The sequence below is a fragment of the Diorhabda sublineata genome, chromosome 5, assembly GCF_026230105.1.
Source record: "Diorhabda sublineata isolate icDioSubl1.1 chromosome 5, icDioSubl1.1, whole genome shotgun sequence".
Lineage (NCBI taxonomy): Eukaryota > Metazoa > Arthropoda > Insecta > Coleoptera > Chrysomelidae > Diorhabda > Diorhabda sublineata.
The window spans coordinates 5428273-5572451 of record NC_079478.1 but is presented as its reverse complement, the minus strand read 5'-3'; the positions used below and the strand labels follow the sequence as shown (position 1 = coordinate 5572451).

At 31.4% G+C, this 144179-nt stretch overlaps 1 protein-coding gene across 1 annotated transcript; it reads left to right on the top strand.

Moving 5' to 3' along the window:
- The first annotated feature begins 22951 nt into the window (after window positions 1-22951).
- Window positions 22952-143594, top strand: LOC130443684 (BMP-binding endothelial regulator protein-like). Its single transcript, XM_056778423.1, has 9 exons — window positions 22952-23183; window positions 55849-55936; window positions 100748-100836; window positions 123309-123396; window positions 125989-126165; window positions 134193-134430; window positions 134814-135021; window positions 137136-137295; window positions 138231-143594. The coding sequence occupies exons 2-9, from the start codon at window positions 55858-55860 to the stop codon at window positions 139157-139159; spliced, it is 1968 nt and encodes a 655-aa protein (XP_056634401.1). The 5' UTR covers window positions 22952-23183; window positions 55849-55857; the 3' UTR covers window positions 139160-143594.
- Window positions 143595-144179: the final 585 nt, after the last annotated feature.

Genomic DNA, 144179 nt, shown 5'->3' with positions numbered 1-144179 from the left:
TGGACCTTATAACTTTTGCTCACCAATTCAATTTATACACTCCAACAAAAACCTGTAGTTTCTATGGCAACATTCTTTCGGCTTGGAGAATGGTATTTAGTTCACCAAGCAAAGAAAATTTGCTTAATTTCGGGGTCCTCCACAGACGCCTATTCTGGCTATCCATATGTGTACCAGATGGCACCATCATTTAGTATTGCTAGCTTGAAGTCTACTATTCTCTGTCAGTAATTTGTAATACCTTCTTATCAGTTCTTATCTTTAACGATCACGGGTGGTTATTAAACACTATTCATCGAATTGTATTGCAGTTTCCGAAGATCGAAGTACCACGATAGAACCTGCCATGAATATTTCGAGGGAATTTCTGCTTGTCATAAATTTTCGTCGTGTGCAGGTACTTAATATATAGAAAACAGAATTATAAATAAAATTGAATAAAGTTACTAACCCCTTGTAGTAAAAACAATGGAAAAAGTAAGAAAAACTGATAGAATGAATATAAAGAAATTTCTTTTCGAGTGGTCTGTGTAGCATTAATACACCAGACAACTGATTCCCACAATGGGGTAACATTTTTAGTTACCTCCATTAGAAGTAAATATATGCTTGAAGTAGTTCCATGGGATGGGAACGATTCAGACAAGTATATTCAAACGAAACTGGCGTTGATATCAGAATAAAACTTTTTCTCAAAGTAGGTAGGTACCTTTCTAGTACTTATAGGTCTAGTATACAGGGCCGTATTTAATGAAACATTGACGATAGTTGGTAGCCGGGAAAATTATCCTTGGTCAAAAAATACATTAACCATAAGATAATTATAATAAAGAATCTAAGTAGAAATATCCTTATCTAGGACGTGAATTATCTCGAACAAAATCAAAAAATCTCAATTTTTCGTCATTTATAATGAACTCACATGACTATTGAGAATAAAATACTCTATAATATTTTTGATATATTCAGAAACGTTTCCAAATCGACAAGTATCGAGTCATTTAACGTTTACTGTCTTTCAAATATCAGTCGCTGCAACAGGTCATTATGAAAAGCAGCTTATCCTAAGAGTTTTTGATTTTCTAGAAGAAATTTCAAAAAGTCTTGAAAAACATTCAGCAATAAGCTAGAGAAAAATAGATAAAGAACTAGGATTATATAAAGAGATCGTTCAGTCAGTACTTAGAAAGCTATATCCATAAAATAGTTACAATCTCTTGAAATATTATATTGAAAAGTTAAGAGAAGTAGAACTAAACAACTTCGAAAGGATTTTTGATTTATAATGATGAAAATTTAACTAATTTCCAAATATGCATTTCAAAACTCTCATGTCTTGTTGAAGTTGGATTTTTTTGAATAAGAATTTAACCTTAACGGATTGGAATAATTGTTAATACCATTGTTAGTCCCTTCAATTTTCTCACAATAACGGAAAAAAACTACTAGTAATTTCCACGAAATACATTTTTAGATCTCCAATACCTCTAAACTTTCGAGGAGATGTGGTACTACAAATTTTAACTAGACGTTTAAAACTACCTAAATACGGTGTATCAAAATTAATGATTAGGTAGATGTATTAAGGCTACTGTAAATTAACCACCATCTTTTCCAGACTTGAATTCAATTAATTTTTCGTGTGCGTCTCTAGTTTACTTGTAGTTAATGAAGCACAAGTATGGTAGGATGCAAAAAAATGAGATTCTATAAATAGTTTATTTCAAATTGATTCGTTGTAGAGATTTTACGAATAATTAAAATACAAATTAAGCAAAACTAATTTTATAATTAATTATAACATCTCTCATGTTTCTAATAAAGAAATCGAAAGAACTATTTTTATTTTTATAATTATTTATACATGTACAGTTTATTCATAATTTTCGAATAATACTAATTAACTATATCAAATGTTACTAAAATCATGAACTCCTGGAATTTTCTACAGAAGTAGAGGGAGAGGTAGGTGAATACATTGAAGGATGGACCTGTCGGAATGTCAGGGAATGGAGGCATGTCCTGTTTCGCATTCCTTCAGTAACGGATACCCAACGGGGTTATTGTCATACGAGGGCTGCTACATAAGATTGACAAATTGACAAAAAAACGCATCGACCGCTCCTTCAGGTGTAGAATAAGTTTGACCTGGCAATTTATTTTTGAGAAGATATCGTGACCCAATTCAATGTTTCGAATGTTCGAAAACTTTTTTTTGAACTGATGAGTGAGAGCTTGCATTGTCATGGTGGCAAACAAATGCTTGTGTACCAATCAGAATTAACTATTCTACGTTGCTCTAATGGACATTCTGAAAAAATAGGCGTTCAATTGCTTCGAAGTGCTTCGTGCCCGAGCAACTTTTGTTGGATTTGGCCAATATATTCGATTGTTGTTTAGCTCTTATAGACATTTGAAGCACAGCGATTGAATTTTCTCAGCATTAATCGATACGGGATGCAACGCGAATAAATATTTTTGACAGACAAATGTTTATGCAATATTGATTGTATGCGAGTGGAACTAATGTCCAAATTTGCATCAATCTCACGGTATGTTACATGATAATTTTGCAATATTCGTTTACGTATAACAGCTGATTTTGAAGGACCTTCACGAAATTGTAAGATTTGACATAGTGTTGCATAGCGCTCAAACGAAACTTATTTCAACTGAAGTTAATTTACTCAAATAGGATAACATTTTGGTCTAAGGAAGCTTTAGGCGTATATCTGTGAAAAATCCTGGCATAACTTTTATAAATCAATGTCGAAGTAATTGATAGACATAAACAACTGGATTATTCAATTGCTGAGACTAATTAAGATTCATACGTCCCTCGGGTATTATATTATTACCTAGCGCATGCACCATAATTTAGCAGTTTTAACAATTTTGGTGTCTTTTTTGTAGTTAAGAACTATTTTATTGATATTCCATCAACATTGACATTAAAAAGTTATGTTATTTTAATCTTATACGATATTTATCACTAGCACATCCAAGGAAATAATCCAATTCACGTCCGTTGAATGAAATCTAATGCTTACTAAGAAAAATATAACTAATTTTCTTAACTTCTCAGTATTAGAATTAGTTTTTTAAATAATAATATTTTTTTAATCATTCTTTCCATCAGTGCTTCACCGATAACATATTTTTGATGATCTAATGCAAGTGAATCCTAACTGAAGATAATTATCAATAATTCACTTTCGGAAAATATAACATCCAAGCTCGTTGTACTAATATATTTATACTAATGAAACAAGAAGAGTTTTCTGAAAATATTAAATGAGACTTGGTTCTACTATTTGAGCTCTTGACTTAAAAATAATTTGATTTGAATCTCATACTAACAGAGGTTTTGTAAAAGCGACATCAAACGCTGGCTATTCACTCAATTTTCCTCAATATTCCATCATGCAAGTTGAATGGCATTTTATCAAGGTAAACTAACAATAGGAAGAGGTTTTCTCACGATATAGAAATAGCTTTTATAGAAGATCAAGCCACAGGTTGCAAGAGATTCTCGTAAGCATATACATGCCTTTTTTAGTAAAACATTCGTGAAACCATTTATAAAGATGTCAAGATATATAAAAAGATGTTGGAAATAATGCAGGAAAAATCATTTAGAGATTAACTAAGATTGCAATATGTTGAGAAAATACTTTGATTTGATTGATTTAAACCAACTAGGATTTCAAGTAAATTAATTATGCTTCATCATTTCCATTTTATTTTTGTTTCTTGAATCATTATGCCTTCGAATGCAATAAAAAATAAGTATTGAATTTTTTTTTCTTTAAGGTTCAGTCTTTCTCTCATTTTAGCTCAAAAATATCGAAAATCTATCTTATTTTGGTTCTCAAATAGTCCAAAAATACTAATAGGTACAAAGATAATAGAAAAAATATACTATCCATAAAGAAATAAAATGAGTTTAGGAAATCCCACATAATGCAGGAGAAATTCTCAAATTTCTTCCAATACATCATCTAAAAGTATTTGTTACAGTTGTATTGTACCATTTGAAAATATTTTTTTGGTATGAATTGTTATAGCTTTTTTTAGAATTTTTAAGTAACACAAAACTCCAAGTCCTGCTCTTTCTCTTTCAATACCCACTTGATACGTTTTCAAATGAATTTATTCGTATAATTAATTGACAATTTTGCATCGGCTGCCAATAAAATTAACCTTGTCGGTGACTGCAAATCGAGCCGATTTATTTTTTTAAAATAGTTTGATCACGCATCTTGAATGATAGATGTTTTTCGCGGTACTAATAGCTTCCACACAATTATTTATTCCGTTTCGATGAGATCTATTGCTTTCTGTCCGATTCTATTTGTTTTTATATTGTGCACGGCCAATAAAATCTAAAATTACTGACCTAAGTAGATAGAATCGTATTATAAATAATTCAGTAGCTATTTTACAGTATTCTCAACCCGTCATAAACTTTTTAGACAACCCCCGTGATATTTTTTCTATTAAGACTGTAACATGCCATTCGGCTTGTTACGTTTTTCTTTAGCAATATTCAAAAGGAGCAAAAACTATTATCTACTATATTATTAAGTTGATGAGCTGAATTGTTACAATAAATACAGGTGTGCATTGAATGTTTTCATATTTGTAACCAGTTTAGCGTAAAACCCACGTGGGGGAATGGTTTGGAGCAGCCCTAGCGCTTTTTCACAACTTTTGAGGATGGTGAATCCTCGCGAATCCACATATGGTTTTTTAGCAGGTAAAATTATCATAAATGTGCATCATTATTTTTACATTTCCAATGTTTCCTAAGGGATTCTTTCTGTCCTGGAAATCATTATTCGAAAGTGGGACCTCACGAATATTTTCACGTGAAGATGATCATGTAGAATTGAATTTACTATTGTGGATCCAACACCAAGAGTAGTATTACGTTATACAATGGAGAGTTTCCCTAATTAATGAGTCGGTTCGTCAAATACTACCTGCAATAACTTAAATTCATTCAATATATCAGACCGTTCCATTATTTTCTTTGAAAAGTTTATGTGTAAAGGTGAAATATTTTTAAGTGCCGTTGAATGGTAAATAGAACAATAAAAATTTCGAAAATATGCCCTCCAATTACTTTATGAATAAACAGTCGATATCCGATGTTACTAAAAGAAATAAGACAACACCGAGTCGATCCCAAAAGAAACAAACTTCAGAACAACTTCCGGAATGGCACTGCAGGTAATGACAGACAGGTTACCCATTATCTAAAGAAGCAACATGTATGAAAACACCGAGGGTGGCCGAAACTCTAAGAAGGTGGTAAAAAGATGGAAAAACGAGACAACAAAAGGACAGTGGACAAAATATCCGCACAACTGATTACTTCCTAAGCTAATTTTGGAGAAGACATGGGGTGTTCCGTGTATATATGCAAAAAGATTTGGAAAGAGTGACACAGAAAATTGCAACGTAACACTTATAGAGACAATGGTTGAGTACAAAAAAAATGTGTTTTGAACCCTCAATAATTATTAATAGAAGGGGGAAGTAGGAAAACCACCGAGCTACTAAACAAGACAGCCTGATGCCAATGACGATATGCCAAGACGGCATCACCAAAGCATTTAAATGAGAGTTTAGCAACCCTTCTTAAAAAAATATTCGCATGATATAATTTCAGAATAAATTATTTATTAGTAGTATTATTAATAATCTAGTTGGTTCAAAATAGTAGAATTATATACCCAAGCTTCCTGAGTTGTATACTGTACTATTCAATCGTTATTTGTGACATCTGTAATGACAGAGATATTGTCACCTATTATCATATATAGAGTACCATACAAGAATTAAGTTGTCGGAGGATGTGATTATTAGGACGTGGCGCCAACGACAGGTAGTTACTCAGCGGGACAAAATATTTTAAGTAATACCTCTCAGCACATTCTGTTAATAGTGAACGACCACCTACAACATAATAAACTATTGAATAGTTAAAAGTCGTCAGGGATTTTTTCATTTAAAGAGGATACATTTTTCATTCACGGTAATGATAACATTTTATTTCTCTTACAGATTTGCGAAAGTGTATGGATTTTGATGGGGAGAGAATATACAGAACAAAATATTTCTTGCCTTGCAATTTCCGTTTTTATTCAAACAATATTCAATTCTGAATAACTGATAAATTGTAGTGGATCAATCAAGTTTTGACTAAAGTAGTTGAATTGATCAATTGCTTCAAGCTTGTGAGCTTCATAATCGGATTTTTGTGGTTCCTATGTACGTTTTTTGCTTTCTAACAATTAGTGGCTTGAAGTGTATTATGAAATATATGTTGTGTATTATTTAGCTAGTTAAATAACTTAATTCACAATTCTGTAAAACTAATTATTAACATAAAATATGAATAAATAAAGTGGTTTCATTAATCTGACTACTATTGTCGTTGGATGTTCAAATTATTAAGTACACTCTATGCGTGTTTATGATCTCTGAAATACTAATCTTAATGTATACAAAAGCTATAATTGATTATATTGATGGACGCTAGAGTCACATCGATACCAAAATAAGTAATTTGATAAGATAATGGAACTATAAGTGTCTAAGGGACATATGGAACCTCTTAAGTAAGACGTTGAGGATGGACAGTTTACAATAATGAGTAGAGGTTGAATAGGTAGAGTTATGATAAGACATGGAACATTAAAAGGGGACACATTCTATAATTTATATAATAATGCATCTAAATGTTCCTGATTTTAGGTCTTTTTTGTTTCAAAATTAGTTTTTTAAAAATTTTTGAAAGTTATCTAAACTTCAATTCGTGTTATATAATATTTTGATGAAGACTTAAAGATAAGTCGAAACGTCAAGTTTTATCTTCCAAAAATTATTAAAAAAACTAATTTTGAAACAGAAGAGACCTAAAATCAGGAACATTTAGATGTATTAATATATCAGAAGGTCTAAAAAATAAGAAATTTATGTAATATATGGTTAACAGATCTTAAATGTTCCCATCAAGAGTGGCGAGATAATTAGCTTATATGAAACATATCAGAAATACAACATAAAATTGGTATATTTAGTAATATAGAATTGTGAACATAGTTTCGCTCCTGGTGACTGAGTTTACATCACAAAAGAACAAAATTGATATAGAGCAATATGCACTCACCTCAATCTTGAAAGTCGTTGCGAAAAATTGTGAAACGAGTTAAGAAGAGTGTAATGAAAATAACAGTTTCCGTGTATATCTCTCCACTTTTCAACTTAAGCGAGGAAGAGTTGAAATTTTTCTCTCTCAAAAGATCTATTAAAGTATATTTGGCACGTTAAATTATATCGATTCGTTCCGAAGTTTGGTGCAAAAACTATTATCCACTAGATTATTAAGTTGATGAGCGAACGACACAGCTTTGGTTTAATAATGGAGATGTAACACTTGAGATCGTTACAAGGTTACAAAAGAAGCACTACAAAACTATTCTAGTACCAGCTATCTGTGAATATTGGACTCCCTTGGTTCTCAAATATACCATAGATCGTTATTTGAAATTATCGTGTGAAATTTATAGAAATTTTCGAATAGTTCCTTACGAATTAACCGAGAATCAAGCAAAAAGCCGAGTAAAGATGTGTCAACGACTCCTAGCCCTGGTAAAGCTGACGCATTGATGGAAAATAAATTTATTTAAACAACTTGTTGCAAACGGAGGGCGATTCGAGCGGAAAGTTTTGTTGTTTGGTAGAATTATGAAAATAAAGTGTTCTTAGAAATCATTCCACATGATCTAGCTATCAACAACGAGGTATATAGTGGAGATCTGAAGCGATTTTATGAGGTTTTATCTGAGAACACACGTCCAGCATTTATTCCGGACCTTGCACTGTCAAATTATTATTCATTCAAAGGCGAAATTGTCGCGTAAGTACAATTTGATTCCAAAGAAGATGTTGAGAATGCAATGCGAAATTTTTTTGCATCTGAGCCCATAGAATGTTTGTATGAATATTTGATAAACATACTGAAAATTGAAAACCGATATTATTTATTATACCCATATTACACCCAATTATTTCCTCAAACTGATAATAAATAACTAACTTCATTGCTTACAAATTATAAACAAATTATTTGACATTGATCATCACCATTATTCATGCTGTTTATTTTGTTGGTAGATTTTACTATGATAAATCATGTGTTGTTATTATTTTTCAGAAATATACAATTTTTGAACAGATTTTTTGAGAACAACGGTCATATTTCGTGATGGAATTATCGTTTTCCAAATAAATAATAAAGATTCCGAATAAAAAAATACTTTTGCCATTACTTTATTCACCAAACAACAGTTTTTGTTTTCTTGTGAGTACATTTCTCAAATGAAGTTCATTGTTTCGACTGTATTTTGATTTCTGTGGTATAATCATGTACTATTGATATATCGAGAGAAAAAAAATCACATGGATTACATCTGAAGATATTCAAACATTTATTTGAATTTTTAATTCAAGACAACCATTGATCCGCATAAAGCAATCGCTGAACCCACTTTGCAGATAGTTTCGCATTATATGAAACATTGCATACCTGTTGAAATCACCTAAATGCCGGTATTGAACGTTCAATATCATTCTGGTTCAAATAGCCATTATTAAAATCAGATAATCCATTACTAATCATTCCAAAAACCGATGTATAATATTTATGTAATTTATACTGGGCTTCTAAAATTTTCTTACAAGTTTACAATTTTTTTAAATCTGTCTATGATAATAATAAAGAAACTTTGCAGACAATTGAAGCAATTTAAAGTGGGAGTGATTCAGTTTTTGACAACAAACGGACGAGAAAACAAATGGAAATGCAAAAAACATGTTCGCTTGAACAAAAGATTGTGGTACTAGAGCATTATAGTCACTGTCAATGAAGAAATAGATCTTGTAACAGCTTTCCTTTCCATTATTTTTACACTTAGTTGTTTGAATTTTGTGTAACTACATATCCTCGAAACCCATTCAACATAAATCACTCATTCAGAATATTTTTTTTGTTCTAATATTTTATTTTGATTAAATGAGCTCTCTTAAGCCACGATAATCAATTTAGCACAATAATTTTCACGAGAAAATGAACGTTTTTTCGCAAAACAAAATGAATTATGCTGATAAAATGTGTAACCAAGTTGTGAATACTTATTTCTCGATATTATAGTTTTGCCAGACCAATTCCTTGAACAGTACTAACTCAGAGTTATTCTATTCCACAATACAGAATCAAGAATAAATTTTTTTAACATGTAAAAAGTGAATTCTATTCATTTAACTAACGACTGATTTGGATTTGTATCCGCACATCGCTCTGTACAATAAATCGGTCTGAAGTTTTTTGCCGCTAAGAGTTATTGTGACTCTGCATCACCAGATTTAACATCATGAGACTCCTGAAAATAAAATACGCCCTAAAAAAGAACCTTGTAAATTGATATGAAAGTATGATGAAGTTCTTTTTTTTTGACATAAAATGTAATTGAAATTTTTCACAGATGAACTTCCGTGGCTTTCTTTACAATGTTATTAATTACTTACCAGACGTTTCAATTCAGTGTGTCACGAAGGTTGTTTAGTAAATCGAGTAGAGTTTTAATTACCTTGCCAGATTTTATAACCAGCATAATAAATTCTACAGGTGTACCATCTATTATGAAGCTACGTGTATGGATACTTGATGAAGTGAACACAAACGTATTTTGCTTAATTAAATACATTATTTCATGTGATGTTTTATTCATGTATCAATCAGTGCTATTCCATATTTCATAGTTTAATAACTTTTTTATGAGCGAATAGCCAAGGTGGGTACTAGATTCGTTGCCCATAGGCTTGAAGTTATGACTAATTGATGTGAAACTATGGAGAATTTTAATATTGTTCTTTCTTAACACACAGCATTTTCTCAGTTTATTATCTATTTTCTATTTCGTTCCGATTTAATAGATATCATTTTGTTTGAAAAATATTTAACATCTTTCTCTTGTATTGTATTCTAGATTTTTAACTAATTATGTGAATATTTAGATTGTTTCGGGAATTGCTACAAAAAATTGGGGAGAGACTAAATAATCTGAAAATAATGCTGTGACAAAAAATCAGAACTTATATTTAACTATAATAAACTAAATAATTGTAAACTACTATATGGAGGCCAGGGGCGGCTCATGCCCAATGGTAAACAATACGTAATTTTTACATGGACAACCTGTACAATCTAATTAGTTAAAATGAATTCTTCAATCGATTTATAAAACAAAACTGGACTCTTTGTTATGATACCTCCTGTGAGTATTTCATATGTAATTATAACTTATGAACGAGAGGTCGTATGAGAAAATTTAATTTATGTCACAGTCCCGGAATATCCTGTATATGATATCCAACAGTATTCAAATAGGTGCTATATCTTAATCAGAAATAAATTCCAAAGAATTATAATTTAAAGAAAAACGCAATTTATCGTGAATCAAATTCGAAAGTGTTTGTTTACTATATAATTTAATACTGTGAAAGATCTGTAATTATTCATATTTCATTACCGGTTTTAAAAATAAGCGTTAATGAGTACTTGTTCAACTCATTTGGAAACATACCAGTGGTTAATGACTTGCTGAATATCATCGTTGAAGAATGTATTAGAAATTTGTTGCATGTATCACAGGACAAATCAATGTGTTTGGTTTCAATTCTTTCAAAGTATCTTCTACGTAATTATATTATCAGATTGATTTTTATTAATAAATATTGATAAATATCGGTTTTTAAATCAAAGCAGTTCATTTTTTGCTTAATTGGTATGATGTTTAAAGAAAATTTGTAATTGGAAATATTAAAATATTTTTAAAACACATTTAAACTTCAATTCGTGTCATCCTATGTCAGAAAAAGGATCAGTGATAGTAAGTTTGGTTGATTGATCTTTCCAATTCTCAGATCCTGAATTTAGATGCTTGGCTATTCAAAAAGCAAAAGCTGCATAATTATCCTGAAAAAATGATAAATAACATATTCACGAGAAGGATTAGAAGATACTACATCAATTAAAAGACAACACAGAAACGAAATATCAAAACATAAAACATTTTTACTTACCATTTATACAAGAACTTTCCCAACAATTATCGAATAATTTCAATAAATATGATATTAATATAAGTCATAAAGAATATAATACATTATCCAAATATTTCACTTAATTAAAATCTAAAACGCAAAAAAACTTGTACTAATTGTGATGCTGTCTACATAGGACAGACATCTCAGTATTTAGAAAGTAGAATAAGAAGTCATCAATACGATAAAAAAATAGAACTGCAATAACGAACCATGAAATATCAAAGAAACATAAATTCTTGAAACGGAATTTAATACACGAAAAAGAGAATTTTTAGAAATGGTTCACATCCATAAGAACGAAAAACCTGTAAATTATAAAAAGGACCTGAATAATTTAAATAAAATCTATAGCTCGATTTTGTAAATTCTGATAAAACTACAAAAATTTAATATTTGATATGTAAAGACTAAGAAGAAAATAATTTTTCTTATTAGAACAAAGTTCTAGTTTGATTTTAATGTTATTTTGATATTCATGTGAAGGTGATTTATTGATAAATATAAATACGCAAATTGTCAGTGTCAATATCATATTTTGATAAAGACTTAATGAAAAGTCGAAACGTCAAATTTTATCTACCTTTTAAAAATTAAAAAAATTTGAAACAGAAGAGACCTAAAATCAAGAACATTTGGAACCATAAACATATTAAAAGGTCTAAGAAATAAGAAATTAAAGAAATTTATTCGCATATATGTATGATCAATTTGAAAACACATATGTCAAATCCACATTAAGATTTCACCTAAGAAATAAAAAAGTTACAAAAAATAACTTCAATTATGTCTTCTGATAGGTTTTGAAAAGCATTGATAAGACTGGATGCCAACAAAAACATCGGACTCATGATGAAATGCCACAATGCGGTTGGTAACACAAGTGTCTTTAGAAAACCACAAACTAAACATGTTCTCATCCATGTTTATTGTTTTATCTTACATCTGACGTAAATAACTGGGTTGAATGCTCACTGAATTGAAGGTAGAAATCAAAATGACATTTCAACACATCTAAAAAACAATTACCAGAAAGAACAATGATTGTCATTCATAAAAACACGAACGTCATGCTAGGAAATTACTCTTGAGGGATTGAGAACCCACAACAACATCCGCTTGAGGGAGCTCAGGTGGGTACTAGACCAGATCAGCTGCAACACAACGAATAGTGGAAAAATAGAACAATAAGCTAAAGTGAAGATTAGTTTTTAAAGAGCCTTCTAGTATATGGAGATTGAAGCAGTTGTAGCAAGCGGATTCACTCTGTGAAGTCGATTATAGTCATAAGTCAGCGAAGAAACTGTTCCTTTTGGAAACTTCGAAAACACACACTCTCAACGTCGTAACAAAAAAAAGAAGTAACATAAAAAAGAAGACTATCCCCATCAAATGAGATAAGTCAGGGTTGGTTGGTAGATGCTAATAGAATCCATTATTATTTGAGGGATGCATACTGGGAGGTTCGTTTTTGCTGAATTTTATAAAATTGGTTATCAATTGTAATATGTGGATATAAAATCAACTGTTCCTATACTTTTCAGCACATATCAGCATCGTCAGCACGAAAATGGAGTACTAGATGTTGTCTGCCTCTAATCATTCCTTCCAGTAGTTCCTCTTACGACCAGCCTGAGAATCATAGCATTTCCTTCAACGTAGTTAAACTTGACTTCGGCCTTTCTCTCTCCAGCTGGTTTGGCACATAAAAACTTGTTCGAATTGTCTCTTCATCCATCCGCATAACTTGTAGTCACCAAAATTATAAAAGTTGATGTTGTAATATGTCACTCATTTAAAGTCCAGCTTTCTTTAGTTTATTGTCCACTCATTAGTATATTTATAGATATAAGCTACGGTTATTGTTTTCTAAGTTATATACGTAATTTTTAGATTAATGGGTTAAATGTATGTCAAAACATATTGACTCATTGATGAATGAATAGATTCCAAATGAGTGATATGATTAATCAAGCAATGATCAACAATAATAATTAATAATCAACTACCTCATGAGCCATACGTATACAGTGCAAAATACGAGGGCAATTCGATAGAAACCTATCTCAATAGTGATTTACTATTAAGTAATAAGTTCTTGCTAATGCTGGTCAGACTTATTTGACCTCATGTAGAGACAAAAGATGAAAATAAAGTAATAGGTATCCATCGATGATTCCATCCTCAATTTTTGTAAGTAAATCGAGCAGCCCAATCAAAGAACATTCAGATGATACATTTAACGACGCTTCTCCTTCGATGGCAACCGTCAAAGATTGGTTTAAGGATTTTGAACCTAGTCGCACGTCGGTTTTTGATGAGTCACGCCCATGTGCGCCGAAAACGTCATCTACGGTATTGGCAGACCACGTGAGATAGCTGAGACAGCATACATTGAAAACGATTACGTGGGTCATATCCTGAATAAAATATAGGAAATGAGAAAGCTGTCAGCGCCATGGGTGGTTACTCCGAACAATAAGCGCAAACATGAGACAACTTCAGAGTTTGTCGGTATGGATAGCTGAGACAGTAGACATTACAAAAAATCGCGTCCATCATATACTGAATGGAATATCGGGTAAGAGAAAGCTGTCGGCGCGATGACTACTTTAGAAATTCACGTTTTTTAAGCACAATCCGAATGAGTTTCTTTGTACTTCTGTCACATTCGACGAAACATGGATCCACTGATATACACCAGAGACCAAAGAACAATCAAAATAGTGAATTTTACACAGCGAACGTGCTCCATAGAAAGTGAATAGTGTCCTAAAAGATGGAATCGTAACCGTTTTCTAGGGACTTATATCGAATGACTGCAGAATGACCACAATGCTATACTATGCCGATTCGACAGCAAATAGAAGATGAGTCCTAATGGGTGAAGGAAAAAAGTGATAACATACTAGCTTACAGCTGTGCCATCATCATCACGGCCAAGCTAGGCTACAAACTACTGCCTCATTCACCATATTCTAAAAATTTGGTCCCAATCGATTTCTTGTTGTTTCCAAACTTGAACAAGCTACTCGCCGATATAAAATTTGAGTAGAATATGGAAAAGTCTTAATCGCCACGAAGATCTATGTTTATGGAAGGCAAAGGAACGTGAAAGAGTTTATCGAAATATATTAAATAAAGGAGGCGCTACATTACATACATTAGTGTTAGGTTATTATCTTTACTTTATTATTTTGTACATCACAAGTAATTGGAATTTTCAATAATAAACTGATTGAGTCATAAATGCTATCAATAAATCTTCATATTTCAAATGATCTACACTTGCTACATTCATACCATACCCTTTGTCTATACTAGCGCCATTCTGGAAGGTTTTTGAACTGTAATTTATCATATACAGCTGGACACTTTTCTTCCTCCGTCCATGTTTAAATTGCTTAGATCAAGAAAAGGTATTTTTCAAGTTGTAAAAAAAGCTGGAGCTTCACTGATAAGGTGTGAAGGAGACTGCATTAAAAAATAATTCGTCACTTTTCTATGTTCGTTTTTTTTTTGCATGAGTTAAGTACTCGTTGGACCACCCTCTTATTATTGTATCCTCCGAACTAAAGAGCCGACAGTTTCTAACGATTATTATCGTTAAATAATATCAGAAATAATTAAATTTATTTATTGATAATGCTTTTTAATTAACAGTAATAACATAAATGTCACGTAATTAATCTTCACCCCAAAGCTTTATTGCGTGGAGTGACCCCTCTAAACTTTTTAAATGATATAAATTATTTATTGTTTATTAGTTTTCCACATATATTTTTTATCTATATAAAGAGGAAGTCGTACCTTACCAATTATCAATTATATTCTTATCAATATGTTAATTGAAAAATTCATTTACTATCAACTAAACAAAAGAAATATTATGTACATAAAACTTTTTGATTAATTGACTGAAATCTGTGGAGGGTTGCGCAAATCGGGCATTACATTTTGGTGGCCGGAAAAAAGATATGGTGAACATCATAGACGTGTCTTGCTAGTTAACTAGTTAAGGAATTGTGGATAGGAAATTGCAGTTGTTTATATTATTTTTAAAGCTTGCTCTGTATATAGTCATATCACTGACACATTCTGTGAAATACAGTGTAAGTAACTAATTAGAATGTGCTTTAAAGCTTAAATAGTTTTGCATTTTTTGTGCAAATTTCATTATAACTATCTGTATCCTTTTATATCCAGAAGGTTAAAGTTCAGACTTATTGATATTGGTATACTTTTGGAACTCGTTTTCCATTAAGTTGGAATTTCTGAAAACGTTATTCATATTGAATACACTGTGTACACCATCACTCACATTTCGATAGCCAAGTTATCGTCTTCAGAGACTGAAGGTAAACTGTTCCATAAATTCCTACGTAAAACTTATTATTAAGATCAAATTGGTAAGTGCTGAAATTGCTTTCTTGAATCATCCCGTAGGTTAAATGTTTTTCCAGGCTTTATCAAAGTTGACATAAGAAGAGTTCGTGAATTTGCAAGAAGAAATGACAGAATCTAGAAATCGAATATCTCTACAGTAAACGAACTATTCTTGAAATAGAAGCATACGAACTTTATAGAAAACTAACACATAAATTGAGCGATTTGGAATTTGATAACTGGTGTGAGTTTCAAACAAATATGTTTAGGGTCATGGAGTTATTGAATAAGAGTTTGGGTTTTACTCTTCCTGGTGATGACGATAACGGCGAATTGATTAAATATATTGAAAGTTCCATTTAGTATTTTCCTTAAGACATTAGAAACTTAATCTTCAGTGTCTGAGGACGATAACTTGGTTATCGAAACGCGCGTCAGACAGAGTAATTGTGAGTGTTGTTGTATTCAGAACTCGTTTTGCATTGTTTGTCCACATAATTTCATACTATTCTATAGAATTTTATGTGATTTAATTATTTGTAAGTAAGTAAGTAAAAACTACAGCTTGATTATAGGGATATAAGAAACTTCTCATAAAATTCCTGAGCACCTATCTCAAGGAGTGGAAGTTTCAGGTAATGGTGGCAACCGATATTATATAATATACAAAAAGCGAACGATAGAACGAGGTGCCTAAAAGTGGAAAAAAAGAACAGAAGATAAAAATCGACGATGAAGAAATCCAGTGAACAAACAAGGCCAAATACCAAGTGAAAGTTACTGAAGATAGAAACAAAACTCAGGTTTATTAGTAGCAAGAGGACACGCATACAAAACGAGCAGAAAGAAACTAAACGTCCAACAAAACAGCGTTGTAAGAAACGTTGTGCACTGGACAACAATAAGCGAGGAATAGGAACGCAAAAAGTATTGGACATTATAGACCACAGGGCAGAACAGCTTCAAAGTTTCTTAAAGATCTTCTCTAGCCGAAGACGGTTGGAAAGGGTTTACCCGGGACTTTGAAAACACACATATTAAGACGATAAAACCGGGTTAACCCTTAAAAAGAAGTGGAGATCTTCCATAGAACTTAAAGGAGAGGAAGGTGTCTATGCACGAAACTGGTGGAAAGTTCTGCTTCGCATCCATCCGTGGATTGTTGTCTGTTTATTATCATCTAAAAAACGTCCTGGGATATTCCTCTTCCCTTTATCGATCGTTCATTCCCTACTATTATTACTTCATTTAATACATCGCGGAATAGCTGAGTTATTGATTTCCCGAACTAATGAGAAAGATTTCTTAACCACGATGTTGTGCGCCAATCTATAATACTCCTACTTATTATTTTGCCTTGCATTACGAAGTGAAGAAGATCGTACTTTACAGGGTTCCGCATCACATAAACAAAGTATATACGTCTCTTTATACTGTTGACTAAAGTTTTGTTATTACCAGAACACACTTTGTCATTTCAAACCATAAGCATTTATTTGTTGTCACGAAAATGTTTGTTTAAGATTATATTGGACTGAAGTTTATTTCTCAATCATATCGTTTGCCATCTCTAGCATTCTCCTAATACTATCATCAAAATTTGATCATAAAAATAAATCTAATTTCATACAATTCATTATATATATTTAAAAATTGCTATTTGAGCACCTAGAAATTTATTATTTATTTGAAATTCGTCTCAAATTGGATAGGTTACCGAGATATTTAATTGAACGACCTTTTCCTCAATCTAACATGAAGCAATATAATATTTTCTTTTTGATTACATTCGATAAATCGGAATATATCCCCATAAAATCATAAATGTAGAAGCTAAGCTAAATCAACTACAATAAAAATTCCGTAGGCGTGCAATTAATTCATTCTCCTATGATTCTTATTAATGCTTTGGCCGTATTTTCCAAACGTAGGAGTAATAGAGGAATCTTTCCATAATTCCATAATACGTATTGGATAAATACGGTGTTTATCTTAACTATACAATAGTCGAACAAGTGTTTAGATACTATATTAGTAAAGCATATGAATACTTTATATTTTCAAGGATTATGTTATATTGTATTCGTTGTTTGTTGGCTTTTGATATTATTTGGTTCCATTCAACATAGATATAGCTTTTCTGTCCTGTCAAGTAGCGATTATAATCCCGAGAATCTAATTCAGAGACGCGCTCCTCCACTAGAGAGTTTTGGTTTATCTACCACGACCATACTTAATCTCTTGAACATACCTATCAAATTCCCTTCAGTGTTAGAAGACCATAAACCTCAATGGGGGCGAAGAGGAAGGATCTCAACACAGCGAAGCTGGCGGATGTCTCAACGTAAGCCTTTAGAATCTATATAGGAGAAAGCAAAATCCCAAACAATACCCGATATATGAGGAGACGTGCATACAAAGCATTGACAATAATATAACCAGTGGATTTCTCACTACCATATAAATATAATATTATATCTCCCGATGAAAAATGGATTTAGCTAAACTATCCATACATGGAAAATCAGTAGTAAGAAGATGTACAATTACCAGACCCGTCGCAAAGAGAGGTCGATTCCAGCGGAAAGTCTTGTTGAGTGTACTTGAGTGTACTAATTCCAGATAGTCCAACTATCAATGCCGAGGAATATATTAGACACCTAATGCTAATGTATTAGGTTTTATTGAAGAAATATCCAGGATTATTTTACCGAAATCGAACAATTTACTGATATTGAACTTCCATCACATGCAGCATGTGGTCCAGACCTTATACCGTCAGATTACTATTTATTCAGACCGATTGCGAATTTCATGCCTGGGAAAAATTTTATCCCAAAGGAGATGCTGAAAATTTTTTACATTTAAACCCAAAGAGTGGTTTTGCCTAGGTCTCAAAGAACTTGATGAATCTGGGCCATAGTTCGGATACTGAGGCTTTCTAATAGTGAAAAAAATATTGGAAGTCTAGATTATTTATGAGAGACCCTCTACGAAAGAAGCGAGCCAAAATACGGATTCTTTTACAAGGATTGATTCCATTTTGCTGAAAATAAAAAGAGTAGGTAGTAGCAGTTCTTTTAATTAAGTGAAAACTTCATTTTTAATATAATGGTTTTTATTTATCACACTAATAGATACGGTAAGTCCTTTCTCTCTTTTCTTATCTCCCAAAGATCCATAAGAGTACGTCTAATTCTTTGGTTTGTTCACAATAAAGCCCAATTGATCAAATTCTATAAAAGTCATATTAGGAGCCACTTATCTGTAGTTAAATTTCAAACCAATCGTTGAAATATTGTATCAAGTAGTTACATCAATCAGTTCTTTCCAATAAATAAGTTTTCGTGTTCATCAAATGAACTAATAAGGTTTACATATATTTTATTTTATTGGGATAATAGAAGATAACGCGTTAACGTATTATATGGGATTGAGCTTTAGTAAAATGATTCAGATGTTCTATTAAACATTCAAAATTGCATGACGTAAATGTTTTAATCTCTAATAAGGTTGTCAACGACCTACGCTATACACCTGAGTAATGTTATAAATTTATATATGACGTGATATGTGTAAACAGAATCGATGCGATGGGTGGAATGAACATGCAGAAAGGCATATTGATCAATTTTCGTCGTCCCTTTTATGATATCGATAAATTTATTATGAATTGTGGTCTTTGTATGAACTTTTCCTATATTCGGAAGTAGTGAATCATGTTCAAATAAGTAAATATTTGATTATTATTTCCCAGTTTTAGGTGAGCGTCAAATTTATTTTCATCTCTAAAAATATTAGTATTACGTCATTGAATTTTGGTGATTTATAAACTGAGAAAAGACCATTTTGTTCAGACGAAAATAGACAGCGCCACTAAATACATAAACTGGAAATTCTTCTTAATCATTTAGTCTGTAGTATTAACAATCTTAAAGATCCGACCATTATTTTTAAAACATTTTTGCATCTTACTTCTCATACTATTTCCAATTATTCTCGTATTAGATATAGAATTTAGATTAAGTGATAATCTTCACACGTACATGTTCGATGAAAAAGAAATTTGAACATTGTATCAGTGTGAATGAATATTATAAAATAGTGCGTACGCGTAAATGCCCTTTGCCCATGATATTAATCACATAACCATATTTGACGACTATATCAATAGACAAGTGACAATATAAACCTTATAACCAATACTTCACTAGAAAAATCACTTCTTTTTTGTTTGGATTGCTTGAATCATTTACCGCGTATTCAACAAACTCTAAAGTAATAAACAATTTCTGCCTAGATACTTATATTCAGTAACAGATAACTTCTTCCAGAAATATCTAGAACACAGTTCATGGATAACCATAGTTTCCTCTGCATTAAGCTGTGACCTGCGCCGTTAGACGACGTGCGGCTGTATACCCGTCAAAATAATACAGTTTCATTCTGTTGAATTGTTGGTATTGCTTATGATATATTTAGGAAATATGGAAAAAAAGGACGTTGGAATTCATTGTTCCAATTTCAAAATATACCAAAATTTGATTCAATATTGATTTTATCAGAAACATAATATTGGAAAGAATTTCTTCCAATTAATTGCCTTTGGCTAGCATGCATCATTGAATTTATGATGTCTATGACTAGAAGCATTTATGGAAGGATTCGTTAGAAATGGCTTTCATCTACTCTGATGTGACCTTATGGTAGCTATACGTCTCGTATTAATGTAAATAACATGGTGCTAAATCTTGTAAGTGAGACGGATGTAGACAGAGAGACTTTTAGATTTTTTCATGCCTCTTCAAACGAACAACATCACATCGTCTAGTGTTTTCATTTCATTTCATAATACTTGTAGAATTTGAGAATATGACTCGAAGTATTTGTGGAAGGTTTCATTAAGAATGGCTTTCTTCTTTTCTGTCTTGACCTTTTCAATCTCAGGAACGACTTCAAAATGTTTATCTATTAGCACATTTAGGTACTGAAGGAGACAGAAATCGCCTGATTCTGATTATGGATAATGAGATGGACGTGAATAGATAGGGATAATATTTGTGTTGCGAAAACTAGCGAATTAAAAGCGAATTGTAACATCTCGCGTTGTCATGACCAAGAACAAATCCATTGGCCCATTTTCAGGCTTCTTTTTCGTACATTATTTCGCAAATGATTTCTCATATTTTTATTTGTAGTCAGGAGAAATCTTAACTACTTCTCATCCTACTAAATTTTAACATTTCTCAAGTAGAAATAAAAATGTTAATACGTTATTCAGTATACATGTAGCACGATAAATACTACAAACATCTCACTTAGGAGACTGTGGTAGACCGAAAGGGGCCGTTGCTCAACACTGGTATAAGACATTACTAACACTATGTATAAATATAAATCTAGAAGGAGTAACCTTATACAGTAAACCCCCAATCTCAAATAACATTGATACTCAAAATTACTCACTCATAATTAATGACGCTAGTATTGTATGAAATATATTAATCATTCAGTGGAAATTAGAGTATATAATTGATAATTATTAATCGAGTGGTCGTTCCGTTACTAATTCGCACTTATCCCTTCTGGTTAATATTATAAATATTCTCTTGCCACCTTGTGGTTGACGCAAAACCTTATCAACTGGGGTCATATACCTAAGTTCCAGTTTCATATAAAAACAAGGTTAATGTCAACAACAATCGCATATTGTGTGAGTCCTTGGTGGTATTCACGATAATTTTTAGCCTTTATCAGAGTGAAGCTAGATGTTAAAAATCGTACAGGAGCTGTCCATTTTAATTGCTTAACGATTACTACTCCATTTTGACATATTTGTTTCATGTTGTGTATATATTCTCCAAATTTTATGACTTTATGACAATAACACATTGGTTAGCAGCAACAAACAATAGAGACAATCAAAATAACTTTTTCATTTGTTAAAATCTACTTTAAAGCATATCATCACTCGTTTTTGCGGAGGTTTTAAAATACAAAAAACAAAAAAGTTTGGTTTTTTCTCGCTCAACTATTTGCGACTATGTCTAAACCGAAATTAGTTGAGATAGTTTAGGTTAGATTAGATATTCTTGGTATTAAAGACGTTATTATGAACCAGTCTACAGACAAGGTAGAAAATAGAGTCATGTACTTTAACTAGGGTCGTGAGTTATTTGATTCACGTTACATGAAAGGAATTCTCTCTGCATTAAGATAATTTGGATTTGTATTACGTTTGTTGGTAGGTTAGATTAAGTAATATTAGGTAAATTATCTCAATAATCTGCACGTATTCATGAGATTGCTCCCCCAGGGCAGCAACAGAAAACAGATTCGTGCTGCATGGATAATCGGTTTGGAGAATGCAGGTGGAAATCAAAAAATACAAGCTAATAACTGAAGGACTCCAGAGAAAAGCTTTGCTTCACCTTGCAAGCGATTACCAAACAACATCATCATTTCCCAATAGAGATCCTCCTTAATGACTTAATTATTGAAAAAATCACTCAAATCGAAAGTTTGACAACGAAATAGAATAGTAATGTATCTAAGGATCTTTGAACTGAAGATCTGATACCTAATATTGAATTATGAATAAAATGTCCGCCCTTTGGACCTGACTACTTTCTCACTCAAGTATAGACGGGACACGGATATTTCCTCATTTGTACCATAATACGTAAGAAGACCAATGACCTCTGCATATATTGTAGATACGCCGGACCATGATTAGAACAAATAGAGTTGGCATGATTTTATTAGAACGTCAAGCAGTTTGAAGTTACGCTCGATTTGATTATAATTTTAGATAAGCTCGCTCTTAGATGGTCCATTTGAAATTTACCTAGCAAAAATATAATCATATCGCTCATCTCGTTGATGTAGAAATCGATTTCTGAATATTGATAATAAATGAAACCACTAGATTAAATTATGTCTCTATTCATAGATATATTGAATCCGTTAAAACCAAATGAGATAAAGGCGAATTAAGAACTAGAAACTTTTTTTTTCATTATTTTAATCACAGTTTAAAGTAGAAGAAATTGTGCTAAAATGATAATACAAAAAAATTGAATTTCCAAGTAAAAACGTGTAATTCAGAAAATAAACGATTGAGCTGAATGGTCATATTTCGAGTCCAAAATTTACAATTCCGAAATTGTGTGAGATTACAATCATAATTGATAAAATGAACTTCGTGGCTTTAGGTGATTCCTCAAGAATAAATGTCCTGATTTTTTTCAATTTCGAGGGATGATTTAGCGTCATCAGTATGGAAGCAAGGATAACAGTGAAAACTGAATCCTTGACAGTCGTGGAAGGGGGTCCACTCCACGCAGCTGGAGAGTGTGTAACAGAAACTCTGCGTTCGAATATCCAACACAGGACCACTATTGCAGTGCCGTCTAAACTATCGCTGAGCGCGGAGTTCGACTGGTGATTGCTAAGTTTATTACGTCGCATGTCGATGGTTTATATGGCGATCGCGATTATTGCGGGAAAACAAGAACGCGTGTGAATTCTACGATATCATTGTATAGTTTTATTTTTCGAAGTCAACTTTTTTTTAAAGCCGACACTGGTACCAATTACCGACTGGACTCGAAAATTATTTGGTGAGTGAAAACCAGTATTTATCAAAAAGTAATTTAGGTATATACGATTAGTAAAAAAATTATTTTATTGACTACTTCATAGCTTATGTCTATGTTCATACAAAATTTTAATCAATTCCGGAGCATTTTGTCCATTTTATGTTAAAAGAACACTACGTTTTTTGCACTATTTTTTTAAATTATCGTATGGAAAATAAACGATTTTTATAGAAGAGGAAGCTTGAGATGATAACGTAGATGTGACGCATTCTGGTTATTATTTATTATCTACGAGGAAATTGATTGTGAAATACGTATTTTATTAATGGAAACAACAAAAAATATTATAGGTATTCACAGTTCACTAATATTGAAAGCATTTTAAATGAAATGATTGGTTCTTATTTCTTCTCAATTTAATACCATCCATTATTAAATAGTGGAATACTAAATATAATTCATTTGAATGAGAAAGAGGGAATATTAGAATAGAAACACGAGATAATTGTACATACGAAATGGAATGATTATATATATAATTATTAAGACAAGCAGTGACTTGTTTCAATTCACTATTGTAGTTTTCTTAGTACGAAAATTGCCAAAGAAGCTCACGTGACATCATAATATGTCTAGTGAAATGAGCGATTTAAAAACAATGAATGTTCGCGACGTCCTTCTACCTCCAAAAACAGATGAAAATGTGACAAATTTGTTCAAACAAGCAATTGCAGTATAGGAACGTGTGCGTGAATAAAGACATGCTACTAGTGGAGTTTTTTGCGCCTTTCTGTCTGTCTACATCTGTTTTGCACACCATTCATGATTTTCACGATTTTCAGAATTAAAAAGTGTGCCAATAATCATCATTCTTGATGTTATGCTGATTCTAGTGGCAAAGAATGACATGAGGATTAGAAATATGAATAGCTCATAAAAATCAGAATTATTTGACAATACACTCAATTGAAGAATAAATTCAATATATACAAAACCGAATTCCATATTTTTTTAAAACATTTATTCATACTTCAAAATCAGAAACCTTTTGGAATTTGAACGATATGGTTGAAACCATATTTATGACGTTAACGTCGATAGAGAAATCGTTGTGTATTACATTCATTGGAATGAAAAAAAATGCATAATTTTTATACATGGTCTGATCCAATTTGACCCGCAACCGGTAGGGTTTTCATTTTTTAAATTCACACAATCTTTTTTATGTTAAGTTTGAGTCCCATATATTTCGAAAGTTGCCTCATGCGAATAGCTCATCCTTTTCAGTTAACGACGATAACATCGAAAATGATCGTGTAAATATTCTAGATCAGAAATCTTAAATCTTTTGCGAAAACAACTTCTAATAAAGTTCACAGAAGAGATATTAGAACAACATTGCTGAGAACGCTATATCCTTCATACGCATCTTTACTGGTAACGGGGCTTGTTTCAATAAATATGAAGTCAAAACTGTCCAACAATCTAGTGAATGACGTTCCAAAAATGAGCCGTTAAAGTCGCCCATCCAGGTTATTCGCCAGACTTGGCTCACTGTGACTTTTTCCTCTTTTAGAAACTGAAAAATGTGTAAAACACATTTGAAATGCAATAAAAATAAAATAAAAATTCAGTATAATTTGTCTGAGAATGATTCAAATACATAATATACTGTATACTGTGTAGTATACTGTGCTCGTGTGGATATTGATTACCCCGTACTTTACAGAAAACAGTCGCTGTGTGTCAGATTTGGCGAATACGGTGGGTGGTGGACCAATTCGATGATTTTAGACGTGGTAATCAATGTTAGTTGCGTTTTCCTTTCTCTACAAATGCGGTCACTTCTCTGCCAATTTTTCCTGTTGTTCATTTTGCAATGATGTTCTGAAGTTTTTATTGGATTGTTCGAACTTATGAACAACTTATTGCATAATTATAAAAAGTGGCAGTTTGACCTCGAATCTAGAAGATTTATCTGTCAAATTGACACAATTTGTTTATGCAGAAAAATTGAGATTCATAACCGTAAAAATATATTAAGAATCATCATAATATTGCATGTCTTTCGCTTCACTGCCATTCCCTGCGTGATTCATGTGGGATGGAACTCCTAATAATAATTTCTATAAACGGTAAAGTATCTTGTTTTGACGGGAAATTTTTATTTCGCACGACATTTAGAAGTATGATTCATTCTACATGCAAATTCACGATAATACATATTTTACACGAATGTCAAGAATTTTTAGTATCATTAAATTACTACGAAAAGAATAATTCTGCTGGAGCACCACCTTTACAACGGGAAAAAAATCGTCATTTTTGGTATTACATGAAAGTATAACAGTTTTACTAAATCCAAGACATGAGTCAAGTTGTATTGATTCTTGAATAAAACATTTTTTCTAATAACTACATACAACTCGCAACTAAAAATAAAAATCTTTTTTATTGCTTAAACTTCATATTAATATTGCTGTTGTAAGGGGTTTCCTCAGTGAACATATTGTTGTTTAATCTCTGAGGTTAACTTTAACTAAAATAAGAAAATTTTAATCTAAATTGAGCAATCTAATGAATTGTATAAATCAGCTGATGCTCATGGCCGCTGAGGAGTAAGCAAATGCATTTGTTTTTGTGTGGTTTGTGAACTTGTCGGATTCAAAACCTTATTATTTCTTTGCGAAATGGGTGCGCAAGGAGCTGCTACTTGAAAAAGTGCGTAATTTCCTCCCGGAAACGTGGTTTTGTTATCAAGTATATTGAGAACTTTTGACTAAAGCTATTTTTATCTGAAGAAATGGGGTCAACTAAGTTTGTACTTGTACCTCTCAGATGCTACTAGATTATCACTTTGCAATCCTAAAAAGTACTCACCCATGTTTTGTAAACTTGAACAATCAATCAAAATTACTATCTGAGTGTTCTAAACTTTGTGAATCGATTGGATCTGAAACAGATCCAAAAAGTATCAATGAAGTCTTCTTAATATAAAACGAAATATATAACACAAAACAACAACTACCAGAAATAATCAAAAAACTAGCAAGGGTACATACGAGGAGACTGATTATTTACCCCACGGCCGTAGATCAGCTGTTTTCTCAAATTACCTTTATCATTGTATTGCTAAACTCTTTCTTGTATGTAATTTTTATTTACAGGTCTTTGTCTTTCCTCAAATTATTCTAGTAACATCTTAAAAACATTTTACAGCCTGATAAATTACGATACACGATGTGATAAGATGCGTGGATCCATACGTCCAAAAATGTATTCAGAACATTTTTGCTCGTCTCGAACTAGTATTGAATATGTTCAATTTGGTGCTGGAGCGTAAAAATTTTTTTTCTCCACTTGAACTTAATACTGTTGAAACGCATTTTTATATCACGCATCATCAAGTTGTTACAGACACTCTTCTAGAACAAACCTATTATACGAGGGATATTGATTCAAAAAAAAAAGTTTCTTCCCTGTTAGACAATTTAAAGGAATAAAATTATTCAATCGTCATTTGAAAGGTCACGTCAGAATTAGATCTTAATGTCGCAAGCAGATGGTGATCTATTTTTACAAATATTAATTATTTCAATTTGTGATTTTTGTGATTTCTATCTCGAGTTTTATTTGTACAACTTTTAAAATATTGGAGTTAGCAGCAAGCACAGCAGAAAATCGCTATGTAAAGAATCAGTTTCTTACAAAACTAAACCTTTTGATTTGAACGACTTAAACAAAAGCGAATACTTAGCTCTTGCGATTAATCAATCACAAGTGATATGTCAAATAACGTTAGAAGGCAGTTTTATTTCAAATTAGAATACTAACAAGACAATTCTCGTAAAAAATTTGAGCATTTAGTTCATTGATATTGATAGCTGTTTTCAGTATTTTTATTGCAACTAATTTTACAACGATACCATTTTTGCATTGAAAATAAAGAGACTGCACATGCCTATACTTTCTATTCAAAAAATTTAACTGACATTCGAATGGGATTGAATGTAGGAATCGCATTTTTACGTTGAAGAATGTCAATCTATAATTTGAATCTTTTTATGAATATATATAGAACTCAAAATAAAGAATTCGATCCACTGAACTTTTACACATATAGGTTATACGAGGTTTGCCTTTTAAGTTAATATAATAAGTGAAACAGAAACGAACAAGTTCGAAACAAAGTGTTTCATTGTTTTTTTGATATTCATTGATATTTGAATATGTGTAAGGGGAATATGCCTAAACTATTTTTCCTTAGATTTCATAGCTTCTTTAGATGATGTGTAAAATCGTTGTCTGTGCATTTTTTTTTGACAATGGGAACAAGAAAAAGTCATTTGACGAGCTTTATGGGAACTGGCATTGTCGTTACTTTTTATATTCATGTTCGTGCAAAATCACTTATATTGCGATATCTTGAGAGATGTCTCCATCTGTCTGTAAGTCTCATGTCAATATTCTATAATCATATTGCGAGCAGCATCGAAGCTTCTCGGAATGACAACCGATTTTGGTCGACCATCACTGACGGATTCACGACCATGATGAAATTTGATGAACAAACTATAACCAGTAGTCTAATGCTTGGTTACCAAAAGTTGCACGAAGCGACGTTCACTATTAACAAAAATTTTAAATTACCCTAGCTTCGCAATAACAAACGTAATTGTTCGATGGTAAAAACTTAACATGCGTATTAAGTAAATGGAATTTATAATTTAGCTCTAGTGTGAATTATAATAGTGTTAGTAGTAAATAAGAAAATTCTTCGATATTATAATGCTAAGCTTTAACGGGCTTTTCATAAAGAGAGATACTGACACTCCCATTTAAGGATGTTTTTATTTCTAACAAGGTGTTGTGTGAGTGTTTACTTTATTTAAAATTTATTCATCCTGATAATGGAAGAAGTATTGGAAGCAATCATTTTGGCAGGAGGAAATAATGATGAGATAGAGTTTGTGATATTAAAGTAGCACAAAATAAAATAAAATTTTAACATCAATAATTTAATTCATGAAGAAATTCTGCATGCTTTCCGCTTTAGAAGGGAACATAGAATTAGTAAGAATTCCAGGAACTGGTGATCGTATAGATGGTAAGTAGTAGTTACACCCTCATCCCATTTTTGATCCTGGGACCTGAGCTGGGACCCAATTCATTAATTACTCAAATTTTAGTCATTTACGAATTTTATTTTAAACAAAAATTGAAGAAAAATGTTAAAATCAATATTTGATTATAATATAATATTTTATTTATTTTATTATCAGTATTATTATTATTTTAAATCAATCTAAATAAATACACACCTTGACAAGGTTAGGGAATTTTTTAATCTGTTCAGGAAATTAAAAAAAAATGTGGACACTCTTAATATTTATTTTAGGTTTAACTGCATTCTTTTAAGAAGACTCTCTAATCCTGCACGGTTAAGTGAAGTGAGGAAGATGTTTGGAAGATCAACACAATCACAAATTATTAAAATCACAACAAATATCATCCTTGAACAAAGAGGAAATTTTCTACAAAATTTAAACAATTTGAATTGGTTAACCCAAGAAAGAATGAATATGTATGCAGATGAAGTCCATCTACACTGATGGCAAACTGACAATTAAAATTGTGAATAAATATGAGGGGCCTAGTTCCAAAGTGTACAATCTCCAAATTTTAATAAAAATTCGTTAGATGTTCCATCTGATTTATTTTTTAACCTGGATTTAAAATTAACCTTCATTTCATAGCAAAACTATAATATACTATAATATAAATGTCTTGATGATTTTTGTTCTAATAACAAAAAACAAAAAGTAGTTTAAACTATGAGCTCAATATATATTTTAGATTGTTGTAGATTGTGTATATTTAGATTGTTTAGGTTGTTTGTAATAAATTCCTTGAACAGGATTACATCATCTTCGAAAGAAAATCTTAATCATGTTTTCCTTTCCATCGCGCGATAATGGAAAAATACTTATTTTTATTCAGTAGGTAGATGTCAAAATACTGCACAAAATACTGCTTTTTTTATTCCTACATAGCTTAAATCTAGCAGTAACTATAATAAAATTTCCCTTATTTAAATTTATATTGTTACTGCGTATATGTCAATATAATACCGGATTTATTATTGCTAGGACTATATTTTTGATGCAGTATTTTATACATTTCCTCTTTGCTCTCAATTTCAAATTGAATTAGATTTATCCAGGGAAAAATAAAAAAATACAAGCAACAGGAGAGGAACATTTCTATGATTATGCTATTCGTGCGCACACAGTTTCTACATCATTAACTCATGAGGTGTGTACTTAGCGATTTGTTTCTAATACAATAATTTTCTCCTACTAAAGAAATAATAGTAATAAAAAATAACAAATTACAAATGTAACATTCATCTATGTCCATAAAAGTGTCGCCACATTACCGCAATTGTTAGATATTTTCAAGGTAAACTAGGGCATCTACTCAGTAATTAATCATAACCGCTATTTGATTGGCTATATTTATGTCTATTCATCTACATAATCTATTTACGCGGTCTTTTTGTTTCCATCTCTATTAACTGATGGAAAATTATTAAAGCTAGTAATTAAATGAAGAGGACATAATTTCGAACTAATGATGTCGGTCAAAATAAATCGAACTTCTCACGTATCTTACTACTGAAATATTTGACTTAATTATAACTTAAAGATTTATTTGAATTTTCTGACGCCGCGACTCAAGAAACAAATTTTAATATTAAAAAGGTCAGTCGATATCGGAATTTTGGGATACGATACGTTTTGGAAACCATTTTATGAGCGTTCTTGTTAATGATTCCATCCTACTGAAACTAAGTAATGTTAACTTTGCGAGGAATGTCATTCACAGAAGCTGCATTTGACACCTTTTATTCTACAAATTGCTTTTCATTATCGCTTACATGAAGAATGTTTTCAAGAAGCAGACTCTGGATAACCATGCTGATTGGATCACATTAAAAATCACGGCCAATTAGAGATTTACAAAACATTCTCAATTGGTTCAATCACAAATGCCTAACAGTGGACTATGAAAGAATAAAATCTATGTCATTCACACTATATCATACAAAAATAACTATTCTAAACAGAAGAAGATGGTGAAATGATCAACTGCTTATTTAGGGTTAAAACTTGATAGACATTTGATGTGGGATTCAAATATTTACAACTTACCCATAAACCTATGAAGAATGATGTAGAAATTAAAATCCCAAGCATAAGCACCATAAAACCGAAGCTTATCGAATCAGGATTTAGATATTGAATACTTTGAATGAGAGGTGTGTTCAAAAGTCAATTGAAAGAACTTTTCTGAAGAATTTATCATTAAAGATCATATATATTGGGGTGGTGACTTGATCTGAGAAAACTGCTTATTTATAATATCCTTATCATGGTATGCCAAAACAGACGAATTAATTTTTCTTAAACAAAAATATTCAACTAGAAATAGAAATCTACCTGCAAAAACTTCTCATTAAAATAAGGAAATATTACTTGAGAAGAGCGACTAAATTTATGTACCTCGACTTATGAGTTGATATGAGAAATGGTCTTCATTATACTTCGTGTCTCTCTCTTGTCTAGTAGTTTCTCAAATCTCCAAATATGTATCTCGCCACACACAAGCCATCTAGTGCAATAGCTCGGTAATAATTTCCTCCCGTTTTTTTCTATTTCTTGTCTTCGCCTTCTAGTCCCGTTTCTCTCTCCATTATATCTACTTGTACCTCCACATACCTTTTTGGGTCTTATTTTTTTTCGTACTCCTGCCAAAGCTATTTGATGTTTTTTGTTTAAAATTTTTAAATGAGGTTTTTCGAGTTTTATTTTCGTGAGCTTTTTTTGTTTTATTGTTACTTTCATGTCTTTTAGTACTCATTTCACATTATCTATAAATAATGAAACAAAAAATATATAGAACAAAAAAACATATTAGGACTCTAGTCAACACAAAGGAAGAGGGCTCCCGACACGGTAACTCATAAACAACTGCTGAGTTATAGATGGGAGACAGCTTAAGAGAAGCCTTTCTCACCGAATAAGATTGAAAATAGTCAAGTCGAGGCAGCAAAAACACTCACTACGACGACCAAAAAATCGCGACCACAAGGGTGTATAGCCACCTTATGTAACCCTTTAGAAGAAGATAAGACCTCCTCATATCTTCTACGTAGAGGGAGAAGCGAATACATCGAGGAAGGGCTTTCTTCGTTGAATTTTTTTTGCTTTTTGCCATATTTTCCTAATTATAAGAATAGTTTTTGTGATACGAAGGTTGCTACTTAACAAAAAAATATTCATAATTGGATATAAATGTTTTTAAAAATATTCTCCATTAAGATCAATACCGCAATTGAATTGTTTCGCCACATCTTTGCACCACCAATTGACTCGAGCTTTTTTGTGCAATTGTCAAATGTATGCAACTGGAACTAATGCCCAAGTATACTCAAATTTCATGGTATGCCACATCACAATCTTTCAATATCAGTTTACGCACAGCATCGATGTTTTCTGGCACAACAGCTGACTTTGGACTACCTTCGCGAAATTAATCCTGTAGTGAATCGCCATCACCATTGAAATTAGGACAACCATGGTGGCTCGAGATGGTGTTGGTTTAATCAACGACGAAAGTCATAGAAAATCAACGCACGAAATTTCATTTTTGGACCCAGTTGAATGTTTCAAGTATTTGTAAACAACTCAAATAAAACTCGCATGACAACACGTTCCGAGTACGTTCACCATTAAAAATGTCAAATTTTATGTCAGATTTGACATATTTACATCAGTGTTACCATATCATAAAATTTAAATAACAGCCCTCGTATTATAATCAGATCAATTGAATTAGTAATCCCGTGTACAAAATTTGTTTTATGATATTGTCCGAAAAAGATGCAAAATGTAAAATAATGTATATCTTTCAAGTGTTCAATTAGATTTATAAATAAGTCGAAGAATGTACGTAATCAATGTTTGTGTTGGTTATCATGTTTATGAGCATATTAATTAATAATTTCTTGTTTTTATATCTTGCCATTAACAATTTAACAACACTTAATTTTTCAAAATCAATGTTTTATTATCACAAACATATTACACCTTGTGATGACTTAATTGTTCACTAGTTTATACAAATAGAGAAACAATTGAACAGTAATTACTTCAATTTAAAATTCGTGATTGAATTTTTATCGCAGTTTATCAAAATGATTATGAGAAATTAGATGAGGCGATTACCAATTTGCGTATTTTTATGACTTTGCCGAATACAAAGTTAAAGTAAGCAGTTCCATGAAACAGTATTATCTAAATACTAGCAATTCTATTATGTAAGATGTGCAAATAAGTACGCAAATCAAGCGTTCGAATTTCAATTTTCTCGTGAATCTGTCAGTGGTAAACACCTTGTATCATTAGAATAACAGATGGAACTTGGTGTTTTCGATGTTTATCGAATGATAGTGACGCAACCAATCAACATTTCATCGAATGTTACTACAAAGAACATCAAAAAGCGAAGCAATAAATTAATAAGTGAGATTTTAGGAACCCAAACACCGAAATTCACACCTTTCAGCAAATCTCGTCGGCTGAAAGCTGTGTTATAGTGTTATGGCTACAGATTGCGCCACGTTTTCAAATTGTATGTAATATACACTCGGAATAGTGTATAATTTAGTCTAGTGGTTTTAATTATTATGTAAACATTGTTGCCGCACTCGAATTAATATCATTTGATTTCATATCGATGGATACTAGTAATTTTTTTACTGAATATTTAGTGGAAATTTATGTTTCTGATAATTGAATTTTGAAACTTTTTTCGTAATTTGGAAATTTACGGGCATTTATTTATAGACATAAAATATCCATTAACCATACTAATTATAAGGTAATAATACGTAAAGACTACTCATGAATTTTGATGGTTCATTTATTAAATCATCGGAGCAAGCCAGAACAAAACTGCGATCCTTTTGGTCACTTTTTTACTGAAAGAAAAATGAAGAACTGATAGAAATATATATATATATATATATATATATATATATATATATATATATATATATATAATATGTAGTAAGATGGGTGAGAAATAGGAGACGAGAAGGGAGAGACCAATATACCAACAATTATACCTGGACCTATGATATGGCATGGAAGCTGATCTTCATCATACTATCTGTTTCTAAGTAACAATTTCCTAAGAATATGAGAGGTAATTGCTTGCCTTTTGCATCAATTTTATTAACTTTTGTTCATTGTTTTAATGTATGTACCGAATTTCTTGTCTTGTAATATTTTATTAATGTATATTCAGAAGGTTGGTGATGAGATACGCTGATCTTATTATTGCAGTCTTGGTCTAGCAGAAAAAACAAGACCAAGAGCAGCTGTAGGTCTGCTAGACCTAGACGAAAACTGTGGTGCACGGCCGGAGCAAGTCTCTTGCTTTTAATTTTCGAGAGAAAATGTTTGAATCGAAATATAAAGAAAAAAATTCTTTCAAAAGTTTGTAACCTTTAAAAAATAATTTATGATTATTTAACTTTATATAAAGTTGTGTAATTTTGAATATATTGATTCAAAATTGACTATGTTAGTGTAATTATGGCCTACCTTTTTCTATAAATGTAAATCAAAGAATGAAATACATACTTATATTTCGAATGTCAATAAAATCTGTTTCTGAGAATAGGAGTTTTCTATATCCAATAAATTAACCAAATACCCATCTTCCATTTATTTTCTTGGTTTTATGTATATCCCTCTGTATTTTCTGTACTTTTCATTTACTGAAAAATCAATTTTGGTTTCTTTCAAATCTCAGGTGAAAGACCCCCTAAGAAATTCTATAGAACATACAATATTTGATATTTGTTTTCGCTCATGATATTAGAAAAATATTCAAAAAAATGACACAATGGAAAGATATAACTCAGATCAAAATAATAGATAAATATCTAGATATACTTAGGTATAAAAACTGTATAAGAAAAGAAATACACCTTTATATTTAATTATGAATAAAAATAGTTCTGGTGATAAGGACACAATTAATACGGACCAGCTTTAACAAGTGATTCCTTAATGATTTTCCAGAATTTTTACTCGAAAAAATTACGTGTTATACATTCTACAATCTGTCGCTGGAGCACTTAATTTTCATGAACTTTTTTATATTGATAAATGATTAATTTCAAAACAACTGTTTATTTCCTAATCTACCAAATATTTGCAAGAGTTTGGTGCAATAATGTGTTTATTTTGAACGGTAATTTTGTTCATATTCAATCTATCAGTTCGCATTTTAAATAATTCTACGAAAAAATTCAACTATTTATTTGATACATTGGAAATTTACTCAACACCTCAACAATCATCATAGTTCAGACTCATGATAAAAATATTAAGGCTTGCAAGATAATATCTGAATGAGGAATATCATGGTAAATGAATTAGATGATGAGGTCCAACTAAATGGCTTCAACTCATCACCCAAGTATCTTGAATCGAAGTTTTACACCACTAAATAAGACAATATTGATGTTTCAAAGCAACTTATCGTTGAAGACAAACTGGAAAAACTACGGCTAAACTTACTCAATTAGATGCTTCATTATATAGAAATAAAAGGAACCTTCAAGCAACTAATTGAATTTATTGAAACTAATATAAACACAAATATAATGCTGATAATACTAGTACCATTAAATCTGCAACAATTACGTCACCTATCGACACTACCAGGGTTGTTAAAAACTGCTTAAATTCAATTTCCAAACTTTAGTGTTTTATGTTTAAACATAAAGGAAGGAGAAGAAACATTTTTGAATTGAATGATTCGAATCTATCTATGTATCATAAATAACACTAGGAATTCTCTTACACAGTATATGCAGTAGTCTTCATTTGGAAATAATCCAAAACTAAGTGGATAACATAACGATGCTATTAATTTTTTCTTAACCAAATGCGTATCGATCCAAGCTTCGGTTCTATATAGATATGGAAGTAGTTGAATGGAAAAAATATTGGCGGGTTCATTCGAGTTCATCCTTAATATTGGAAACAATTACAAAGTCTAGACGATTTCATTATAATCCATTTACTTTACACATCAAACCGAATAAATACAATACAAAGATATTAAAAATAATATTTCCTGTTTTTAAGTTGGAATTACAGGGATCGTTGGTAATATTCAGACCGAATACATTATTTACTACTACCATTATACCAACACTTATACAATTATACTGTAAACGTTACTGAAGATGATAATTTCGATATCGAAACGCGCATTGGTTATTGTAATTGTGACTATTGGTGTACTGGTAGCAATAAACAGTTTGTTCAGATTTTCCTGTATATTTGAATCAGTCAATCGATACATATGAAATACAAAATTTTGTTGTGCTTCCAAAATTAATGTAAACACTCTTCTTAGTGTATTTGATTTTTTTTTCAAACAAAACTTTGAAGGTTTTCTGAACATTATAATCTGTAATTTTATTCCATCGTAAATTACAATACCTATTTTAAGGCCAACGATTTTACTTAGTAGAAGCTGAGTCAATTGTACTACAATTAAAACTAATATGTAAGATTTCGCGCTTTTTTCTACTTTTACCTTAAGCACTCAGAAGGCTTCGTCCTCTTCAGTCTTCTCCTCTAGATTGATGTTGTCGATGAGCAGGATTGCCTCGATGTTGACGTATTTTGACAGCTGATGCTGTAAATGATATTTCGTAGCATTTTATTTTGAATTTTGTTTTCACCGACACATCCCCATAGTTGAATCCCGTATATCGTTACATATGCTAAGGAAACCGTTCGCCATAAAGAAACATTCTGACGAAAATTATCATAAATTGTAATTATTTATTGAAAATATTGTATTGTAGGAGGTACTACAACACAATCAAACAAACATTTCTAATTGAACTGCATACTGTCGCACATCGTTTTACTCGCGTAAGGAAAAAATTGATATGTGAAAAAATTTAGTTGTTCAAATATCAAATAAAAACAAAAAAAGGCATCTTCCCTTCTACACACTTCCAGAGTCTACGGAGGATATTTCTTTCAATTTGAAATTTTTTATCGATTATTTCGTTCCTTGTTTCCAGTGTTTATGGTTTCTAGATAAATAATGAATTGATAATACATTTCTTGGAAAGGTTTTGTTTACGAATAAAACTTTGACGGTCTTATTCCCATAATTGACATTCATGTGCAGATGAAAATCCTCTCGGTACCAAAAGAAAATTAACATCGACTTTGTATTAATGTGTGAGCGGTAATGTGCGTAATAGTTTAGTAGGTCCATATTTGAAAGTTCAGGTTTCTCCATTTTTAATTTGATAAGTTGTAGGATAACCAATTTTTCTACATTTCAATTTAACACAATGTTCGACAGTATGCAGGACAATTAGAAACGTTTGATTGTGTTTTAAAACCGCTTGTAAATATTTTCAATAAATTTTTACAATTTATGATAATTTTCTTCAGAATGTCTCTTCATGGCGAACGGTTCCCTTGGTATATATAACAATCTGGTGCAGCATTATTTTCACGTCATCTACTCACTCCCAAATTTTTTTAATCGAGTCCCAGAACTCCCTATATACAAGTAATAAGTTAGTTTTAATTATTAATAAATATTGAGGACGATGTAGTATATGTTTATCATGATTATTATTCACTATTAAATAACCGGATTTTCGTGAAAATTAGTCTTTATTATAAGTTGTTCGGATAATATCATATTAAATTCATAACCTCTTTTCGCTTGGACGAAAATGTGATAATATTTCTCAAGGTCATATTCATTTCTAAAAAAAATAGTGAAGGGAATACCTAGTAAATGTACAATGAAAATATTTATCTTCTACAGCAGTTTCCTGCAAAATGATTACAACTTTTTTTTCAACGATATTATTATACTCTTTATAATTGTGTTCCGTTGAAATAATTTGCAAATATTTTGTTTGCATATAAAATTGACACCATCGACAATAGTATCTATTGTCAAAAAAATTATTAGGAATATTAAAATTAGCCTTCACTGAAGTGTCATGTTGATATTAAATCGTTAAGTTTTGTAAAAAGTAAATAAGTCTTATAGGGCAAATATCAAAATTAAACGATATAGTTTTTTACAAATATTCTTTTAATGAAGATAAATATTAAAGAGGAAAACATAGTTGAAATCAGATTTATAAAATTTCACAAACATTGATACATTGGATGTTCCAGTAAATCCTGCAGATAATTATTAAAATTATATGACCACCGCTAGATGATTGAGTAAAAAGAAATAAATCACAAAGCGAGGTTTTCCAAAACTAACTCAACTAAGAGGAAATGAGGAACCTTATATATAATAAGTAATTTCGGTTTTGAAGGATAAAATAAAACATAGAATCGTTTTTAATCAATTATATTTTTTCCATTTTGCTCAATGACCTTTTGCAATCTTTCTTTCAGCTTCATGATATCGAGCTCACAAAATATGTGGTTCTTATCACCAAAAAACTGAACCATTCGAAGAATTCTGCACACTTTGAAATAAATGGTAATCAGATGTTGCCAGATCAAATCTGTATGGAGGATGTGATATTACTTCCCTGCCAAGCTCCAATAATTTCCCACGAGTTGTTAATGTTGTGTAAGGCTTTGTATTTCATGGTGGAACACTAAACCTTTCCTATTTGACAATTTTGGTTGCCTCATCAAGTTTCATTAATTGTTGATAGTAAATATCAGAATTGATCGTTTGGTTCCTTGGAAGCAGCTCGACAAACAAACCTTTGTAATCCCACCAAACTGACAGCATGAGTTTTTTTTGTTGTTTTTCAGCTTGCGAGGTAGTTTGTGGTGGTTTTTCGGGTTTGCTCCATGATCGTTTTTGAACTATGTTACTGTACATATCGCAAATGTTGATTCTTTGTTTTAAAGGAATTTCTTTCAATTCGTGAGGTACACAAATATCAAGCTTCTTAACTAGCCCAAGTCCAAGTGTTGTGCGCAATACATGTAGCCTCTTCGCAACCTCTCGAACAGTTATATGACGATCCTCTTCAATTATGAGTTTTATTTGGTCATCATCAACCTCAGTAGGTCGACCAGAACGTTGCTTCCTGAATCGTTCCTAAATCCTTCAATGTAATGTAGTTATCATCCTTCAGCTACTCCAATACCATATTGATATAATGACGATGGATTTGATGTATCTGTACACAATAATAAAAGATGATAAAGATAATATTTCTGAGGATGTTTCCAAATATTTACTACGTAATTTTAAGCAAACAGAAATAATATAATCAATTTGATTATCATATTATTTTAGACATTTGAATCCTTTATCTGTCTTGAGTCGCATTCTTCGTCATTATTCACAAGTAACCGTTTGTCCGTTTTTTTTACGTTGCAATTTCAAATTTCATACATTTAAATTCTTCGCTTAATATTTTTCACTGGTATTATGTTCGATAATAAATCAAATATTTTTAATTGGCTGTTTAACATTCAGAATAGTCCCTGAAGACTTGTAGATCGCCTTTTTTAGATTGCGATTCAAGAATGTATTAATAAAATATTCATAATGCTAAGCTAAATTTGAAACAATAGCTAGAGTATTCAATCGCAGAATTCTCTCTCGTTCAAAGTGATCTGCAATGTAAAAAATATACAGCGTGTTCATAAAACTTCTCATTGTATAATATCAGTTGAATATTTTCAAAGATGGAATGAAAAAATATATTTTAATATTTTTTGAATGAGTCTACTTTTAATTTTATTCATTCAATATGATATATATGTATCAAATTGGTGATAATATTCACTCATAAGCCTCTAAATGTATAAAATGTCTTAATACCTATAGGAGATATGTAGTAATCTTGATAAACAAGAAAATACAAATAGAATTGCATGTAGTAACATAGACAATCCGGGAGTATGCATGCGAACTATCTCGGTGTTTAAGGTTGTGTCTGCCTATCGAGTAAACCCTGCAAATATTGCTCTAGGAGGGATTATGCTGAACAGCTTGGATAAGAAGATCAGCGACTCTTTTGTAAGCTTTAAACTGAGCCAACTTTGGATGAGTCGAGTTGTTTCAATCTGTATTGAGTCGAGTATACTTTGAAGTCAGATGAACGATCCATACTCCAAGGACGTTGAAGATAAATAGAAGCTGTTGCTGATGCCTCCAGGTTGAACTAGAGCTATAAATTAGTAGATTGTGGCAAAATGTGTGTCATTATCTAGTCTTTATGACAACTGCAGTAAAAAAATCGTCATCACGTGTTGTTTTCTACTGGGTGGCGAAAACTTTGTACTTAAGTAATGAAGAGTCATTGTATGCATCCAGGGATCACCAAATTTATTCACATAATTTGACAATGTGCTGTTATTAGAACTGTTTGATGGGAGATTATTTTTGCTCAGGCAATTTTTGCTGAGTTTTTTTATCAATTGTGTTTCTTCGTTTCTAAGTTTGGCCTGGAACAGTCCATAATATTCATCCTAAACTCATTATTTAGTACTACCAAAACACTAACACTAATAATTACTCTGTAAACGTCTCTGAAGATCATAACTTTGTTATCGAAACACGCTTTGAACATTGCTATCCAAGTTTTGGCATTCAGATGCCGAGCTTAACGTTGTTCTAGTACCTTCTAATCTCATTTCCATGTATTAGCCAATATTTTGTCAGAGTAGAATTTAAATTATTTTAGAAGTCTAACAGTTGTTTCTCACAGGGCCAGATTAAGCTAGCGGCTTGGGGGGGCTATAGCCCCGGGCCCCAGGTCTAAGAGGGCCCCATCATTTGGAAATCATTCTGTATTTTTTGATGTGTTGATACCACAAATCTATTTTTTCGGGTTTCCGAATTCCTTAAGGGGGCCCCGTGATTATTTTAGCCCCGAGCCTTATAAATCTTGATCCGGCCCTGGTTTCTCAGGATAAATTACGGTATTTTGAAAAGAGTGGTATAAACAAAAAGAGTTCTAAAGACTATATATTGGGCAAACTAGGAGATTTCTTAATGTGCAGTTCAAGGAACATCTAGTTAATTTGAAATATGGATGGGTAGAAAAGTTGGGTAGATATTGCTGAGCGTCCTGTCAATATACAACAATGGATTTTTGGTGGGATTTCGAAGTGATGAGATTGTTAGATTTAAGAATAGTTCAAATAGAGACTTGAAATATTACTCACAGAATAAGGTTTATTGGAGAAAATTCACTATATATATAGATTAACTTAGTTATAATAACTATATTCTTTGATTATTGATATGTCTTAAATAAGGTGAAATAATAATACGAATTCATTTTTCTTTGTATGCCGTAACAATTGAAATTTACTGATAAAGTTACTTAATATACGGCTCCGCAAACCGTATGTTTATGAAGAGGCCCTTGGGGCACTTGAACAGTCCTGTTTTCAATCAACCATTTCCAGTGTTTTTCACATCGTTTATCTAAATTCATAAATTAGGTCATCTCACGTTACCTGCATATTCCATTAAGATTATTAGAAACATTCAACGTCTGTCATTAAATAGCGGATCGATAATCTCTCATTAAAATTGAAAACGTCTCAGAAAATGCAACATGCACCAGCTGTTCAAAGTGATAAATTACACTAGTAGAAAGTATTATTATATCAGTTCCCTTTTTGTATAATATAATCATGTTTATCCAACATTCCTCGACCTTAAATAATTAAAACTAAGTTGATAGATTAGATCGAAGACAAGTCACGACCTTATAACTATTTTATTGTCAACTTATCATTGATGTTTTGAAATATCACCTCATCGAAAGAGGTCGTCGGATATTTTATGAATTAATGGAAATTATTTGTTTTAAGGTTTTGTTGAACAGGAAGTTTTTCATTGTGAAATTATGATTCCAATTCTATTCAGTGGCGTTACTTGTTTTGTTCACAATCACTTATGTAATAAACAAATTAAATAAGTCTTAACCCTTAACTACTGACCCTTATTTTAGACCATATAACTGTCCCTCATCTAGTTCACAATCCTATATCATGTGTTGTTGTAGTTGATAATTAAATGAACGTATTTATTTTGCTATAACTGGGTAATATTCAATGTTGGCAAATATTTTACCACCGAGTTATTTTTTCAACAAAAAATAATCCAAGGGAACTAAATCTAACGAATAGAGTGCATGAAGTAGCAATTGAAACTTTAATTCATTAATTTTGATCATTGCAGTAACGGATATGTGAGCTAGTGCATTGTCTTGATGAAACAACTCTTTCTCCTAGACAAATGCGGCCATTTTTGCTTTCTACAAGACTATTTTGAAAAATATCATAGTAAATATTTCCAATACATCCACAAATTCAGTAATGTCTCGAACCCAATGAATACAAATATAATTTGATAAAATATGATACAATTTCAACAAGTAGATATTAAAATTTAATTGCCTGATAAATACTTTCTGATCTTGGTCGGTTAAAATAAACAAAATCGATACTAGTTCTTCGCGCTTGCTAAAACTTCCACTCTTATCGACTTTTTTCCTTCTAACCTTGTTACAGAATATATTATTTCTATATTACCCACTCAGATGAAGTTATTATAGCCTTCAATTCTATAATATATTACCTTTAAAAGAAAAAAAATTGTATCGTTTTATATTAACGCCTCTGAGAAGCATCGTGGAATTTATCATTTTGATGTGGACATGGTGATAAAACACAAATTATAATTACACATAATTGAAACATTTATAAAGTACATTATAATTAATCTTCATAGAACTAGATATTGTGATATGTGCTTTAATTGCCACTTTTCAGTTTTCTGTCACATTAAATATGCATTAAGATTTATTATATACGTATATATACGTTTTTTTAAAAAAATGAAACTTGGTATCCAACTTTATCGTCGCCAATCTAAGTAATACACTGAACAATAAAAAAATTAATACTGTATAAAAGCTGGGAGTTTCTGTATGGGGTATAAAATGAAAAAGGTAAAAGTGCAATGATCTAATCATACATAATCGAGTTGAATGTGATGATAAAATTGAACTGACGATCTTTTATTTAAATATGTTATACAATTATTTTGTAATCAATTTCATATCATCGTTTCGTAATGTTAGCAAACTCAATACATGCATCTGAAAATATGACTACATTTTCCTTACAATACTAAGAGTAGACATAGTTCACATGTTTTAGTATCTGTTAAATGTAATTCTTCTTATTATTCTTAATGTCTTCATTTCTGGTCATAGTCCAGTTGTTTTCATGACCATGTTTCTTTCCTGTTGTAATTCGTTAGGGCCCTGAAATCGATATTGACATAATTCATCAGCTTTTCGAAACTTTTTCTGAAGCTGCCGACCTTGATCTCTTGAATCTTTAATCACACTCCTGGTACCATAGGACATGTACTGCTTGCTCTCAAGCTGATGTTTGTTGGACTTGAAGCTTATTTCGCTCATTTTTGTGTATCTCCATTTTGTAGTTGCGTATAGCATGATGTGAATGAGTACAACTTTGATAAGGTGGAGCTTCGTCTTCACTTATCGTCCATTGTTTAGCCTTCGCAATCATTATTTTGCCTTCAACGAGGTAGTCAACGTAGACTATAGTCCGAGATAACTTTAGTGTCAAAAGTAGTTGACACATTGTCCTGCTATGTCCAATTTGTCTTTTCGTATTTTCCTTTTATTTTGAAGAACACTTCTTGGGTATTTTCTGCGATGAGCTGACTTTCCACTTATACATCAGTCATTCATTAGGACATAGTGTTAATGCTACTAGATGCTCTTGGTGACTTTAGCAGTTCCATCTACATAGTAAGCTATCATGGTATCGTAATAGATGCTATAAGAGAGAACTGTTTCTTTGGGTTTATTTGGGTGGCGTACTCTACAAATTCAATCCTAGAAGTTTTATTTTTGGATAACACACCCAATGATTTTACTGCTTGTGTGCTAGAGTTAAAGAAGCTCATAACTTTGCTGGTCCTTTTGGCTGCTCTTCATCATTATAGTCTTAGCTTCTTTCCATCGGTCTGTGAGGAGTTTGCTGGTTTGTATACCATCGATGATGGTCGTCATGAATACTACACATCTTTTTGGAAAGAGTTTGAGGGCATTCATGGTCATATTTACTTGGTGCCTTTTTTCATTGTTTGATCCGGATTGTGTAAGGTAATTCCTTGGGGCATTGTAGCTTAGGATTTTAACATTTGCTCCTGTAATATTAGTTATATGTGATTATTCAAATTTGCTGTGAGCATAATTCACAATATACAGTATTTTTTTTCCTATCAATTATTTGATAAAGGTATTTTCCAGAGTATGTTGAATTTCTGTATATTAACACCAAATTTGAGAGAAAAGAAAAATTGATAACAGCGGTAATATAGAAATTAGAGTTATGATGTGTTAGAAATATAATAATGAGAGTTATTAGTAATAAAATAATTAGTAATAAAGATTGGTGACAGAATACGAGCTGTCCCTAGATTTCTGAGAGTACCCGTATATAGGTAATTCATTATTTCCACATTTTATCTTAGCTTTGGACATTTTGGTATTGAGTTCGATCAAAACTTCATGGAAGCGATGAAGTCAAGACAGTTATCAACTTCTAAATAACCATGAATTACATAGCTCAAAGTTTTTGTCGTCAATGAAATAGTTTAAGAACTTTTCACATTTATGTTATACTTGTTTCAACGATTCATTATTCGAAAGAGGAGTGATCCATTTTTTAGGATTCACACGTTTCACATATTTAATAGACACTCGACCTTCCACGAGATAACGCAATGACAAATTCCGAAAATGCACAACAATGTAATGAAGCAAAAAATTCTTCGAAAGATTGAATGATATACTGATTTTGTATACGTTAACTAAAAATTTCTCTTTACTTGCTTTTCTCATGTAAAATCTTAATTCAGAGAGGAATCAGTAAAATCTCACGACTTGATTTATACTAAAACCTTCTATCAGGGACGGAATCGCTATATTTGAAATTTGACAATTATTTTCATCCGTTGAAGAGTTTCTGAAAACATTTTTTACAACTACAAATGGAATGAATCATCAGTATAAATACATTATTTTCAATAGAAATATTACTTTCATCGCTTTATTTCCCTATGACTTTTATGATTACACACAGACTCTCAAAATTACTTCTATACGACCAAAATATCCAAAATTTGTCCAAAATTCTTTTCTTGCAATTTTGGAATGTAACATTTATTTCTTAAGTCTGATACACTCATTTCAATATAACAATTTTTCTCTTCCTCAAATTTTCCATTTCCTCTCGAATTTTTGGTTTGCCCCAATTGGAGTATATTGTATTATCTTTATTGAGGGCGAGTGTAGAGCATGGGCGGTAGGAGCTCACCACCCTTGGGCTGGCACACCCATGGAATTTTAGTCCCTTTGACATAAAGCGATGTGCACCTAAGGTCGTCCTAGAATATGTAGGACCGAAGTTTGGAACGAATTTTAGCTTTGATGTTAAACTACGTTCAAGAAATACCAAAATTGAAAAAATATAACTCCAGAGAAGATCTCGCATTTGCTAATGAAATGCTTAATCGCTTATCCAATTTTGACAATATCATTTTCTCTGATGAGACCAATTTTCAATGTGTTCTGAAACCGTGAAAATTGTCGTTACTGGAACAGTTAAAATCTCAAACTCAAACACCAGAAATCATTACATAGCCAACAAGTGATAGTATGGGTAGCAATCTGGGGTAGAGAAATAAGTTGTCCTTTTTTCTTTTATAATTCGAAGGAGCGAAACGTCGCTGTCAATCCTAAACACTATATAACACAATATAGGAGAGTTTTTCGCCTCTAGAACTTAAAATTTGAAGAAAAGCAAATTTGGTTTCGAAACGACAAATAACTCAATGGTGGTTGTGAAGCATACACTCCTAGGCAGACTTATTTCGACAAAAGATGATATTCCCTGGCCCCCACGTCGGCCAGATTTGATGTTTCTTGACTTTTTTGTTTGGATACCTCGAACACAGGAATAATACAAGAAACATCATCATTTAGATAGTGTCATTTCTAAAATATAAACAATGTTTTAGTTTCATTTTAATTATACTGAGCATGAGCGAATAAATTTAATGTAATGGTGACATTATTTCAACGTAAATTGATGTTTTTATTGTACAAATTAATTTCTTTAAACTTTGATCGAATGAATCGAGGACGTCCCTGTAAATAATTTTATGTTCCGGGTGTGGCATCGCTCTCTGTATACCTATCAGGCGAAAATAATAAAATTCGACATAAACATTAATGTTTCGGCAATTTTTTATAGGGAATCCCGTATTGAAAAATTCAAACTATTCGATTAGTGACCTTGCTTTACCGACAAGGTAAAACTTCGGTTATGTTTACACAGTAACGTAATATGTGAAATAAGATTTTAGAATACAAACAAAAAAAAAATAATAAATTCTTAGCTCATGCACGTGGACAAAACAGCTTACTGTAGCATACGTACATGGTGGTTTGATACAAGGTATATTTAGAGTATCAAAATGATTGCTAAATGCGAATTGTTATGGTATTATGATATAGGTATAATGACACAATTGTTGCAAAAGAACAGAATATCATAAAAGTTAACAATCGTACTGAAACATTGACAAAACAGCGCGTTTGTTAATGTATACAAAGCGATTCATAAAGTATCAATATCATTTATTGAAATCACTAATTTTATTTATTTTTTAACTTTATTTATATTTTCATCGTTCACGCATATCTTATATTTCCTATATTCAGATTATTGTCTTATAAGCCTTTGCCGTATTTTTTATACCATTCTGCAAAAGTAGTATCTATTATACATATTAATAAAAATTAGTTCTTCGCTAGTTGTAAGAAGCTCAGACTGATGATAGCGGCAGTTCGTGACTAGAAAAAACATGCAACATGCAACAATCACTGCATATACGCTGTGATTTTCGCAGATTAATCCTCATTGGGTAGAACACATATGAAGAGCTGAATAGCTGGAATAATAATTGATAGTGGAGCGAATGCAGAATAAAAGAGAAAGAGGAAGACAGAGGTTGGATTAAGTGAAAATTGATTTGGAAAGAATGAGGTTCAAAAGTTGGAAAAAACTGGCTATGAACAGGTAGAAACGGAAAAGTCTAGTAAATAATCTGAAGATATAGAAGATGAATATTGAATCTCCCAGGAAAAGGAGTCCGCAATGCTCAAAAAAGCGGCAATGCTCCACATAGGAATGCAGTATATGTACACGTCTTGTTTACTGTGAACTTCTTTTGATATTAGAACTGATAATTGTTTCATTTTCAAGTTGCAATATGAAGCTCAGCAGATCAATTGAAGATTTTCCTGTTGCTATTTCGTTTCTACATCCACGTAGCTCATTTCTGTTCTCTTTAATGTGTTTCTATGTAATGAGTTATTGTCATTATTCAAACATTAGTTATTTCTTTCAAATTTTTGGAAATAAGGACATATTCCTACGAATAAATACAATGAACATTGCATGAAACAGTTGTTCTTCTCTGTCTCTCACAAGCTATTTTATGTCTCACTTGCGTAATTATAATTCCATCGGACAACGCTTGAGCTAGACTTAAATAGAATTCTTGAACAATAAATTATAGTGGTCTCCGGTTTTCAGTAATAGTTGGATTAAATTTGGTTCGGACATTGTTATCTGAACTGAGACAAACTAAATCTCTTACCCAGCAGATTAATCTAATTATACATTAATCCAATACGTGACATCATGAGAATATACTTAATTTGGAGAGAGTATGATTTCCGTGGTGCCGCGATTTAACAGCGGATTTGCCAAAATAAATCTAAAATGAATTTTTGATATCTCGCTTCGTTTTCGAGATATCGATACTTGAATCATCAAACGTTATTTCAAAATTCGCTATTGAACAGGTGGCGTTCAATACTTCATTTCAAATGAATATTTTATCACTTCAAATTCAATATAAATATTATAACTGTAATAAACAATCAAAAAACAATTTTTTTTTCTTTAATTTTTATATTATTTACCCTTATACTACAAAATTATATTGAAAAAAAACAGATTTTTATAGCATGAGCCATTTTTGATAACTTTCATCACTCTGTCATGAATATAACTCAACATATGATAAATATGAATGAATAATTTGTTGTTTTTCATAAAGAATTGTTGGTTGTTTTTCATTATTTATAAAAGATCATTTATCCTATTTTTAACGACACAATCAACCGAATAAGGAAAATTACTATAAAAAATCGTTCCAAATCTACCCGCCCCGAATTTATCTGCCCCCAATATCCCCTCTCCAAACTCATCTATTACTCGCGGCCTGTGGCTTTTGGGAAGACCAGGGTTCGGGGTCCAGGGGTCGAGGAGGCGAAGCCCCCCATAAGAAAAAAATAATAAAAGTAAAATAATCTTCAAGCGAAGAAAAGTTTTTATTAGACAATTTTGACTCTAAAAAATTCACGATTTTTGAACTTTTTACTCTCCAAGTGCACCACGAGAAGGTTAGGTTAGGTTATGTTAGGTTGATATAGACAAATATTAAATAAAAATAAGTTTTTCCAACTTCAAGTATCGATATCTCGAAAACGAAGCGAGATATCGAAAAATTTTATCCTTTATTTTCGACTTATTTTGGGTCAATTTCTTTCCGCTACATCTTGATATTCTGTTCACTCATGTTCTTAGCTTTGATGAACTACATTTTTCCGATATAATATCAAAGAAAATAAACAATGTCCTGGTCAAATATCTCAAATATCGCGGTTGTTTTGTAACATCTTTTGTAACCTATTAAAATTTTCAAATAGTTTCTGACAAAGTATAATGTTTTTATATCTAACCAATCATTAGTTGTCAATATTATTGAGACACTGAAAGAGAAATGTTCACAAGTATTACAAAATCAATTAACAGATCCAATCTTTCATTTAATATAAATCAATACAAATCTCGCAAATCTTAATGTTGTTAACAGTTTTACTTGTTTAATTTAATAGTGAATTTTTTGCAGCAAAAATTACGTAATTTTACTTTGCTGTTCGATTTGCCATAAGATAACATCAAAATAAAACTGAAAACAAGTATGTCATATACGTTTGATGATGCCAGTGGCGGACGCATTCATATCATGGGAATTCCAATATTACACTTTGTCTTCGACTACCATTCAATTGCTTCTTCTTGTGCCTGATTTTAAATTACCTAAATAGAATCGCTTCTTTCCTAAATTGAGCAGAAATGTGAGTTTCTTCTCAATTGCCTTTTTCCATTTTCGATTCAATACCACATTTATTTTTTGTATAATCAATTTTGTAAAACGAAAAATATCACTTTCTTATATAAAAGTTGAAAAAAGTCGAAATCAAAGCATTTTATCCAAAATAATTGGACAATAATACTCGATATATATATTTTGAGGTTAAAAATATTCATGTACTTACTTACTCTTTGGTTATACAATTCATAGAAGGCTTGTCCTCTTTTATCACACAACTCCACTTCATCCAATTTCTAACATTTTTTTTCCAAATTTTAAGCTTTTTCTTTGTTCTACCTCATCTACCGACCGGTTATTCAGTTCCTCTTTTCCATCTTTTTTCATTAATTTGCTCCAGATGTTGGAGCCACTATATTTATAGTTTTTATAAAGTTCATCATTTATTTTTGACCTATATATGATTCTCAGAATTTCCCTTCCAAAAGTGATAAGTATTTCTTTCTGATATTTAATGGTAGTCAAAGTTTCGGATACAAAAGTGACAATAGGTCTAATTTTTGTTTTATATAATTTTAGCTTAAACTTTCTTGATAGTAAAGAGGGTTTAAGTAATCTTATCACAATATTTCTTCCAGTAATGATTGAGGCAAAATATTTCCCATTTCAAAACCAAGTATTTATTGCATCCGTGGCCATATTGTTTCCTCTCAATCTGTTCTAAACAAAAAGTAAAAATAGTAGCATATATTTTATCACATTGTATTGATCCAATGATGATTCTTGAGTTGCTTGAGAGTTTCCTCTGTATTCGAGCTTCAGTTTTGTACGATGGTTAGCTTGGATCGTTGTCAAGCTCGAAGATAAATTTTCAACCGACCAGACGCTAGCCATAAGGTATTACATATTTTTTAAAGTCTCCTTTTTCCAAAACATTCCCAAACCATCACCGAGCCTCCTCTGTGTCTTACAATCAGAATATCATGGATACAACATCCCTTCTTCATCCGACCTGCGCACAAATACTCTTCTCTTAAACCCAAAAACCTCAAACATTGAATCATAACTCCATAAAACTCTCTTTCCCATACTTCATGCTCCAAATTCCCATCCAGATATTATCTGGAGGAGACGTTCAAAAAAAGAACTAATGATGTTACACGAGAAACCTAAAATAACAAAATTAGTTCAACTTTGAAGACCAAGATGTTTAGTATACATTTTCAAATTGAATCGGCAGAGAATTGTGAGAATAGTATTGGAGGTAAGAGAATGAGAGAAAAAAAAAGACGCCCAAAGGAAAAATGTCTACAAGAAGTCAAGCGGTATATAGGTGAGGAAGGATTGAATTGATAGAAGTAGTAAACGAAGTAAAGGAAGAAGAGAAGAATAGTCAAGAAGTATAAAGCCAAAACCTGTTGAGCTGAACTACGATTGACCAACCCAAGTAAAGATAAATCGATGGTGAAAAATCGAACTTAAGATTGCTCTAAGGGAAGTGGCAAACGGTAGCCCAAAACAAAAGATATTTGATTGGTACTCTTGAATAGGCCAAAGCCCACAAGTGACTGCAGCATTCACGAAAAAGATTAAGAGTAACTGCGCTACACTCTACTTACACTGGCAGGGTGTATTGTCTTGATGCAGCGCTCAAATGTTCGCGATGTTTAGGGTCTTGTCGGTGTATGTTAGTGCGCAACTCAACGGATCCTCTTTTCTCACTCTTCGTCTTCCACGCTTTAATAGCCTTTGTTGTAACATGTCAATATCACCTCTTAGAACTCCAAAACTCAGAAGATTGCAGGGGCCATCTGTCCTAAGAAATGGTCGAAAAGATTTTCCGCGCTAGATAGGAGCATGAAATTTATTTTGTTCCAATGTACACAATTGTTGTCATTAACTTAACATAGCAACATAAATTTGACTTTATGACTATTTTAATTGTAAAAGGGTGGTTGACATTCACCTTTTCCATTATCTCATGAAATACCCTTCTATCTTTACTTTCTAAAGATGACTCTAATTCTTCTAATAATGTTAACGTATTCTGTATAGATATAAGGATTTTTAATAATATATTGCATAACGTCCAAAGATAATTCATAATTAATTCCAATCATTTTTCGGCTAGTTTTAATATGATTTTCTTTTGAAGTTACAATTTAGATAAGGTAATTAATAACAATAAGACTTATTTCATGATGTTCAAAAAGAGTTATCAACAAAAAACCAACTACTCTTTTGCCATAAACTGTTTTTTAAAAATTTTCAAGCACTGTAAATTTAGAATATGCGATATTGAACGTTGTATTTCATGTGTATTTCGTTGCATTTTGAGACACATACTCGATGAATGGAAGTTTTCTATTGCTTTCATAAAAAATAATATAAATTAACTATAGTAAAAAATTGCTTACAAGTAATATCTACGAGGTCTGGCTATTAAATAACGAGACTGTTTAAGAAAAAGAGTTTTATTATAACAATTATTCTAAATTCGAGAACTCGCCTTCAATACACTTCGTTCCTTTCGCCACACTCTTTTCCATACGTTTTTTTCCATTGATCGAAGCAGTGCTGGAAGTCTTCTTTGGTGAGGGCCTTTAGGAGCTCCGCCATTTTTTGCTTTACCGCTTCTATCGACTCAAATCGGGTCCCTTTTAAAGAAAAAGCAGAATCTTTCAAGGAAATCTGAGCAGACCCGTTGACGCAAGAGCTTTTGGTCAAAAGTCAGATTGTTTGGCACCAACTTCGCACAGACTTTTGTCATGTGTAATTTCTCGTGTAAAATGTTTCTTTCGTCACTGTTTCCGGAGCTGAAAGAGTCCCAGGTCGACCTGGTTATCTTCAGTGCTCTCTCGACCCTCACTAAATCGCTTACACCACTCAAAAACACGCGCACGTGATAGAGAATTGTCCCTATAGGCATCTTGCAACAATCTATAGCACTCAGTCGGAGTTTTTTTTCAATTTAACGACAAATTTGAGATTTATACGCGCGTAGTCTAGTTATTTAATAGCCAGACCTCGTATGTTACTAACATTCTGAGAGGTTTATTAAAAAAACATAATAAATAAAAAAGATAGCTAACGGAATTTGGAATAATTGAAAAAAAAGAGCTGGAATCTGTAATAGATTTAGAATTAAGAAAAAAACTATATCTCCGTAATCACGAAGTGGTAGAAAGAAAATACTTGGTTTTAGAAAGCAAGATGTTTTTTGGTTTTTTCAAATCGAGTATAATCCATATTCAGCTTATTCTTTATGTGGCTCTAAAAAGAGAGAAACAAGTCTAAAATAAGTTTCTTGCCTCGTTTACTATTATTATATTTATGCCGAAATTAGTAGTTACAAAAGGTAGTTGTTGTCTGCTGCAACCAAAAAACAGGGCAAAGGCATTGACTTATTTAGTTTTAATTATTTAAATTAATTTTTATTATTTAAATGTTTCGAAAAGAATTTTATGTTATTCGGGTCGTCTGGAATGTTGTAAATAGAATTATGAAGATGATTTGCATTATACAATTATTTTACTTTGATAGTAGCAAAATCACAATCATTGATCTTCCTACTTCACTGTAGTTATACATTTAACTTTCAATTTTCTTCGTTTATTCATGATTGGTTATGTAATGAAAGTGAGAAAACTCTTCTAATACTGCTCACAAAACGGATACAATTTATTTCATTATCACACCACTTTATATAGAAAGGAATATAAAACATGACAGCTTTACTCTAACATATCACGTCGTAAGAATAGAAAGAGATGTAATCATTGCTGTATATACTGTAAATATCTGTGAATAAAAACTCATAAAGGTATGTTTTTATTGCCTTGTTACCCACTATCTATGTGAATAAATAATACCAAATACATTCTCATTAAATTTAATTATAGTTACCATCCGCAAAAAGTTCTTAAAATATAATTTATTAGAAAATAGACTGTAATTTATCGTGCAATACTAATACGGATAAATATCTTTCTAAACAAATGATGACAGTAAAGTAGATTTGTCTAAAGTAACAAAAATTAATTAGCAAAGCATGGCCTAGACCGGGTTCAACGTAATCTCGCTCTCAAAATATTGCGAAACTTATTTTCCCTGTTATTCATATTTTACTGCATTTTCCAACATTACAAACATTTTATTCATATCTCTAGAAGTAGAATGACAAACTTTGACTTAATGGGAAAACTTCGCTACTTCCTCGTATGTTTATAGTAATATTTTGAGCTATATTTGATATTAGGTTGTAGGGTGTTTATAATTTTGATAAGTTTCTATTAAATAACGAAACAAATTCCTTAAGAAAATTTTTTATCTTGGATTAGATGGTACATTTATGATCGTTTTAATTCAGGTTCACTTGAGATAAAACTTTCTTTACCATATGATGATAACCCCCAATATACATTAAGTCGAATCAATAAGATTGTGGCATGGCCAGCATGACAAATCAGTGTAGCCGTCGCCTTTGTTTGCATAGGCACGGCTCTTATGTTTTGATGTGAAAATAGATCAACACTATCCTGCTATGCTTACTGAGTAGATTGGTGCTTCATATAAAAGTTCCATTTTAGTGTGAAAAAAGTGATAAAATATCTTTGTTTTTGCACAAATACGTTGTTAAAGTGTACTGTACTAACAAATTCTATTTACATAACGGTCGTATTAAATTCGTTCATTATATAAATTAATTGTTGACTAAATTGTGTAAAATGTCGATCACTAGAAATGAGGGAATTGCACGCAACTATCAAGATAATCCTTAAAAAAATATGTGCATTGGATGAGTTTATTACGGAACTGAGTGAAACGGTACCTGGAATTATGGAAAAGTAGTTTGATGAGACGTTAAAGCCATTGAAGAAAAAATAAATGAATTCGAGGAGACCATTGATAACTAAAACGTAATGATATTGTGAAAAATATACCCGCAAGAATAAAAGTTTAAATCTAAAAGTCAGCGATGTCGTCTTAAATGTTTTAAAGGATAAGGTGAAAACTCTGATATTGAAGGATTTTATGAACTAGATATTAATAAAAACAAAGGTAAACAGGCAGTGTTGGTAAAATTTTATAATAACCAGCAAAGAAGTTTAGTTTTTTTTAACAAGAAGTTACTAAAAAACAGCAGAATAATTATAAGATCTAAGTACTGAACAGCAAAAATTATTGAAAGCTACTATTGCAAAAGTATTCAGTAGTTTTGGAAATATTTTCTTCAAAATGAAGCAGATGTTCGTAGGATCGAATCACTGGACAGGCTCCTTAACATTTAGTGATGAGCCATGAAATAAAAACTCTCTGTTGAAGCTGTGAAAGAAAAAGCGGCGTACGTCCTGAAACAACTGACAAAAAAAATTTCACACTCTATCGCTATCTTATATCTCTTATTCGCGATATAGAGATACAGGAGGACTATTAATTGAAGGTCATAACAAATTAATATACATTTTATCTAAATATAATGTTTTTTCACCAGCGTGTGTACAGGAACACCTTCAAATGCGTAAACAAGTTATTGTTTTGTTAATTTGTCCCAATATTGATCAAAATGTGTGCGTTAAAAATCTATTTTAATGCGCTTAGGGGTAAAAATAAGGTATATTTATGCATACTTTCCTATACCTAAACCTTACCGTTATCCAGTTATTAAATGTTTTCTGGAAATTTTTAGAGATGCAAATTTTTCTTTGATCCGTTGATAAAAGCACTAAGAAATAAAAAAGTATCTTTATCTTCTCAAGGTCTGCAAACTCTACTGTTTCAATAAAATCGGTTGGTTTTTGTGACACAAATTTTAAGAATAGGGATGCATTTTACGTTTTCGTAAAATATAGTGATTTGCTTATTCCAAGATCTCTTACGTCAACACGGATTGATGCTTCTGGATAAGCAGTAAAATAAGCAACAACATTAATTTTGGCATTATTATTGTCAATAACTGGTTTATTTCGATTAACTTTTACCTCAAATGAACCGTATAGCTTCAAATTGTTAAGGATTTTTTTAACAGTATGCGAGTTTGGTCGTGGTCTATCTGGATATCTTGCAGCAAATAAGGTAAATGTTCTTGTAAAAACTTTGTCACTTTCACCATTTCACAATTCACATAATCTTCGTTATTAAATTGAGAACGAGCCATTTTAACAATTTTCAAAAGTATTAAACGCTATTAATAAAAGTATATATAAAAAATTGGATTATCTAAATGTTTTTGATTTTAGGTCTCTTCTGTTTTAGATGTATTAATTGAAAAAACTAGAACTTGTTAAAAAATACAATAATAATTTAAAACCTCAAGTATCTCCGAAACGACTATAAGTTGGAATGGGATTAGTAAATACAGTTTAATTTGATTTTTTTACAGACCTTGAAAAAATAAAGAAATATACTATCTTATTTCTTAGGGTCAAAATAAATTTATATCACACAAAATATACAGAAAACATTTAATATCTCGATAACGGTAAGGTTTAGGTATAGGAAAGTTGAATGAATTTGCCTTATTTTTTATCCCTGAATGCATTAAAATAGAAAAAACTGGGTGGTTCTATTTAAAAAAATGAAAAATTTGATATTTATGAAGTTAAACTTTGAAAACTGTTTATACACATCCTGTATAATATGAAAAATTGTTCAACATAGATTCTAATACGACTGACTTTGCTAAGAGTAACCGAACAGAAACCATTTTCATATCTTTAAGGGTATCCTCGTAAAAATTAATTTATAAGAGTCTGCAACGGTAAAATTTTTTACAAAAAAATTGATAACTCAAAAAGTATGCATTTTTTGAAAAAAGTTCTTAAACAAAAGTATACTAAAATTTCACGTGGATATCAAAAAACGTAGAAATTTCCATGATTTTACTATAAGTATTTTGCCATATACAGATAGTTTTTACTGTCGTGGGACAACCTGTATATTGTGTTGTGTATCTTATAGATTAGTTTCTATTCTATACCAAGTAGAACATTTAGTTTTAGTTCTTAAAGTACTAAGGACTGTATTTATTTTAGTTTCCATTCTATATCAAGTAGAACATTTAGTTTTAGTACTTAAAGTACTTAGGACTGTATTTATTTTATCTTCCATTTATTGATAGTATAGTTCGAATAGAACTCAATACTTTCGTTTTTAGAACTACCCTGTCTAAGAGAGATCGCCACGTAAATCTGAGGGTAGGAGATGCAACCCCCACTTTTTATATATTAAAAGAATTTTGTACACATACTATAACTTGAATAACTATTGTATTATTGTTGAGAAGAAATTGTAATCATTATATCTTTTATTACAGATTCCTATCATGGTTCTTCAAAGATTGTATGGATTCTTGTTCTTCACACTCTTGTTCTTGATGGCATCATCAACGAAATCACAATTAGGTAATTATCAATTAACTTATTTAATGTGAAAGATATTATCCTACCTCCTTTCACTAATTCATCTTCATAATTCGAATTTAGTGACACCAATATCAGATATAAGTTTTAAAGTAGCTCTAGAACAATTTTGACATAATAGTTCAAGAGAGAATTGAAGAACGGCAATCTAATAACGTAGTACCATGTGGTAACTAACCCATGTTTGGCAGACCACCGATTGAAAAGTTGTTAGATCGATAAAAGTTGCAGTTTCTCACTCTGGACAAGAAGCGCTACCATGAGAACACTATTCCAAAGAGCAGTACTTCGAAGGAGGCTCAAAGTTTCATCCAATTTTTGTTTTGTTGTTGATAAAATTATTCAACTCTCATTTCATGACATCACTTTGGTTATATGTTTCACAATATTGAAACTCAAGAGCGCATTTTCGAAAAACTACTTTCTTGTTTATATACACTACCAAATGCAAATGATCAATGACCTTAAAATAAAACGCAAAGTAAAATTAAGTACATTAAAGCGCGTTCTAATGACATACCTCTTATAACAATGGAACAGAGAAGAGATCGAACGTATAATAAAACTGACAACGTCCAAATAAAAAGTTTTCTGGTATGCCCATTAGCTCGAATTTTCGAATGGCCCACCCAGGAGCGTTTGTACTTAAGGTATGATTTTAAATATAACTTGCTGAATTTTAAGCTTTATGTTATAATTAGCTAACCAAATTAGTTTGAAATTATGCACTTCGTGATGGAAGTTTTGTCGAAATTCATTATAGAAACATTGCATAAATATATGGAAATACACAATGAAGTTCATCGGTCGTAGCACTTAAATTATACCCCAGTATACTAAATAACTTTTCACATAATCGACCCTCAGTTACCCTCAAGATGGAATTTGTTTCGATACTATATTTACACACATTGCCAAAATCATTTGTCAAGAAGTGTATTCGGCTAATCGACTTAAAATTTAACTAAAAGAGAAAAAAATAGAAACAAAAAAATACTGCTTCATAGAAAAGAATTTGAAATGTCGAGGAAAACCACTTTTAAGTCAAATCAACAATGCATTCATATTTCATCTGTTCTGTAGAAAGAAGCTAACTATGCTGTGTGTGGAAACAATAAGGGCGTTAAAGGTATCCAAACGTTTAACTCGTAATTTATTTTTGATCTGCAGGAATGAGAAGAAATCATTGGGTGCCGAATAAGGACTATACGGCGGATCACTCATCCTTTCAATGTTATGACTGTTCAAAAACGTTTTTGTGGAATACCATTCAGAATTGACCGTTCCAACCCACCATTTGCTTCAAACTGATTAGTTCACGAATAGCTTTTGTTGGAATTGGTTCGTCTTGAAAGACCCTTACAGTCGATTGTTGTTTGGTTTCGGGTGTATATGAATAGATCCATGATACGTCTGTCATGATCTTATTGACTTCTTTTGAAGTACCGCCATTGAATTTTTTTAGCATTCCTTTGCAGCAATCGACACGAATCTTTTTGTGTGATTGTCAAATTGTACGATATCCAACGCGAACAAATCATGCAATATTGCAAGTATGCAAGTGGAACTAATTTATATAAAGTGAAATAACTATTTAAATGTTGTAGATGGAATGAGACATGGTTCCAAATAATCCCAATGTTTGTTCATTTCGAATGCAGACACGAAATTATTCTGAATTATTCATTCTTCATTTCATTGTCTTTGTGATAAATCAAAGAATTAATTCATAATGTCATCTTGATGTTGTTTATAAATGCAATGATAATAATGTTGGGAATGTATGACATATAACTTGGTACCGTTGAGAAACAAAGAATATAACATAAATAAAACAAAACTCAAGTGGCTTTGGAATATAGAGATTATGAACCTTTGTTTGATGTAACTTTAGTCCACCCACGATGACCACCTGTGAGTCGATAATAATCGTTGACTGGTAAAAAAAACAATCGTAGTTTGCCAATTAACATAAACCTAAACAAGTTGTTTAGTCTCGTTCAAAAATTATATTAGTTCATTCTCTTTTATCTATTAACATACAAATATATTTTTTTATTAAATCAATTTTCAAAACCACTGTCCTATTATTTGTACTAGTAGCATTGATACTACAGCGGTACTCAAAATTTTCAAATATTAACTTGAAATATGAAGAGAATAAGAGTTTTTCCAAACTGCATTTGTTCAGTTAAAAAAAATAATGACAAATATAGTTAAAGGTAATTGCTGTGTGGATAATTTTTAATTTATTTATTATCTATTTACATTTCCTCAATTACCGCGATGGTCAAACACTGTATCTATATGATTTTCGTGATAATTTGTCTTTATTGTTGGTCTTTTTTCCATCAGTTTTTAGATAACACTATTTGAAAGTTGTTCGTTCTGTATTTATTCGCACACCGAAAGTTTCGTTTTGAGTGTTCCATGTAGTGAAAGTGACAGATCCGTACTGGAAAACACTTTCTGGACCCTCTGTAGTAGACAACTATATGTGACTCTAGCCACTTCAATTTTGGCAGTTGACAGTTTCACTTCGATGATTTTGTATGGTGGTTGGGCTTCTTCCACCGTAGCGGAAGCTTGTATAGATGACTCAATAACAACAAGATTGAAATTGCTAACAGAATAATTGTTTCCACCACAAATAGGAATCAATCAACAAATTCTATCGAGATCACAAACACATCTACAGAGATTCCATCAACATCTAGTAGAGATATACATATTCCATCTGCATCCAATCCATCCAATTATTGTCCTGTAGGTACGCCGTGGCTGAAATACTACTTTGTAGGACTCGTCTGTTGCTTGCCCCGCTTCGCTCGTCTCGCAATTTTCAGACTCATCCAACAAAGTAGCACTTTCAGTCCTTGGCATACAAATAACTATTAAAGTAATGTAGAAATTGATCTTTCGAGCAACTTATACTCACAGAGACGCACTCGTCGAATCGTCAAATTTTTACATGTTATTTTAGAATGATTTTCATAGGAAAGAGATCTTGAATAAAAAAAATGATCACGAAAAACATTTAAAAAGGTCCAAGAAAGAAACACTACCTTTGAAGTTCCTCGTTAAGTCAGAAGATGTCTTAAAATTGCTTGGGGATAGCTTCAATTTTAGAAATAAGCAATTTGATCCTTAACGCTTTTGAATATGCAAAAATACGTTTGGAAGCATTAATTGAATATAATCAATTATAATTTTTCACCTATAACTGGATGTAATTATCGATAGCTCTTATGATATTATGAAAGATACTTTTATTACTTCAACGTATTGTGATAAAATTGTTTTATCAATATTGAATTTTTTCCTATTACAGAAAAAATCGTTTATTACTATTTTCGACGTATCATTGTCAAGAGAAATTTCGTTTTCAATTGTCCAGTCTTTTTTCCACTGTTTTTCATAGTTATCGGTACATATCAGTTCTTTCAACCTTAAATCATAACTAGCATTATCCAAAACTATGATTAAATTTGTATAAATGGAATCCAGAATTTCATAGAAATACTCTCGATAAACATCGTTATTCATTTCTAGTAATCGTGGTAATGTTTGGTAGACTTTGACAAATTGTAGCAAACTATCTGTATAAATGAGGTCCTTTAAACTCTTTATAAACCTTATGATGACGCTTACCTAGGATTATAAAGAGAATTTACGTACTTTCCTCAAATATTTATGCTACCACAAATTTTCATCTCATTTTCCACCAGTGCTGAATCACCATACTGCTTTTCCCAGAGAAAATTGAATATATGAATTTTACTTAGCTTCATATCGCTGAAAAATTTACCTCAGCATTAAGTTCTTCAATTAAAATATTTTTAACTACCTTTGGTTGCACTTTTTGATATTACTGGATTAAAACTTATAGTTAATGTTATTTTCCTCACAAATTAAGTAATTGGGTTCACTATCTTTGCTGCTCTAGTTCTAGGAGTTTAGAGAACAATAGTTTACTAATAAATTGAATTATGCACCTAGCTATTCATCCAAATATTCAATATACTACAACAAAATACAACATAAAATACAACAAAAAAGAGATTTTTCAAACGTCTCCAGCTGTGCCAAATATATTGACTTTTTATGACCAACACAGATCATGTAAAAACTGTTATGTTAAATTTAGTTTCATTGTGTTAAACAAACGCTTTCACTGAGTGTGGCCTGAGTGTGCATCTTAAAGGAATTCAAAACACAGGTGTTATTCGAGGTGTAAAAACAATTCAAAATAATCAATTCACACAAAGACACACAAATTTAGTGCTCGCTTGTAGAAGAATATATCCCATTTACTTGTTATAATTACTTGTTCAATTTTTCTACCAAATATTTGACAATCGATGTTCTTGTGGAAAGATTAATACTAAATATAACAAAAATAACTATCAGAAGGAATATGCAAAAAGTTTGCTAGTTTACTTACATGATAGAGAAAGTGGCAAATCAAACAGTCTTCATAGACAGCCTTAAAAAGGCAAGGCACCACATTATGTGGAAGGAAATTTCTGATGTTTTTATCTCTTCTGCTTAACCAGCTTCTCATTAAGTCTTCTTCATCCGTCTTCTTTTTCCTTCTGGTTTTCCCTCGATGTCTTCCTTCAGCTATCTCATATCCGCCGCTTGATGCACATATTCAAACTAAACCAGTTCCACTAAACTTCTAAAATTCTAAGATCTCTCGGATACTCTCTTTTGGATCATTTCCGACGCAACCTCCAATAACTTTTTCTTTGTTCTTACTCTCACATCTACACTTGTGGATCATTATACTGTGAAGTAACGATATTGACTTTATTCCATGAGCAGTTAGGTCTTCCATTACTACATCCAACGATCCATTGTTCAATAATTACATTCCCGGATATTTGTAACTAAAAAATAAACTGTGTGCAGGCCCAACTCTAAGATGTCCTACTATTCCAAACTGCTTTTTAATTTTAGTAGAAAAAAAATATCAAAAATAACTAAATTGGTTGCTCAGAGTTCATTTTGAATTTCTTTTACTTAATGAGGTGATGCTTAAATACCTGAAACAGATCAAAGTTGAGGCACTTTGGTTAAATATAGTCAAAAATATTGTACCTTGAACGATCCTACTTTTAGTTTGGTTGGAATGCTACATTTGAATGGGGTTTTAAAACAAATTTCTAGCATTCCATTTCATGGCATCATTTTTTACCAATATTTTTTATTATAAAATTTATTACTGAACAAAGCTGGAAAAAAAAACGAAAAGCAGCCGAGGAATTCAAAGAGACCTGCAATTCGTTTTCTTCTTTTAATTATTTTAATGAGACTTATTTATATTCCTGTGAAACCTGATTTGTAGGTATCGAATTATACAAAATTTATTGAATAAATTTCTCAAAACTGGCTACCGAATTTAGCAAGACATCAAAATATAGTGACCACTTGCTAGATAATAAAATATACAAAGCTACTTAGAAAGGTGGTTCATTTCAAGAATATTTTTTGTGGTTGGTGATAGATTGTATTTACCTCATTTTCTGTTTCCCAAATTTGGAATGACTTTATTGTTAGCGGTATATTTTTCACTAAGATTATAATACGCAATGAATCAATGAACATAATCCAAATATTTCGGAAAACTTTCTTTATATCAAGATTTGCCTACCTGGAATCCTTCATATTGTAAATTGAAAAAGAAACTAATTTAAGAATTGAAGAGTTCATAGAAAAATCAATAGTCTACAAAATTCTTGTAAATTAATTATACTTAGAAAATGGATGTTAACATTATTCATTAGGAACTCAGCTTGAGAATTTTCAAAATCAAATATTGTGAAATAAAATTGAAACTTAGTAGGTCCAGTAACACAGATACCGAATTAGTTTTTGTGTAAAGTCACTTAGTTAACAATTTAAACTTATACTAGTAGAATTAGATAATTTTCAAGAAAGATAAATAAAAATCAAACATATTTGGCTGCATATATTGGCCGCATTCTTTGTAAGTATATCTGGTGAACCTTATCGTTTCCTCTCAACATTGCCGTGAAGGTTTTCTTGCTGTGGTTTTTGCTGAGTTGTTGCTAGGAGCCACTTCCAATGCTCTACTAACGATAGAACGAGCTGGCTTGAAGGAATAGGAGATGTGGTCTTAAACTTGTCAGTTAAAACCCTATCTCACTTTTGTTATTAATTGCATATGTATGTCGTGTGTAAGGTCATTCGTATTTCGCTTTCATTTATTTGGTCTGAGAGAAATGAGGACGAATTCCTTTAAAAAAAAAGTAACAAATATCTCTCAGGTACTATTGACCAGAGAGTTAACATAGCAGATGTTTAAAATGTTCCACCCCTACTTGATACGATGCTTAAACCTAATATCCTCAATTCAACAAAAACAGGCAAGAAAAGGTAGTCAGGACATCAAATTTCAAAGATGTAGCATGTTTCATACTGATAACGTAACCCAGCATCAACATTTGTTGGAATTCATGTTGTCAAAAAAGCAGAAACATAGAATTTAGAATTTTTGGCTAGATAAATATTTTAGTTCAATTTTTAATATTTCTGTACATTGGAAAATTTTAATTTCTTTATAGAAATTGCTTGTAAAACAGCGTATCTCGATATTCTTGAATTCCGAAGTCAAAATTCGTACTTCTCATGGTATTTGCAGTATGATCTTCCACTAATTTGAAGAACAGAGTAAATAAAGTACAAACATCGCTTTATCCTTGCCATTTGTCAATGGTTGCTGAAAACAAAAAAAAATCAAACCATATAAATACCTTCTACAAATTTTTGCAAGAAGACTATGACAGAAGCATGGAATTTAGTGTCAGAGAAACCTGGTTTTCCATTGAATATTAAATAAATGGAATAGTTCAAATACATAATTCAGTTAAATCTTTTTGTTTTAAGTTTAGTTCATAGTTCATATTAATTGGAATATATTCTAGTAGAACTTCAACAGGACATTAATGTCACATCTATTCCAAAAACTATTTCATATATTTCACGAAAATTTGTTACACCACTGTACAAATTATCTATATTTTTGAAAAAGTGGGGAGCTGTCGGCACTGTCTTTAAGTACCGGGTGGTCCCTCAGGTGGCTCCCCCTCAATCTGACATGTTAAAATTCTCCTTCCCGCCCATTTACCTCTATGATTTACTGACCACTTTGGGAGGTTACAATTTAATTTTCAGTTAATATACCTGACCCGGGCACACCTTGTGTTTGTTTTAGTGATTTCCCATGGTTCGAATATCGAAGCCGTTTGGTTCAATACATAAAGAATTATAATTCATAATAATATCATTATTATTTATGAATTTGTATAGTATGTAGTTTGTATAGTAATTTTCAATAAAGTAAATATCCATAGCAAGGCTAAATAGAGCAGCAAAAAGTTAAAACTGGTCCTTACTAGTTTACAATGAGAATCCGAATTTGATAATAAATATCTGAGCGAGTTGACAGTCTACAAACATCTTTTCAAGGAGAGCTACGAAAAAATATCAAGAGGCCTCAATTGCATATTCTACCAAACAAAATCCTCTCCGTGGATGGGCAGACAAATCCACGCTGTTTGCAAACCACCTTATGAATGTTTTCAATCATCTAGATGACCATCTCAAAAAATTAACGACGCTATTCAAGCTACTTACCGAATAGATTCTCCACTCGAGATTGTTGAATTCTCTATATAATTGAAAACGTATAGAAGACATAATTTTTTCATGGTGCATAGAACAACTTATAAGAACTATTTGATTTAATAATCGAGGTGCTTAAAAAACGATATAAGGAGCATGTTTCGGCTGCGGCTGTTGGCCGTATAAAAGCGAGTGGACAGCCGAAGATGATTTCTGATGACTGTAATCAAGTTTTTGAACTACAAGGGGTAATACATATGTATAAGATATCTGGCTTCCTTATAAATGTAATAGATGTAATAAATACATTTTTACAACTAATGTAGCTTATTTTGATTAATGTTTTCTCATTTAATCGTTTTTCTGTTATTATATAGTTTTTACTCATTCTCATAAATCAGATTCTTAATGATCCAACCTCGGCATTGAATTCTATAAAACAACTTGAACTCGTTTTAATCGTTCTGAAGGCAATAATTCAAGTAACAAAATATTCTAATTATAGGAAGTAGTGGAGTTTGTTCATATTTCTTCTTAGCCTCTTTCATACACTTATTTATAAAAATTTCACAAGTAGTTAAATTGTCGACAGTGTTTATTTCTCTAATATGTTCATCATCCAATGATTCGTCGTGTAATAGTTCTATACCTAGGTATTTGTAGATAGCAAATAGAAATTAGTGAACGTATGATCGAATTAACCCCATTTATTGTTTGACGATAAAAAAATTAGGACTTTGAGAACCATTGCTAATCTAAGAAGCACCAATTTCTCAATCAGCCTTTTAGTTTTTGTAGCAAAAAAGATCAGCATCAACGATATTAGATGTTTTTATTTCCTCAAAATTGATTTTTAATTTTGCTGACTTATTGAGGGAATGTTCAAACACTAAGTATACTTTGAAAAGATAAAGAACCGTTTGCTATGCTCAAAGTATTGGACCTTGTAGTGATTTTTCTCTTATTTGATTCAAATCCTTCAACAGAATGAAGTTTTAAAACATTCCTTTTCTTAGAACTATTCTAATATAATTAGAAATTCTATATTGAAGCATCTTCTTCATATTTTCTGATTACCTTCCAGAACTGATTTACAAAAGTATTGATTCTTTGGTACTTTGAGATAGAGGATGAATTCATCTCGTGTAATATCTATTATCGTTGAAAATAAAATATTTCTCAATACATTTCAATAACCCATTTATTTTACTCGAATATTTTTACTTTACTAGAATAAGCTAAAAAATATACGAAAGATGAAAACAGTTTTACTGGATTTTCTTAGAACTGTGTAAATCGCGTAAAGCTACTCAAGATTCTGATCGCTCAGTTTCAGAACAAATATTCTTGAATTCCGCATTCCCATCTAACTATTGTCACCAAATCTTGGTGCCGGTTCTCCCTTTTCAGTCCATTGTTTTGATTGTTCTTTTGTTTCAAGTGTGAAGATTCATCCATGGTTATGAAACGGCGCAAAAATTAGGCTTCATTGTTGTGAAACACTCAATGGAATCTTTTTCCCGATACTGATTTTGTTTCAATATCAGCAAACACGGCACCTATCTTGCGCACAGATTTCTCATGTCTAAATTTTCAGTTAATATACGATGCACCGCACTTTTTGGAATGCTTAGTATGTCTTTTAGCTCGCGCACTGCTTTGTGGATTTTCTTCAACATTTCTGGCGTCATCACCTCATTTGGTCGACCACTGTGATGCTGGTCGTCGCAGTTCGTACTGCCTCGTGTAAACTCTGCTACTAAATTTTGTACGCCTAGCAAAACGATGACCAATTTTTTCCACGGTATTTTTTAAGCAACTACCGCCATCTCTAGGTCAGTGCAGGTACTTCTGAGACTATCTTCGTATGAGAAGCCAAAATGAGTAAAATTTATAAGGGAACAAAGCAGGTGTGCAAAAGAAAAATAATTCAAACAATATTAAATGCCTTTAACAAAAATAGTTGAATAATACTTGAACAAATTACGATTTGTGAATGACATCGCTTTAAGAACCGATAAAATAAAAGAACTGCAATAAATGATGGTAAAATGGGATACTATAGCTGATATTATAGGTCTCAATATGAACTTTGCGAAAACTGATATTATAACAAATACAGAAGAACACATTACAACAACAAATAGAACTGAATAAATATCTAGAACAAATTAGATAGATAGAATTATCTCACAGACAGTTATGATGATCTTGACAAGTTTCATATTTTGGATATAACGTATAAAACTCCAAGGAAATCACGGTGAAATTATTTATTTATTTATTTATATATTATATATATTTATTATCAAAAAATATGGTTGACTTGTTATTGTTCAACCCTCGTAAATATATTCCAGCATACCTATGCGGATATATACATGTTTCTTAGGGTTTTTAGAGGAGATAATTATTCTTGAAATAGTTTCAAATTAATGACAAAACAAATAAAATTATACTTAAGATAGGAGTAGATAAAAAATTTGATGGGAAATTATGTTTAAATCGTTGGTTTTCTGAGATATTTCTAAGGCGGACAAGAAAAATTCTTCATGGTCAATATTTTATGTGTTATCATCAGAAAATGAAAAATAATGATAAACAATGTGGCCACTAAGTTGACAGCAAATATGTAAAACTTCTTCGAATTACGACCAAAGTTTCTCTATAAATTTATTAGACATAGTGTAAAAAGTACTTCACATTACTCTTATATCAAAATTTTCCTGTTATATACAAGTTATGTTAAAATACATGAAATATGCTCTGAAGTACCTTTTATAAAGTCGAAAATAGTTATCATATTCGCTTAATAGAGCTAACTTAATAGATAATCACTTCCAGAGGTCTCAATAGAAAAAATGTGTATTGAATATTATCATTTTCTGTTGGGCATTGATCGTTTAAAAACATTGATTGATATTGCTGTCGTTAATCCGAGTTCTCGACTGTTTATTATTGGACAAGCTTATGTACTAGCACCCCAAGCTTTTAAAACAGTGAAATGAATTTCTCTTCAGAAATTTTATTCTTATATTGAGAATTATTTATCACTTTCTACCGGTTAACTATACACATGTGCTTTTTATATTGTAATGTGCAAGAGTATTTGGATAACTTCCATAGTATTCTGCATTTGAGACTACCTCCTGTATTTTATAACCACAATATCATCGCTTATGCTATGGATAAGCTACAAGCCTTAATCATCTACCTCTGTAGATAATAGAAGAACTTTACAAGATTTTATTCAGACTTTAAAGGCAAATTGATCAAGACTAATACAATTTTAGTTAAAGTATATAAATACAGACGTTGTTTGATTGTAATTTATCTCACAGGAGATCTTTATTGAACTATGAACTGCATATATGTACCTACATGATATAATTATATGGTACACAACTGCAAATCGTTGTTTTTCTTGTTTTAAACTGTAAAAATATTGAGAAGTTTAATAATTTATCAACTTTCTCGGATTTTCTAAACCAGCTCCGTTCAGAGTACAATAGATATTAGTTGTAAAATTGATTAACATACTTATTTTCTTGGTAACTCATTTCTTGAATGAAACTATAGCAATAGAAAAGTTTTGCACTCATCTCAAACTCTTCCATTTGATAGGTTATGCAAAACATTTTACATTTTACCTTATTTTTACTCAAAAAAATCCCGGAGAACTAGCTCAAAAACTTGTTATCTACCCACTGTACATGCAGGTACAGTTATTATAACATTAGTCTTTGATTTATTCAAATATACTTCAAGAAAAGATATAATTAAACTAAATGAGGAACTCGAAGTTATTTATCGAAAGAACTAGATCGATAACATCACTACCTGTACTAATAGATGCTATTAAATTATACTCTAATGATATTTCTGCTGAAAGGTTTTTCATTTTACATATAAAAAAATAGTATAACCTCAAATTAAACATTTTTTATTGCCAAACAGTTTGTTCTTACTGTTTTGATCATTAATATAATATTAAACAGAACTTTGCATTCAAAGCAAATTTCAAATAAAATTAAATCCTAACTGGAATAACAGCTGCACATGGTGTTTGAAGTATTGCTGCCGGTTAATCGCAATGACGTTGAACTCCATGTCATCAATTTTTCAGCATAATCCACAGGCTTCAAGTGATTTCGCATCTAATAATTGAGAGGTGTCAATCATGTCCATTTAATCTATATTTTCAAACCAAAATCTACATAAATCATTGTATTTTTTATCAGTCCTCGTAGCTTCCTATTATTCAATGACTAGTGAATGAAATAGTTTCTAGTTATATTTTTAGTCGACAGCTGTGCAAACCGCATTAATGACAAATTTTTTTTATTCTCAGACACTTATGTTTCGGATATATATAAAAAAGTCATTGGGGATTTTATACCTGTCATCGTGTATCAACTGCCAAGTGAAGACATCATCTACCAACGGGATTAATTTTAAAAATAAAACCAGACAGTTCCGATATTTTATAATCACCATTGACTATTTTTGTTGTGTGTGAATTTTTAGAATTACTATGTCATATATTTGTAATAAATAAATTTTCCACAAAAGGCGAAACTAACAAAAATCGTAATTGTTTGTTTATAACAGTGGAAAATTTATTTTAATCAATAATATTTACATCTAGAACAAATCAATGCAATAACTTGGAGAATCTAAAGAGCTTCAATAATTTTGGTATCAAAGTAAAGCTTTTTGAAGTGATGTTAACTGTTTATTTCAACCCAACCAAACGTGTCTAATTAAATGTCATACTGTGCAAGTTTTTTAACACTATACTCTATCAACAACAGCTCAACTTTTAAAAAACGCCACCAAGTTATCCAAATTTTCTTGGAAAATCAGTCTTCAATTTGTACAACTTGATGAAGATTATTGTAAAAATGTCGATAGGAGCAAGCTCTCTATCAATTTGGGTATAAAGTTTCAAGCAAATTTAACGATTCTCTATCCTACACAGGAATTTGAGCGGGAAAATTCATTTTTGGCTCGAAGGGTTTGTCACATATGGATGTGAACCACTCCACAACAAACCAGAAAAATCGACCGTTTGAGATACATTGGTAGCATCATAGGAGTAAATTTCTTAAAGAACGGTGAATCGATATCATTATTCCACCATCATCAATGATTTTGATTTGAAAATATAGATGAAATTTAAATGAGCGAGACGTGATTCAAAAATGATTGTACTACGTGTCATACGGCAACCGGAATGATCGAATTGTGACGATAATTTGATTTAGAGAAATGAACATGTCGATTAATCGTGCAATTCGACACCTGTCAATTATTAGATTTGAAATTACGTGAACTAAGCCCTAAACCTGAAATCTTTGGATTTTTTTGGTCGATGACCTATGTACGTACTAGTATGCAACTTCATAGAAATTTCAGTGAGAATTGTTATGATCCAGAATGTAATCCAGAAATTTTGTGATAGTTGTAGATAAAAAAATTCACTCCAAAGAAAGTAACTTTTATAAAAATAACAACAAGGGGAAGAATGACCTGAGCATAAAACAAAAACTAAAACCGACCCCTCAACAACTTTATGAGATGAAGACTCTACCTAGTGTCTTCTTCGTTTACTGTGAGCTGTTAGTTTCCACCAGATGGTACCACGATCACCAAATAATATATTATCTTAAAAAGAGAAAGAGATACAACAAATCCATGTGCTGTTGCGCATGCCCATCAATGCGTACAATCATGAACCTCCTTAAAATATTTTTGGCTGGCGGCTACAAAATTAATTAAACCCAGATATAAATTGCACATGTTGGTAAAACTACTAAATATTGAATGTTGAACGAATTAAATAATGATGTAACGAGCTAAACCAGAAATGTATTCGCAAAAATCGGCTACCTCAACTCGAAAGATGATCATTGATAATTATAATCATACTATGAGATTTTATGGATCATATTTATAAACATGTTATGAACAGCGTTCAATTCACGGCATTTTTTGGAAATATTATAGAATAAAACCTAAGACATGGAATTAAAAGCACCACAACTAAACAAAGCCTTTGTAGTTTTAGTAACATAATTGAGTGCTGTGTTGCCATTTTCCCGGAGTAAAGTACGGAGTAGGATAAGTTCTAAATATGTAGAACATTTCATACAAAAACCATATTAATTGGGGTTTACAAGATAACTAAAAATATATTTGTTATTTGGATTAAATTAAAGCAGATCCCATTTTGGATGGATGTAAATACATGCTTGCGCCAGTGCTTTTTCCTTAAGGAAAATCGTTCACTGTTTCAATGGTTATAATTTAGTATTAAAGATATTGAAACTAAAGGGTTGTTTCAGTTGGTTGTCATAACGTTTTCTTTAACTTTTTCAAAAATAGATTGAGGTATTACGCGCCCTCATAGTTTTAATCTAATAGTCAATAACAATTTTTTATACTTCAAGACGTAATTTTATTATCGAACCGCATCGGTCCTGTTTCACTACAATGTTAATGACTTTATTGTTTGGGTTAATGATAGACTTTCGGTTCGTCAGTGGGATTTCTTTTAGAATTAGATCATCGTAAAATAATAGTAATTTTTTATGTTGTTTGTTTTCAAAGAAACCCGAAACCTTTTTGGTAGGTCCATTAACAAGACACAGGTAAAGCTAACTCATTGATAGCGTAGCTAAATAAATTTTAAGGATGTTTAAATGGTTACTACATCGAAATCGTAAATTCAGACTCGAGATAAATCTTGTAAATGATTTTTATTTTCAGGTAAACCGAAAAAGCAGGTATCTTTGTATTGGATGAAATAATTTAGGATCAAGCTACAATGACATAGTAGTTGTTCAAATAAAAACAAACTTTCCATATAACCACCGACTTTTTTCATATTTTCCTATGAAATATTCCTTCAGAACGAATATCAACAACGCGGTACATTGTTTTCATAAACATCTGTAATGTTTCATGAAGTCACTTGTATAAATTTGATGCTTCGCAATATTTCTATACAAAGGAGAAATAGTAATTATTTGTTTTGAAAAGTGTTGTGCCCAAAACAAATATACAAACGAGTATTAAAAGCATTTAAGGATTCTTCACCCTCAAATTGGATCAATAGAAAGATGAGCTACTGTGTTTAAAATTAGTCGTACAATACGATCAACGTACAGGACATAGGATATATACAAATTGTCTTAATTTACAGAAAGATCTGTGCAAAATTGAGTAATTGGAAATTAAGTACTTCGACCACATTATCAACTACACCGTTATGGCTCGATACAAGTTTCGACGAGATGTAGGAATATAAGCAGCGAAGCCATCATTTTTTTTTATCCATGTTTTCACCCAAAATCTTTGCTAGATTCACTGAAATATCGTGAGAACTTCTTTATTTTCGGTTCATATTGCTCACACTCACTCAGTAATTGGAATTAACAATCTACATCACAGGCTTCGCATCTTGGTAACTCAGTTCGTGTGATAAGATTTTTATGACCTAGTAGTTAGCACGATATTATCACTTGGTATGGTCTGCTTTATTTTGATTGAACCCATTGATTCTTCCACGCACTGAACACGTCAAATTTAATTTCACATTTCATAGCAGAAATAGAAACTGTTGGGATGGAGTCCTGGTTGTTTATTGCTGATCGGTCTAACTCTTCATTTCCTTTTATACCAGAATATGATACTACAAATATTAATTCGGCGGAGGCATCTTCATTTATCAAGTACACTATTTCCGTTTTGATTAGTAAGGCGATTGGAGATAGGGACTATTTTGATTATTTAATATGAATGAATGCTTGTAGTACTTGTAGCATTTATTTCTCGAGTGCACGTAGACGTAACTGGTTCGATAATAAATTTTAATGATGTATTTGGAGTTTTCTGTACCATTTTATAACTGTGAATGAAACCTCGTTCGACCAATATGAATCTGGATCACATTAGGCTAAGGTGAATCAGGTAATTAGAGAAAAATCTATTGTCCTATCAATTTTTGATATCTGAAACCAACAGAGGGAATTTTTGCTATAAATATCTCTTACTTGAAATTTCCTAAATTTTCTTCATACATTATAACGAATTATATATTTTTATCTAGATACCATGAAGAGTTGGCAGTTTTTTGATATATGGTATTTTTGAATTTTTTAATTTAGTTCTTGTGGTTACACAAGCTTCAAAATATGTTTCGATATTTGTTTGATATAAGATACAAGGTGATCGCATGATTATCCCGGAAACAATAAGGACTTTTATTTTTTAGAAAATCTTCAACTTCATTCTTTCAATTCATTCACTTGTTTAAAGTAAGTTTATCCACGAAATTATTACCCAAATTAGTTACAATCTTTCGCAAATTCGCAAAAAATTCGACAAGGAGAGAGAGAAATGCCTTAGTGTCAAAAAATGGTTACAATTTGTAGACAAAAGTTTGTAAAAACTAAAAAACAAACATAAAAAGAAAACCACAATCAGTAACAAAATTATAGTTTATAGGCACTTGCCAGTAAATATGCCCTCAAATTATTGCGGAATGCGGGAAAACATGATTTCGATTTAATTTCAATAGGCAAGTGATTGTGCATTTTTTGCGTTGTAAAATATTGAGCACTTAACTAATTCTGAACGTGGAGTAGATAGGTAAAGAAAGTGCAACAATCTTTCTGAAATTGTAGAAGCGTGATTACGAATTAGGCAAACGGATTCAAAGATGAACAAGGAAGAAAACGTCAGAATTTTTAATCTTTTAAAGAAGTCCCTGCAGTGAGTCTTACTGTTTAGTCTAAAAATATCCAACAATTAACATTTGTATTTCTGTTTTTCCCCAATTCGAAAAAATAATCAAATTAAATCGTAATGCTGCACTCTGAAGAAAATTATCGATCGGTTGCTATATACATCACTAAAATCTAGATACATTCGTATCACTCACTAAAATGAATATGAAATTTCTATTTGAGCACGCCAATAGTCATGACTGATGCTTAATGATCTTAATATCATAATCATCTATCATATTTTGTTTGTGTATCCTCCAAATTTACAATAACAATCCAGGAAATCGTAATGCTTTTCGTAGCATTGTTTTGACATATTTTTGGTCAATTACTTTGTTTGATTGTTTTCGCAGTCTGTTAAATATTTTCCAACTTTCCTCGAGGATTTGACCATAGTTGAAACACAGACAAGTGCCCTTTGCTATGTAAAAAAACTAATTTCATTAACAAATTGTCGGTTCAATTTTTTACTAACGGGAGTATTACTCAACTTGCTTAATCGACTCGTCAATCAGTTCATTACTTTTAGATTCACTAAAATTACCAATATTGCCATTTATTCACAAGTTTCCATGAGATATGTTGCCCTCGAGGGACAAGTCATTCCGTAAAGTACTTATCCACTCATCAGTAGTGAGCTTTTGAAGTTGGAATGAACTAAATATTAAAAGGTGGATAATATTTCCAACTTTTTCTGCAAAAAGTTCTTTTTTAACTGTTATTGAGTTCATTAAGACATTATTCCTTACGCGTACTTGTGACAATTCCATTTTTGGTTCGGTTTTATGTTCGCAGAATGCGTTTTTATTTATTAGTACAAGTTTTATACAGTGAATTGTTAAGTTCTTCGAATTTTTATGCGGCCGATAGTATATGTTTCCGTTTTCTTTAAAGAACAATAAACATTTACAGAGTGTACGCAAGTAAGACCGATAATTTGTTGAATTGGTAACACCTGCTGTTTCAACTAAGTTGTTAAGATAGTGTATTGTGATTGAATTTATTGGTTTGATACTCATATCTAAATAACAAACACAACAAGGTGAATTGTGACATTATGGAAAGCTAAACTAAAACTAAAACCACATCTATTCTTCTGTTTAAAGTCTCCATCTTCTTGCTTATACTTGGCTATCTCGTCTCATTTTTTTCTTGAATTTATAACTGTACATTTCTACAGATGATACACACTAAGGATTATACGAGTGTGAGGCGAAATATTTTGAGGAACAAGGACGCTGTTTACGAAAATGATTCCTTCCATTTTCAAAGTAATTACCATCTACATAAATACACTTTTGTAACTAAAGTTTGCACCACTTTTAGTTTGAATCCAGTCATTTTCTCATATGCTCTTAAAAAATTCTAAATTTCCTCATCTACGAGGGTTGCTACTTAAGTTTTGAGATAGACACATAAAAACAAATATTCAGATCAATACATTTTTGCATGCGTTTGAACCAATTGTCGAAACATGTTTTCTATTCCGTTTGAGGTATTTCCAAACATGTGATTTGAACGCAGTAACCGCTTCTTCAGGTGTAGAAAAACGTTAACCTCGCAATTAATTTTTGACCTACGGGAATAAGAAGAAATCATTGGGTGCCAAACAAAGACTGGGTGGGGAATGATTCGTCCTCTTCGATTGATTTTCCTGATTTTTGTGAAAACTTTTGGCAAATAAATGTTAATGTACCATTCATAATTTACCGTTCTACGTTGTTTTAATGGAATGGTGGTGACATGTCAAGTTATTCCTAAGACCAAGAAACTATTTAATGCATACCCGCTATTTAGATCTACAAGTATGATTCTTACAGCAATAGAACTGAAAAAGCAAAACCTTGGGAAAAGATACATGAAATATTTATTTTTCCATGCATTAAAAACAAACAAGAGAAACTTATTTCCGTCTTAAAATAATTATATTTTGTTGTCGAGATAATTACAAAATGTCGGCGACAGCGATAATCAGAAACATTAGGTTAGAACTTTTGCTACCAATTTCGTCTGCAAAAGTCAACTTTCCTGAATGTGGTTATAGAATAAGAAACATAATAATTACTATAGTAAGACTTAACTTTGTTTACATATTGATTCATTAAAAATTTCCTTGACTATTTGTTCAATTTTTAACCATTGTTTCAGAGATCTCAAAACCAGTTTTTAATGAAAATAGTATGTTGTTAATTGTTGTCTATTTGAATTTAAACAAGTCTGTTTTATTATTGTCGTGGAAAATAAAGCGTAGGAGGAAATTTCGTATTCGGCGCCCAACTTCTGCACTTCAGAATTGGCGGAAAGATAACATTTTATGTTAAGGACTTTGAGGGAGATTTGTACTCTCAATATAATAATAGTAACTCATAAAAACAAGGGCATTGAAAAATTATTCATGTTATGTTTTTAAATCAAATCCAAAGAATTCCACCAAAAGTGAAATATATGTGAACGGATATTAATTATATGTTTTTAATGTTGGGCCTAAAAGAGTATTATGACATTGAAGCTCGAAATTCTCAATTGCATTTTTGTTCATTTCTAATATAGTGTTTCGATCATTGAATGATTTGTAACTGATCTATTGCTTTCAAAAGAGTCTATTCCAATACGAATTATGCTAAACTTCCATTTACTTACCTCTCCAGAAATCCTTGATAAAATTACTTTAGTGATGGTCGAATACAAGTGGATTTATAATTCACATTAAAAATCCATCGAGTGTTTGGTTATCCTTAATCGTAATCTAAGTGAATTTTTTCATTCATATGCTATAGTAGATGATACTTAGGTACACCGTGATATCCCAGAAGCAAAAATATAGTCAACAAAATGGAATTCACCCGAAGAACGTGCAAAACTATTTTCTGAGTTGATGAGGCATGGCTACACCTTCATATCACTAGAATCTCATATAAGACTAAATCTGGCGATTTAATCTTATATAAAAACCGGTAAATAACTAATTTATTTTATCAATTTGTATCCGATCGATCCATCTCCATTACCCTGTTGTAAGTTTTATTTGGTGAGTGATTCTAAGAAAATTTATTGTATTATTGGTGGAACAGATTTGGATTTTGTAATAGCAAAACATAGAACAAATAATGACTGAAAGCTTTTGAAACCGGAACAAAGTACTAAAACGTTGAATAAATATAATTTAGGAAGGTTTTACTTTGTAAACTTGCTTCCATTTTTAGGTGATAAATAGATAAGTGCTTTCCCCATATTTCCTATTTTCTTTTTATGGTTCATTAAATATTTCACATAGTCATAATATGTATACATTCAGCAAGGATATTTTATACCATGTTAATAAAATTTTAGCTTAGTATGTACCTAGTTGTGTTTTCCAAAATATACACAAACATACATAAAATTATTTGAAATAAAAAGATATTAATCGTTATAATATGTCATATTATAACATATTTTAAATGACATTAATTCTCTTATCAGTCATTTTATCCCCGAGTTGAGAGTGATTTCTAACTTTGTATTATTTATTTGGATCGACTACAAAATAGATTTTTTGGTGATTTTAACCTTTCCTCAATAAATCATATAAGACTGTTATATCAGGTCATCTTAAGAAATATTTCGCAATCTATTTCTTCAGTCTAATGCTTCATCGTTAATTTGGATCAGTTTGTATTTCATATAATGCCTTTATATTTGTAATTTTTCCTAAAGAAGCATAAACAGCTGCAAACAGACTAGAACTAGTTCAACATGATCCACCACATACGATCCAATTACATCCCCATAATCAAAATTGACATTTGTTTCCATTAATTCAATGTCATCTTCCATTTTTATCTTGTTTAGGGTGTTTGATGTAGTAGGTTCCGTTTCTCAGACAGTGTCTTCGAAAGGAAATTGTTAACTCTGATGATATTAAGAGTTGGTAAAGTCATCGCTCTTCAACAAGACTGCAAAATTGTTCATTTGATCGTAAAAAAGGCAAAGATTCAGTAACATAATATTTTGTTTAATATTATTCTAGTTGAATGGCTACTCTATCTTACAAATTGAAAGATGGTTATACCATACAAAATTATTTTTTATTTTCTACGATTCTATTGATACCATTAGGTAAATATTAAGCACCAGCTCCACAATCGACGGTGTTATAGGTATCAAGGTTACTTCAAAAGTAACCTGGTAATAGATAGTCACATCTGTTTTCACCTCATCCTTGTACCTGCTTTGTACCACCGAACAGTGCTTCTAGACGCCTGTCATTTAGAACAATTTCTTCCAATAATTTAATGTTTTCTGGAGTAGTCACCATCACACAGGACCTCCGGCACGTAGGTTGCATGATTCTCGTCCCCAGCGAAACCACTTGGAGCAATTTTCAATTGTTGAAAAAGATGGAACAAGATACAGCCTTCATTCGGTTTTTGATTTTCGTTGATGTAAACCTTTCTTTAGCCAAACAGCGCGAAACTCAATTTGAGACATTTTTCCAAACAATTTAACTCAGATATTTTTCGAACTTCACTGTAATAAAATGGATCAAAGAAACAAAATGAAACTTTGTGTGAAGCTAATTGAGAATATTGATTGTTGCAAACATACTCTATTTATTATATTTCGGTAAGAACTGTAAATGTAAACTGAGAAAAGAGAAATTTTTAAATAAGAACAATTCCAACTCATCCCCAATTGTTGATTATTTATCTCTGTATAACATTAGTTCTTCGCTGAAGATATGATCAACCATTAAAACAAGCAAAGATTTCCGTATATTATATTTATTTTTATACAAACCATAGTTTTTTCCATAAACACACATCACATATTTTCTGTTTGTATCTCAACATGTACAAGTTAATTAGAATGTTTAAAAGCCATGCATTTTGTATATAAACACAGTTTATAAGCGTTTAAAATTTCATACATAGTATTTCTTATTTTGAATATAGTAATCAATTTATTAACATAAACAATTGATGAAACGTGGTAGCTGATTATAATCGTAGCAATGCGATGTTATTCATTTATTAATTAATGTGTGAAATTTCGCTTAGTTTATCAAGATTCTACCTTAAATGGTATAAAAGTTATTACTTGTAATTATAAACATTTGTTATGATGATGTTTTGTATCTAAAAATTTTTCTGATTTAGTTCTAGCAGAACTACATTTTCGTTCGGTCTCTGAAGAAGATAACTTGGTTATAGAAACACGTGACACCATGTAATTGTGTTAGTGTAGTGATAATAAGCAGTATAAAAAGTGAACTTTTTCTATTGTCTCTATGATTTTTGTTCACAATTAATATCACATACAGAGTGTTTCTTAATTCATGCGACAAAATTCAGGAGGTCAAAATACCCTTTACTCACCACTTTCTGAGATATCACTGTGACATGCTATTCGGCTTGTCACGTTTTTCTTCAAACATTTTGAATATTTCTTTCTCCACGTATTGGGGCGTAGCAGTCACATATTTATTCCAATATTCGAGTTTGTAGAAATTAATTTGTTATCGATCTCCCACTCCATTCGAGAAATTCAATAAAACTTCGGAATGTAGTCAAAATCGTCCTCTATCTATCTACACTCAAGCGTTCGAATCAAAGTAAATTTGTGATGATATTATTCTTTATATTAAGTTTTTCAATTATTTAATTTCATTTTTTTTTAAGAAAATTTCGTATTTTTTATATATTTGGAAAACAGAACGAATAGAATAGAACAAATTCCTGTTTGGTTAAATCTTAAAAATATATATACTCAGTTATACATGTTAAAGCATAAGCTCCTTTTTATTCAAATCTGTTATACCTACTCGTTTTTTCTTCAGTAATTTCCATCTGTGCTCCCGTTTCCTTCCTCATTTTATTTTTTCCGTAGTTACCAGGTTGAGAGTTCAACAAAGGATTCAACCAACTTTTAGGTCTTTCACTCTTTTCCAATTTTTTATTCACTTTTAACGTCGTTTGTTCAGAAGCCGGTGACGTCCAATTTAATATTAATTGTTCACCCTATCTAAGTACCAGGTATTTATAAACTTAAACTGAGGTCGAATACCACTTTCTGAAAAAGAATCCTCATCCGGCGAAGTAAGGTTACATCACCCTTAAAAGGTAGTGACTAAAATTGAGTTTTTATTTTTTTTCTAAGATTTCAGTAAAGGTAGAAACTTCAATTTTCGTGTACTCGCAAAGGACTGACTAATTACTGGTATTTTTTCTATACTCCTGTTTTCACAGGGGTGAAATTATCAACCCTCACTTTATTTCATATCAAAACTTTTTTTCAAGAAGTTGCATTAAATGGAAATTGAAATTTAAAATCTTTGTTTTATTTAAAAATACTTTTTATTCTTAAATTTTCTTAAAACCAAGCTGCAGAGAAAAAATTTACACCATAATTTATAATTTTTTTGAATCGAAAACAGTAAAAATGTAAAATTTAATACGATTCATAATAAATGCTGGAAATAACTACCTTTGGCTAAAACGTAGCCAAAGCGTCATGGATTGCCGTACACGTTTAGAAAAAATAAATAAAAACTCAATTTCATTCACCATCTTTTAAGGATATCTTAATTTTATACGATTAATCAATTCCTAATTTTTGTCGCATGAATTTAAATTCATATTTCGGAAGGTTACATTGACACCAGAACGTTGTTAAAATTTCGAAAGCTCTAAGTTTTCATTTTCTTTCGTTTTTTTTTCATGCTTTTCTAGCACGGAAAAGTACTTTCAAATTGTCCCGAGTTTCGCCTTGATTAATTCAGTGTTCTCTTTTTTTTCTTGGTTTACTCAATTCCTTTATTTCCCTTGTAATTTTTTGTTACTCTCATTGTGTTTCCATAGAAATTCAACTGTTTCATTTTATTTATTATTATTATTTATATAGTTAAATGATAAAAGTCCTAATGGGAATCAACGTCGTAACTAAGTGATTCCAAGTGTCCCTTAGACACTTGAAGTTCCATTGACGTATCAAAATACTTATCGATCGGAAATAATTTTGTACCTTAACTAAATGTCATCTTATTTTCTTTGTTTGCCGTTCTATTGTCTCCAGACATAAATGCAATTATTTCTTCTGAAATTTTGAAATGTTCTCAAGAACTTACACGAATATACTAGGGATGGATGTAAAATTAGCACACATGATAGGAGAAAAAGCTGCTAGAAGTAAAAATTTCAAATACAAAGTTTTGATTTCTAGAATGAATCTAAAAACCTTCAAGATTTTATATGATCTTAAGAGAAAATAAAGATATATAAATATAAGAATAATACTATATGAGTAACAGAATTTTCATTTGTTTTACGAACTGATAAACATTGATAGATATAGAAATACAAAAGTTTCCGAAGAATATGGCTGAAAAAGATACGCCCATAAACAAACGATGCATTCGCGAAAAAACTTCCTAAAACCACCTATATTTTCATTCATACTACATCATGGAATTCGCCGGTTATCCTCTCCTTTTTTTATCTCTTCATTCCTTTTTCTTACGTTCTGTCGTTCTATTTGTTATGTTTTTAGCGGCTTCTAGAAGTGATGACTGATTGAGACTAAAAAGGAACTTGAAGGGTTGATCTACTTGCTAAAACTGCTCCTAATAGCTAATTATACCCTTTAATGCCATGATTTTTGTTGTACTTATAGTTTTATCGACCTCTGGTGCCTAATGTAATCCCTTATTTTGATTTTTAGATGTGTCCTTTTCTCGATAGAAGCATATTACTACTTCATACATTTTATATAATTTTATACAACATACCAATTGAGACAATGAACGAATAGTTAGGCAACATACTTCTTGATAATTATAATTAATATATTTATTATATAATTCCAATTTCTTTAATTTTAAAATCGCAGGTGTGAACTTACTTGATTTTCATTAAATTCCATTGGAGAAAAGAAACTTATTAGAATTCGTATATCATATGTAAATTTTTGTTCATTACTTTATGGCCTACAGATATATTTTAAAATTAAAATCACTGACTTCATTCGTGCGACTTAATTTTTCATTTAGGTAGGGCATTAACGATTTTAATCTCAACCAGCGGCGTAGTGGAAGTAAAGAGTCAGCTCTCTTTCTTTTTTTTTCTTTTGCCTTTATTATCCCCGTAACGATTTCATTAACCTGGTCGTGCAGTGGAGGGTGCCAACTTAACCTAACCTAACCTAACCTAAGCTAACCCAAGTTACCCCAAGTTGACCTAATCTAACTTAACCCAACCTAACCGTTGGTGATATTTATACTGAATACACTGCTTACAACACTGTTTTTACGCGCATTTTGATAATCAAGTTATCGTCTTCAGAGACTGAAGGTAAACTTGGTTATCAAAAATCGGTTCAGAAAAATCATCTCATCCGCACTATCAGGATGCCTACGAGATATAGTCTGGTCCAACTCGTACATGTCAAAGATAGCAAAATTAGAATCTACAAGACTTGTATCAGACCCATCACGACGTTCGGCACGGAAGTCCGCGAGGACACCAACAAGACGAAACAAATGCTGAGGGTGGCCGAGATGAAAACACTTACAATAGTGGGGAAAACAAGAAGAGACAGAGTAAGAAATACAGATGTCAACGAGCAATGCGGGATACAATATATTGTGAGATGGGGAAGACAACGTAAGAAGCAGTGGTACAACCATGTAAGACGGATGGACGAGAACAGACTTCCGAGAATAGTCCTAGAAAACAACCCGCCCAGCTCAAGGTGGAAACATAGTTCGCAATCCACCTCTCAGGTAAAGATGCAGAGGCAGCTTCAGAATTAACAGATCGACAGATCTCCAAGAATTAGAAGAAGAAGAAGAAAAATCATCTCGAGTTCTAGGGTATCCCATATTTTATAGTGGTTATTTATTGCTACACGTGACCACCAGCATTAAGCACCCATCGTAGTTAGACATAGGTTTTTTTAATACTTGTCATGAGGCTGCCGATCCATTCATGTAGTTGTTTATGGGCGGTAAGTCAGAACGCGGTTCGTTTTTCTATTCTCGTCTTCGGAATAATAGTTGTCAATCATTATGTTATAGGTCTTTTTAAGAATCGTGATAAATAATAATGCAAATTTCACGTGGATCGAGCTCTGAATTGATCGAAGCCTTATCTAGGAAATAAACACATACCAAACAATCCACTGAGTTCTAAAAAGCGCTGTTGCCGCTTATCTAAATTTGTATCTATACTAGATGGCTACAAAACGAAACACAATTTTCAGTAAATTAATGAAACGCTACTGATTTATTTACATTGGAATTTGATACATTATATGACGATTCGGTTAATAAATAATATGTACAATAAAATACCTGAATATTTAAAGATACAATGACATATTTAAATGTGGTACTAATAAATGGTTTATTTCAAGTTTGTTACAAATCTTTACATGTACGGAATCTTTTAACATAATATGTAATTTATTATGGTAATGGCATGTTTTAAAAATATATTGTATGTCATAAAAAACAATAGAATATCAATAGTGGACGTAATTGTTACGTAACGAATGATAAATAACTAAAAAATTTCGGGAAAACCTGATTTCTTCATATATTTTTTTCTAAGCAATGTTAGATGAAATAGTAGTAGGCGAATTAACTTTAGACATAGTAAATTGAATGAGCGTTTCAGTTGTCTCGGAAACAATTTAGTACGGGAACTAACAATGTTGCAAAAATCAAATCAAAAATTTTAGAAAAGCGCTCTGACTATTGAGTAAAAAACCGCAATTCAAATTTGAAGTTATTTATGTATATATTGTAACCTAAAAGGTCACATTTTGGGCTCCGACTAAGCTCATCATGTTAATGGGTGTTGTCAGGGTTCGTCGCAAGATTTTATTGTGTTTAAGATGTTTTAAAGGTTTGTATGCTTTCAAATTCCCAAATGGGGCGCCACTCAATTTTTCAACTTAAACTGAGAAAGGTATGGAAATAGGTTGAGGTATATTTAGGAATAAAGCTACTCGTTGAAAACAAAGTACAATGATCTATATTTGAAATTTGAAATTAAATTTAAAAAAACCCAGGTTAAAAAAATTACCCGCAAAACTTATGAGTTTTATTATCTCTCCAATTGTCAAATTCTCAGTCGGAAATATCTCGACTTCCGTAAATATAAAATTGGAGCCAAATTTAAAAATTTCTAATCAAATCCATAATGAAAAATTCCAATGTCGGTTGACAGTCAAAAGGAAAATATGAATGAAGTTAGCAGCAGACTTCTTGAGCAAAGTCGTGTCACATGTCATGACGAAAATCTAGCCAGGTGCAACAATAGCTCAATTTCAAAAACACTAGCTAACAAATCATTCATCAAAACGACCTTTCAACGGACTGAACAAACAAAAATCAATATCCGCAAAATTTACAAAAATGCTGCACGAATAACTTAATTCGTAAACAATTAACTAGATGTTGCTCGAACCTTCTAAGGGGAAGCAACTTTGGTCTTATAAGCAACATAATTCTGCAACCAGTTTTACCACGTCTGGCAAAGTTCGAATAATGCTTGCGTCCTGTAGACCAAGACTTAACCTCAAAAGAAAATAAACCAAACATTCAATTTGTTTATATAAAAATACTATAACAAAATGACAAATTAAACTGTACTAAGTAACTTAAATTCCAGGAATCCAGTATGTCACCAACAAGTACATACAAAACTACAAAAGAGGTATGAAATATAACATGTAAATATTTCTACTCAAAGATAATATTACAAAATATCTTATAAAGAAAATTTTTATATAGAAGAAAGAAGATCTTATAAAAAAATATAAAGAAAATTACAAAAGTAACGCAAGCTGCGAGCGGTGAAAACGTTACAATATAAAAGATTTATAAAATTACTGCAATCCTAAAACAGTTGAATATCAAATATTTTGGTTTATAAATGTTTGACAATAATAAATTTTTGCACACATTATTCGGAACAGCGTTGATAAATTTTATTAATGAAGTAGTTTTTCAAGTTACTGCTATACATTTTTTGCTGTATTACCAATCCAGCGAAAAAAAAATATCATTTGAAAGATGATATGGATGGTGATTGCAAACGTGGTTGCTACAATTTCCTATAATGATATATATGAAGGAATAAGTGAATATTTTTCGCTTAGTTTGTTTGAAGAATTATGTTTGCTCTTCACATTATTATAATAATTCAAATAATTTTGTACGAGACTCCGCATCTCTTTATTCTGTTTCCAAAATGGGTAAACTCTCCCCAACGGAAGCTCTTTTTCTTGTTCATGTTTTCATATTCCACTTCTCAGCATTATTCTTTTGCGATACATTAGCCTCTAATGAAATGGACGAGGTATTCGCAAAGTAGATGCTTTGCTGTGTCTATGGCTTCCTCGCAGAATCTGTAATTGTCGTCCTCTGTTACGCTTATCGTTTTAAGGTTATATTTGACGATGTAGATCTGTCAGAAGACCGATCGCTAGTTTAACGTTGTTACTCAAAATCACCAGGAACTCTTCAACTTCAACTCTTCCAAAAACATTCCATCTAATTCTATAACCATCCGTTCAGTTTGTGATGGATGTGACATCTCATAAGATCAAATCAGGATTCTAGTTCAAAATATGGAGTCGTTGTTGATTTTTAACTAGGTTTCTCCATCGCCTGTCATATCTTCGTGTCTTGGTAGCCATATGAGGGGTTATACTGTTAATTGCTACTTTTAGAGTTTGTTTTCGTTGCTACTCCAGCTTGGACGTGCATTCTCTAGCCTTCAAATTTCTCATAGTGACGGTAGCAGAATAGAATAAAATTTTCGATAATTTTGAAGAGTTTCTAGTACCAGAGTCTAGGATATAGGTTAGTAATAATGTGCTGTGGTTAAGGTCAAACTATAAAATTCTATAATTATATAGAAATGAAATGCAGGAGGCACCACAAAAATTATTATTTTGAACTGAGCATCAAATACTGAGGTTTCCCGCGTAATTATGACAAATAAGGGTGAAATTTGTTTGATATAATACTGATATGATGATGATAAAATACACATTTAGCAATATGGATTTCTTTTTCCATGGATAAAAACGAAAAATCAATAAATTCAATTCAATCATTAAAGTAGATACAATATAATATATCCAAATGACGTATTTAAGATAACTAAATATTATCAATAACTTAAAGGAACACGAATATGGTTTTGATACTGTTCAATTCAAATTATTTAATCCCAAAACGTGAAATTTCTCTTAATAGCTTTAAAATTGATTATATTCTCCGTTTTCATGAGTAATATTTATGTAGATCAGTTTTTGAAAAAGTATTTTCCTTATCCACTCTCGATTTCCAATTATAAACAAATTCCGTGCCTGTAACATATATCTTGATCTATCGAACATTTAATTTGATTCTTGTTAAAACATAAAAAATAACCAATTATCTTACACTGTTTATTTTGATATCTAGTTTTCGATGTGGAATAATAGTAGGTGCGTTTATTTTTCTTATACTTAACTGTTAATTTTAGATACACACTGAACTTGTTTCACACAATACTTTGGAATTATGCGTCGCCTCTTTACATTACGTTTAAAAAAATGATCAGGTAAATCAAGCATTCCGAGGAAGTAAGCATATTCTTATATAAGTTTGTCATAAGTCGAGTCATAAAAACATAATTAAGAAATATTTATCAACAATAGATAAAAACTATACTTAAGCCGCCGTCACACTTCCAAATGACAGACGACGGTCGACAGTTGACAGGCGATGTCATCTGTATCTCTTCTAAATTGTTTTTAGCTGTAGTTGTTATAATTGACAGGTGACAACGCGGTCATCCGTAGTTGTGAAATGGAGCAGATTCAGAAGGCATCGCCCGCGGTACCCTCAACGATTACCGTATATTTTCATGGCTTGGTGTAACCGCGAGATTTCAAAAGATAAGACTGTTAATGAACAATTTATGCAAAAAGCTAAGACTCAAGAGAGGAGCTGCGGAAAGAATATGAATTGCAATATGTTTTAGGGCACAACAATTAAAGGCACATTTCTGGTTTACTTAATAGAAATACAACAAACATGTACCGGTGTAATTAAACTTCTGAAAGAACCCACGCCAGCGCCAACGGATACATATCCAATGGTCGTATATTGCCATACTCTTTTCGTAATACTAAGTTGAAAATATAAAAACAGATTAAGACATTAAAATAATTATCATATTCATCAAATATAACAATGCAAACCGACATTTTTAACATGAACTACTAAAATTCTCTACTTTTGTCGTGGATACGGGTACTATAAGCGCTTTTGTGAAACTCGTCTCGATATATTAGAGTTCTTCGGAAGTATCCCAACTGTAAATGATTGTGAATATCATTGGTGATGGTTCTAAAGCAAGTTCACTCTCACTATGAAATTGTATTTCTACTATAGTCAAATATATTCTATGTTCCACAATATCTGTTTTGAAATAACCTCTCCCTCTTAAGAAATTATACAGAACGGTACAGATCGGACAACAGCCATATTTTATACAATGGAAATTAGCTTACAATACCTATGAATGTGATCTTAATGTAGCAGGTGTGCAACTGCGTGTAAGGCGTTAAGAAAATATATAGGCCAGGATTTTATTGCTACTTTGCATATGCATTGATTCCTTTAATGAGTAATAAAAAATGGTTTTTATTGGCCACATGCCAAGTTGTATGCAATCGATGTGGTTTTTAAATCGAGCAGGTAGGTCGAAATTATGAAAAAAAAAATAGATTCTTTGTCAATTATATTCTTACATAAATTAGTTACTGATATTGTTGAGGTATTCAAATGGTATCTGAAAACAATTCTAGAAAAAAGTATTAAATATTCAAAAATAGAAATTGGTTTTGATAATATTGAATAAATTCATATTCCGATGTCTTGAATCATATTATCTGAATAAGTCTATTCCATTCCAATCATTATATGATTCATTTGTTCTTTGCTTTTCAAGATTTTTCATTTTTATGATAAAATATGAGATTTCAATATTTAGATTTAGATTAGGCGACATAGAGAACATTTCAATTGAAATTTTAAGAAAACGTACGTATTTTTATTGTAATAAAAACATATTACCAAAGTATAATAACCTTTTTCAAAACATTAAAATCATATAATTGTTGGATGGAATACTATGAAAATAACGAGTGTTATAACACTTACGGATACCATACGGAATCAGTGATCTTTGACCCGAATGCGTTTAAGTTACATTTTTTCATTAGCCGAAATATTAAGATATCAATAGTCATTTCAGAACTAAGTAAAAAAGTCCGTCCTCACACAAACACACAAAATGCCCTAACTCTCTGTCAAAGAGACGAAGAGAGTTTTTGTAATACCATTCGGTATCTTTAGGTTTTGATGGATTATATCGCGTTATCTCTTACATCACAAGAATGGTCCCAGAAATATCGGGCAAGATCTAGAAATGGCGGTAGTTACTTGAAAAAACCACTGTATTAGAAAGTATGGAATCTATCCAATATATGTTTTAAGCTTAAAGACGCCACGTTGTTTAGTATTTGTTTGGAAGCTATCAATAGTGAACGTTTTCAGTGAATTTGTAAACATGGAATAAATTGGTTATTATTATGTGATACACTACTTTTGGCATCAACCCAACCAATATACAAGCTGAAATAGATTCTACTCTGGATGAAACTGATCCTGTTATCAACTGTAAAATATTGGGTAACATAGTTTAAACGAGGGCGTATGACCTGCGAAGACCAGCATCACAGTGGTCGACCAAATGAGGTGACGACTCCAGAAATGTTGAAGAAATTCCACAAAGCGGTACTGGATGATTGTCAACTGAAAATGCTCGAGGTAGCAGACATAGTAGACATTCCAAAAAGTGCGGTACATCGCAAATTAACTTAAAATTTGGACATGAGAAAGCTGTGCGCAAGATGGATGCCGCGTTTGCTCACAATGGAACAAAAACCATGTTTCACAGAAATAAAGCCGATTTTTCGCACCATTCAATAACCATGGATGAAACGTGGGTCCATCACTTCAGACCTGAAATAAAAGAACAATCAAAGGCAAGGAAAAAGGCAAAGACCTCTCCATCTGCAGGCAAGGTCATAGTATTGACTTTTTGGGATGCGCGTGTGATAATATTCATTGACTATCTTGAAAAAATAAAAACTATCAACGGTAATCAACAATCAACAAAAAACGACCGCATTTGGCTAAGAAGAAAGTGTTATGAATGAATTAAAGTTTGAATTGCTGCCTTATCCACCCTATTCGCCAAATTTAAACCCCTTGGATTATTTTCTGTTCCCAGTAATGGCTAGTTTGAGAAACTTGACGTCTATTATCATAAAACAACGGGTATTGAACATCGCTGCTAAAAGGTATGGATCTAAAAGAAGATTACGTTGAAAAATAAATATATTTTTCCCCAAATTCTGTTTTCTTTGTTAATGCAAGTACTTCTGGAACCATCCTCGTATTAGCTGGTTTGTGTAGTTTCACTTCAGTCACTGGTCTAAATGCTTAAGATGCACATCTGGGAGTGTTTCGATGAGATGCCAGAATAACAACAACTGACAACTACATAGATAGGAAATACATGTGTACTGAGAATCAATCCTAATTAATAATGTTTGAAATATACTCCATCTTCGAATTATAATTTTACTTCATGTATGTTGTTTGATGTTTCACACTGATAACATGCTAATACTTCTTGAAGCTAAATTTCAAAGGTATATTTCTGTAGTTCAAACATTCGGTATTATAAATAACTACAAGTATGATGAGATGGAACTCATTCTTAAATGTCAACTTAATTGATCAATGTTGAAACAATGAATATGAAATGCAACGTTAGATATATTCCTAATATAGCTTTGAGGTTCGAAAGAATAAAATCTTTATTATTAATCAATAGTGTAATTACTCTCGTTATTAACAACATTTTACCATCTTATGTGCAACTTTTTCAATATCTTCTCCATCCAACCATCGAAATAAATGGAATTCCGAAGATGCGATGAATATTTCTACCCATCAATTTTTTCCAAGATTCGTCTTGCGCGGAGTAAACTTGCATTGAATATCGCCGAATACTTTTCTACTAAATAATAGTTTACTCGATTCAGTTGGTCAGAATAAACATCTGTATAAACATTTTGTCCAAGTTTCAGTACTCCAAAATGAACGATTTTGTGTATACTTCTATTAACACACCTTTTTGGGATACTCACGCGGCTTCACAGTACTTCCTGGTGAATCATTTGAATAATGCAACTACTTTTCTCGTTGTCGTATATAGTGCCGTTGAAGCAATAAGTTGCATATAAGATGGATCGGCCAACCTTGTTTAAATCTATTTGAGATCTTCTCGATTGTTCGACATAAATTTGCTTCAGCTTCTGTCATTAGTTTATCGTTATTTATTGTTGTTAGTTCTGGTCTTCATGAACTATCCGAATCATAGAGATCAAATTACCGGATCTGAATTTAAATTTACGAACGTCTAATGTACTTAACATCTCAAATATTTTTAGTTGCAACGGCTGCGTTACTACCCTTAAAAAGTATAGGTACAATGTCGGATATACTCTTTCGGTACTTGACTGACCATTTCACCACAAATCTAATATTTAGTTATCCACAAGAAGAAGACTCCTCTTCTTTTCTTATTTATTTTAGGGCTTGCCATGTATTCCCCAATTTCTTCAGTTTCGATCTTGGAATGTCGATGTCCATGATTCGACCCATCCTTTGGACGTCTGGCTGTCGATCTTCTGATCCTTGGTTTCTCCTTGAATGTTTTTTTCGTCAGACAATCCTTCCCCATTCTCTCAGCGTGTGCCTTCCACTCTCGTTTCCTCTCCGCACTACATCTGTTATCTGGTCGCAGGCCTGTCTAATTTCGGAACTGCGTTCTACTTCCCAGAGGTTTACTCCAGCTATTGACCTTAGGGTTTTTATCTGTTGTTTGGAGAAGTTCTACCAGGTGAATATGAATTATTAGCACAAACTACAAGTGCCTTGTAGGCATGTATGCGTGCTTCCTATGTTTCCTATGTAAGATTTTTTTTGAACATCATAAAATTTACCGTGTCCAACGTTTCACGCAGTATCTACAAATTTCCATAGCAGAACAAACCATTACTACTGTTACTGAATACGTGGTTGCAGTAACACATATACACAGTGAGTTATAAGCTGTTGGTAGAGACGTAAAGAGCTTCATTACCAAATTAGAATCAGGAGGTATCGAAATCCAGAAGTGTAATGTCAAGTATCAAATCATTCATAATTGGTAACCCATTATATTTTGTAAGAATTTCTGCGAAGTAAACACTTCTAAAGATGATGTAAATGGAAGTGGTTTGTAATAACCATTGTCCTGGGTATCAATTTATAATTGTTACGTATACTATAATCAATATATAGTTAAAATAGTGAGCGGGGCAGTTAATATTAAGAGAGTTTTTTCTGTCATTGTTTTGACCTAGAAATTTTAATAAATTCGTTGTGCAAATTTCACTTTACAGATGTATGTATGAGATACATATCTCATGACCTAGTCAACGAGAAGTGTATTAATAGCTCTGCGTACGAGGGATGCTCGATCAGTAAAACGACAAAAATATTTGTATCTCCTTCGTCCAAAGTTATACTAATTAACACATGAGAAAAATGGATTAAGTAAGAATTAAAAGTAGACTTTTTTGAACTGTGTACGTTTAATTCTACATCTCTTCAAAAAGTACAGAAGAGAAATCTTTTTTTCATTTCTTTCAGATTTAGAAACCAAAAATAGGGTAAATAGGAGAAATAGGGCAAATGAAGGAACAAAACGTTACTCAATTAATGTATCATTGTTATGGAATGTACATGAATGTGCACCGATGAATTGTCCTGAATTGAAATAACCCTTTCCAATGTCAAATTCCATCTCAAATTATTACGTAGTTTACCTGATAAGTTGACATAATGAATCTATTGAGTAATGAATCTAGTAGGTTTTCTGTGGCGCCGACTAATCCCAAAAACCCTATTTTTTACATTAATGTTCAGTTTATGGTTTGTTGTAATTGATTTACGTTACGATTCATGTTGCTAAACAGTCAAATTGTAGTTGAAAAGCGGCAAAAACTCATGCGAAGTTGTTACTTCATTGTGTATGTAGTCAATTGTCAAAACACGCGACCTCTATTGTGAAGATTAGTTTTTAATATCCAAGTGGTACAAAAATGAAGACAAATGTTTATTGCGTCAACAATCTCTCTTACTAAATAACTCAGCTTGTGCAAATGCTGCCAAATTAAACAGTAAGCAAACTTTAATTTTTTATTCGAAGTAGAAACTGGATATGCAAGCCGTTTAAAAATTTTTTTCTATCCAATTTGTTAACGGCAGAATATACAGCTTGTACAAGAAGATTAAAACTGTTTTTTGATTGCTAGACAAAACAGATAAAAATCTTATTTCGTTTTCTATTGGATGAAAGTATCTAACTAACGTGATTAGACTGTTGATTCACGTTTTACTTTTAAAATTGAGTCTCATATTAAAAATTTGTAATATTTGGTTTTTGCGGACGAATTTGTGTGTTGAGGTGTTGTAAGTTTTGAGAATGAAGCAATAAAATTTTCAAGTAATGTGATGGAACAACCTAAATATTGGGTTTCAATCGCGTAAAAACATTCCAAAAATCGCGTTGTGCGGTACCATAAAGTCAACTCCAACACCATGAGAAGATTGAGTGAGTCTGCTTTATATTATTTGCTTGACGAAGTAGTCACAAGATTTGTTTCACTTGGTCAAATCAAATTCAATTTATACATATTGATACAGGTATTTGAAAATTTGTTATTTAAAGACATATTCCAAGCTGTTATCACTGCTAGAAGAGGGGCTGAACCTACTGAAGCACTTATTTTTTTGTTTTTCACTTGGACTAAAGTAACAAGAACAGCGGGTGTAATTTGGGCGCTAACCATCCTTCTTTACCTGTCTGACCAAGAAGGATAGATAATCCGACATGTATTTTCGGCGCTAAGAAGTCCAGGTAGGTCGAGTCATAAAATAACCCAATAGAGGGAAAGTTGATAGATTTTTAAGTAGGTTAGGTTAGGTTAGGTTATGTAAATCTCTTATTTTATATGTAATATGTACTTGAGTACTAAATAAAAATATAAAGAAATATAAAATTTACTTTATTCTATAGAGTGTTACAAAAATGTTGTGAGGAAACTTTATTAAGGGCAGATTTTTCATTTAAAAAAAGTCCAAAGTAACCCCCTCTAAATTTTATCAGACCTTAAGTGATAATAGGTCATTTCTCTTATAGGAAAATCTAAAAATACAAAAATATAACTTATTATAAATGTCGGTGATTTAATAAATAACTGTATTTCATAAATCATGTACTTCAGTCGGTTAGCGCCCAAAATACACATAGGAATAAAATGACCCTTCGGTCTTGGCGTCTAGTTTACATGTTGTTAAAAGTACATTAATCCTTTAGCGCCCAAATTACATCCGAATTATTATTTTCAAGAAAAACGACAATACTACAACCGCGTGCAACTAAAAACAACCGCATAACCTCCAATTGTGATATCAAACGAAGTTCAATTTATTAGGAAAAATTCCTGTAGTAAACTCTGGAATATATACTCAAAGAATTTAGTAACCGAAATTGTTATGAAAAGCTATACCCACTTCGTGGAGAATCGAATATCGTCGGAATACATAACAACGTAATAATAATAATTAGTTGTGATGCAGAGAATTTTGTGAAAAATTGAAATAGCTGTTTATTCGTAAGTCATGTAAAATTTCAGTCAACAAACGCGTATCTACCTTTTCGGTTCCATTATTTGCTCAATTGCGAAAACAAATGGATAAATGAAATAAAAAATTTCTATTAGAAAAAAGTAGGAGTACGTCCCTGTTTTTTCTCTTTAAAAAATTACCGATGATTAAGTATGATGTATTTGTACTTAGCCAGCAACCAGTTTTCTTTGATACATCTGTTGAAGTTTTAACCACTTACAAACGACTTATTATGTGTAATTTTTTTCCTATGGAAATTCCAACTGTCAATCTTGATAAAAGAGAATGCATCAATTTTAATTAATTTCCACTTTCTACACGTTTCGACCCGTGTTTTGCTTTACATCAACTGAAAAATAATTGATGATTTATTCGAAATCGAACATTTAGACACAACTGATTCATTTTCATATATTAGTATTAGAAAAAATAGGTTGCAATTCATTAAACAGGACCAACTGGTTCAGTATTCTTTCAACAGCCCAATAGACATTCTATACGCTATAGAAAGTTATATAAGATGAAATTACGTACAGTTACATTTTGCCTTCGTAAATTAAACTTAACGTCACTGTCATTGTCACTGACAAATAATTTGTTAATTAATTTGAGTTTAGTGTTCTTAATACCTCCTCAGTTAACTGAAATTCAGAAAGCTGTCAATATTGCCAAACTGGAAGATGGCTAGTCTATCAGAAAACTGGCAGTTCACCTAGGTCTTGATGCAAGTACCATAGCCAGAGTAAGTGAAGAAGCTAGGGACAAATATTGGTAAAAATGGCAACAAATGTCAACTAAATTGGCACAACTAACAAATTGAGAAAAAGTGTCGATAATTTTATTATTTCATCTTCAACAGTTTCCGATTTTTACCTGACGATGTCAGCACTTATCACTATAAACTGGAAAATATATTTGCACATGCGTTGAGAGATTTTCACTTAAAATTTCATCCATTTAGAACGCTTAGTTCCTATAGTATAGTAATAGTATAAGTGAATTATTATAAATATTTTTCTAAAAAGGAAAAAAATGAATATCCAGCAGTTATTCAATAGACAAAAAACTTACGCAAATGGAAGGAGTTGGACACTCTGCCTAGTTTTTGCGTTGATTCATTACTGTAAGTTAAAACCAGAATCGACCACTGCATCACTGACACAAAAAAAAACAGTGGATGCAGGGAACGAACCTGCACCGACAAATGCGAGGCCGGTTTTATGGGTTGGAATACTGATGTGACAGTTTTAGGATTATGTTAATTGACTAGCTACGAAAGATCAAATAATATCAGGTTATTACTTGATAAGGTAGAGGAAGGAATTGTATAGAAGTAGTTAACAACCCATTGAATTCGCCAGATCTGGCCCCTGTTTCCTAACCTTAAAGTTTAGGAGAATCACAATACAAAAAATGTTTTCGTTTGTCAGGTCGGGGACTTTTCACATAACCAACGTTAACAGTATGTGAAAAAACTTCCTTTCAATAAAAATGTAATATCCTGATCATTAATTCTTAAAATGTTAATCTAAAAAATCGATAGTATAGTAGGACAGTACAGAAATGCTCTACTGAATAGTACGGTCCCTCCCTTTGATCTGCGGGAATAAGAAGAAATATTTGGATGCCAAACAAGGACTGTACGGCGGATCACCCATCAATTCGAGGCTTTTACTGTTTGAAAACGTTTTTATTTGAACTTATGTGTGAGAGATCGCATTGTCGTGGTGGAGAATGATTCGTGTACTGCGAATGGTTTCTCGGATTTTTTCGAACACAAGCTGTTTTTGAGCGAACACCAAATTATACGGTATACAACGCTAACAAATCTTTTTGATAGCCAAATGCTCATACAACAATCAATCTCACAGTATGTAACATGACTATCAGTTTACGCAATCAATTCAAATAGCGCTCAACACGTTCTGAGCATGTTCAATATTAAAAATGTCAAACTTTATGATGACAATGTCAAATTCGACATATTCACTTCAGTGTTGCCATATCTTAAAATCGTCGTATTACATTCGATTTTTTCGATTGCCACCCAAATATAAATTTCAAATTGCAATAAAAATTCCATGCTCCTTATAAATTATATCTGTCAAAAAAAAACAGCAGCAAAACAGTTTTACGTAATGTAACGTAAGCTTGAAGTTTTTGCTATTATAGAGATCACTATCTATAAAAATGAAAAATGTACACATTTATTACTCATTCGTGGAGAACGTATATTTTCTAGGAAAATATTATAACTTGAGTTAATTTGTCTGTGTAATATCTGGTATTTTACCTACAACAATTTTTCATTCTTACGCCGTTGGAATATTAATGAACACGATAACCATCTACGTTCATGGTGAACAGATTGATTGATTTGATCTGCTGTTATTACTGGCCATCCAAATCAAAATATTATGAAACTAGTAGTGGACAGATGAAATTATTGAGAGTATCTTATTGTTATGAAATTCATTTCGGGGTTTACATTCGTTTTTGACAAAAATAATGATGTAAATTTAATCTTGAATCTATTACTCTATTAGATATATTTGATCATAACTAATAGCAAAACTACTTATTTTCTTCTAATAATTTTGTGTATAGTCCAAAGACATAACTTGACCTCTTCTCACACGTTTATTATCAGAACTACCCCATTAGAGACGTTACTGTAGCTGGAGTTGTTCGAAATGTGCTAAATAGATTACTGTGAGTTATTGTGGGGTTAAGGCAGTTTTAGCTTAGTATTACATAACCTAATTTGGGAGTAGAGGGTCTAGTGAAACGTTACTTAAAAACAAGTAAAGTGAAATCTTCCAAGTTAATAACCATTTTCGTTAAAATTTTACGCGGAATGCTTAGATTTTACTATCCATAACTTTTTTTTGTTCTTCCAAGTTGGCAACCCTTTTATTTTATGTTTTAATTCATTAGCGTTTTGATATAAGAGATTAACAATCCCGGCATCCTCTTCGTCTGCTCTTCGAATGCTAGTGATGAAGGAGTCTGAGTGGCTGGAAAACCCTTGGACAAGGGAGCAGTAACATTAATTAAATCGTTTTTTCAAACTATTTCAACCAAATAAAAGCAATTATTTAAATAAAATAATTATAATAAGAACGTTTCATATTTGACTTAAGTTTAGGTTTCCAATTGCATTGCCAAAGATTAAAATTAATATGATATTTTATTTCAAGAGTTTATTAGTGAAAAATAAGCTGAAATAGGAGAATGCTTGAGAAGAATAATGGTAAATAAAGCCCAAAATGTTTGTAAGCAAATGTCAATTACATCATGGGTGATTGTTTATTATTAAATAACAATATGAATGACCCATTATGTAAATTTCTCTATTTATTAATCATAGTAGATTATCCTTAGTTTTCAAGGTCTTAGTATCAGTCAGGAACCGTCCTCGTGGCATTAAGTGACGTGCATATTTTACGAGGTCTGATTAAAAAATAATATTCTATTGAAAACAAAATAAAAAGAGAACTTGATTTTATCTTCTTGAAACTACTGCTCTTGACTAGTAATGATCTTAAATCAACTTTCATCTGTACTGTCGTGGTCTTATCAGTATCACGAATTGTGTCGAAACGTTTTCTTCTCACCACATTTTTATTCTCGGGAAAAGTCAATAGGCGAATAATGATAAATTTGGATGGATGTGGATATACATAAATATTATTGAGTAAAAACTCTCGAATCAAAAACTATTTAAGGCAGGATATGTTGTCATGATTATAATCTCCATTTTTTTAGTCCCTTTTTACACAAATAGTTTCACAAACCTCCCATACATCCTTATAATTGTGATTTACCAAAATATGGAAGGTTTGCTGTTCTAGCAGAGCTCATACGCTTCCTCAACAAATTTGTTGGAGATTTCTTCCACTTAGGAGAGCTGGAGTACCGTCTTTAAAAATGACTCGAAAGAAATGGAGACTATGCTAAAAAGTAGGTGTAGTGTAATTGAATTAATAACAATATATCTATTTGTAAAAACTAGGAGAACTTAACTTTTGGTGGTACCGTCATAGTCATCATTAACGAACTAGATACAGAGAAATTTTCAATTATTAATCGTACGTTACCCTGTATCATACAAACAATAACGAACCTGTAGGTGTATTTGAAATAGAATATTCAAATTGATCAAAGTCCCGATCTTTCATTCCAATTTGAAATCAGTAACATTATACTCTACCGAAGTATCAGATTTCAATATAGATATTCCATGTATGATGCAATCTAAGAAATTAATGATAAATTATGTCAGAAACTTCAGTTGTGAATAAATGTCATTGATTTTGAAATATTCCAATATATTACAACTACCTTGAATGTAACTAAAATAATAGTGTCATGTGTTCAAATACAGTTTCATTTAAATATTTTTTATTACGAGAAACATATTGTTAATATTCTATTAATAAGGATGATGAATATGTAAGTAGCAGCGAATACTTGCATTTGAATCAAAATATGCATCCAATGATAATGAATTGACGGCGGAAAAAAATTTGGTAATCAAATTTTCTACTCACCACGAATTATCTTACAGATGATACAATAAAGAAAATACTTCAATATGGAAAGACGATTTCGAAATAGTTCCAGAAGTCGATCTAAATTTATTATGGTCTATATAACTAAAACATATAATTTACGGTGAGAATTATTTCCTTCACAATAACTAGAACGTTGTAGTTCCATAGACAATATGATCTGAAAGATTCGGAGTGGTGCGTGCCGAAACTCCAGTAGCAGCGAAGCTCCGCAGAGATCTACGCGCTCGCGAACTGCTCGCTTCTCCTTGATTTAAATAACAGCGTCTAACAATGGGTTTGTGTGTTATCGCCTAGCATTATGACAATGTTCGTAATCACACTGCTGCAAGACCTATCGATAGTTTCGGGGGGAGTTTAAATAATTTTTTTTGTATTTTCGACTGTAAAGAACAAATTTCGTGATCGATTCGACTGTGATAATGAACCAGTGACTGTCCATTAAGAGCAAATCTAACCAAATTTCAAAAGATTATTGAACAAAAGTTTTTTATACCTGTTTTGATCGAATGAACCAGTGCACATAGGAAAATGTGTTAATTAAATTATTCGAAATAATTTTGAATCAATTTTGTAACTAACCTTTCCTCATAATAATAATAATCATTTAATCCTTTTAAAGCAATAAATCGATCGTTATTAATGTGTTACTAAATTTATTTTTGGAATAAACTAGTTTAGCGAAATAATTCAATTTGTAAGAAAATAGTAATCTTAAGGTAAAAACTTGTTGATAGATCAGGACCGTATTAGGCGAAAGTTTTGTTAACAATTCTTCTTGACATTCGACAAGCTAAAAAACACGCTTTTAGCAATAATCAAATTTTGCAACACGCTTTTAGCAATAATCAAATTTTGCGTTTTGTAACCAATAGATCTTAGTCTGATTTCCAGTTCGATGTCAACTTATTTTTTCGATTTCTAGCAATTAATCGCTGAGTGAATATTTCTATCCATTATTTCTATCCTTTCCCGTTTCCTTAATAAGCTAGAAATAGCTGTCTACAATGAGATGAAAGGTAGTGTTTTCCGGCGGGTCTCTTATGTAGGTCACCGAAAATTACTCGATATCATACCGATATCAATTTTTTCATAGTTCCTTTCAGAGACACACTTAGCTCAAATCTCTTTAAAAAGGTTTCTATATGTATATTAAACTATATTTTATTTTATTTTTTTGTGGTCTAATTTCCTATTTTAAACCTACTTTAAATAAGTACAGATTTGTTGATGGTTGCCTCTCGATTTTGTAATTTTGGGCTTTGACGCTTACGTAACTCATCCACTAGCTCTATATTTCGTACTCTCATGTACAGGATACAAGAAAAAATTGATTAATCCTAACGAATCTAGTCAGGATAATCAGATGAATGATTTAATTGTCGTCGGGATTTGACAAGTTTTAAATCTTATCGCTAGTACAGCAAATCGAATCAGTTACAAACATTCAAACACACAAACATAAATCGTATTAATATGAAGAACTGAAGTATAACAAACTAAAAATGAAATTAATCACCTACATTAGTGGGACATAAAATATTCACTTTTAGCTGCAGAAGTATCTCTTAGTGTGTGTCTTATAAGCTAAGATAAAAAAAATAAAAAAAGTGTTTGGGGGTGTTTGACGGTCTATAAAATCTATATATTTAACAAAAATAGTTATCAATAGTTCTATTACTACTTATGACAATGAAAAAATAATTCATCATCAATCTGTAAATGGAATGGAGCGCACAATATTTTTGATCAGTCTGTTTTTATCTAATACAAACAAACTGGGTAGTTTACCTACATAAGAACACGCCATGTATAGTAGTAGAAGATGGTGGATCCTAAAATTAAGCCACCGTTGATAATTTATCGCACCTACACCAATTGATCAATAAAGTAGGAGAACTAAGTGAAACAATGGATTTAAGTAAAAACACAACAAACTATGATCATATCTAGAAACCGCGATATATACAGCATAATATTTAACGCGAGGCCCATAGAAAGAGTAAGTATTTGCGCATATGGTGCGACAGGCATTTTTGAAACTTTGAAAAGTGTTTACCTGTTCCGACTTTGATTTTAATGTACGATAAAGATTCATCAAATGTTACGTGTTGTCGGTGCTTCACTACGGTATGGAAAGTTGGACATCGAAAAAGGATGTAATTAATAAGTTAGAAGATTTTGAAATATGGTATGTCGCAAAAACCTTAGAGTACCCTGGAGAGCTAGACAATTCAGACAATGGACTGCCCTACACAATATACAGTCGTTAATAAATGCTGCAAGAAATGGAGAAATTATAGAAAATACTATAGACATGGAAAGCGTTTGAATTAAATTGGTACATATGTGGGAATCATAGAGATTATTGGAAACTTGTCATTCAAAATGCTGATGTCGATAATGTTTTGTATTAATTTTTTAATAACTAACAGTGTACCATTATATAGCTGTTGTGGTTTCGAAGCAAGATCCAATCTTCAATTGTAAATAGTGCGATGGCATGCCTGGCAAATCCAATGAATTAATAATCGCAATTGGATAATTTACAACTTCGTTGGCATCGCAAAATGTACGAATATAAATATTTCTCAGAACGCAATAAAGATGGAACATTAAACGAGTACAATCAGAGACATTCAAATTATATCGAAAACTGTTACTTAATACAATTGCGAAACCTTACAAAATAGTTGCACAAACCTTATCTTTCTTACGAAAATCGGCATTGACAAAATGGCAGTAGATTTAGTTGATAAACTGAAGGTTAATAGAACTACCACAATTAGATGTTGAACTTAAGTTGGATTTTAGACGAAAAGTAACAAAATATTTGTATTTATTGAAACTGTCGACTTTTATGAGGACCTGAACGCAGATCTAAGTTCAAATTATTATTGTTATGGCTACTGCTTCCTATCGTAGTCAGTCGTATAACTGAAATACAGTAATAACTACGTAAAAAAGGGACTGCGTACATTGATACTGCAATTAAAGCAAAATTAATGGTATGATTCTTACATTCATCGATATATTCAATTCGTTATAGCATAGTGACAGTTCCGGATAACCAGAATCAGAATCATTTCAATAAAGTATTTTGAATTATTACATCACCTTAAAAATTTGGTGTTCGTCAAATATCAATATTCCAAATTAAATTAAAATAATATAAATAATTCACAAAATATCATAAATTATTCATATATATCCACGTGTGTAATATTGCTTTAATTCCTGTCCTAAATTAAAAAAATAGTTTTCATATAGTAATTATTGAAAATTACTTGTATATTTCGAATTTCTACGTAGAAGATTATAAGAAACTCTTATATCTTCTCAAACAACTGCTTTTTCTTTGCAGACTTGATAATAAAGAAAATGTTGAGGCAATTAATATTGCGACACGGTCCTGAACAACAATGAGATTTATTGTAAGAAATAAATAATTCAAGGATAGCTGGAAATTATCTTGAGTTATAATTTACAATTTTAAAAGCTTCCATCCATTTACCGGACCCTTTTAATGTTATAGTTGATGTTAACTTAGGTGAACTTAGTTATCAAATCTTGAAGAACATCTTTTTCCAAATTTATTACGAGTAAATGTCCACTGAATGATAACTGGATCTCAAAACGGATGGAAAAGGTTTTTGTATTCTATTTCAGTACTAGTATGAACGAGAATTTTTGAAAAACTTGTATGAATTTGACCCTTTCAAACTTAATTTGTTAGCATGCTATTGGAAATGGAATTCAATGTGATTTATGGATTTCTTTTGCAACATGTCGCATCTATAAATGGGGTAATTAGGAAAAAGAATAATAGTTGAGATATATTCTTGTCAAGTTGGTGACAATTTACGTTTACGTTTACTTTGGAAAAACAATTGGTTTCTAGCTCTCATCTCATATTTTGTTTCAGTGGGTTCCCGTAAAACTTGTTCCAAAGAAGGAGCTAAAGTATCTGTAGACACAATCGAAAAAGGAGCGTGTTTTTCATGTGTTTGTAAGGTACGTATTTTATATTTCTAGTCCTCACGTTGTAACTACAGAAATATGTATTTTTTGGAGATAAATAGAATAATTCAAAGAAAATTTTCTCGAAATCGGACAATTAGTTAATATTTGAATTGCGCGCCATGTTTGACATTCATAATGTCACATGATTATGACGTGACAGATCGAAATTTGACAGTTGGGGACTAGTTAACATGTTCTCTCAGAATAATATAAAATAAAGTTGTTAACTAACTTTGAGGTCTATACTCTATAATTTAGAAGTTAGCGTACTTTTTAAGGGTAACTAACAATACAATAATTCGTACTATTACAATGGTTTACAAAGTTTTTATACCCCAGTTAGAACCTATTATCGTTTATTTAAGTTATAGTTATGGAGAAAGTCCTTAAACATACTTTAGGTTAGTTAGTTAGGGTTAGTTTCCCTTATAATAGACCCACAGTAAACCCATAATATACTTTCATACTAAAATCCCTGATAACGTCTTGCAAAAATCTTAAAACCTTGAAATAAAAACGTTCGTAGTCATAATTTTCTTTTTTACTTTTCCCAAAAACGTCTTGACAATCTTTTTGAATGACTTTTAAGCAGTTTCATCATTGACAATGATGATATTGACATAACTTCACGCAACGTGAGCTAATGATTATTTCATCTTTTATTTTCCCATCTGTAAAATTTGGAAATATTTTAATGTGTAAAATAGAATTTTGTTCTTTAAATCTATCTACGACTTGTATTTCCTGGATTATAATCTGTTCAAATAGGTCATGTTTTAGATGCTCAATTAAACAACTAATCGATGACTTTGAGGTCCATGCATATTTTCTATTTCTATATAGCAACTTCATCATCATAAGCATTTATTTTCTACTCAAAGACCAATGGTTATAATACTTGAGTTGACAATTTTATTTTTTGATGCAATTCAAATAAAGTATGGTTCTTAGAAAACAATCAATTTTTTAATTTATCCTAAGTATGCCTATAATCACATGAATACTAAGAACTTTTGTGGTTGCAGCTACAAAACCATTGAGAACCACTGATCTGAAACTTTTAATCGACTAATTTGTAACGAGAAGATATAACCTCGAAAACGAAATAAGTACAAACGGGTCGTAAAACCAGTTGCAGATTTCGTACACACATTCGCGTACAAAATTAATAAGTCTTGTAAAAGCGAACGGTGTAGAATTATATTGATGATATGTGAAGAATGTCAAGAATCCGAAGAAGAATTATGTCCTCCATCTGGAAGATTATCCATATTGAAATATCAGATAGGCCGTGGCGGAGAGGACGCGAACAATTGAAAGTCAAATTAACCGTTAATGGCTGGAAGGCCAGGCGATGTAGTTTATAAACAAATAATAAAAAAAGTACGTCATTAATAAATTATAAAAATTTTTAATTTTAAAATGAATTTAATTTTATTGTAGGTAGGTGAATATTTATGAATATTTATTAATATTCATATTTATTCATAAAATTCAATGTTAATTCTAGAAAATCTAGAAAATAATGTAAAAACACATCTAATAGTATATTTTTTTCGCATTTATTGTCATAAGTCAATAGAATAAAACGTCAAATTTGTCGATATTATAACGTCATTTAAATTGTATCCCCTTCTCTGATCAAGAAGATTATAGATCTGATTCAGAGACTTTTCCACCATCTACGATATATACGACGCATTACATGTCTTAGTACTTCCATTAAGTCTTCCTGATTGTCTAGTCGTTTAAAGTAGACTCGATTTTTTAGATGTGCCCACAGATAAAAATGAAGGTGGTAAGATCAGGTGACCTAATTGGCCACTACAATGATTACAATCCCTATTTCTTCAAACTGATTACCTACAAACCTTCCAACATTAATACCTTGATGTCGATTATTTATTTCCGGAAGCACTATCAAACAAAGTTCTTCAAGATGTTACTCAGTTGTTAAATTCCCGTTGAATCGCGAAAGAAATGAGGACCAAAAAATTCTTACTTATTTAACCACAAATTGGTTCTATCATTTGCCTCCTGTTTAGCACGTATCCAGATTGTTTCCTATTTCTATATTCCGCTTCTTTCCGGATCTGCCGTCTCTCTCGTTTGTTCCAGTTTCCCATATCACCTTAACTATTCCTTCCTCCATCATTCTCACTATATATCCAAACCATCTACTGTTGTTGTTCGATATCTTGCACTGCACTTACTACTTATGTCGTTCATTATTTTATCTCATCTTTCCAACCCTGCTGTTTTTCTCTAAATTATCATTCAAGACGCTGTTTGAATTTGTTGTTAATCATCCAGGATTCGCAACCTTAGATCAGCATTTACTGTATTGACTACTTCTTCGTCAATTCTTCCATTTGGTTCTACCATTGTCCCAAGATACTAGCTTGTTAATGATCTTTTATCCAATTATTTTATTTGCACAGGTATTTGTTCTGGTTTGTTTGTTATTTTCTTTAATTCCCTTTTGTATTTTTTCAATTCATTAGTCCACTTATACATTCTTTTTTATTGCTCTTCTTTTGTATAACGTCCGTATACATCAATTCATTTATATAGATTTTTTTCCATCTATAGTATTCCATACGTGTCTTCTATCCTCCTTTGTTCACTTCTTTAGCTATTTTCCATGATTAGAAGGAACCTTAACAAGCTTAGAACGCCTCCTTGTTTCATTCCCCTGTCAATCAGAGAACTACTTGTCATCTTCCCGCTAACTCATACTACCCAAGTTCGGAGACGACTAAAACATCATCCCTTCAAAAGTTTTTGAAACTATTTGTATAATTAACAAAAAGCTGATCCATTATTGACATGTTTTTATTCCAAACTCTAATATCAGAAGAATTAGATGTTGCTGATAACAAAACTCCAATAATGAATATCTGTTCTAATTTCCAGATTGCTTGTATTATAAAAAATTGTTGGCGCAGTTTTTACCAAAACGAATAAATCAAAGGGAGTTGTATAAAAATTTCCGTAGTAGAGGAAATGATAAATTTCAAGTGAAGAAAATTTATGAGAAAATAAGAACAAAAAGTTTTCGTTAGACTAACGTTTCAACAGGAACTACTGACCTCTGAACAAAATACATAAAATTTAGATACAAATATTTTTATTTATGTTTGGCTTGAAATAATTAACTGACAACCAACATCTTTTTTCAACTGATTTTGGATCTTTGCATTTATTTAAAATCATAATCAATTTTCAAAGGATAATCAAATGACTTTAATTTCGAAATAAATTTGTTTTCAAAATCTTCTCTCCTCCACTATTTCTATTACATTATTCTCAGGTTTATTGTCTTTCTTCATAGATCTTCTCTCAGATGTCCCGAACTAGTACTATCACACTGAAAAATATGGAAATTACGGAAATTTAACTTTCCATATTTTTTCTAGAACATAACGAAGAAAGACTTGGTTTTCTTAACTAACTTTGATTGAATCCTGAACCATTCTTGTCTCCAACTACATAGAGAAGATACAACATTACACTCATCAGTTCTTAGATGTATTCATGTATTGTCACAATGGTTTCTTCCAAAGCTGAAATATTGTAGAGAATTATGATCCACTGGGAAATTTGTGAGCTTCAAAAATCTCCGAACTTCTTATTAAAATACTCATATGATGCATCCAATTGATCCAGGTGATTGAGGACCGCTACGGCTGGTAAAATTACTTGTTCTAGCAAAGATATATCATCAACTTCTTGCATATATGTAACCACAAACATCGATCCCATCAGGTCCCTTAGTTGAATGTTGGGTTTTATCCTCAGCTCTTTAAATCTGTTTCAAGCGGTTGTCTCTATGATATCCACTATCTTCCTTTAGTCCAATTCTAATGGATCTACCAGGTTATAATGTACCAAGGGGCGATCCTGCTTGGCAGCTGATACTTTGCTTCGCTGAGAGCTTCTCTAGGTTACTTATGGCACTATATCCTCATGAAGTATGATTGAAATAACGATGGCCCTAATGAGATGGAGCTTTGTCAACAGTTCTATTTTGAATCGTCTTCCGATTAGTCCTTCTAGCTATCATCTTGCTTTCCTCAATTTTATTACTAGGTAGTAAACTTAGTTTAAAATGACTTGTCCTTGATGGTTCGGAAGATTAGTTTGAGGATTCTGTTTACCAGTCAAGCAGAGTTACCAAACGCAAACCAAGTACAAGCTGTACAAATTCTATAGTAGAATATCAGATCATGTTTGAACTTGATTACTCCGTTCGTATTAAATTACATCAAATACAGAACAAGTAGAAACGTGTCCTCAATAAGAACTGGTATTATTTAGTATGAATTGATTATTATCCTAAAATAAAATAAAATATAAAACATACACATCAAATCGAAATATTAATTCAAACCTCGTAATCTTGCACCTTATTTTTTCTCCATAATTTAGTCTGTTAAGATTAAATCGGATGGAATTGCTTATAATGTTTGGTAAGTTTACTACCAAAAACAACCATAAGGTCTAAAGGATATTAAATTTGTCGCGATTGAACCCATTTCTTCGTTTTGAAAAACTGTCTGGTTTATACATATTTTGTTTAGATCATAAATTAAATATTGACTCGAGAAAACAATAAACAGCCTCTAAAATGGCTAAAGCTAATTAAGCATGGCTTTGCACTCATAAAAATTTCATTCATTTCAATGACGCATAGGAATATTTAGAAGATCATTATTTCGTATAATAAAGAAATATTTAGCTGGAAAACGCAATAATATATTTATTTTAAGTGTTGATACTAAAAATATATGAGTGCACCAATTGTGTAATGTGTAACTTCAAGGAGAGGACCAGGGCGTAAACTACATTCCTGGCTACGGACTGTTGTCTCATTCAGGGTGCGGCAACGATTATTCGTCGTGCAGAAAAGAGGTGCCATTAGTAATAGATTAGAAGTTTTGGACAAGAGAACATCTACACGCTGCAATGTGTACGGGACTTGAAGAAGTAGCTTCAAGATTCTGCACTACTTACGTACAATCTTCAATTTTGTTTGTACCAGTTTTTCATTCCATTCCGTAATCCATTGCCATTGCCATTTTCAAGCCCACTTCACTAATTCATTTTATTTTTGTATTCTTTTCGTGTAACTGAACTTTACCTGTAGCCAAACTGTTTATTGGTATAACTTATTTTAAACAGTCCTAGGCCGAGAAAAACTTGGAGAAACGAAATAGAGGAGGGCATAACAGCACTCAAAATAGAAGACTGGAGAGCAAAATGTCGGAACCGAAAAGAATGGAAAATAATAACAAAGCAGCCAAAACAAACGACAAACTATGAAGAAAATAAAAATTAGAAAACGGTAAAAATCTACTTCAAAAAAAGGATTTAAAGTGCAAAAAGGGATAGCCATAATCCACATGGAATTGAAAGGCTTGATGATGATGATGAAGTACATTCTACTTAGAATTAACATCTTTTTAAATTTATATGTCAACTTCTCTTGCCTCTATTCTTTTCTTAGTGTGCGCTGTTTTATAGCCTTTCTGAGAACCTAGAATATTCTTTTAAGTTTCGTATATATTTCAAAATATTCGACAAGAATATCCTATCCAGTCTCGTTACAATATTTATGAATCTAAGTTTATATTTCAACCATATTTTCAATTAAAAAAAATGCTCTATCAAAGTTTCGATTTTTCCTCAGTGTTCACACCCAAAACCTCATCTTACCAGAAATCGATTGAAGAATATTCAGTTCACAAGGATATTAAGCCCAAGATAGTTCCTATGACATCATTATATTAATCATTATCTATATATGTTTCGTATTTATCCACTCTTTCAGCTCTTTCATAAATCTATAAATGCTTTTCCACTTTCTTTCTTTTTTATTACCCTTCCAATTTATTCTGCTGTTCTTTCTCTTTCATTGCCTTTACAGCAAATTTGTAATTTCAATTTTTATTTGAAAATTTGTCAGTTTTTCTTAGAGTATCTAATCTAGAAGCTACTTGAATTTCCTCTTCTCTCTCGCTCAGATTCTTGAAAAAATTTCCAAGGCTCTCTAATTTTGTTTACATTTACCAAAATCTTTTTCGTTTCTAATATATATTGACAAAATAATTGTTTTTTTATAGTTTTTCCCTCTTATTTTGTTTTGTATATTTTTTTGTTGCCCTCCATCATATTCTATGATCACTGTTAATATTATTTTAATGTACCTATCATCCTATCCAACTTTTATTCCTCAATTCACTTTCTTTAATTAGGTTTTTGTGATTTTGGATTTATTTGATAATCATTCTTTCATATACTCAATGTACCAACAGAAGTTCTATCACATATTATCAACGACATGACTCTAAATTATTAACTGCTAGGCAATGTTCAACTACATGAAACAAATAGGAGCTAGAATTGTTTTCAATTAGAATCGGAGCTTCCAAATGATTGTGTTTTAGATCGAAACATCTTTTCTTGCGAGCTATTGGCGTCACGGATGAAATGTAATTCAAATCACCAGACCACCTTCTCAAATTATCAAATTTCAAAACAATAGAGATGAGAGTGTTAATATCTTCATATATTAGAGGTTGACCAATAATTACCAAAACAAATAAACTTTCTAATATTTATTTGTAAATAATGACATTAAAAAACACAAACAATTCATCGAGGCTCGTTCTTTTAACACGTGGATTTTATTTTTATTACAAATTAAGTTTTTTAATAAACGTAATTAAATTTAATTGTTAATTGGATCTCTATACTCGGCGTCTGATAATCATTTCTTCGAAGCAGCATTTTCCGTAAATGGGTTTGATAATTGCTATGAAATACCAATTGTGTTACATAACATCTTACAAAGGGATCTTTACGAATAATGTTTTTGGCGTGTCGTATTCTACCATAAAAATGTTTGGTTAGGAAGTAACAATAAATAAAAATACCTCTAATATAATAATAAAATACCTAATATCTTATTCAATTATCACATTCCACCGATTTTTCATGTAAATTTCAATCAAACGGTAAAGTCAAATATATATAAATGATTTCCAGCCAAAGAAAACTGTTCTAAAATTTCCACATGATTTGAAAATTCATCATTAAATGCAAAATATTGAGTTTCATAATACATTGAAAAAAGCCGTGAGCAGCAGAGCTCCATAACTAAAGTCGAATTTTTCGTCGAATGAAGAATTTAACTAATACACAAACAAATCTTTCCATAAAATGAATTTCTTGGAAATGATATCAATTCTCGATCTTATTTCTTTATATGGAAAATTTGCTATTCCTCAATAACTTTTCATTTCACAAGTTAACTCTCTCTCTCGAATGAAAATTCATCATTTCAATAGACCCGGTGATCTCGAACCCACTTGTTCAATTCCAATTGACAACAAAGAAAAAATTGTCATAATGACAAGAAATTTCGAAAATGGGAAGTAAAAAAATTCATTAAATAGGAGGCGGTCCAGTTCAACAATTACAATGATCAAAATGATTTCGGGCTTTTTGTGCTAGAAGAGCTGAAGAAGAAAACTTTGAACTTGAGAAAGACAATTCTTCAACATCACCTCTACTTGCATGCGAAGTTTGAACCCTCCAGTTAAACTTCTTCCGGCCAAAAAATAAGAAAATATAACAAAAATGACCATAAAATGGAGAGGGGTGGGTATGGAAAGTTTCGACCTTAGACAGGAAATCATCTCGCAACTAATTGAACCTACATGTGAAGCAAAGGTCAAAAACTACTTTTTTGCACTGCGACCCCTCGAAATATTCATTTGTTTTCAACCAAACTCTAATAACATCAATCCGACGCCAAAAAAGCCATGTATGCTAATTTTGAACCAAATCGGACCCATAGCAATTGCTCGAGAAACGAAAATAAGAATTGTAGCTTAAACAGGGGCATATAGTCTAATTTTTCCTTGAAAAATTCGACTAACAATAAAATTAGACTTCAAATAGTCTAGTTATCAGTTGAAAAGTTATAAGGAAAATGTGACTAAAAATGGACAAAAAACATTCAATGGAATAATTTTATTTAGAAAAATGGAGCAAACAAAAAGAGAGGAATGATAAATGTTAGTAAGTAGTAATGATAGAAGCATTAAAATGAGACTTTATTTATATTAGCTTTTGTAAAACTGGACACTTGATTAACCATTTTAAAAGTTATATTGGAAATTATGGTACTCCAATTGTGGTACAATACAATCCTAAGTTAACCTGTCAAAGCACACAAATAGGAGTAAAACCGTGTACTAATAATAAATGACTTATAAGCAAGTACAATGAGATGCTAGAATTCGATCATATCTAAGCGAATTAAATTTCTTTATTCCTGAATGCCTTCCTATCGAATCTTCTCAAACTCCACCATGGACAATAGGAAGCAAGAAATTCATTACCCATCTCACCTGTTTCGACAAACACCACACCAACCATAAGCTAATCGAAGGACACTTAAATAACATACTCAATGAGTACAAAAACTTTGTACATATTTACACAGACGCATCAACATCTCAAGACGGTACGGGGATCGCAATCATTACACCAACCTCCAAATATATGATAAAAGCTCCTCAAACCCTATCCACTTTCACTGCTGGATTATACGCAATATATCGAGCTACCCACTTCGCCGCTTCATCAAACGAGCCTAATCATGTCATACTCACAGACTCTCTTAGCTCAATCCAAAGTCTTCAAAAAATTCACACCACAAATCCATTAGTAATCAGAATCAAGCAAAAACTGAAATACATACAAGACAACAACAAAAAAATAGTATTCTGTTGGATCCCCTCACACATTGGAATAAAAGGAAACGAAGAGGCAGACCTGATGGCTAAGGAAGCTGTAATTAGTGATAGTGCGGAGTGCGTGAACTTTTTAACTACTACCGATATTAAAACAATCTTAAAGCGTAAAGTGTTTAATGAATGGGAGATCAAATGGTCAACATACACACACAAACTTCGTGAAGTGAAAGACTCAATAAAACCATGGTCAATACTTCCGAAAAATCGCAGAGATGAAGTTCTTCTAACACGTCTGCGTCTAGGCCATACGCGACTGACGCACAGCTACTTATTTGATGCGAAACCAAAATGTAGCAACTGCAATTGCAAATTAACTATAAAACACATAATTGCAGAATGTCCATCTCTTAATTCAGAAAGATCATCATCAAATCTACCACTCGGAACAATACGTGAAATTTTAGGACTAAAGTACAACATTACTTACCTTAAAAATTACCTTAAACAGATCTCTATCATAAAATTAATTTAACAATTATTCATAGATTAAATACTTAATCTTCACTAAATCGCTAATAACCAGTATACGGTTGATGCGAATTTTGTAATAAAAAAAAATGATATGAGTCATTGTCCAGGGAAACTTCTAGATAAACTATCGATCAACTTTTTCACTGTGGTGCCCCTCTAAAGTCGGGACAGTGAAGTAAAATTTTTGTGACAAAATGTTTTATTGGCAACACTGCATATTATAAACAAGATAAAAAATTTATTTATAATCTGCCAGTTATTATTACTTTGAAAATTAAATTCAAATTGGTAGTTATATAAACATAAAAATGTATTACAATGTACAGGATCTCCAGGATCTCCAGGATATAGATATAGACTTGCAATAAAAATAATGTAAGAAATGATATCTGCCAATTAATTTTGATTGAGATATAGATTTCCAATGATTAAGAATAAAATAATTAATATACAAGTATAATGAACTAAAATGTTCGTTATAAAATTATAAAACTAGAGAGGATGACTTTGAACAGCTACTTGTTATTCATTTCTCATAAAAAACTATCTATATCTTTGACAATGGATAAGATTTTGTGAAACTTTTATTGATATTAATCAACTTTCTGGGCACCCTGTATGTACTTTCATGTATTGTGTATGAGAAGTGAAAATTCAATACTTATTTGTTATATTTGTTTGATATATTTATTCTAACGAATGTTAAGAGTTTTATGTTTTACAATTTAATTAATAATATATATATATATACATATACATATATATGGGAACTAAGGGAAATACATCTAACCACATGATCTGTCGATTTTATCAATTTTAGTAAGTGGAACATTTGTCAAAATATGATCGGCTTCCTTTCTCATGATTCAGCAAATGTTTCATATTATTTGATTGGAAGAATTCACATGTTATGGTAGATTCACACGAAACGTAAGCCATGGTCTTGTTCTTAGAAGTCTGAGATACGGTTTCTGTATATTTCGTATTTCATATTATGGTACCAATACCAAACACGTGGGATGCTCCAGCTGTGAAAGAATTGTTATGTACATTAGATATTTATTTTAAAAAAGTCATTTTAAAAATGTTTCTGAAATCTTTCAGATTTTCATTTCACAGCTCGCACTGAAGACTTGAATCTACAATTATTTTTACGTTGTTAAATTTCTTGCTTTGTACAATATCTCCGTTATTTTGATTGATTAGTGAGCCAGCACATGCCTCTACAACTAACGTCTCCAATTGTACTAAAATACACGATTCGCGCCTTATTCATGGCTTTTGTAATGTCCTTCGTTTTCGTGATTTGAGAATGTTTACGAATGAAAATTTGAATTAGATAATTCTTCGATTGCTTTCTAGATGTTATTCGTTTTGTTTTTTTATTTTCATTTCATTCACAGAAGTAGTTTCGTCGCTAAATTTTTCTCATATTTTTTATTATTTGTATTTTCGTTCCTATATCACTCATGTTTTTTGTGTATTGTTTAAATTAATTATATACACAATGTGATACAACTAATCTTCATATATAAATATAATTTTATGACGTCGGGCCTAATTTACTACGAGGATATGAATTACCATAAAACTTGATGTTATTTAGATTTTATCTTTATAATAAGGACATACTTTCTTATAATTGAATTTGAAAAAAAAATACCAAACCACCTTGTACAATACTTATTTTCCTATTCAAGGAAATGCTTGAATTATTAATAAATACAAAATTGCTCTATTGAATGCTCGCACCCAGTGAATAGAATCGTAATTAAAGTGTGGTGAAAAAGTGGTAGGTGTTAAAGTAATTATTGTAATCAATACATAATTTTTAATTCTAAAGTATTATTTATTATTCATTTTCACCCAATTAACCCAATGAATTTAATTATAATGCACTTATTATACTCTCCATATCTCTCCATGAGTCGATAATACTTATATTCCCTCAATATAAGTATTTCCTTGAATCTTATGTATGACTGATTGTCCTTGAATCCATATGACCATATGTTACATTATATGAATTTAGATACTTAGATCTTATTTCGTAATTCGTGAGTACGCTTCTCCAATTGTAGAAAGATCTTTGAACAAGGAAGACCTACCTGCTCCACGTTCAAAATTAGTTAAGTGCTCAATACTTTACGATGCAAAAAAATGCGCAATCATTGTCAATAGAAATCTGTAACATCATTTCCACATTTCGCAATAATTTGAAGGCATATTTACTGGAAAGTGTCTTCTATTCTGTAAACTACTTTCATTCTAATAATAATATTTGATTTGGTGCATGCTGCATACTGGGGTGATGTTGTTGATTTTTAAAATACAAATTATCACCATTAATTTTCAAATGTACATTTTCAAAGGTAATTTTCATTTTCATTATAGTCTTTATTTAATTATTTGTATGTTTGTTTCTTAGTTTTTTACAAGCTGTTATCAACAAATTGTGAGCAATTTTTTGACAAAAAAGCATTTCTCTTTGTCGATGAGCAGATGGGTTCTCTTTCGGAAATAACAAGAACTGTCAAAAGTTTCTACGATGTTTGTCTGGTGGTAATTCACCGGACAGCAATTTTCATAAATATTAATTGATGACTTGTTGGGAAAGTTGTGGTGCTATAAAAGTAGTTTTTTCACCAGGTATAAAATACTTATTGAAACATATTTAAAATATTTGGCTTTCATATTATTTTCACCAGTGGTCTGATTATTATTATTTTAAATAGTAATAATCTTTTTTATCTTCAATTTGTCACACCACAATACATAAACCATCAACTGCCCCCTATTTTATTCAATTTTTTTCTACTCTGCAGTTATTATTTTAATATATTTTATATATTCATCTTCGCGTTGAAAATGTATTTTTGAAGCATACGTCAGAGTAGTTCAAATCAATTTAATTTGTATTTTTATTAAATGTTTCCTGTGGGAATATTATTTCCATATAAATTTGTGCGATGATTATATTATAATAGAAATATTCTATACACCCTCCTTGTTGACCTAGTAGAATGATTAAATAACATAAAACAGCCCCTTTCAAGCACGACCGGATGAGTTTATTCATTTATTTACTCTCTTTTTCATTAAAGTTTTATGTTTGGCCCTAATCTCATATATCTATTAGTAACTTGTATCGCACAGTACTATCCATCATGAAATTATCCTATAATTATCCCAATCATAGAATTTGTTTTTATAAAAAAAATATTAAAAACATGAGCATGGTAGGTATCGAAAAGTCTAAGCCTTCTCTCGCGTTAGCCCTTTATTGTTTTTTTTTTTTAAATCAAGATCCCATTTTCTTGATTTATCTGATGATTAAGGCAGCTCCAGTTTCTCCAGGGGCTCTTGTTCAGCACTTCATTTCCTCCCGCCTCAAAATCAAACGAGATGTCTGCTCTCTGTAGTCAAATATGTGTAGAGATAATTTATGACTTTTCTTTCAGTGTTGGACGGCACTACGTATATCTTTTTTATAAATAGAATTATACTTCTTATTTTATGTTTAAACGTTTTTGAATGTGTAGAGCTATAATAATGAACTTTCAATGTTTCTCTAAAATAAATTGAAACTATGTAAATATTCTCCAAGCTTTTTGATATCGCTGTATTTCTCTATTTCAAATTAAAATTAAATATTCCGAAGCTCTCTTTATAAATAGTCATGGTGGGAGAACGTGTATGCTTAAAGTTCTATTACAAAATCACATTGTATATTCCAATTCGTGTAAACAATGTCAAATGAAACAGTTACAAATAAATTAAATATTTCAGTCCGATTTGATAAATATTGTTTCCCATTGACTTGCGTAAATTGCGTACCCGCCTCCATAATCGTCAATTTTTTGATACTTTTCAATCCATAAATATGTCAACGGGTCTATAATTGAACAACAATTTAATTTCTAGAATATTTATTTTCTTACTGCCAATTCAATATTAACAGTCACTTCTAGGTCATATACAATAGAAAGAAAGTTTTTGTGCCAAAATAAATTAAAACCAAATAAACAATAAGCCACCTGATCTTTCTAAGAAAATAAACAACCTTCCACATTTGTTTGACGTCTGATTTTCGATTCTAACACAAACTCTAATAGTGTAGAGTAAACTCTTTTATTTATAGCCCAGGACATTTACTACGAGTGAAAAAACGTAAATTTTTTCAAGTTTCTATATCCACATTATAACGAGTGTTGATTTCAATACGTACAATATTATATAAAAATATACAGTATGGTGCAAATGAAAGGGATAATAAATTCTTTATTTCGTAGACCGACGTGAGGTGTGTCGTAATACATTATTTGGAAGTTCTTTCTTATAATTATTCAGCAATATCAATATATCTAAGTAATTGATGTTTGTATTTGTCTAAATTATTAATGAACATTTATCATTAGAATAAATTGTATTATCCATTAAATAAACCGAAACCTGAACTAAGTGCTCCAATTGTTCACCTTCAGCTACTAACTCTATAACTAACTTCAGCCATAAATAATTTTTGTTTGGAAACATTTTAAGGTTTCTTCGGAAAAGTATGGTGATAATTTCCATAGCCCAATACGAATAAGTTTGACCAAAATATCATTAAATTCAAAGAAAGTATACGTATAGAGACGTTCGAGAAAAGCTTGCAACACGTCCTTAACTCCTTTCATTTGCCTCTATACTGTATATTTTAAATAGAGGTGGGATCTTAGACCAACTTTTTTCAAAATAACTTTTCTTTAAAGATTTTTTCAAAAGTTGGAATGTTATTAGTATTGCTTTTATATAATCTTATCCGACGAAAACAATCCAATTTAGATTATCTGGTTGGTTAAATTACTATGGGCGCGTATTTTCCAAAAGAACACTTTAGAGTTTGCACTTTAATTATTTGGGCCGTCTTTATAAAGACAAGGATTATGTCGTCAACGCGATTGTATGATAATTAATAATAGAGAATAACTCCGCATCATTTCAGAACATTTGTTTCCATTTCTGAGTAAAAATGATGATCGACAAGGTATTCCAACAGGTTAAAATACGGATTTTTATCTCAGTAGAGAATTATTACCTTGATTTGCAGCATGAATTATTCATCTATCAGCGATGAGTGAGATTGGTCTTGGTCTTGAGATCTTAGTCTTTGGGAAAACTTTTTCATAAAAATCTCTTTGCTTGTCACCATTAGCGCACTTAGGACTCTACATCCGCATTGTTTGAGATTCGCAATCCGTCTCTTCCATGGACCAAATGAATAATAGTCACATAGATACAAATCGAGACTATAAGTAGATTGTTCCATTGTTTCTAAACCAATTCTATCATATGTCTAGCGAATTCTTGTAACAGTATCGCACTACGAATTGGAATATCCAGATGTTTTATTCTGTAGACAGGTTCCAGCGTAATTTTTAAGAGGATACTATAATACTGCACGTTCATAATTCGTTGTTATATGAGAAAATTACAAAACATGGTGTAAAATACCTTCCCCGCTGAAAGTATAACTTTCGCTTTAATTGACGCGCCTTCGTCTGCCACTCCATAGAAGTGCGCCTAGTCTTCGGAGTATAATGGTATACCCAAGTCGCGTCTGGTTAATATTAGTTTTCTCTTTTCCACCCCGCTGCAGGAGACGCATGTTTACCACTACTTCTCAACTTTTCTAGAAAGCGGAACACCATTCGTTTACTTGAGTCTTGAAGAAGCACTCATCCTCAAATTTCTCGGGTAATTTTAGTTAAATTTTACATTATTTTTGACCAGAAAAAGAAATAATGATGCGATGCGTTGCGTTGTCCGGGCTGTTCTCTACGCTTCCTAGATGACCAGTCTAATATCTAGTGCATCCACTTTTACGACACTAATCCACTTATGCAAAGTAGGATTTTATAAATACAGGTTATCTAACCTTCTTAAAGGGTACCTATGAATTGGGTGTATAAACAGATTTTTTTTGATTTATTTATATTTAGAACAAAGACAGGAACAAATCTGATTCCAGCTTAATACATAGATCCACAATTTATCAGTCGTATCGTTCGAAGAGTAATTGTTTGAAATGCTCGCGAAAAATAGTTGAAACGTTACATTGTAATGTCATGGTACAAGTGTCATAAATTACGTATTTTTGCATGGCAAAGTCTTTAAGTTTTCTGACTCGATAAATCTAAGATACACTAGTTGTTTATTATTGGATAATTGCACGTTACTCTTACAAGATAAATATCTGAATTACCGAGGACAAGTAGTTATAAACCGAGGAACAATAAGGTGTATGTAGGTTGATAATATTAGGTGTTAAGTCTATCCAACTAACTTTGTATGGAATTCGCATTAATTTCAACTGACATGTATAAAATGAACGAATAATTTCAGGTATCGATTTAGAATTTTTACTTTTTCTTCATTTGAATTTTTTAGTCGCACTATTCTAAACTTGACGATTGATAAAAATAATAATAAAAAAATTCAGTTTAGTATAACAATGCTAGGAGATATGATTTTTTCACTTGCTTGTGTCTAGATTTTTCTAAAATTAATAATTAGTTTCCTCTAGAACGTAACAGTGAACAATAATTTGATTGCTGCTTCAACGTTAATAAAAAAAACTTATTAAAAGTCCCCTGTCTTATAAATACAAATTACATTCTAATATTTCAACTGAAGTTCATTCTTCCAATAGTTTGTTTTTGAACCCAAATGATTAGCTTCGAGCAAAACAACTGTTTGGAAAGTATTATGACAACTCGTAGAAATCAATCATCATAGGCACTAACTACACTCTTCACAATGGAGCAAAAAAACTAATTGATAGCTCATTTGGAGTTTGGAGTCATGCTTTCGTTTTCCAGTCCTTTATTCCCCTCTCTCTCTCTCTCTCTCTCTCTCTCTCAGGTTTTCCAACACCTCTGCGTACCAAATTTTCCTTTTTTTCTTGCTCCTTCTTGATCTAAGTCCATCATTTTTTTGTTACTCTAAATTCAGCCACTCTATTTTTTGGATCTATTTTTGTTGCCTAGTTCTGTTTCTCGAACTAAATTCACATCCATAACTCTCCATCCTTCTACCTTCTAATATCCTCCTCAGTATTTACCTTTCTTATACATCTAACTTCTCTTCCTTTGCTTTCTTAAGAATCCACGTTTCGCCCCTGTAACTTCATGGCTCACTACTATTGGTCTTATTATTATTTTGTGAAAATGAAGCTTAGTCTTTCTGGAGATTTTTTTTTCGAATTTATTAATACGAAACATTCCTTCATCTCTTTGTGATGTTGTCATTATCATAAACTTCGATTTACCTTCTTTAACTCCCTTTCGTTCTGCAAGTTTCCTTAACCTCCTTTACACATGCTGAAAGGATTGCTACATCTGCCTATACTAGTAGTTGTTTGTCCTTGTGTTTAGTGTCTCTGTTCTATTCAAACCAAATTCACGTACTATCCATTCTAAAATTATATTGTAGTGGATAAAGGATCCTCTTTTGGTCATTATATTTGGAGTTAACTAGGCAAAATATGGTTTAGAATATGTTCATCCTGTTCAAAGCTAGCAATCACCAACCAATCCTTTGGCAAATTTATAACTTCTGTATTTTGAGCACATAGGGTATATTGTGCTATTTGGAAAAGAGATAAGCAGCTAATAGTAACTACTACTATCCATTATTTGACCAATTAAATGAGGAAATCTGGAGAAACCTCCATCTCCATATGTAAGAGAAACAATCTATTGGTTTTCAAGGAAATGCATCTTGAGAGAAGTCGACAATCAAATTCAAAGAATAATAATTGAATCTTCATATTCCTATCTATTTTCCAGCGACTACTGATTGTTTCAAGACCTAAAGGAGAAAATATCAATCAAGTCACCTTTGAAACAAAAGCAGTTTTTGAGATCAAAGAAAAAGTTAGGTTTGAGTCCACTAGACTAGGGTCTTATCGATCAACTTCTTCATATCTGTCTCAGGAAAAAGGAGTACTTCAACTCATTCAAATCAATGGAATACTACTGACTCAACAATGGTTTTATCTGATCCAATAGAAAAACTCATAAAGTGAGATACAAATTGAAAAAGATTTTAGTCAATAATCTTATTGAGTACTACATTAAGTGCATTAGAATCGAAATTTCGGACAATAATTACACTTAGAACGGTCGCCAAAAATCTTGGGAAAAATTCAAATTTTGTGTATTAATCAGTACTAATATCACTTTGGGCACTAAATTTTCAGTGGAAAATTAAAATGTGCAAAAACATTTGGACACGGTGCGTTATCATCACAAATAAGAAAGGCGGGATATTTTTCAGGTCCCTTTCATCCTTCGCAAACGTTTCAGTGCCACTAGTAAATTTTTAAAACCCATAGTAAATGGGTTTGGAAAAAAATTATATCACATTATGCCTTTACAATGTTCGATTCGGATTTACAAGCGTTTTTTGGGACGAGGTGGTCACTGTTTTTCCATTGAGAACTTCTAATGCATGTCAGGGGATGACAAACATGCCAATTTTCATTTTCACCAATAAATTTGTCCACTTTTTGAACCATTTCAAATGTCTTTGATGACTTATTCCGACTTTCGAATCGCGCATATCATTTGTAAAAAGCAGTCGAAGCTACTAAATTGTAATTATGAACAGATTTTTGAGCCTTATTAGCACTTTTTTCATCTTGATACCTTATTTCGTTTCCGAGTTTTACAAGAGAATAAGCAAATATCGAAGCAAACAGACTGACAATTTAAGCCGGGTTCAAACTGGTAACTGTTATTTTCAACACGTGAGTATGAGACTAGTGTAAATTTGTAAGTTCAGTCATTATTAGACATTTATTAGACATTGTTGACATAAAAATTGATTCAAGCTTATTTTATATTATATCTCGTATATTAAAACGAATTTAATAATAAAAATTCAATAAAATGATACTAAAACAGCTTGTGAAATTTTGATTTTTATGTATCGACTTTTCCAAATACGATAGGTACCATTTTAAAAAATAATTTCATTATTTTCACATTAAATAAGACTTGCATTATTGTGTCCCACTTGGAAAAACAATTGACAGTTAAGCATTCTCTAGAATCTAAAAAATATTACCAAATATCAGCATGAACTCTTTTCTGTGGCCCACTCCGTAATTTATGTTATATAGTTGTTTCCTCCACGTCTGCAAGAAAACGGATAATTTCTACCGAACGGTATACTAGGACACACACTTGTAATCCGAGATGCCTTTGGCAAGGACTCGCCATCGTCATCATCAACTCGAGTCTTGCCCCGGGTAAAATATTTGACCGTGTTGCGTCATAATTTCTGGCTACTAGTAAATTCCGCTAATAATATTCATATAAATCCAATTAATACAATTTAATGTTTAAATAAGTTATTGGTAAAGTGTGTTGTTTAATCAAATTTTATTATATTCCCGTGCATATTGTCGAAGTTTCAAAATTAAAAACAGAGGATTTGAATGCTTCATTATATTTATTACACTAAATTCACAATTATAAATGATACAAAAAATGAAAGAGTGACTCAAACAATTTTATTTGTTGGCACTAGTGAGCATATAATGTTTCCGCCGATATCCACTAGAATGCGCTAGTAGCAAAAATGACGACTGGATCATCAGTTTGACGATAGTCTCCACAAAAAAGTTACAACTATGTCTTCATAGTATGTAATTAGTACAGACTTTAAAATTTACAGACCATGATTTACGTGCCAACTTAGTGTACATGTAAGTATTCGTAATATGCCGATTTTGCGCTCAGAAAATCCATTCGCAATGTTACAAGCACAACAAGACTTCAATTGGATATTTTATTGTGCCATATCCCCACGGAATATTTGTGAGTTTTCTTTGATATTCTTCACCTTGATAGTCTACAGAATTGCGTTTTCTTCAGATGGCAGAAGATGAACCAAAGAGCTTCATTTTTCACCAAGTCGATGCCTATTTCACTTGATTGATAAAGTATACCACAGGGCTTGGTTTCTATAGTCACCGTGGTAACTCAATCTGACACTGTTTGGTGATTCTTCAGAGATGTTTATGCCGACTAACTCGTATCAAGAAACAGCTGTTGCAACTCTCATGTCATATTGACGTGTGCTTTTATCTTAAACTGTTTCGACTACACTTTCGTTTGATGTATCATATATAATTTTAATAATAGACATTTAAAAAAAACAAATAATACTGTATTGGAAAGATAATAATTGTATTTTATATATATATAAAATCATAAAACTCAAGTAGTCGAGGAATGTTCAGAAAATACAAATTTCTACATATTAGTATAACTTGTACGTTCAAATTCTTCCTATTTGACTAAGTCCAACTGATGATGTTCTCTCATAAATCTCAAAACGAGGTTATTTTTTAATTTAAAAGAGGCACACAATTTCACTAGTCCAAGAATCTTATAGTATGGAGTCAAGAATTTAATATCACAATATAAATTTGCTATGTTAGAGGAAACTTTAATCGAGCACCCGGAAACGAAATTTTTTTCAAGAAAAGACATACTTGAAAGAGTAGTTAAATGTCATGCCGTGACGTTTGTTTTCGGTAGAATCAACCATCTGCTCACTATATCATCATATTGATAGGAAGGGGACAACAGAATCGATCACAGCGCTCGTTGTGGTCAAATTATCGTCAAATCATGCTCTTAATATCAATAAGTACATGAAAATGGGATGTAAATAGTTCATAATAATTAATGTGTTGTTGAGTGCCAAAATACAGACGGAAACAGTAAATGCGAATTTTATTTATGCTTCCAGTATGTAAGTGGAACGATTGGTCGCCGATTTATTAAAATATGTTTCACTCACTGTACTGTAGACTGGATGTGGAATCGAAATATTAAAAAATCTCTCATTTCTGTAAAAATTGACTCTTTTGAATAACTACATCCGTAGTAAAATAAAAATGATAAAAAAATAAAAATTGGGATTTGTACCGATTTCACCTACGATTAGTGATCCAATTATAACCAATTTTATTTCAGGTAATCATGTTAATAATCAGTCACCTCAAAAATTTTCATGACTGTAGTTGTCATGTATCAGATACCTCACGGTATTTTTAAAAAGTTCTTTTGGATATTTAAACACATCGAGTACAGTTGATCCATATGTAATTCACAACAATTTCACAGATTTCCCTCTGGTGCCTTGTTTTGCAGAGCTGAATGATTTTTTTTAGTTTTTGCATCTTTCAATTTTAAGTTGTTCGATTCTGATACCTTTTGATTCTCGGTAGCATCGTCGGCAAATAAAACTGATCGACATTTGAAAGATGCCGGTAAATCGTTTATAAGAATTGTATAAAACAATAGTGGCCCCAACACTGAACCCTAAGGAACTTCATCACTGCTCATTTTCCAAAAAACATTCAAACAGCTCCAACTCTCTACCTCGGAATCCATACTGTTCCATCTTAAGCAACAAAATGTCGTAACTCACACAGTCAATAGTGTATCAAATGAAAAAATATTCTTTTTATGGACATTAACAGGTTGTTTTGGACGTCACTCGTGTTTTATTTGTATTGATAATACATAGCTTCAGATCGTTATTTTTCTATTTTGCAGGGTTTTCTTGTATTTCTGGTTTTTTGTATTCATAGAGGCTTTCAAGCCTGTGTCGTGACTTGATTATTTGGATATTAAACCCAAATTTGAGTCTTCAATACAATGTAAGTAGAAAATATATGAAAATAGTTTTCCAATATATCCAAGAGAAATTGGAAACCATGCAATAATAGCTATAAAGGAGTCAATCCGATTGAGAGGGAAGTTATCGATAGCTACATCAAAAAAAAGCAGAATTGCGAAAAATAAAGGATTTAGAAAAACCTTTTTTCTATCTTTTATATGAAAAACTATATAATAACAGTATGTAAAGAATGCTATAAGAATATGCAATGATATAACGTATATAAATTGGAACTACCTAATTCTCTCTTCTAAAAACGGGATTACAAATAGTTTCAAATTAATGCATTGACAACCGAACCGTTCTTTTCTGAGTTTTTTAGGAATTAATAATCCATATATATTATTCGAAAAGAAAAGAAATTATTTCTGATTCTTCTAAAATACACTAAACCTGAAAACCGAACCATTTTGAAGTTGAAAACTGAACGTTAACTATCTATGTACAAAATGTAATCTCTACGAACACTTTAAAATGTATATATTTTCAAATTTGATTCCATATTGAAGAAATACGTCGAATAATTTTTATAACTTTTCAAAGGGCATGCGCCAACTGGTGATCGTGGTTGTCATGAAGATTAGACAACTTGTGACAAAAATTATGCATTTTCAACTTTTCACAAATACCCAGATCTTTTCAAAGAATGAAGAACGGAGCAACGAATTTATTATTTTAATTTGACAAAGGATGGGGATAGAAGTTTAACCAATTTGAAGGATTTACAAGTTACAAGTAATTCTTTTAATGAATCCGTCACGAGTTGTTTTATGTACTCGGACTACCTTTTCGTTTACCTGAAATATCCCGAGTTGGCGCATCCTTATCTTAACTGATTAAAAATCGTCACGAGTTGTAGCGCACTCCTTTTCAACTATTCTTAGAAACAATTACACCTGATTGAAATGAAATAAATAAAACAAAGTAATTATACTAAACTCTAAAGAACATCTACAAAGTTCCTTGAACTCATCAATAATAATTAAATAATTTTTCATCGTTCAACGGATCATGATTCACGAAAAGGTTTGCCAATATCTGTTATATCCAACATATACAAATGTTTACACAAGTTGCATTTAGTCCAGGTGTGTTTGCCATTAGAATGCTAATATTATAAGCTTTTAAACACCTTAATTGAACCTCGAAGGCAGCAACGAGTTAATTTCAATTTGTAACTGTAAAATTTTATGATTAATAACGATTTTTATTGTTCGTAAAGTTATGAGCTAAATATTTCCATGACTGATATAAATATTTTGAAATGATATTTAAAAACATATTAGTACATATTCCTTTGCGTATATAGGGGCAAATTATTTTTGCTTCTTGTATTTGTAAATTTCATTTTTATTAAAGCAATGAACATTGATCACAAGCACTGAAGATATATTTTTATCTAATTTTTTTTTGTTTCAGAATGGTTATGTGACGTGTACAGATGGTTGTCCAAAAATTGATGGTTGTCATATGCTGGTGGAAGATCGATGTTGTAAACGATGTAAAGGTAATAGAAATATTTTAATATATATGTTACTGTGAATGTCCAAAATGAAGTATATGTTAAGATACTCTGGTGCCTGTTAACATCCACCATGGTAGTTGGTGAATGAGCAACAGAAGTTCTGTTACAATATATAAAATCATGAATAGATGAAAATTTTTATTGTTGTAAGGTTAGGTTAGGTTAGGTTAAACAAACATAACCTCTTCGTTACATGTGTTAAAATAAGTGAAGCAGAGTATAGAGAGAACACTGGCGTTTGTAACATTCACACAAATTGTAAATCGCCGAATCTAAGGTAAACACTATCTCCTCCGTGTATGTTAACATTCACCGGTGTATATCTGATTTAAGTATAAATTAAGAACAGTTTTCGAGTTACACCATCGAAATTAGTGATTATCGACATATACTAGTGCATCTTAACATTCACTAATATTGGACATTCACAGTAACATATACACTCTAAACTCGTTAATACTTTGCTGATGACCTAATAGATAAATTCCAGATATTGAATAAAGAAAGAAACAATCATAAATTGAGGTGATGCCTTACGAGCTAAATTGCAGATTCTGTTTAACATATAAACAAAAATTCTATTCTAATTGAAAACATCTTTATACCAAGCATAAAAGGAAGATTCGCGAAATCATTGAATTATTAGCTGTATGATAAAAAATTGAAGCAAAAGAATTAGAATTTCTAAATGATAATTCAGAATATTAATTGAGACAGATTTCATCTTCTTTCTTGATCCTAAACTACAGAAATGTACTACAGACTTAAATATTGAGAAGTATACGTATGTTGAATAGGACAATAAATTGAGGGAAAAATTACCTGCGACAATCGCAATCGGTTCAAAACATGGAAGGAAATATCTGTTGAGTAACTAAGAAGTGAAAATAGTATGTTAGAAGAATAAGGAATTTACAAAAGATTCTCTATCAGTTCTAACAAATGGTTTTAGATATACGGAGGGTGTAATGTCGATTTCCATATGTGAAAATTTCTACGCCTCATTTTCATCTCTACTTGTAAAGACTAGTTTCTAATTCTATCTTCTTTTTCCTTTACTTCCTTTTATAATAGGTCTAACGCCTGTTCCTTCTTCGATATCTTTTCTAATCCTGGTTCTAGATTTTCATTTCACCTCTACTCCGGGTTCCAATTGGAGATTACGCCTTACTATTTTTACCAGTCATTTATTTGTTGGTTCCATTCTATTCTATTCTATTTTCACTTCTTTCTCGATCTAATAGTGTCTTCCCCGAGATCCGCCCTAAAAAATTTTAATTTCTGTGATCTCCTAAAGTTGTTTCTTTTTTTATGAAGATCTCCAATTCTATAAAGAGTACAAGTGCTGCAATTTCTCTCTTTGTTTACTTGTTTATTGACGAGAAAGTATGGAGTGCGATGATTTTGAAATTCGTCAATTGTCAAGACATTATTGGAAACAAAAGCTTAAAGTAGTCGTGGGAGCAAGGAAAATATGTAAAATTGAAGGGGAAGCTACAGTCGATGAGTTAAATCGTTCTAATAATGGAAATTTGACGCTTGAATATGTTTACGAGACTCCCTTGGATCTTCTAAAAAAACCATACCGTACAATGCCATTTGGAATCATTAGGCAAGATCTTTAAAATTTGTGGAATAGCTCCACACGAATAAACCAGGACAAATATTATAATATTCAAAATAGCAGAACTCGTCCAAAGAGGAAAGTCGTGCTGCAAGCCTAGTGAAAACTGTGAAAAATCAGCGAAACATGGAATATCGAGATGATTCTTCCTCACCAAAACTCGAAGAGACTTGGTTCGTACACTGCTATTTATTTAATGCAAATCGAAAGCACGAAAATTTTCTAGATTTAATCCCATTTTTTTACTAAGTATCTGTAAACAACTCAAACAGTATTTGAATGACAACACGTTCTGAGTTTTTTATATTATATATTTTAATGCATTGATGCAAATTCATGTATACTTTCCAATACCTAAACCTTACCGTTATCCAAATATTAATTGTTTTCTGTAAATTTTTAGAGATGCAAGCGTGGTCTGTTCTTAGTATTTCATTCGTTATAACGCAACAAAAGTTTTCGGAAAAAATTTGTAGTGCCAAACTCTCTGAATTCTCTTCCTTTGGAGAAGTGCAAGTCTGTGGAATCAGTTACCAAGGCACGTCTTTATCGAACACTATAACCTACAGAAGTTCAAAATAATATTCCTCAAGCATCTCTTCCTGTAAGGCACCATTCGAACTACTTGATTGTAATAAGGTTTATCCTCTTGTGCTTGTTTTTTACATGAAAAAGTGCAATTTTGGAATAACGAAATAATTCCTTTATTCAGCACTTTTTTCTTAACATATAGTTGACAAATGTCAAACTTCATGTTACTCCATCTCAAACCAAGACCTTGTAGTGTGTCACACAAATGCGACCTCTTAGATCATCAATTTCCATATGTTTTGTTCTTGTAATGTATCATTACTGGCAACGATCTGAAATAACTTGAACTGTACTCTGTTTGTACCTCTGAATACACGAAATAATTTCCATGTAATACGATAAGAATATATTTTTTTCAGGTTGTATGTACAACGGATTCCATCATCCAAGTGAAACAGAATGGAGAAGTCCCACCGAACCGTGTACTATATTACGATGCGAAGCCGGTGTCATAACTATGTCACAACTCCGATGTCATACTCCGTGTTCTAATCCATTACCTCCTCAACCTGGGGAATGTTGTCCGACGTGTCCTGGTAACGTATTTCTTAATCAATAACTATAAATAGATAATATTCATATCAAAACTGAATTCTTCTTCGATGGTTGAATCATTTATTAACATCAGTGGAACAATAAATATATGTCCTGAAATTTCATTGATCTGTTATGAATTTAATCAGAATCAAATATTTCTTCTGATTCTTTTTAGATTATAAACTTTCAATTTTCGTGTAAAGTAACGTATTCCGTTCTTTAATGACACTATTTTTCAAATAAAACAAATTATTTCAAGGTATTACTACCAATTACATAATTTTTATTTCCACAAGTGGTCCATTGCTTGTATGAGATAATTGAATATTGTGACTTTGATAATAAACTTCATTAAATTTAATATATACCAAACATTGTAAGAGTAATGCTAATGAATGGTTTGTTGGAGAGATTGAGACGATTGCCTAGCTTTAGCTTTAAGCTGTGTTACTTACTACAGTGTCGGAGTAAGGACTATACTTTACAAGTTTCAAATCAGCTGTTTCTCTAGCTTCAACAAAAATTTTACTGGGAGATCGTAAATTGAACAATTCACAAATGCAGAAGTATCACTATTCATAAAAGGCGTAATACTATTAGTTAGGAATGATAGATGGCTTTACTTTTTTATGAAAGAAGTATCACTATTTATAAAAAGTGTCTAGAATGAGTTCACAAAGTGCCTTAACTACTTTTATAAAAGAAGTATCACTATTTATAGAGCAAGTCCCTGAAAATTATTTATAAAATTTATTGTGGGCTCCATTCATGGAAAAATAGGCATTCATTGAAAAAAAAGTGTCCGAAATGAATTTATAAAGTGCCTGAACTTATTTTATATGAAAAGTATCACTATTCATAAAAGGCGTTACACTATTAGTGAGAATTTATAGATGCTTTTATTTTTTTATGAAAGAAGTATCACTATTTATAAAAAAAGTGTCTAGAATGAGTTCACAAAGTGCCTCAACTTATTTTATATGAAAAGTATCACTATTCATAAAAGGCGTTACACTATTGGTGAGAATTTATAGATGGTTTTATTTTTTTATGAAAGAAGTATCACTATTTATGAAAAAAGTGTCTAGAATGAGTTCACAAAGTGCCTCAACTCATTTTATATGGAAAGTATCACTATTCATAAAAGGCGTTACACTATTGGTGAGAATTTATAGATGGTTTTATTTTTTTATGAAAGAAGTATCACTATTTATGAAAAAAGTGTCTAGAATGAGTTCACAAAGTGCCTCAACTTATTTTATATGAAAAGTATCACTATTCATAAAAGGCGTTACACTATTAGTGAGAATTTATAGATGCTTTTATTTTTTTATGAAAGAAGTATCACTATTTATAAAAAAAGTGTCTAGAATGAGTTCACAAAGTGCCTCAACTTATTTTATATGAAAAGTATCACTATTCATAAAAGGCGTTACACTATTGGTGAGAATTTATAGATGGTTTTATTTTTTTATGAAAGAAGTATCACTATTTATGAAAAAAGTGTCTAGAATGAGTTCACAAAGTGCCTCAACTTATTTTATATGAAAAGTATCACTATTCATAAAAGACGTTACACTATTAGTGGGAATTTATAGATGGTTTTATTTTTTTATGAAAGACTTATCACTATTTATGAAAAAAGTATCTAGAATGAGTTCACAAAGTGCCTCAACTTCTTTTATAAAAGAAGTAACACTATTTATAAAGCAAGTCCCTGAAATTTATTTATAAAATTTATTGTGGGCTCCATTTATGGAAAAATAGGCATTCATTGAAAAAAAAGTATCCGAAATAAATTTATAAAGTGCCTGAACTTATTTTAGATTAAACGTATCATTATTCATAAAAGGCGTTACACTATTAGTGAGAATTGATAGATGGCTTTACTTTTTTATGAAAAAAGTATCACTATTTATAAAAAAAGTTTCTAGAATGAGTTCACAAAGTGCCTCAACTTCTTTTATAAAAGAAGTAACACTACTTATAAACCAAGTCCCTGAAATTTATTTATAAAATTTATTGTGGCCTCTATTTATAAAAATAGGAAATAAAATTTGAAAAAAAGTGTTTCGAATGGATGTATATTCTACACGAAACTACTAATTTAGAAAGTTCTGGAAGTATGTATAAAAGACTGACAAACGTATATTATGGAGAATTTTGAGAACAATCAACGAAACTTCATGGAATAACCAGTTCCCAGTCCTTTAACTAACGATTCTAATTGATTGAAAACGTTACTTTTTGACTAAGTTGGTATTTTCAATTCATTCAAAATGAAAAAAGAAATTTTAATGCGTTCAAAATTGATGACCACTTCTTTTTCTTTCATTCGAAAGGAAACTGTCTTTACCATTTTCGTAGCAGGTTTCCTCTTTATATAAAACGGATCAATACCTTATTCTTTCCATCTGTTAATAGTTTGTTGTCAACACACAGTACCTAACCTAACCAAAACTAAAAAAATCAAATTACAGGTTTTGGAGTCTCTGATTACTAGTTCGATGTCAAATTAACGAAAAATTAACCCCTTCATCCCCTAATAATCTTCATTTTGCATTTCAGCCCACACTTTATAAAGCACAGAAGTTAGATATCACTTGTAAGGTTTTCCAGGTTGCTGATTATGTATTTGAAGTAAAACTTGAACAAACTTATCGCTTCATCGTCTAATAAAATTACAGCGGTTTATGTTTTATTTTAGGTTGCCCCCAATATAACTTTTTATGGTGAGAGGAGCAATTTTGGCAATTTGGGGAACAAACTTTATTACATTAATATGAAACAATGAACACAATAACTCTAGAATTTTTTCTGGTAGTACAGATAAGTTACATACCCGAAGGGGTAGTCTCCATACTTTTAGTAAAACCCTAACCACTTTTACTTACAATACAAAAGTTTTAAAAACACAAAAAATGGTTAATTTTATTCACCAGTACAAACTCTATTGAAGAAGGTCGACTTCAAACTGGCTTAGACAAAGTTTTGTGGATAAATTGGCTATTTGGTAAATTCAATCAAATCAAAATTTTCCAAAAAAGTACACATTATTATTGACCAATCTTTGGTCGAAAATTGAATGAATGTTGAATGAATTCACTTAAAATTGTTATCCATAAATCTATCTCAAACTAATGCTCAGTACTACTTAATACGAACCGTCTCTATATGAGTCTGATATAAAAACAAATTCATAAGATGTATCAGCATCCAAAACTTATTCGTATCAAATTACAAATGTTGCCAATAGTGTCGGCAGTATCTTAAAAAATGTGTATAATTTTTTTCTTTCAATTTTCTTTATCTTGAATATTTAGCGCGTTACTGATTTTTTTACTACACAAACCACAAACCTCAATTTTCTTCAGTTTTCCACCTATTCTAGAAATGTATTGAATGAAACATTTTTTTTTACTACCATGTGTACTTTAGAAACACCTTCCGTTGCGTAAAACTTTACGCACTAGTGCGTGAAAAAACATACTTTATGCAGTAGTGCGTGGAAAAACGTATTATTAAGGTCTCCGTAGTGTATTGGCTAGAGTACGAGGTTCACACGTGGGAGGTCATGCGATTTTTTATTTTTCTATTTATGTCGTAATAATTATTTTAGATGGAATTAAAGCATGACAAAGAGAAGAGTTGGCAAATTTGGTAACACAAATTCGTTTGTTGTTTTTTTAATTTTAGAAACGTCTTATTAATGCTATTGTAACAAAGTAGGCATTTAATTTTTATTTAATTTGATGTTTGTCAGTTTGAAAACTGTTGTAAAAATGTGTCAAGAACAATAATTTCAATATATTATCTTTACGCTTGAAGAAAAAATAGTTAATGTCACTCTGAGCAGAAGATCCATTATATGTTTCGCCCGGAATGTAGGCTTTCTACTCCTGGTAACATAATGTACTGGTTTGTAATCAAGTCATTTTCAATAGAATATCTTTCAAACTGATTTTATCAATTCTATCCTTTTATAATATATTACTATTAACTTGAGATTTATCTAGTATTATTTTACTATGTTATACAAAATCAACAAAATTCACGACGTTTTATCTCAATGTTCATCTTCAAAATGATATTCCGATCGTCTTTCTTGTGGCTGCTGCTTTTATCGCAGGAAATATCGTCGATCTCAGAAAGTACAGTAGCCGTTCAGACAACGGTATACAAGTAATAGATAGCTATCAAACCTGATACACTAGTCCAGTTACAGTAGTTTAAAACGTTGCTGATATTAAATTAAATACAACAGCCAGATATTCTTTGTAAACGGATTATTGTTGTTATCATGTAATGAAATATTAAACAATCGCGAACAACAAAATTTCGTGAGTTATACTAATTGAATACCCTCCCAGCTAGGTAAAAAAGAGTGCATATATGTATAAAGTATCTACTCGGAACTAAAAGGAATAATTTGAATGATGAAGGTAAATATCATGAAAAAACAGGAAAACTTCCAATCATTACAAATTTGACAATAGCTACGATCCTAAAAATCATTGTGATACTTGGAAAGACTTTTTACAACTTTTCAGTTTTCATATCAAGGGTCAAACGTGAAATAAATTTATATGAGAATAATTTAATATACAGGGGAATGAAGTGAATATCTCAACATATAATTATATGACTTTAGCAGAAATAATATAAAGAATAAAACCAGTTAATGGCTAAGATTACTCTTCATTGAAGGTTCTAAAAAAACTTAACCTCTGCTTCCTGATTAAAATATAATCAATAATGACTAAAATAAAATAAAACAAACCTTTAAATTTCTGAAAATAATCATTAACTGAAAAAACATAACTTGAATAAACAGTTATCACATCGAATCCAATTTTCAATTGAATTGTCATCTATACATTTCGCCACAGAAAAAACATAAAATAGCCTTCAATTTCCTAATATTCTTTTTTTCATTTCAACCACATTTTTTTTTCTCAATCTTGGTAATATTTACTGTCTTTTGTGTTTTCATCCAGTCTTTTATTAACAGTCTTAACTTTATTTTTCCAAATTTTCACTATTGGTCTTCTTCTATTAGTGTATAATAAAAAGTTTTGTTATTTACGTTGAAGAGTGGTTATTGGATTAGTTGGCTGTGGTATAGATCTCAACATCAAAGGTCTGCAGGGTGAAATTGAAGGTCAGAAGAACTTTGATAACTTGATTTAGGTGTAATAATTACTTGAGTAGTCTTTGGTGTCACTATATCACTTTTTTGAGGATTTGTAAGTTCATTTTGCACGAAAGTTGAGTATTTCAGTTTATTTTTCTTTGTGTAAGTAAAAATTCGCATCAGTCCAAAGAAAACACTATTCTTGTCCTTGAGATATGTTGTTAATTCTGGGTCTTCAAAACTTGAAAACCATATTTAGTTATCAACTAATTTTTAAATGCTTCTATACATTGTTCACTTGTACATCATAACGTAAAAAAATAAATAAAAACCTGATCTTTTTAGTTTCGAAAGTGCAAGTTCTCATATGAACAGAATCATCATTTTTCGTCTTAAGTAAACTTGCAAATACGGCTCTTAAAAAACAAACTTATCTCCAACTGTGATTTAGTAAACTTAGAATTTAATCTACTAGGTATTTAATCTGTATGTATTTTTTATTTGATCTTTGCTTGGACCGTTTTCAAAACAGCTCATTTTTTCTGATAAACAGTAGGTATTGAGATCGTGAATTTTCATTACACTCGTAACATTGTGCAGGTGTCCAACAAAACGGAGAGAATTTAAATGACCTTCAGGTTATAAAATGCGAAATTATATACCATAAATTATTTGGGTTAAACAACCTCATTAGCTTATAAAAACTTGGAACAATTCAGAACAGGACTTGCATGAAAAAGTATCATTAATATAAAAGCAATAACTGTAAAATTGAAAATATATGGGCATTGAAATAGTTATTTAAAAAAGAGAAAAGATTATAGAATAAAAATTTAGACAAAAAGAAGGAATGTATTCGAATCTAATAAGACTTACAAGAACTTGGAATACGAGATTGGCAGAAGAAGTAGACGGAAACACTTTAATGATCAATGTACCTTCTTTATTGTAAACTGTTTAGGGGCGATAACCTTGAATAATAAAAGTAATTAATTATTTCTGACTCTCTATCGTATAGCTAGGACGTGGACAAGTTTCTACACTTAAACAACTTTTTTATATCGTAATTCGACACATTGCTTCTTTAAATTAACGTAAAATAACGTAAATTATTCGTTTGAAAGAAGGTCCGTCATAGGAGCATTTCAAATTACAAACAGATTTTTCTTCACGATTCATAGATCGGTACTTCACGGTAAAATTGTTTTTGGAAAATGTGAAGACTTGATTTGTGTATCAAACAATTTACTTTTCATTCCCACATCCTTAGAACGATTATATAACTTTGATAAATTTGTAATTGTAAATTTTTCGTTTTCTTTTTCACTTTATATTGAATAATATACTAAAATAATTTCTCCAAGCGAGCTCTTAATTGGATACATTTCTTACAGCGAACCTGCAATGTCTCTAGACCTCAAACCCTAAATCACGATTTTTTTGTATGGCAACTTGAGACGTATGTGCAGGGGCGTTGTCCTGCAAAATCAAAACACCTTTGGATAGCTTTCCGCATCTGTTCTCTTTAACTTTTTCCCGTATAGTGGTCAGTAATGTCGAATAGTAATCTCCAGTTAGAGTTCTACCTTTATCCAAAAAATAAATCATAATCACTCCATGGCAATCCCAATCCATAGTAACAATTCGGTTTAAAAAGTTTTCAAATCGTTTTCAAATCGAGCACAGATCGAAAGCGATGCTTCTACCTTTGTACGCTTTTGGTCAACATTCAAACATTTGGGGATCCATTTTGCAGCAATTTTTCTCATGTCCAAATTGACGAAAACTACAGGATGAACGCGTTCTTATGAAATATTCAGTGCTTCAGATATTCGTTTTAGCCCAATTCGACGGTTTTATAAAATCATGTCATGAACTGCATCGATATTTTCGGGAAGTGACGCAGAAACCGGCCTTCCCGATCGGTCATCATCTTCAATGGTCACCTCCATTGAAGCTTGGAGTACAATTTTTCACAGTCGCTTACGAAGGACTTGATCAACAAGGGTATTAAGCATATCTTCGTAAATCCGCTTACCACTTAACCCTTTTATTGCGTAACTCTGGTTTACTTTTTTGTTGTCAAACTTTACACTGACACTTCTAATAAGTTATTGTTCGTTGTTATGGTAACGCAATATTTTGTTTATGAATGGAACTGGTCTAGTCTAACTAGATATCAATACATTCTCGTATTTCGTATCCCTTCTCGTACTTTTTTAAATGTTATGCAGAAAAGCCGGACCATCTTCACTAATACTTTGTTCTTAAAACTCAATATCGATTAGTGAAGTAAATCTTCAAAATACCTCTACAGAGAAAATCCTTGTGTGAGCTCTAGTGATCGAAATGACCATTTTATTCAACCACCATCATCCATAATATTCCTCATCAAAATACAGCTTCTTAATTGTATGGAGAAACACCATCTTTTGGGAATGCTATTTCGACATTACTTAATTCGTCTAGATTATCTTCCAATAATTGAATAATATTCACCAGTTGAATTAGCATTCAAAAAAAAAACATATCTATCTATGCGGTTGGTTCTCCATAATACCTGCTCAAATATTCTCTTCTATTTGATTATCAACATCACTCTAATCAGTGTATTCACATTTCTATTTAGATAGAAAGTACTTTCGTTACTGAAATGAATCGTTTTGACATAGTTTAGCTGTTGATTGTTTTTTGTGTCTTATAGTCGTCTCTAAGTTGATGAATCATTTTCAACTTGTATGAGTGAAATTTTTCCCCAGTTGCAAGATGATGAACTATCAATATAAAATTCTATGGTGCCGAATTCTTCGGCCACCTGTCCATACCAGAGCAGTTGCTGAGTCTGTCTTACCTCTGAAGTCGTGTATACTCATTTCGCATATTTGTTTTCAGAATGTAGGATGAATGATCAAATAGTAACTGACGACAGGGATGTTACCTCAGACGATCCTTGTTTACAATGCCGTTGCACCGGAAGGAGAATGGTTTGTTCAAAGAAAGCTTGTCCTGTTTTACAATGCTCGCCACACCGACAAATTCATCCAGCAGGAGAGTGTTGTCCAAGATGCGTCGGTACAAGAGCTTTGGTTAGTCTTAAGGATACTTGCTTTATCAAGACTTCTTTATTCAGGTAGGTATCAATATAATACCACGAAACATAATCAGTTGTTACATTTTTGAATTTGATTTTGTTCTATAATGGGTTTTCCGAAATTAGTTTAGTCAAAATTTGGTCAATAGTTGGTTATTTTGGGTTTAAGTTTATAAAATAAATCTGTTTTTTGGGTTGATTTTGATATATTTAATCACTCTCAAGCAACGATGTTTAAAAAATCAAGCAAAACGTACTATTATTGTATCCAAAGAAAAATCGTGGTTTAACCTTAGATTTCATAATATGAATGAAAGACTATAAGGGAGAAAATAAATTAAGATGTTATATCAATATTTCCATATTCTTCTTATATTCGATTTGATCACTATCAACTTTGATTTTTTGACTTTGGTTTTCAGACATGGTCATAACTTCAGCGTAGATAAATGTACCAATTGCACCTGTGAAAACGAAACGTCAATTTGTAAAAGATATACTTGTCCAATATTAGATTGCGCACCCGATTTGCAGAAATCTGTTCCTGGAAGCTGCTGTAAGAAATGCGAAATTCCACAACTGTCAGGCGAATTCAATTCTGTTTGTTTCTACAACAACAATCTCTATCAGGCAAGTCAGTTAGCTATATTATATGTTCATAAAGTAATAAATCTCAATATTCCAGGGTAATTTTTACTGTCAACCAAATAATTTTTGTGGTTAATAAGTTTATTTACGAATTTTCTTGCTGCAGGCACATAATCTATTCATAGAAACCTCCCTTGTTAACCCAGCTTACATTACAGGCGATTGTATGATTTAAAATCATTATAAAGCCCCCAAGTACTTCTCTACGTTATCTTCTGATAAAACAATTCAGTCTGAATAGTTATTCATGCAACAAGTGAGTAAAGTAATACTTTTGTTCTCGAGTAGGACGGTTTGGCGTCAATTCCTGCGAGTGAAAAAAGTCACTTTACTCACGAGTTTCATACAAAAATTTTTATTTTGTAATAGTAATATTAAAAGCACAAATGTGAGCATCATTAATTTGAAATGAAGAAGAAGTTACATTACTATTGGTACTGGATTTGGAAACATTTAACGAGTTCAAAGAAATAACATCGCCTTTAGTTGTATTTGTACTTATTGGATTGTTGGTCTAACTAGTTGCTCCCGTTAAAATTTTCACTTCGGATTCCATTTTGTTTTTTATTGAGTCGTCTACGTAATCCTCCGCAACTATGCTTTTTCAGTTGAATTATATCACCATCGGAATCCACTCATAGAGGCGCCGAAAGCGTCGAAATGTATGCCCAGTACACAACACAACTTGAGTTTTGAATTTTCCATTTCTATACTGCACAAAGAAATGATCGGTTTGGACGTTTTTACGTCGTTGGTTTTAATATTTTTTATAAATGTTCACAAAATTTAATCAAGTCAGATATTTCATCAATAGCAGTAAATCGACATTGAACATGATTTTTTGTATCAGGTACTGTGATAATTAAAACATTTCCGGTATTATTAATATCGTTACAGTTATAGCTCCTGCTATTCCAAATATCAAAGCAACCTGAAAGATGTTACAAATAATATCTAAGCTTACATCAAAATTGTTTGCTGTCATACCTTATGCATGAGATAATGATCGTCTGGAGCTTGCAACAGAAATTTATTAATTTCTTCACGGGCAAATGTTATTTTTGGGTCTATAGCCAATTGATTTATTTTTCAAATATGCAGAATATCAAGTATACGTAGGATACGTTGTTATTCACCATTAGGGTGCCGTTTTGTTTTGAATAAGTCGACCAAAGTGTTGAAGACTTCCACATTTTGGATTTAGTTTCAAAGTAAGCTACTAACACTATTCCTGAGAAATTATTTTTGCCTTTTTTGGTACGCCACTTCATAAAAGAATCAATATTTCTTAAAATACTGTTCCCTGGATTTCCCAGGGAGAAGGCTACAGTTGCCGATTCAACATCTTCTGGTGTACAGATTATTAAGATCATTAATAATAATATATCCATCACTAATAATAATACTACACTTAAATAAGACACAAAACGGATTTTTTTGAATGAATATCAAGAAATAAAAGTGTGACAGTTTATAGAAGAAACGAATTGACATGAGAAAGAAAGCGTTCACATAACATAACCATAACATCCCACATAAAAAATGACACGTTATGGCACTTTTTTTAACGCAAACGCATGAAAAAATGAACCACTGCGGTACTTTTTTCACGCTTTTTGACCGATTCAGATATTACATTCTACAATATTATAACGGACGTAGAAAAAATATTTTCCCCAATTTGTTTTTCTTTACCACTGCCAGTAGTCTTCACAAAGGTTTCAATTTTAATTTGAATTATACGGGTGATAACTTGTTTAATGAGTACGGTTTTTAAGGTTATATATTTACTTGTTCGTTATGATTTACTCGATATTGTAGAGTAGTAAGATTGAGACCCTACTGGAATTGTTTATGTAGCACACGTTAGTAGTTTCAATTTATTAATAAAATGTACTAGGCAATTTTTGTGAAGATAGAATAGAAGTCCTCTGTACCATTTGAATGAAAGCTGGATGGCTTATTAGCAGCAAGTCTAATTTTTTTCTCTTTCTTCATTTTAAAGTCTTGTATAAATCTTTCTCAGTCTATAGATTTCACTTCTTCCTGTTTATTTAATAAACATATTGTATATAATTCTCTTTTTTGCTAGGCAGGATGGTGAACAATGGAAATTAGATGCTTGTAAATCTTGCATATGTACGAGAGGAATGCCCAGTTGCGCTATTACTCGTTGCAACACGACATCAACGGCTTGCACTTACGGTACTAAATTTCAAAAAGTACCAGGAGAATGTTGTCCGCGATGTGTTGAAGGTGAGAAAATATTATAAAAATTCAATTAGTTTATAGTACTGCTAAAGAGAAAAACTTATAACAAAGTTGCCCTCGATGACAATCAGGAAATTGTTTATATGTCTGTATTTGGACGACGTTATTTTTCTTATAATACCATTGTAATACCATGCGATCAAAATTGATGCAGACAAACTGAAAAACAACTTTATTACGTATTAATACAAACTCAATTCAATTTTCCATAAACTTTTTTTAAGCCTCAATTGAGATGGCCTTCAGTACGGTAAGCGAATTACTTCTTTTGACTTCACAGGACTCATGGCGCACTCGCCAAAGTTGATTTTTGAGTTTAAAAAGAGAGAAAAAAGTAAAAGGAAGCTAAATCCTGCGAAAACGGTGGCTGAGCTAAGACCCTTGGTTCGTGTGTCACCAAAAAAGCAATAAGAATATGCTAGCGCATTTATGTTAAAAATCCATTAATTGTTTTGTCCAGAAGGAATTGAGTATTATGTTGATTACAGACGCCCTTAACGGTTTTTTCTATTTGGGCACATTTTCAGCTGAAGCAGAAGATATGTCCTCTGCTATCCCTCCGATGTCGACACGATGATTTTCGAACACCATTTTATCAACTGTTTTGATGTTATCGTCGTTAACACTGACGGATGGACGACTCGAATGAGGCCAGTTTTCGATGATTTCACGCCCTCACTGAATGCTTTGTGCCACTTAAATACTATGGCGATAAAGTACCTTTACCGCAAAATTTTTGCATCCTAAACAAATAGCTCAAAAACTCAAAATAATTGAGATTTGCATACTAAAACAATTGTACCAAGTCAAGGACAAATTTGATCTCACTATGTATAATGAACATTCTTTTAATAGTTAATGCGAATACTTTTTTTAATTCCTAATCATGTTTTTATTCAAATTATATTTCTCATTTTCAGTGGAAGGTGCCTGTATGGTATTCGGAGATCCCCATTACAAGACATTCGACGGAAAAATATATACCTTCAAAGGAATCGGGAAATATCAGCTCACGGCTGATTGCACTAACAACACGTTTTCCATAGGAGTAGCGAACGTCCTTGTAGATGGTAATTCATCATCCACAAAGAGGGTATCAGTGAAATATTTGAATACGAGACTGAATCTTCAGCAAAAAGGTAGAATAAAATTTAATGGAACAATCATATCTGCTCCATTCAAAGTAGATGGTAAATTCAGACTCGAAACCAAAGAAGAGAATTCCGTTGATATTATACTGAGCAACGGCGTGAGGGTATTTTGGAATTTCAAAAGTTTTGTAGAAGTTATTGTTCCTGCTACTATGAAAAATAACGTCTGCGGTCTTTGCGGTAATTTTAACTACGATATACAAGATGATCTAACTTCTAAATCCGGTAAAGTACTATCTAATGGAGAAATTTCGACATTTGGTGCTTCCTGGTGTTTAAGCAGGAAAACAGAATGCGCTAAAAAATTGAAAAACCAAAAAAATAAATCGACAAAGCTATTGAAGAAAAAGGCGTGCAAGTTCTTTAACAGCGATATCTTCTCAACTTGCAGATCTAAACTAAGTGTTCAACAATACTCCAGAGCTTGTAAAATGGATATGGATCACTGTAAAGGGCATAAATGTTATTGCGACAGTTTAATGGCTTATGCCAGAGAATGTGAAAGGCTCGGGGTGGATCTAATTTCTTGGCAAAAACATACATTGTGCGATTCAAGTAACCTTAAAAGTCAAAGAAGGAGACCGAAAAAGCTACACGGACATAATAGACACATACAAAACCAAGAAGCTTTATTGCTAAAACAGATGCCAAAATTTTTCAATAAAACGCGTAGCTCCAAAGGCGTACCTTTAACTTAACTTTTGTCTTTATACTACCTAGTCATTTTCAGTATTCTAGACTAGACCATTGTTTTCGAAATAATATGATCCCAAGGCAGAAGTATTAGAAGAATGATCAATGCTATCAAAATATCTATTAAACATTATTTACCAAGGAATATCAGCTTTCTCGAATAAGGGTTTTCTTAATGACTATAGATTCCCATAGTATTTATAATTACACCCAAGGAAAATCTTGTTGATCTATTTATAATATGAAATTAGTTCGTTGTGCCTTTTCCTAAATCTAAATACCATACTATGATCCACTTATTTCTTTTTTCTTTTTAAGTGTCTCCTACTTTTATTTTCGTTCCATAAAAATTCTTAATCTTTAAATCTGCCGTTACCTTCTTTTCTTAGTTTGATCTCTCCACAAGTGTAATTTTTCCAGTTTTTTCACTTCCCTTCTTCTATAATTCTGCCTATATCATATTTTTATGAGTTTTACTCTGTCCTTACGATGATTTTTTTCACAGTTTTTTCTGTTTCAACTAGTCCTCACAACTTTTCTCTTCAACAAAATTTTTTTCTCATTTTTTTTATTCCAGCTTCATGGTTCTGCAATAGTTGTACCGCTGCCTCATATATTATCATCTTAATATTTTTTTCAGGTATCATTTATATCTGAAGAAAGTTCCATATTCTTGTAGTATCATCTGATCAATCCTTCGTTATTACTGTCAATAAGAATCCTGAATACTTGTTAGTACTTCGAATTCGTTCCCCCTAATTGTACTTTATATTTGGATACGAACATAACTTTTGTTTTTAATTTATTTATTTTCACCTTCTTATGTTCAGCGTTATCCATCAATATCATGATAATGATATTGAGCTCCTGATGTTCTCTGCGTAAGTTAGAATTTGTATTTCTTCTGTTGTCATCAGTTTTCTAAATAACTTTCTAAATAAATAAAATATTAGAAAGTGTTGAAGACATCTAAATCAGCTGTTAGAAACAAACTTCTTTGTTTATCTTTCTTTTGTCATTAGTGTCGATTCTTCCATTGTTATGTCTGGTCTCCTTATATTACTCAGTGATTCAATATTTTTTAAATGTTTCATATGTTTTTCCAAAAAGTGAAAAGGACACATAACACGATGTTGTGGATAATGAGACGTTCGGCAATCATTTGAAAATCAAGTAAAACTTATGACCCTCTTTTTGAAATTGCTTCTCAATAGCCAATATCTAAAAAAGTCTTATAAAATTGATCTGGATAGCCTAGTGCTCTTCAGATCCAGATTATCATTAAAGATAAATACCTAACTACAACTTCGAAAAACTTTATTTACTTTAAAAACTTGACTAGTAACAGTCAATTGACTATGAGTTCTTTTACCAAATATAAAAAATGTTTTGGTGGTATTCTTACTTCTTTAATGGTATATGTGTTTAATTTTTGTAACAATTTATGAATATATTAATAAATGGGTAACAAAAACTGGAAATAGAATATTTAATTAGATTCTTTTGTGGTGTCTACCGAATGTTAAACTTTTTCATCATAAGAATGTTCGTTATTACATAATTCTCATTTGTGTTATTTCAACGTTTGCTAAATATGGAAGGAAACAGTGGGTGAAATTATGGATGAGAAGGATGATTAATAAAGGTACGATATCAATTTAAAATGAGTTTTTAATTATTGCAAAAGGCTACAATATAAAACTTATGCTTATGTGAGCATGCTATCAAAATAAAATGCTATGAAATTCTTCAATTACTTCTCGTCTGAATCAAATATTGTGTACTAGTGGTGCAAACTACACATTCATGATTAAATAAATAAAATATGTGTATTCATAGAAATTAATCTAAGAGGTACGCTGATTCCGGACTTGCCCAATAGTATATTGAAAGATTTTGGTTACTTGATTGCGCGCTTAGTGTTTTCACAAGAATATGTGACTCTACAGTTACCAGTGTTCAGCGTTTGAAATAAAAGACATTGTTAACATAATGTAGCTGGGGTTTTAGTTGAAATTTGAGATTTATGAACGTTGCTAAAGTCGTCTTCCAAGCTTCCAGTAATTAAATTAACGCTACTCGTACTATTTCACTTATTTATTAACATCTCAAATGTATTTATTGACCTTTTTTGACTTATTGATGTTCGCCCTGCTACAAGGTTCATCAAATATGATTTGAAGTATTATAAAATATAATTGTATATTTTTATGGTAGATATGGTACGTGTCACTCGACAAAAGTTTTGTATAGAATAATATTTTTAAATTGATGGATATTTTAATATTCATCTTTAGTTGCGCTTATCAATCAATTTGATGATAATCAAATCCATTTGGTACTTATTTTTTGCATAGGTATGATTTATTCTGATAAATACCACGTTTTTTATTAAAAAATTATGTACTTTTTGATTATCATTTAATATTTTTATACTTTTCACATTTTTTTTTATATTTTGATCTCAGATTTTATTGAGAAATTATCTGACAATTTGTTATTGTCACAAAATAGTGCTTAGTTTATGCTTATTCTCAATTTGGTTTATGTTATTCTTATTTCTTATTCTGTATTTGATAATTGTGAGTTCGTTAATGTGAAGTACGTAAAGAAAAGAAATGTGATAAATTCATCTTTGTAATTCGACAAAAAGTGATAACTAGAAAAATTACTTTTATTTTCAATTATATTATAATAATTTGTAAATATTATTTGTTCTATTTTTCTATATAGTTTAGCAAATAAATTTGTAAATATGCAAATAGGTTGTGTAAGTGAGAATAGTGGATATAACTGTGACACGTGCCACAGTTTTATGTAATTAATCACAGTTAAATACATTCTTGGTAGTTATTTTTACATTTTGTGAAATATTTATTTATTGTTTTTGATAATTCAATTTTCAGGTATAGTGAACTATCCTACAGTGAACAACTAATCTTTAGTATAAAAAGTGCTAAAAACAGTTTGATGAACTGTTCGCTTTATTGGAATCAACTCAACACCTAATTCACTTCCAAAAACTCGAAACGCATATACTTATGATAATTTCAAAAAAATGTCATGTGGTCACACTGAACTATTTAGTACATACACGGTGAATCGACCTTCAAACATTATAACTAATAAAAGAACGTAACCAAAAAGATACAAGACGTGGCAGCGTTGTGGAGGAATTCTCGTCGAGATTGAATATGCGAGTCCCGTAAGTACAAGACGGATGCCGTTGCAAGACGTTATATAAATTGTCATAAAATACTTCCATATTAGAAATTGTCCTTGCCAAAATCTGGAATAGATATCCTTATATAAGTATTTCTGGAAATTTCGTAGGCTATCTTTCTGCAATCTATGCTTGTTACTTGTTAATCAATTAAGGAAGGTGTAGACTAATTCTTTTTTCTTAAATCATGATGTGTTAGGTAAAGCGTCTCTATAATTTGTTCTTCGAAATTTTTTCGATCTTTCTTTTGACGAGCCATGCTAAAACAATTGAAAAAATATGTTTATACAAAGTGGTATGGGGCTCACTGTTAAATTTCCACCACATCAAATATGAATACAAAAAAAAAAAAGAATTTCAGACGATATATACTGACTGAAGTAATTACCTAAGAATCTGCCACAAAGAAACTCAGACAACGAACGACCTGGTAGTAAAAGTCCTGTCAAATGCGCTGAATAATTTACTTGGAATGCGCTCCCCACAATATCTTAGAACAAACTGAATGGTAATAGTCGAAATTACGTTAATCGAAACAGAACGAAGAAATTGAAAATGATTCACTGTGTATCTTAGTTCACTGTGGGTCAGTTTATCCCATATATTTGTAATTATATGCTTACTAAATAGGTTATTTTTCCTATAAATTTTTAGTTTCATTCGTCTTTTCAAAAAATACCTGTCTGTAACTTTATTTTTAACATTTAACTCGTTCGTTTCCATGTAATTTTGGAATTTATGATTTTAATTTACTTGATATTCGAGCAATGATGAACTTCAAACATTCCCTTGATTACCTTTCGTAAGGTATCATCAACAAATTGGTTATTTCATCATAATAATTGTTGATATAGACTTGTCGCCATATCTTACTGACCAGTACTTCAAGATATTCCCTATTTTCAATTTATGTTACATCTCTTATTTTTACTCGCGACAATTTTCTTTTAATAATTCAATCAATGTCAGAAATAAAACGAATCATCTAAAAATTTATCAGAATAATTAATTTTCCAACAACAACTAAACCTAGAGTATATCTATGTGTTTTATTGTATTATACCAAAGACATTTATATTTTCAATTTCAAATTATTTTTTTATTGAATTGTTTCTTATTAAAAACAATTTATTTGTATATACGTTTTAGTATTTCATTGTTTTGTGCATGAAGATCTCTGTGTATTGGTAAGAAAAATAAAGTTAGTCATATGTTCACTTTTTATTTATCATTTATCCAAAGACACTATAATTTCCTAGTGAGTGTTGGCAAAAGAAAACGGTTTGGAATCGAGTCCATCAGCCACAGAACGTTCTAATGTACTAATAGATCTAAAGTATGACGATTACCTATATTTAAAAGGAGGATGGGAATTTAAAGGCAGGGAATATTGCTGCATCAAATGTGATTGAGATCAGTATAAGAATTATCATTACAGATAAAGATTGATGTTTGTATGATACCCAGCTTGGCAAGATGGGAAAGATATATCCCATGGCTAGTTTTCCTTCTAAATATACTTGTTGCCTAAAATTTCGGAGTTTAGAGGTAAAGATACATTTGAAAATAGGTGTTATTTGAAAATCGTGAAGACTTATTCCAGTGCTTCCACAAGGATATGTACATTTCATCATTTTTTAAATTATTTGCATCCTGTATATATGTTACAAAAAAATCTATTCAGTCCCTCAACCTAAATAAATGTCATACTCAAATTAATAATATGGTTTTAATGTCACATAAAATAAGACATTCGAATGTTTCGAGACTCGTTTAAAGTGCTGATATGAGTCAGATATAAT

What these genes read in the sequence shown, in the direction of transcription:
- LOC130443684 (XM_056778423.1), top strand. Translation starts at nt 55,858, where the DNA reads ATGGTTCTTCAAAGATTGTATGGATTCTTGTTCTTCACACTCTTGTTC. An exon ending in ATGTTGTCCGACGTGTCCTG is followed by an intron (nt 126,166 to 134,192) that starts GTAACGTATTTC and finishes ATTTGTTTTCAG; the next exon opens with AATGTAGGATGAATGATCAA. An exon ending in ACAACAACAATCTCTATCAG is followed by an intron (nt 135,022 to 137,135) that starts GCAAGTCAGTTA and finishes TTTGCTAGGCAG; the next exon opens with GATGGTGAACAATGGAAATT.